Consider the following 116,585-nt stretch of genomic DNA (forward strand, 5'->3'; position numbering starts at 1 on the left):
CTGACTAACCCCAACTCTCGCAGCCTTTCTTCATAGGAGAGGCATTCCATCCCCCTGATCATTTTTGTGGCCCTCCTCTGGACCCACTCCAGCAGGTCCGTGCCTTTCTTGTGCTGAGGGCTCCAGAGCTGGACGCAGTACTCCAGGTGGGGTCTCACCAGAACGGAGTAGAGGGGCAGAATCACCTCCCTCGACCTGCTGGCCACACTTCTTTTGACGCAGCCCAGGGTATGCTTGGCCTTCCAGGCTGCAAGCACACATTGTTGGCTCATGTCCAGCTTTTCGTCCACCAGTACCCCCAAGTCCTTCTCGGCAGGGCTGCTCTCAATCCCTTCATCCCCCAGCCTGTATTGATACCGGGGGTTGCCCCGACCCAGGTGCAGGACCTTGCACTTGGCCTTGTTGAACCTCATGAGGTTCATATGGGCCCACTTCTCGAGCTTGTCCAGGTCCCTCTGGATGGCATCCCATCCCTCAGGCATGACAACCACACCACTCAGCTTGGTGTCATCTCTAAACTTGCTGAGGGTGTACTCGATCCCATTGTCTTTGTCATTGATGAAGATACTAAACAGTACTGGTCCCAATACGGACCCCTACAGGACACCACTTGTCACCGATCTCCATCTGGTCATTGAGCCATTGACCACTACCCTCTGGATGCGTCCATCCAACCAATTCCTCACCCACCGGACAGTCCACCCATCAAATCCATACCTCTCCAGTTTAGAGAGAAGGATGTTATGGGGGACCATGTCAAAGGCCTTACAGATGTCCAGATAGACGACATCAGTAGCCCTTCCCATGTCCACTGATGTAGTCACTCCATCATAGAAGGCCACTAGTTTGGTCAGGCAGGACTTGCCCTTGGTGAAGCCATGCTGGCTGTCTCGAATCACCTCCCTGTCCTCCATGTGCCTTAGCATAGCTTCTAGGAGGATCTGTTCCATGATCTTCCCAGGCACAGAGGTGAGACTGACTGGCCTGTAGTTCCCCGGGTCCTCCTTTTTTTTTCCTTTTTAAAAATGGGGGTTATGTTTCCCCTTTTCCAGTCAGCGGGAACTTCACCGGACTGCCACGACTTCTCAAATACGATAGATAGTGGCTTAGCAACTTTGTCAGGACCCACGGATAGATCGTCAGTTCCTTCAGGACCTGTGGATGGATCTCATCGGGTCCCATGGACTTGCGCACCTCCAGATTCCTTAGATGGTCTTGAACCTGATCTTCTCCTAGAGTGGGCGGCTCTTCATTCTCCCAGTCCCTGCCTTCGCCTCCTTGCCTTCCTGTAAACAGGTATGCAAAAGCTCAGAGCTGTCTGATTTGCTGGTAGCCTTTCCCTATGCCACAGTGGTAATGCTGGCTTTCTCTTCTCTTGTGGCCTGTGATTCACGCAAGCAGGCGAGGTCAGAGGAACAGCTTGGAAGAATGCACGAGAGTGGAGCTGTTGGTATTCACGCAAGCGTTTCTACACCATAGACGTGTTCCTTCACCATGAATCTTGTTCACAACCACACTGCAGGCAGCAGCTCAGCTATCCACTTCCAAAACAGCATCTGTCAGAGAGCAAAGCCTGCTTTTTTAAGTAAAAAAATGATGCTTTTAAGGTAGAAGCCTAGTGCCACAGCTAAGGCTGTGCATTTTTGCAGTTGTTTATGGGACCCACACCTGGCTGGTCTATGCAGTCCAGCTGGGACCTGCCTGGGGGATCTTCACTGAACTCCAGAGCTGGCCAGGGCCAGTGTTTTACATGACTGGCCTCTTGCTCTTCTGCTTTAGATGGGCTTCCCAATCTGAGCACCAGTGGGATCACTACAATATTTCACTGGCCCCATCTGTACTCTGTGCTGAGACCAGCCAGCTGGGGCCGCAGTTGGACCTGCATATTAGTATGCTGGAAGTGGAGCAGAAGCAAACCAGTAACTTGGCACGGTTTGACTTTTAATACTCTCTGACAATCTGACATTTAAGCTGAGGACAGCTCCTACAACAGTCGTTTCACTAGTGGCTATTGCGTGCCTAGTGGCTATTGCGTGCAGACCACATCCAGTACAGTTTCTTACCTAGGTTTGGGAAGGGATGGTGAAAGAGGGAACAGGGCAGCTACGAAGGATCTTTTTCATCGATTGGTAAGTTCATACTCCTTCACCACCCTCACTTGGGCACCTTTACTGAGCGCTCTGCAGGCAGGATTAGACACAGCTTACAAGCAGACAGCCGTCCTTTGTAGCCTGACGCAGGTACTGCAGGGCTCAAACACGTTACTTGGCTAAACATTCATAAACTCACGGCCACCTTGCAGACACACAGCAGACGTCTGTCTGCTGGCAAGTGGGTGTGAGCTTCTGTAGCTCCCTGAAACAGGCTCATTCTCCTGTTGCTCAGTTCCCTTCTCAGTTTCTCTGCTGCCTTTTTTGAGGGTTTTGTCTGTGAGTCCTTGTGCTGCTCAGTGTCACCATCTCAACAATTTTACTTTTGCTTTTGTTTTTAGTTTTCCTCTCTGCCATTGCTTTAGCTTACGGACTCTCTCACAATGGTCTTTCCCACAACCTAGAGATACTCTTGTTAAACTCAAACCAGGGTTTGGCATCAAATCTGGTCCTTAGCTCCCAGAAGCCTGAACCCTGGCCTGAGAGTTTTGAGTTGAGCTAGCAAAAATAAAAGCTAAGACACCAGTAAACACAAAGACATTTATGCATGCTGTCCCCTTGGAATGGGACGTGAACCTAGCTTGATGCTACAACCATCTTTTGAGTTTCCTTTGAGCCACCTTGTGTCTGATTCAGATCACCTTGTGTGTAGCTATGCCCATATTTCTATGCATGTGACCCTGTTACTGGCATATTTCACATGTAGCTTCATGGACTGGATTTCTCTGCTCAGCTGTGTAAAGCTCCCTTTCTTGTCTTACCAAAGGACATGCATTTACAGCTAGCCAGACCAGAGTTTCAGAGGGTTGAAAATCAAGGGACAGCAGACAGTACAGGAGAGGACTCATCCTGGCCACCATGTGGCAATTATCCAAGGATTTGGGAAGAAGAAGTAGGAGTAAGAAGGATCTTGGAAGGTTTTCACAAATCCTGCTGGTAAGGTAGGACCCAAATATTCTTGGATTTAACAGCTGGTAGCTGTGATAGCATGGAAGTGATCATTTCCTGCAGGAAGAGGCTAGATTTTGCTATTTCATGTGCTAGATTTAGACCAGTTCTAGTGATTCTGTCCTGAGCATTTTACATTTCAGACTATATGTCAAAAGACAGGTTTTAATTCTGAGAACTCACTGTATTGGTGAGTTTGATGGGATTTAGAGCTGAAGAACATGAAATGGAATCACTTCTAGTAGAGGAACAAAAACTATCAGGAGTTCATATTTGGAGGGAAGAGAGAAATCACCCCAAGAAGATTCTCCCTAGACGATTGTATTTTAACGACGCAAAGCACTTGAGTGCTTTGAAGTGGATCTCTTGGTGCCTTTTCCCTCAGGTGAGCATGCCAACATGAAAAGGACTTTGCATCTCTAGAACAACATCATTGCACCTCGAAAAAAACTAAAAGAAGGCAACTGAGAGCTGCTAGATAAGGAAGCGTAACAATTAAAGGGTTTATAAATAGCTTTCCATCCAGCTCACTGTGTGGTGAGGTCTTTCTTTTCATGCTTACTCTCACCAGTGTTTTCAAAGGGCTCCCTGGCTTGCAGCCAACTATCTACAGTACACTCAAGTCCTATGAAAATGTCTCTTTAGGTCTCCTCTTGGATCCAGGAGCATGGCTGATGTCTGCTCACAGATCTCTGGTGATGCTTCAGGCTCCAGCTGACGGGCGCTCTCCCTCCCTGCCCACACACCAGCACAGGTCACCTGTGCCTTTCATAAGGCAGGCTTAGCTGCTCTTATGGAAGATGGTCCCAGGAAACTCTCTCCCCATAGAGTCCCACTTGGCCATCCCCAAGGCATAAAGAGCGAGAATGAGGCTGACAGCAAGTGTCTTGACAGTTGCACCATGATTCCCGTTTCATTAACACATATCATAAAAGAGATGGTAAATGCAATCCAATCAATAAAGCAGATTTACTCACTGCTACAAAAAGTGAGCAAAGCAAGTCCATCAGCCACTGATATGGATTGCAGAGATCAAGTGGTGCAGAAATAAAGCAAGCAGAGTCAAAAGAAGAATTGGATTTTGCAGAGAACAAATAGTAAAATGATAGCTCCATGAATAAACAAAAAACAGCAACAAAAAAAAAGGCCCAGGCAGGAATAAGTGTGGCCGCTAACAGTGAAGATGGTTAGGTATTAGAAATAATCTAAATGTGGCTCAAATCACTGGTTAAAATAGTGGTTACAAGGCATTAATGCTCCCAGGCAGTAGCAGGAGGAGGTGGGGAGGACACAAAATTCAAATTCGCTTTGTCCTAATTTCATGACTGTGGTTCAGACTTAAATACCTATTTGAAACTTTTGAGTATATGGTAAAATACCTCAACTAGCATCATCATGGTCTAACACACCAAATGAGTGTTTTGTCTGAGATTTCAGAGTAAGAATATAATTTGTACCAGTCAATGTGATTTTCTGGAAGTTGGCTTTGTTAGGCAAATATGGTGGCTTCTTTTTTTTACATTGCATAGCTAATCATATACAGCATTTGACTAAACATCCAAAACCACACTATTTCTACATTTATACACTGAGCTGCGTAGTTCACATGTGAGAGCTGCGAACCCCCCTGAGTCCCAGGACACAACTAAGGTGACCTGGGATAAAGTGGCCCATGGTAATCCAATTAAGGAGCAATAAGGAGCTGCAGAAAGCTTAGTCTCCTTTGGGTACGCCAATCTGACAGGAGAACACCGTCAGCTCCTCTCAGCTTTAGAGCTGTGAAAAATTGGTGAGAGTGAAGAAAAGAATAAAAAATAAGTGTTCCCTTGGAAAGATGTTCCGATGATGACAGATTTTATTCTTTCTCCTGTAGCCAAAAGAAAATACAGTTGACTCTAGTGCAGAATCTAAATCCATAGAAAGAAACACTGGGATCTAAGAAGCTCCTTAAAGTCCATGTCAGGAACAGGCAGAAGAAAATTAAAGCTAAGCAGCATCAAATGGGAAATTGAGAAATATTTCGGAACCGCATGGACTAGCTGCCAGCAGGAGGGGTTGCCGGAGGGGCTTCATCACCCACCCCTAAATGGTGAAGTGAGAGGTTGTCTGGAAGGCGTGTTTGTCAGATGCAAGGTGCCGGGTACAGCGTTGGCTGAGCACTCTGCCTTTGTCAAGTGAGAAGGCAAGTGGAGAAAGAAACTAAAACCGGCTGTTCTTACTGGAACAGTTTCAGGAAATATGAAAAGACAGGGTTGTAGGAGGAGGCGATATCTTTTCTTGGACCAGCTGATATAGCTGGAAAAACCAAAGAGGCTTTTGGGCACAGAGATCTTTCTTCTGCAGACGTGACGCAGCCACCTTGAGATATTTCAAGACAAGAAAAGCTCCAGTGCAGACAAGGCAAGCCACAGAAGTGCCTCAGCACTGTAGGGGAAGCCTGCACTGCAAGAAAATGCAGCTCCTGCTTTTTATTCCTGGCCTTGTCTTCATCTACCCTCTAATGTCAGAGGGTAGCTACAATGGACTCTCAAAGTGGGGCTCTGGAGTCAGCTAGACCCAAGGACCACTGACTTGAGAAAGAGTCCTTCAAGCCTGTGGCTTCAAGGAAGCTGCTAAAATGTGTCTGGTTGCAGAGAGCACCTAGAGACCAATAGACACTTACAGCATCTACACAGGTTTCATTACTTACAAAAAAGCCCAACGGCAAAGAAAATAACACAACTGAGTCCAGCTGTTTAAATTCACTAATTCATATTTAAAACACAATGAGGTAAAGCCTTAAATTTAAAATAACAGGTTAAACTAGTCCAAACCCTTGTGGTATAATGTTCATAGGCTTATGGGATAATTCAGGCTGGAAGAGACCTTGGGAGGTCTCTAGTCCAAGCCCCTGCTCAGAGCAGGGACAGCGCTGGGGTCCCACCAGGTTGCTCAGTAGACTGGGAGGAGGCTGCACGTTTGACCCCCAGTCTCTGAGGCTGGGGTGGAGGTGCAGAGCACAACAGCGGCTGAGGAGTTCATCCTACACTGAAAGCAAACCAACCAAGCCACCCTCCCAGGACTTGTCCCACAGCTGCCCGTAGGGAATACTGGCTGAAATGGAGCCATCACTACAGACCCAGAGTGGCATCACCATGAGTCCTCTAAATGCATGGACCGATGAGGCCCAGGCAAGTTTGTCTGTGGTGTCAAGAGGCCACCAAGCTCTAATTTCAGCAACAAATGGCAAAAAAAAGCCCACCTGCATGAGGTGCAGACCAAAGCAACAACTCTCCACTCAGGTAAGGCTGATGATAGGAAGGAGTCCAGCAAGAGCTGCCATTGGAGCGCATGCCTGCGACGGGTGGGCTGGACATGGTGCAGGCAACTCACAATCTTCCCTGCTCAGCCACCGCCCGTGCAACCCAGTGACTGCTTAACAGGACATCTTGTGAGCAGGAGGACACTGAGCTGGTGGGGGCAGGAAGAACATTTTGGAACAGCCAACATTGCCAAGGAAGGGCTACATATGGCGGCTTGCACTGAAGAGTTCCCTACAGCCACATTCTTTGACATACTCTCAATGCCACAGGCAGGACAGATGGACAGGCAGATAGACAAGAGGTGCAAAGTTTTAATGCATGGCTCAGAAGATGCAGTGCAAAAAGAGATTAATTAAGGAACTTCAGAAATTTGTGTACTGGGATGAACTGATATAAAGACATGAACTGCATGTCAGTAACTACATACATGACATTACCCTCAGCAATTACATACATGACAATACAACCTGTCTGCAGGCATATAAAATTACCTAAAAATAAAATTATGTTGGAATTTTAACCCAAAGCATAGATGTAAATTGAAAGCTGTCAATAAGCATCCAGTTCGGGACAATGCAGCTAGTAGGAGGAGTCACAAAAACTGCATCCTCAAACAAGAAATAGGTTGTAGGCAAGAAGACTATCTGGAAAGTAATACTAGATAAATGCCCTGTTCCTACACTCTTTCCCAGGCTTCTTGCTAGTGTTGGAGATGGAGTATTGGGTGAGTTTGTTATTGATTCGAGGGGTCGAAGCCTGAGTCAGTTCCTGTATTGCTGAAACTACAAAGTGCAGAGGATCCCTACTCAGACACAGGGCAGAAAAATCAACACTGAAGTCTTGGTCACCAGAGGTAGGAGTTAAGGGATGCTTAAGTTTAAATGAGAAAGTTGGCGGAAGGAAGGTAATTAGTGGAGGAAGGTGATCGGTACAGGAAGGCAGAGCAGTTCCAATGCTGGAAGTCTGGTGCTGAGTGGTGAAGGCAGCTCCCCTGGACACTCTGCAGCTTTTCTTTACTCCTTTTGGGAGGAATCCGTTGGGAATGGCCTGGGAGAGAGAGGGAGGGCAGGACAGAGCTGTGGAGCTGCTGGGTCGTGATGAGCACACAGCCACGTGGGCAGAGAAACACCAGCAGGGCAAGTGTTAGACCTCCCTTCACCCACTCAGTAATTACCTACTAATCACTCTCAGCATCCAGTCTCCCCGTCTCCTCTTTCAGTGGAAGAAAGTGTGTGACTGTGCATACTTTCACTCCCACACCTTTACTGTCTGCACAGGCTTTCCAAAATTAGTGTTCCAAGCCAGCGGTAAAGCCTGCTCCAAGCTCCCCAGGCAGCATTGCATGACTTTTTGATGTAAAACCCTGGCACTTCATTTAAGATACAGCGTGTCAGGGCCTCGAGGGCACTAATAGGTGTTAACTGCCCTGCACCTGCCTCCCATGCACCTTCTGCTTATGGCCCAGGACCTCATTTAAGCTCAGGCCTGGGTCTCCCATCCCTGTCTGAGCTGCATTAGATGTGTCCCTGTCTCCTGCCCTGGCTGCTGCATGGACCTTGGACCTGCCTTGTCTCCTATCCCACCTCCTGCTCCAGACTGGGCTCCCTGGAGGAACCCTGGTCCCGGTTCATGCCCTCGCTGTGTCTGGGGCTGTTGATGGACCCTGTCCCACCCCTGGCTCTGCCGGCCATGCTGAGACCCCGTGGGACTGTGCCCTGTTGGGGAGGGCATGGCCAGCGCTTGGAGTCCCCCCAGTCCTAGCTCATCCCCTCCTCGTGCTGCTCCCTGAAACAGTGGGTGTATGTCTTGAGCTCCCTGGCAACGTTTTACTTCACACAGGATTATCCTCCACAAGTGACAGTGATTTAATCAGATGGTATCTTACCCCAGAAAACATTTGATCCTGCCTGGACTTCCCATTCCTGCTGTGTCTTTCTTTCCCTGGCTGAAAGAGTAGTTTGGGTTTGCCCTTCCCTCAGTAAAATGCAGCCTAATAATTTGGACTGAATCTCTGCCCTGCTACAGTTTCCCAACAGCATGGTGAGATGAAAATGTAAAGAAAATAGTTCCATAAGACGACTGGAGGAAAGGGCACAGGACAGGTCTGCGGGGTCTGGCTACGGAGCAGACAGGATGCGAGCATTGGCTGTGGACCCATAATCACATGTGGCAGAAGACGTGGAAGTGGTTCACGTCGTTTCACATGAAAGCAGGATCAATGTTCGTATTTCTGATAGGCAAGAAAAGAAGCTTTGGAACCAGTTTACTTACAAAATAGTTGTCATTTGTTTGTGTAATCGAGTAAAATGGCTGCACACATGACAACTGCAAGTAATGGAAAGTATAGGAGTCTTGTTAATATGGCACCAAGTCAGAATGGCATAAAGTCTCTTTCTTCTAACGCCAAACAAAGATCCTCAGGAGCCTTGGGACCTCTCTGTTGGCTGCTCCTCCACTTTCTCCAACTAAGCTACAAAATCTGGTGCACACATGTCCCGCCAAGAGCTTTTGGACACACCGCTGCAGTATGGTGCACCTTAGATTGATACTGCAGGCATCCTCAGCTGACTTTGGCCAACTTTGTAGGACCTCATTATCCAAACAGCCTTTGCAAATAACAGAAAAAATGGAGACTCCCTGTGTGTGGTGCATCTCCCTCCTGCAGGCATCCCAGTCTGCGATGAGATGCAGTTAGATGGAGACAATTCTGCCCTCTGAGAACAAGGTTAGTCTAGCTCATTGGCTCTGATGGACACGTATTTTCATGGCAGTCAGGTATAACTCCGAGGGGAGGGAGGATTTCAGGATCTGCAACTTTCCCATAGGAGAAAAATACCATTTAAGCACCAACCTGCAACAACCGATCAGATCTCCAGTACTCTGCAGCAGTTGAGATATCTGTGGGGTTGCTTTAATGGCTAAAGGTGCAAATCAACTCCCTCACTACTTTCACTCTCCAGTCTATTAGAGCTCCACTTAAGGTGTTATGAAATTACTGCTGGAAACAGAAAAGGCAGCACATTAGTGACTGAGTCATTTAATAATCTTCCCTCTTGATGAGTAGTTGGCATCCCAACAAGGAGAATAAAGAAAGATTGCAGCAGAAAATTGTACACATGTGAAGTAAAAAGGTGTCCTGGTTTTGGCTGGGATAGAGTTAATTTTCTTCCTAGTAGCTGGTATAGTGCTGTGTTTTGGACTTAGTATGAGAATAATGTTGATAACACACTCATGTTTTAGTTGTTGCTACGTAGTACTTACATAGGCAAGGACTTTTCAGCTTCCCATGCTCTGTCAGGTGCACAAGAAGCTGGGAGGGAGCATAGCCAGGACAGCTAACCCAACTGGCCAAAGGGATATTGCATACCATAAGACATCATGCTCAGCACATAAAGCTGGGGGAAGAAGAAGGAAGGGGCATGTTCAGAGTGATGGCGTTTGTCTTCCCAAGTCACCGTTACGCATGATGGAGCCCTGCTTTCCTGGAGATGGCTGAACACCTGCCTGCCGATGGGAAGTAGCGAATGAATTCCTTGTTTTGCTTTGCTTGCGTGCGCGACTTTTGCTTTGCCTATTAAACTGTCTTTATCTCAACCCACGAATTTTCTTACTTATACTCTTCTGATTCTCTCCCCCATCCCACCGGGGCGGAAGTGAGCGAGCAGCTGCGTGGTGCTTAGTTGCTGGCTGGGTAAACCATGACAAAAGTAAACTCTTCTTTCCAGCTTTATACGTGAAAGCAGCAGCAGAGGAGTCCACCCGCTCTCACCACTGCTGGGCAAGTTCAAGCCATTTGAGTCAGGTACTGGGTCTTATTAACCAAGTGGTAGGGCATAGTCAGTCACAGGGTTTGCACACATGGTGGTCATTAACTAAACCTGGTGACTGGTTAAAAGAACACATTTGGGTTAGAGAAATACAGCAATCAACTGATGTACATTTTAAGCAATTGCAGTATGAACAGCAGAGCCCCAGGAGCTGCAGAGCAATGACCCATAACCTCATTTCTGATGGGGAGGCTGGAGCTGCTTTGCAGTTTAAATATGCAACAGCATATCAATAAGAGTTCCTGTTCCTTGCTGTTAGAAGACCAGTGGTGAAGAAAAACAATTTGTCCTTTAGTTCAGCTTCAGCTTAAACTGCAACCCTGGGGGCACAGCATTGTCAGATGTCCCTGCTTCACGCCTGTATGCTTCCTTCACGCTTGTCCCAGGATGAGCACTGAAATGGTTCGCAGCAAAGACTGGGGCAGCACATTAGTTAAACATGGGCGACCAGGAATGCTGCTGAAAAGAGCAAAGATCTAAGGTCACAGCATGGCGTCCTTTGCCTTGTAAGCGTGAGCCCATGGTGTTATCTTGCTCAGTGTGCTTTGCACCCTTGCAGCATTTAATATCTGGGCGACACTCAGTCTGGGCATTCAGCCACAGCAGGAGGCCTTACAAAAAGCTTTTTCGGACCTCCTCATCTCTACTTGTCCCTCTACAGCCCTTTCTCGCTAGCCCTCTGCTGCAGGGACTGGGGCAGGCAGTCACTGGCTGAGGCAGTGCAGACAGGCAGACCTCAGCAGCGCCTGGCAGCAGGCAGCACTTGCATTTTATCTGCACTCAGCCTCTTGATGTGCCTGCATCCCAACACCAAACGTCACCGCTTTCTAGGTGGATGGCCAAACTAGAGCTGCTTTAAAGCAGAGCATGTCCTAGGACAACAGCTTGGAAAAAGGTTCGGGATGACGCATCAGCATCCACAAATGCTCAAGACTGCAGGATTGTTGGAGGAGGGAGGACGTAGACTGTGAGGAAAGAGGTACAGAATGTGAAGATGCAGCAGGAGATAACCTATAGTAAGCTGTCAGTAACTGTGCTGCTTCACGTGCACCCTGCAAAGGGGTTGTAGCCTTTGAACGGGTAACGGGGTGCTGCCCCTACTTGCTGCATGATGCACTGCTCCCTGAACCTGTCGGGACGCGACCGTCTGGGATGCGTTATCCCCAGGGGCTGCCCCATGGGTCCAGCCTGTCCAGAGCACTCGCTGCAAGAGAAGCGTGCCCATGACTTGTACCCATGACGTGGCGAGGGTGTTAAGGGACTTGCAGGAAAGGATCCTGCAGGCTCTCCAGACACAGTCAGGGTAGAGCCCCTTCTCCCACTGCTTCCAGTTTAACTGCCCTAATCTCATCCCTTTTCCTAAACTTGCTCAGTTGTGGGGCAGGGAGTTGTGTCTATCTTGTCTTGAAGTGCCAGTCATCCTCCAGCCAGGTCTCTGCCGGCCATGGAAGAGGTTGTATACCTCCTGGCAATTTTGGCAGGCCTGTGGTACCTGGAGTTGCCACTTTGGCTGGATTTTTTTGTTCCTGGCTCATGGACTAGGGACTTTTCTTTGAACCATGTTGGTTGTGTGAACCAACCTGTGCCAGCTCTGATGCCACATCTCCCCAGTTGCTGCATTTTCCAGGCATTGTTTCTATAACTCTTCCAAAAATTCAGCAATTTTTCTGCTCCCTGCTACCCTGGGGTTAAAGATTTTGCCCAGCAGCCGTATGATATACAACTGTGTGTTACACACCTTTGATGACCAGCCACCTTTCAGCCTCTCAGATGTGCCGTCCATTCTTGTTTTGCAGTGGCTCCGGCTGAATAAGGAGCTCACTTCCTTTGTTAAGAGCATAAGAAGAGTGGAAATTCATATTAAAGACCCACCTCTTCCAGGAAACCGCTCCCTGAAGCAGGCAATGGAGGAACCATGGTGCAAGGCCCGTGCAGTGGTGGCAGCAGTACCTGTGGCCCTGTCAGGGGCTGCACATTCATGCCTTTGGCTGTCGCATCGGTCCCCAGAGCACACCAGCACGTAGCTGTGACCTTGCAGGAGTATGTCATGGCCCCTCACATGGCAGTCGCAGCCTCTCTGTGTGCCAGCACTGCAGCTCTCACCACTTCCCTGCATGTGTCCTGGGAAAGGGTGTCCCAGATGGAGAAAGGGACTTTGTGGGGAAACATCTTCACTTTTTCCATCCTTTGGAGGACACTGGTGAGCAGGTGGCCCTCACTCGCAGCCCACCCTTTCTCCCCAGAGCGCTCACCTCCTTGTTTGCATCCATCCAGAGACTCACCTCTCTTCTCTTCTGGGCACCCTCTCACCCTCTCCATAATCCCTGCTCCCAGGTCATGACTTGACACAAGCCATTACTAAAAAACACTTAGCTGATTCACAGCAACCAGGCTTTGGTGCCCCTGGGCATCCCTACACAGTGGGTCACCCCGCGCTCCTGGGGGCCTGTTTTATGATCCAACTGGGCTGGCTGGTGATCAGCTCACACTAATCAGAGTCTGTTGCAGCCTGAGATGCTGCATGGTACCCCCACTAGAAATGACAGTCCTTCCTCAGAACTCTTCCCACAGCCTCCCTTCCTAATGTGAATCTCCCTCTCAAATACCACAACAGGAGAAAAGGACTAAAAAGAGAAGGCGCCTTGTGCCGGGTCCACTTGAAATGGATGTGTTGTGTGCACACACGATAATTTCTTTGGCTCTACCCCAAATGGAGAGTTTCACTGTGACTTCTGACAACCTTTCAGCAAGGTCTCAAAGTCCAACGAAGTGGCTGTATGAAAAGCCATGGGAAGCTGAGCTCCAAGGACAGAGACTGTTTTTCAAGCTCATGTTGGTGCTTCTTGGTACATCGCCGCTCTGAATGAGCAAACTCCATAGAAAAGATGAAATTTGAGGATCTCTTACTGGAAATTGGTGGCTTTGGCAGATTCCAGATTTTGATTTTGTTTATCCTCTGCCTCCCAAGAATCAACCTTCCCATGCATTTCCTGCTGCACAATTTTCTTGCTGCTACCCCTTCTCATCACTGTGCAATTCCACACCAAGAGGCATTTGTGAACCTCACCATGGAGGAAGTTCTGCTCATCAGCATCCCGCGGGAGCCCGACGGCACTTTCAGGTCCTGTGAGATGTTCTCGCAGCCTCAGTTTCACCTGCTGCTCAATTCCTCTCTGCAACCAGAAAACAACTCCATCCAGCACTGCCAGCACGGATGGGTCTATAATCACTCGCAGTTCACCTCCACCATCTCCACTGAGGTAACACCGTGCCTGTGATGTAGCCAAAAATCAAATTAGCTCAGTGTTTTGAGGAGCAGATGGAGAAGCGTTCGCTGGGTGCACAGAGTGAGAAGGGAATCTTTGCATTTTAACCAGTGGAAATTACTTGTTTAGAGAAGATTTCCTGGGATGGGGAAACTCTCTGAAGCTCAGAGTTAGAAGCCAACATTTATTATTATTATTACGAGCATCTTGCTCAGATTGACAGTTAGACCCAACATTTCTCGTTATAAGCATCTTAATTTCTCCAGGTGATTGAGAGGCGGGAGGGGGCGGGGGAAAGACACACATATAGAATTTTCTCTGCTTGGGCCACATGGCATTTACACAGGATTACACCCTATCAAGATTTCATATGAGCCCACCACTTGCTTTCTTGATTTTCCAAACACGTTGTGACTTCTATTCCCTTGGCGACCCCTCCTCACTGATCTCTGGCTTCCCCCTCTTCTCCCCAAGATCGTGCTGCCTCTCTTCTCTTACCACCAGTGTCCCCTGCCGTCAAGCCGAAAGCTCTCCCAGGGCCTCCTGCTGAGATGCAGCATGCTGGCCAGCCATAACCTTGAGCCTGCCCAAGGTCCCTGCCCATCAAACATTAACCACCTGCCTTCTGAAATGCTTTGCTAAGGCTAACAGTGATACCTCTGGGTGTTAATGCTTTACCTTCCTTGAAAGGTGGCAAAGCACAGGAGGTCTTAGTGAAGGGGACAATTTGGTCAGACAAAAGGGGCATGGTTGGGTTTGGAATGATAGTAGCTGACTGTCCTAGTGAGAGCAGGGCCAAGTTTTAACCTAGAGCTGATGCCTCCTCTCCACCACCCAACCACCCCTGGTTTTGGCAGGCACGGAGGTGAGGGTCAGATACGCACCAGGTCTGTACCTCATTTCCGCACTGTTTCAGGGAGAAAGGTGTAAAGCACCCTTGGGGGAAAAGGCAGGGGAGGTGCTCTGCAGCACAGATGCCGAGCATGGAGCCTCGTGATGCTGAACCCACGGTGCAATGGCCTCGGGACATGTTCAACGCGCCGGGGCTTTCTCTGGATTTTTTTGCTCTTGCAGCATGAAAGGTTGCTCAAGGTCTGTTTGGCCTTGTCAGAGAGGCTGCGAGGCTGGGCTGATGATTAAATCAAGTTTTGCCAAATTTCCACATATAGAAAATTAACTCTGCAGCTTGGGCACAGCATTCTGTAATGATTAGCAACATCTGCACCTCCAAGAAAGTAAAATGATGCTCATTAACTTAATTAGGAAGAATGTCTAGACCAACTTCTCGGTAAGAAATCAGTAAGTTAGCAACAGGAGCTAACAATTTGACTCCCCCTCTGCCCTCCTTCCTCCCTGTGCGGACAACTTCAAAGGAAACTGCTCAGGGCAACAGTAACTGGATACCAACACAACATTCCCTAATGAAGGTTGAGGCATGTCTTAAGCTCACTGCAGTGCAGCACTGTGCAAATGCCCATCTCACCAAGGTAATCCCAGGAGCATGACAGAAGGAGCGAGGGGAGACATGCACCCGAGCAGGCTGAGAGCAGCTATCACGGGGGTCAGGAGGGGAAAAAGGGGATCTCTCCATGATGAGTGGTACCCAGGAAAGCTTTCTGATGCCCAGTAAGTGTCCACAGAGAGGCTGTCACAGTGGGGATAGATAACTGGAAGGCCTCTGAGTTTTGTAAGATGCAGCTTTACATTTTTACATTTTGTAAGATAAAGCTTTACGTGTAAGCAGCACTGTCCTATGTGCAGTTTAGTGCAGGATTCTACCCCTCAATCAGACTCGGCCGATATAAATTGCATGACACAATGACTGACCACTTGAGGGAAGGGGTGTGAAAAGGCAACTGGGCACTAAGTGTCATTTTGACCTTGTGTTTCAGTGGGACCTTGTGTGCGAGCAGCGCGGACTGAACCAGGCAACTGCAACCTTCTTCTTCATTGGCGTTACGATGGGGGCCATGATATTCGGATACCTTTCAGACAGGTTTGACCCCTTTCAGGCTGTTACTCCATGGCTTCAGTTTCATGACGAGAACTTCACAAACATGTGACCTGCAAAAGGCAATCAATCAGAGGGGCAGAGAAAGGAGAAAACACAATCATAAAGGGAGAATCCAGCCTCTCACATGAAAATTGGATTAAAGTCATATGGGGAAGCAATGCAGGGTCTAAATGCTGCATGGGTCAGCCAGTTAGCAGCCCACCAAAGAAGCAGCTCTGGCCTTGGTTAGGAGTAAGATGCACTGCAGCAATGACCACAACGCTGTGGTCAGCATTGCTGCAGGAACAGTAAAAACTGAAAAAATCCACTGTCTGTGAGACCGATTTCAGAAAAGACAACTGTCTGAAAAAGGAGAAAGCTGGCTAAAACAAAACCAAAACAAGAGACTAAAAGAGTTAACTCCTTGCAAGTTATATGGAAATTGGTTAAGGACACCCAAGTGAGGAGCTCAGAGCAAATGCATGCCATAGCTGAAAACAAAGAGTCTCCAGAAAGCAAAAACTGACTGTCATTACTTGAGAAGCAGGGTAAGGGAGGTTATTAGAAGCAGGGAGGCATTCCTCGAGGAAGAGCTGAGGTAATGAGGAAAACAGGAACAAATCTGCTCTCTCTGGTTAAATGTTAGAATGTGATAACGTAAACCTGAAAAAAATCTGAGTAATAACCTAGAAAGGGCATCATTTAAGAAATTAAATATTTTTGCAAACAGCAGAACCAGGAAACCTACCAGAGAATATATAATGCAGGTGTTGCAATCAGGATGTGCTACTCACTGTACGCTATTCATTATTTAATGTCTGAGTTTCCTGCGCAGGAAACTGCTTCCCGATTTCCTTCCTCTGGGAGCAAACAAGCATTAGTGTACAGCAAGCTACAAAATCACTGCACAGCAGAGGGGAACCAGCTTCACACCCAGAGACTTAGTACTGAAGATGGGAATTTTTACATCTGTATCTTTGCATATGAGTATACCAGTATACTTTTACAAGGACCCAAGATACCTGGCTGATCTTCAAACTGTGTGTCTTGGCTTTGTATCTAAAATGGTTTTATAGCAGAGTTGGAGGGAAAGAAATTCAGAATCACGAAAAGGAGCAGGGCAAAATAAGGCAGAAGAGAAGGTCTCTGCTAGAGCAAAGTGAAAAATAATTTGTTTTTCAAATGGATTGTGAGGGGGAAGAGCCAGTAGAAGATCAAGGTGTAAAAAGAGCATCTGGAAATAAAAAGGCTGTAGTATGAGACATAAACAAGTTTGTGCTCACAGTGGGAGAATGTGTAGGGGCAGGTGTTGGAGCTGGAGCTTTGAAATAAGCTGATAGAAGAAGGCATAGAGAAATACACCAGGTGAATGTCAGTAAATGGCTAGAAGCAGGGAGTGGTCACCCTAGAGCCCTACAGGACCTTTGGGATGAAAATGCTGGAACACTGTTGGCATTGTGTGACCTCCACAGCAGAGGGCTGGGAAGGTATCATGTATCAAATCAGTTTTAAACTGGTTTCCAAAAAAGATCTTGGGAACTCTGTTCCAGGCAGCCTGACATCTATCTGTACCAGGCAAATTAGTAGAAACTATTCTGAAAGATTGAGTCAGTGGCCGCCATGGGTGGATATGACACACTAGTGAAGAATCAGTGGGGTTTCTGCAAAAGATTCATGCCTTACAAACATACTGGATTTCTTTGAATGCACTAACAGGCATGTGCACAGGCAAGATACCATCTACGTGGATTTCAAGACGTTTCCTTACCAAAGGCTCCTAAAGAAACCGAGCTGCCCTAGGATAAGAAGGAAGGTCTCTGCATGACTAAATAATTGATCAAAAGCCAGGGGGGAAAATGTAAGTGTCGAGTTGTGACAATGGAGGGAGACCTGGGGGGGACCTGTGCTTGGATTTGTGCACTTTTCAGCACATTTATAAATTACCTGGAAAAGGAGCAAGTGCAGAGGTGATGCTGAGTGACCAGGCTGGTAGAGGTGAGATCTGAATGTGGAGAACTGCAGAAGGAGCTTAAAGAGCTCTGTGACTGAATGGGAGCATCAGAAGACAAAATTTCAGGGTGGATCAATCTAAAATAAAGAGAGAAACAATTCCAACTTCTCATTTAAAATTGAGGCCTTTGAGCTGACCATAGCTGCTCAGGAGCAAGACTTTGGGGTTACGACAGACAGCTCTAGGCAAACATCCACTCGGCAATGAGTAGTGGCTGGAGAAGCAAATAGAAAATTAAGAATCATTAGGAAAGGAATATAAAATTAAAGAGAATATCACTATGCAGTAACGTGTAAATGCATGTAGCCCCACATCTTGAATACTGTGTGCAGCTTTGACTTCCCTTCACCCTCCCTCCCCATCTTAAAAGGATACAGAAGAAATGGAGAAAATTCGGAAAAGCTAACAAAAAAGACCAAGGTATGGCTTGACTTCCAATTAGCCAGACCAGGACCCTTCAGTCTGCTAAAGTGGCAGCTAATGAGGGTTTGACAGGCAGCTGTGCCCTCATGAGCAGCCTGGAGCAGAGCTGGCTGTGCACTGCCCGACTGAGCTACCCGGCCACGGGGCCCGAAGGTCACGTCAGGAAAGGGTGGCAGCCCATGTAATCACAGTGTGGCAGTGCATCCAGTAAATTTGCAGTAAATTTGGCAGATCTGTTAAATCTCAGGTGTCATGCCCCCAGTCTCCCCTAAGACCCCTTAAAAGCTGACGTCCCATTAGCAACCTTCCTCTTCTCTAACAGAGAAGAGGTCCCACTTCTTTGTGCTAACAGTAATGCAGAGATTTCATCTCTAGTACTCCAGGGTGAAAACCATCTGGTCCTGGCATTTTCCTACAGTTCAGGTTCGTTTTGTTCTAAGCCTCTACAGACATTTGGATTTGAGAACATCTCTACTGACAAATTTTACCCTGGTAAACCCTCCAACAACTTTCACTGTGAACATATATATGCAAGCATATATATATATATATATATATTGTTTCTGTTATTGTCTGCTCTTTTCCAAACACTCCTTTTGTACCTTGTCCTTGTACTGTATTGATGCTTTGGCAGATTTCCAGATTGGGTTATTTACGAAAATGGCTTTTTTTTAATTTTTATGCTTGTGCAGTTTGCTCCTTTTATTATATTTTCGACATTTAATCTTTCAGAGGTTGTGCTTTCCTACCTCTCCCTTTGAAGACAATTTTAACAGCATTATTTCTAGCAGCCTCCCTGTAGTCTGCAGTTAATCCTGCCAGCTCGCCTCTGGTTTCCCTAGCAGGTGGCATGCATTTGCTGAAAGAGTCTAGTAATGGGTCCATAATAGATGCCTTGCGCCCTGCAGGGAATCTTACGGTTTTATATCCTTCTTACTGTATTTTCAAGAAAAATCTTAATTTAAAAAATGTATCTTCTTTCTTAGGCAGTTACCCTATTGGAAACCGAATCCAGCTCTGGTGTGTTTCTGGGTGTTTGCTGCTCTGACCCAGGGGCATTACGATGACTTTCGCAAACTGGCTCTGCTTAAATTTCAAAGCAGATCCAGCAAACCGCCTGGGCCCAAGCCACAGGTGGTTTTTTCTCCAGTAGATTCATTAGCTAGCAGCTGCACGAAGTCATTTATGATCATTTTTAGGAATGTTATTGTGGCATTATGTCCCGGCACATCACTTTTTGCTCTGGAGCAATCGTTCTTGCCACCATCCTTCTCAGGTGGCCACTAAGAGAACTCTAATGCCCGAATCAGAGCAGGATTTTAGTCCCTATAGACTGAACATTACTTATTGATAGGGTTAATTTACTACTCCAGTTTGAACCTGAGCTTTCGGCACACGCAGTGCTGACGTTCATCAGAAGACTGATGCCTTGTGCTCCATTTTGATTTTTAGATTTTCATAGATTGTGTAGAAATACATACACATATTTCTTTGTGTGCGTGTATACATGTGCATTTGTGTGTATTTGATCTTCCGTATTTATCCACACTCTCCACACAGGACTCTGTACCAGGGGTAAGGTGGTCCTACAACTTCCAAAAACCTTGGGGAATGACTTCCTAGCAGATTCCTCACAGACCCCTTAGGACATCAGGGCTATTGGGACATGTGGGCTGACAATTAGATTCTTTTTATTTTCCTTTGGGATCTTTGTTTTCCTTCCAAGGATCGGGGTGAAAGTGTCACGGTTCTCTCTCCTTCTCGAGAGTGGTGGCAGTGGCTGGTCCTGAGTGAGCCACGGGAGGAGGACATGATGAGCCAGGCATGGGGACAGCCATTGGAGGGAGCAGGGTGTGCCAGCAGCATGGGATTTCAAGCTGACATCACTGCTTTTGATGATGGTGTTGAGCAGGGGAGCCCAATATATTGTTTTGATCAGTGCTGCTCTTTCCATTGGAGAGCCTCGTGCCTGATGCTCGTGGGGCAGGCTGGCCCTCTGAATGGGACTGCACCACTGTGGCACCAGCTATGTCCAGAGCTGTTTCCTCCTCTCCGGGGCATTGCATCTTGCGCTCTTTGCAGAGCGGGCAATATTTTCATTTTCCTTCTCGAGTCTCTGGCTTGCCCCATTTCAAACCCTACTCCTGGGACAGGTTTCTAGCCGCTGTAACCCAGCCTGTGCTCGTGGCAGGTTTGGAAGGAAAGCCATGCTCCTGCTGTCGCTTGTGTGCTCTGTCATATTTGGGATGCTGAGCGCCGCCTCCGTCTCCTACAGCATGCTGGCCATCACGCGGACCCTCACAGGGGTGGCCCTGAGCGGCGTCTCCCTTATTGTATTGCCTTTGGGTAAGTATGTGGGGGTTTGTGGGTGCCCGGTTGTACAGGGGGACTTCTGACAGGCAGTGGGTAGGTAGGGACTTGTCTATCAGACAGGGCAGAGCCAGTAGGAACAGGAATTTGGAAATCATTAAGTGTGCAATTTCACTACAGGCAGCCAAAAGAACATCCCTCTTGGGAGGATCCAAGAATTACAATTTTCTGTTAGTCTAATTAATGCTTTAACAGTCTACTTAAAATATAAAAACCACTTATTAGTACTTCTGTTGCAACATTAACACTTGCAATCCATGCTACCCAATTCCTGTTAAGGATCATCAGAAGTACAATAAAAGCCATAGACCAAAGTATCTGCCCCTTTCCTCTGATACTGAGTTCTCACCCTTCGAACACACTGTTAAGACAATTCATCAGCGTTGCCGTGTCCTCAGCAGGAGGAGGACGGTGTGTCATTCGCGAGGTATTTCTACCTCCCCAGTCTTGAGTTTACTCACTGTTTTCATAAGTTCCCAATCTGTATTTTTAGAAAGAGTGGGGGGAAAGAACCACAAAAAAAAAATCATACAGAGCTAGGCAAAACTGAAGCTGAAGAATTTAGGTAATTATATAACAAAAACAAGCTCCAAACTTCAGGGTACCCAACAGAGCACTGGATCATTTTGTAGATACAGTTGGGACATACTAGGCAAGACTCATTGTACGCAAGAGCAACTTACAGGTGCAGCAAAAATTTCCAGGATTTTTGCAGATACAGCCAAAATCAAGCTAAAATGGGTTCAATACTGGAAAAGTCCACACAAGACCTGACAAATCCCAAGGCCTGCTATGTTTTTTATTGTTATAAAGGTTGATGCCTGCAAGGCAAAGTAGAGCTTGGGAGGGACATTTCTGATCGTTAGAGGTTGTAGCAAGATGTCCAGATCTTTGGAGGAAAATTGGCTTTTAGTTCACACACACAAACAAGGAGACCACCATCCATTCTGGCTTTACATGTGCATTGGTACCTACTTTGGGTAGATTCCACATGAACAACAATTCATCTTAATATATTTCTTTCATCTGGAATAATGAGTGGGCAGAAAAATGGGAAACTGTGCAGGCAAGATGGTTAGGGAAAAAAAAATTACCTGTTTGATGAAGAAGACCATTTGAATGCTATTGAATGGGATAAAAAAAAAGCATCACCTAAGGTGTTTTTAGCACTGTTCCTTACTATATGTCCAGTATTTCTTATTTTAAGGCTTTATTTTAGTTGCTTACAGCTTTGCAAGAGGTTAAGCATTGTGGATGAACGTTTTAAATGTGCCAGATGTCGGCCAAACTGTGGAACTCTCCCGGAGGAGAAGACCAGGGACGTTACCTCACTTTGCCCTTATTAAAAAGCCCTGCAGTCCCCTTCCTGGAGAAGTCCTGTGCGTCCCAGCTGAACGCTGCCTCCCTCTTGCAGGAATGGAGTGGGTGGACATACAGCACCGCACTTTCTCCGGGATCCTGACTAGCATCTTCTGGAGCATCGGGAACATGCTGCTGGCCATGGTAGCGTACTTGGTGCGGGAATGGCACTGGCTATTAGTAGCCGTAACAGGACCTTGTCTTCTGAGCGTTGTCTGCCTGTGGTGAGTGCAGTGACCTGCAGCCTGGTGGGGATGGGGACGCAGGACGGCTGGTGGGGATGGCAGCGGGCTGTCATTTGCCTCCTCTGCTCTGTGAACGTGGCAAATGTTGCAACGCTGATCCTAGGATTGGCTCCAGCCACCCAAGGAGGAGCAGGGCTCATCAGTGCCCTGCACTCGCATTGCCCAGCCGTGGCAGCTCTTGAAAACTGGCGTGGCCTGGGTTTCATCTCTCCTCACCTCTGACAAGGCCAGGAGCCAAGGTTGCACCACGGCTTTGGGGACAAGGTAGAGGCAGGACTGGGGCTGAGGCCAGGCATTTGGGGGACAGATTGCGGTGCAAAGGAGCAGGATTTGGTGCTGCAAGCACTGTCAGACGCGGTTCAGAGCAAGCAAAGAGATCCCAATGAGGGAGACAGGGCCGGGCCAGATCCCTGGCTTTAATCCTTAGTAGACTCAAGATAAATAATTTTTCCATCCTCTGTCCCCACCTCATTGGGGAGGATGCCTCTGGTACCAATTTTTCGATATAAGCCAATGACATCTGCAGGTTAGGTCAGGTGCATTTATATCTCTACTTCCCATGGCCTTTCTCAGCTGTGCAACCATCCTGATGGGTCAAATACATCTGCTTTCTGTGGGCTATTTCCCTCCTGTAGCCTTATTTAAGAAATACCTGACATCTCTTAAGCCTTAAAATAGGAGATGGTTCATTTAATCAAAGAAACTAATTTTCCTTCTTTTTTTCATGTAGTAACACAGACTAGAATACAGGGTTGATTCACTGATATTGTGACTGTAATATGAACTGTATTGGATCAACTTATCTGATCATCCAAAACAGTCCTTTGAATAAGCAGCTCCATTTCCTGGCTGGACAAAAGTCCCGTGAGGAAATAAGCAAGCAGGTATTCCCACAACTGCCCCATTGAAAACATTCAGAAATGGGGGTCTGGGTCTCCTCCACCTTAGGGTGGTTGTTTAGTTCCTTTTGGACATTGGTGTGGTGCTGGACCACAATGCAGAAATCACAGACCTGTCCCTCAGGGCGATGGGGAGCTCTAGCTGGAAACCATGCAGAATAAGCTCTGATTGTTAGACACATGGGCCGCAAAATTATATGCACAATCGCTGAGCAGAAAGAGTGATATCCAAATGCTAAAGTGCCTTTCAGCTGCTGTCAAAGAGGCTTCTAGCGACTATGATTTGCTTGTTTATTATGTCTGTCCATCAGCATGAAGCAGTAGATTAAATAGCTGCACAGATCTAGCAGAAGAATCTCAAATAATACTTATGAAAAATGGGATATAAACTGATGCTGTTAATCAATGGCTCAAAAAAGATGTATTGTTTCTCCGGTGATAAGGGTTTTCTGGCAAAGAGTAACATCTGATATTTTGCTGATCAAGTCCGACACAACTAAAATACGTGTTCTGCTGACTTTTTTAGTTTGAGTTGTTTTGTTCTTTCTCTAGGACAACCAACCATAAAAAATTGAGTCCTGGGAAATACTGAAATTCACAGATACATTTGGACCCACCTTTTCCATGATAGCTGATTTTTTTTTCTCTTATGTTAATGCCTTTTATGAGGATTAGTTCTCCAACAAATTATGCTGTAGTCTGATCAAAATTCAAGCACGCAAGGGGTCAGTGATTGTTGGATAATTAAAAGTCCCTGAAGTATGGAATCAAAATCTAATTTAGCACATTGTAGATATTGTTGATACAATGTCAGAACTCAGTTGAGACATTAAACAACCAAAAGACCTAATATTATACTCTGGAAAGGATGGCAATGAGTGCAAAATGCCATCTTTCACTCTATGTTTCCCAAGGTGCATTGGGTTATAAGCTTATGGGAAGGAGTTGAAAACTTTCTAGAAGACCAATTCTGCAAATGTTTTTGCTCTACACATCGTTTTCAGCTACTGCTTGAATAGTGACAGCAGTTGTTCATCAGCTTTTTGTAACCTGATTTAGGGCACATTAATTACCAACAGCTTACAGGGAACTGGTCTCGGACCGCTCCAGAGGGAGACTCCAGTGAGAGATTTTTGACAACTGTGTGACCTCAGTAGACCTCATACCCATATACTTCTTCAAGGTTGTAAGTCTTCCCACTGACTGCTCAGGATGCTCAGTTGAAAGTCTCCATGAGAACAGCAGATTCTGTTTTCTACTTCTCTCAGGAGACAGGTTTGGGTAGCAGGAGGTAGGTGTTGGCTGCTCTAGCAGAATGTAGCCACTGTGGGGTATTTCCATTGTCTTCTGGACCCTGACTGCTATGCAGACCCACTAAACACCATGTACCCTCTAGGCCAGATGGGCTGCACTGTGGCCTGGGAATTTTTGGGGCAAACAGGGCCATGTAGCCATGAATTGCAACCAGATGCAAGATCAGACAGAAGTCCAAGAAGAGGGAGTTGCAGATGCTAGTTTATGACAAGTGCTGGATCTTTTGCCGGAACAGACAGAAAAATAAGAGTCACAGGACTCCCACCCTACACAGGTCTGCTAAGCAGACCTCTCAGGGCTGCTAATTAGCTCTACAGCAGCACAACATTCCTTGTCGCTCAATGACTAGCATGGATACTTCACTGGGGACCGCAGCCACAATGATTTAGACCCCAGTTGACTGTCTTGTGCAGAAGGCTTTGATTATTGTGAAAAACATAATTTTAGCAATTAACAAAGTAAGTACAGAGCCCACTAAATCCTTTCTACATAGCAATTTTTTATGTCCTAAAATTTTGAAGTTTAAAGAGTCCCAAAGAGCATTAATCTGTAAATATAAACTCTCTGGGGCCAATTTTAATTGATAAGAGTTTGAAACTTCAACCAGCTCAGAAAATTCAAGCTTTGATCAAAGATCACATGATAAATATTTTGGCTAGACATACTTCAATTAGCAGACTGTACTCCTTTAAGGATAGAACAGCATGTACATGTAACAAGGGTGTCCCATTACTCTTATTCTCATGAACCACAGTTGCTATTTTTAGCTGAAGTTGAAGTCTCATAGAGAAGACCCCCTCTCTTTGGCCAGAGCCATGTATGAGGGGTGGAAAACACGCAGCACCAACAGGAACACTGTCTTCTCTCCTCGCACCAGGTGGGTCCCAGAGTCTGCCCGGTGGCTGATAGCCAATGGCAAAGTGAAACAAGCTCACAGGCATGTGCTTAGATGTGCAAGGATGAACGGAAGGAAAGACTTCGCTGTCTCACCAGAGGTGAGAAACTGAACATCCAGACACATGTTCCTCCTCTCCCATTTTCTCTCTCTCTATTTTACTTCTATTTGATACCTGAAGCAATGCTCAACCTGCAGTGTGATCTGTGGGGCACTGTGGTCCACAGGGTGTCATGCTCCATTTTACTCTAGAAAGCAGTTACATCCACTCCTAAAGATAAAGCAGCAGCTCAACTCCCATAAGGCCAGAAATCCCCTTCATTAGGTGGAGTGTCTTTCCATTCATTATTGCCATGACAAGAAGCCTCACTGCACTGGACACTGGACTAAATACGCAGCAAGAGAGAAGCACAGCCTAAAAAATAAGGCAGAGGCATCACTCCCGTAACAAAGAGGAGAGTGTGCAGGTGCATGAATAATTTGTGCAGCTTAGTGTTTGACTTCTTGGTTGCCGTAGTGTTTCCCAAGTGTTGGTACAGTGCTAGCAGAAAGCAGACACATTAATAGCATGTAGTTAGCATATGTTCTCTCATATTGCACTTGAGATACTGCATGTAGTGTTATCCAAAAATGTAGAGGCTAGTCCACCTCAGGCTGCGTTTAGTGTACATGTGAAACTGGAAGATTGTCAGCCATAGTGCCCCAGTAGTGAATGTCGGTGTAAAGAACATTTGGCATAATCAACTTTTCCCCCTGGGCTAAAGCTCTGCTCTCAAGTGTGTCATGGCTCTGCCAGCAGTTTTAAAGGAATGAGGCAAGGGTGAGATGTTGGGCAAAGTAGGCATGTACCCACTGGTTTGAATCCATTTTTGCTCGATCCCAGAGGTGTAAAGGATGGAGTGAAGATGCTCAGCTAGATGACTGAACAAATGAAGTGGAAGGAGAACCAAAAAAAAAAGCCAGCTATTTTCAACTCCAAAGCTCAAGGTATGAGGCTGATCTGGAGATCTTAATCTTGTGCTGAGTTCTATCTTAAAAATGTATTTTTGCATTCGGACTCACAAATGTTGAGACCTTGGTCCATGACACTTACTTAAGGACATGCTGGTGGCTCCAGGGTATTGTGATAAGCTCAAGTGATGTCCCAGCTATAGGGAGGACTCAAGGGCCAGGCAGAATCTGGTCTTTCCCTTTGGAGAGACACCAGAGCATAGTCAGTGCTTGCAACCCTTCACAGTCAGGCTTGAATGGCTGCACATCTGTTACCTCTGTCTAATTTGGTCCACATGATTTGTCTCAACCTTCTCAAGAGCATCAAAGCTCAGCTGTGAAATCCAGTGGGTACGGAAATTTGTGGTTTGTTAAACATCAATCTTTCCTTTAATGTCCATTGGTTTTCCTCTTACCAAAAGAGGAAGATGGGAAACCCCTTGCACCAGCACAGGAGCCTTGTGCTTTGCTGTCACGGTCCAGCTGCATCTCTGTGTGCACCCAATGCTCCTGCAACCACACCACTGTCTTATCCTGGCCAGCATGCCATTTTTTAAAAGCAGTTTCCTAATATCTGTTGAAGAAGTGATTAGTCCTTTTGATTTACAACAGAAACATGTTGTTTAATCATGTGAGAAATTATGAATTTACTAGTTGTGGCAGACAGGAGTTGAGTGCGACTCTTCCTTGCCTTTAATCAAGCCAGTAGCTCTGACTAAATATGTAAAAATAACAAGTTATAACTTTCATTCAGCCTTAGCTGATGACTCTGTATTTCAGAGTGCAGTGTTTCACCAGGAAGGGCATGGGCTTGCACCCTCACACCATTCTTAAGGTTAGGAAATGTAGCTGGGGCTTCCCCATTATCACAGCCTTGCTGCGATATCTATCACACACCATACTGTGACCACTGGACCACGATCAAGAAAGGCTTGCAGTTGTGACACCTTGCTGGATTCATGAGGTTTATAGGGACATACTTGTTTTTTCTGTCCATATCCAAACATGCAGGCAACACAGAACTAGCTGATTCTAGTTTGCTTAATTGACTTGACCATGCATCAGTGTGTTTTGATAGCTTGTTAAGGTAACAACTGATTTTCCTTAGTTCAGAAGACTGAACTCTGAGAGATGTATAATGTCCAGATAATTGCACAGCATGTTACTGACGTATTCTCAGATTTAATAGCATTGTCTTATAGAACTGATTAAGGAATTTCCCAGTGAAAATACTTTTTTCAGTATGAAAAGCTTTGTCACCATCCAAAAACTGCAAAGGATAGTATGCAATTAGAAATAAAATCTTAGCTCTTCCCTAGTGAAACATGCTGTTACTTATAGCTATCCTCTTCCCTTTCCTAACGCTTTCTTTCATTTTGTACAATTCTTTTAACCAGAGAGCTCTTTGGGCTGGGATTTCTCTTTTATTAGATATTTCTGCAAGTCCCCAGCCCCCGTAACTGTTAAGCACCATCTTAATTGTAGGTGATGCTGTAGGCCTGCAGATTCCCTCACCTTCCTCCCTCCCCAGCCATCACTGAATTATGTGCATTTTAAGTTTCTTGGGGCTCTCACTGTTCTCGCTCTCCCAGTTGTCCTTCCACATGCCAAGAAATCTGGCTAACAATACATACTGGAAGACCTTTACCATGTTAATGTCTTATGTTCCCCATTTTAATAGCAAGTCATGCAACTTAAAGAGAGACAGACTGCCATCAGGATAACTTGAATCTAATATTGAAATTTTCAGCATTGCAGAAGTAGTCTGTTACCACTGCTATGGTTCATCCTATGCATTTGGATGAAAAGACTTATTATTTGTCTGTGAAAAAGGTAAAAAAGAAAAAAGGTAAAAGTTTAAAAAAAAAACTTATTTGCCATACTGCAGTATTAACAAAAGTTACCAGAACCAGAGATGGGTGTACAGAAATAAAAGAAAAACATAGGTTCCACAAACCACTAGATAATGTGGGAAAGGATCATCGAGGTGCTAAACAGACAGACACCCTGTCTGGTTCAGAAAGTCCCTGAATGGCTGGAGGCGGTGACATTTCTAGGGGTGTATCTCTGCACGCTTGCCTGGCTCTTCTGTAGGCTCCATTGCAGGATGCTGTTGGAGACAAGGCACTGGAGAAGATGATCCTCTGGTCCAAGATGCTACATGCCCTTTTTGTCCATCTAAGTTGTAGGTTCCCTATGCAGCTCTGTGGCTGGGATTAAGTATTTATGCAAAAGCTTTGGCCGAGACTTTGCTTTCTCTGAAGAGGATATTGATTTGAGAATACATGTAACTAGTTAACCAGACTCTCTCCTCAAGTTTTCCTGTGATTCATAACCTTTAACTGTCCTGCCCTGCATTTGCTCATGATTTTTGGACTTGGTGAAGCAAGGCTGTCCTGAGAGGAATTACTCTCTCCCAACGTTAGGTGTCCACATCATCACTGTCTGCAGTCTCCTTTACAGTCTGCAATCTAATGAATAGCCAGTGGAGGCTAGCACATGATTCTTCTGACCAAATGAGGTTGTTTGCTCTAGAATAAAATGACTCCATCACTTCCACTGGAGATCTCCATTAACTACACAGTGAGCCTATGGCAATTAGCTTAGGTATAGCTGCATTGCAGACCTGTAGTTGTGTGAATCTCTTGCATCTCAGCCAGTGAGTAGAACTTACCAACTCTCCTGGTACTTACCCCTCAATCAATTGCTAAAAGACTTGGTGAATAAGCACTCTCTTCTTCCCTATGGGCAGGGCCCACTTCTCAGTGCCTGACTTTTTTATGCATTCTGTATTTATATAAACAGATGTATAAATAATCACACTTTATATAAATGCACTCATGAGAATAAAGCATGCAGCTCACTGGTAGCTCCTGTCTGAGACCTGACACAACGGCAGGCAACCCCATGGGGAAGAGGGTGGAACTGGCCAACTTTGCCAACACCATGATCTGCCATTTCTCTGCAACCCTTTCTGCCACATGTAGGTAAGAGGGAAGAAGGGACCATGGGAAGAAAAAGAAGTCTAAAATGGCAGGCAATCTACAAAGTTGTAGGAAGACATGCCTCTGACAACGTATGCCCAGAGAATTGTTCTGCAGTGGGAACGTATGGAAAATTCAGGGTGGAGCTGGAGCTGGGAAGGGCAAAGGCCCCAGCCTGTCTAGGGTTTCAGGTCTGGATCCTAAAAGTACAGCAGCTGAGCTATTTCCTTCTTTCCACCTCTCCCAGGCCCTCAGAAGGATGGCAACAGAGAAAAAGCCAGGAGGGAGTTACTCCTACATCAGCCTGTTCAGGACACCAGTCCTGCGGAAGATCTCTCTGTGTTCTGGGGCTGTGTGGTAAGCAGTGCCACTTCACACGGGGGATTTGTCCTGCAGTTCCCTGGCTGGATTTCCCTAATCCCCATCTCCACACACTCCTTGCAGGTTTGGTGTTGCCTTCTCTTATTATGGCATGAGCATGAACCTAACTGGCTTTGGACTCAACATGTATCTCTCTCAGTTTGTCTTTGGTGTCATTGAGATTCCAGCCAAGATAATCATGTACGTGGTGGTGAATCGAGCTGGACGACGGCAGAGTCAGGCGTGGGCACTCATCCTGACCGGACTATGCATAGGAGCCAACGTCATCATTCCCAAGCGTGAGACACTCTTCCGCTATATGCAGTACTTGCTAAAGGGGAGGTTTCCATTCTGTGCAGTGCTAGAGGAGAACCGTAGACCTTGTCCACAGGCAATTCTGTATAGAGATGTCCTCCACCTAAAGGACATCTGTGGGACAAGGTTGCTAATGTGGGCTAGCCTAATATCTGGTGGCAACAGATGGTCTCCTGTGAAGTGGCTAGTAAGGGTCCAGTGATGGCAAGGTGAAGTGCCTATCTTTATTACAGACGCTGTCCGTGGGAAATGTCAGGACCTATCCTTTCATCAGTTCAGCTCCCACTCGGGCTAGTAGTTACCAAATTTACTAATCCAGACTTTGGAAACAGCAGCTCCAGGGCTATGAAGCTCCCCGTTTTGTCTGTAGGAGCATTGAACCTTATTCCTTCTTGTACCTGAGGCCACAAGAAGCTTCTTCCTAGAGGCTGCTCTTTGACCATTGTCATAAATGTCTTTTTTTTTCCTCCTAGCCTTCACTTCCTTGCGCTCTGTAGTAGCCATTATGGGCAAAGGTTTCTCAGAAGCTGCATTCACTACTGTCTTCTTGTACACCTCTGAGCTCTACCCCACCGTACTGAGGTAAGAGAAGCCACTCGCCTGAGCGCACAACCAGAGCCTCGGCGGGATGTCGCCTTCAGGTCTTCGACATCAGCACAGCAGGACGTGCTGTTGGCTAGACTGCAGAACTGATGTCTCTAGAAGTAGCAGGTTCCAGGGATTACACATACTCACAAGAAAGGAGCAGAAAGCTACCCTTTTTTTACCTGGGTTATGTGTGGTTAGGTTATGTCGATAGGGAGATGTATCGAAAGGTGAGCAGTATTCTGCATGAGAAGATTTTTGAACTCCATAAGGCATCTGTGCTTAGTAAAGTCTTAGTTCCCTGTGACAATCTGCCAATAACTGTTAAAAGACCCCAAAAATAATAATTTGAAATATCAATTTTCATAAGGGGGACACACTACCACACATTTGACAGTCTTCTGGACGTCAGATGATATTAAATCAGGGATTAACTAGCCTTTCAGGAGGAAAAAGAGAGCTTATTTGAAATATGTGGGTGACATGAAACCAGATTTAGCATCAGCATAGTTTGGGATATAGCTGAGACTGGTGGAGGGAATCTCCTCACTGGTTTCTTTGTGAAACTCTGAAAAAACCCTCACGGATCACAGCAGGACTTGTGGCTTACTTCACCTCTGTCCCTCCCTGCCCAGAGTACCCTTCTCTGTCATTTAGTCCTTTAACTTTCACTGGTCTGTTGCATGTGGGGAATGATGCATATTTAAACCGAAGTGGGCACACTGATCTGCTACTTTTCTTCTCGGATTGGTTTATATTTTTACATGCTCAAAGACATTGACAGATAAGACAAAAATGTTGGTTCCTTCTGCAGTACTTACGCTGCATATGCACAAGTAGTCTTGGGATCCTTGTTGTCAGTGTGAAATGTCACCCATCCCCTGAAAATTAGTAAGTGGAATAGGTCCAAGGTCTTATTTTTGGCCTCCTCTCCAGGCTTTCCTGGACTTACAGCTACAGCAGGACCAAAGGGGCTAACAGGTATCTCTAGTGCATGCCACCTGCCTAGAAGTACCTGGGAGAAGGAAGGTCTTAGGTTTGCTCTCAGCAGATCAGAGGACTTACTAGGGGATGTGTAGAAAATGCACTTGGGGTTTTAGACATTTAAAGCGGAAACAACTTTAGAGCAGATATTTTTAGTGTGAAACTGCAGCTTCTTTCTCATAATAGACATAAATCTATTTCTCACAGCAGCTACGGTTGCTCTCTGGGAAATATTATCTTTGTAGGAAGATAGGAAGAAAGAAAAAAGTAAACTAGAAAAAACCTGGCAGAGGAAAAACTTGAGGGGGGGAAAGCCTCAGCACTTACAGAAAAATAGGGGGACGGGGCAGAGGGTCTGCACTTTTTCCCAAGGTCTGATATGAAAGAAGTACCCATCTCTTTCTCGTGGTGGTCTGCACCACCATGGTGCCCTACCTTTCCAGGCAGAATGGGATGGGGTACACCTCCTTCGTGGCACGCCTTGGCGGGGCTTTGGCCCCACTTGTGTTTCTGCTGGATGAGGTGTGGAGGTCTCTGCCCGAGGTGACATACTGTGGTGTAGCAGTGTGCTGCGGCTCGGTGGCCTTCCTGCTCCCGGAGACGCTCAACGTGCGCCTGCCTGAGGGCATCGAGGACATCGAGAAGGCACAGTGAGTCAGCTCCATCCTGCCCTGCACATGGAGTCTGCTGAGAGAGGCGGGGGATGTTCCTCTCTGCCGCCTGTAACTCCCCATCTGTGGGTGGCAGCGGATGAAGGGACAGCCCAGTGGGGATCGGGGCTGTCAGGCTTCCTGCTCTCCTGTCCATCAGCCGAAAGTGCCTTCTTTTCTTCCAGAGTGAAAGGGCCACCACAAATCAGTGCTCCCGAGGGCATGCCGCTACAGTCTCTGCTGAAGTGAGGGACTCCATGAGACAGCCACTATGTAGGACTGCAAAACTGAGCTTTGTTCTGACCTCTCAATAAAAGAGCCTTTACTGTCCTCCTAGTCTCTCTCCGCAGGGAAGTGGGGCTGAGGACATTGGAGGAAGGAGGTAGATCATGAAACCAGCCAGAGGGAGCTAACCCCACTCTGTAGTGTGGCCAGGAGCAACAATGCAGAGGTCTAACAGGGTGTGGAAATAAAGGCGCCCTCTGCTAAGCTCTTCCAGTCTTTCGCCTTGTTGGACTAGCAGCACCTTTCAGATCACTGCACAGCCTTCCAGAAACTACAATCCATTGGTTTACACAGCACAAGAAACGCAATGCAGCAATAAAAAATACTGAGTGTGAATTGTACAAAACCAAATAATCTCAAATAAATCTAACTGGATGGTGGATAAACCATAAACTGCAGCTACAAATACCTCTTGAATTTGGAAATGGTCTGGACATTTTTCACACTGAGGCTCAAAGCCAGCAAAAAGCACTTGCAGGAATCTCACTGAGAATGGGACAACTGCAAGCATTTGTCCCACATACACAAAGAAGAAAAAAAGCTTTTGCAGATTATTTAAATCTAGTGTGTATGCGGTAAGTATCCTTTAAGCTGAAAAAAAAACACCTCGCTACAGGAACTTTTGCACGGAATATTGAATAATTCATCAGTGGACTTCATTCTGCTTACCGGTCTAACACATCGATCTTACATTTACGGAATGCCTTTGCCTCTTGCACTTACTGCTGCAAACAACAGAGATGAGCCACCAAATTATCTGTAAATTTGGAACCCTGACAAACAGCACTTTCCTAAATTGAGAAGAGGGAATGGCCTCAGCATCTGAGTCCCAGGCGCGCCGTGATTCCCTGGGCTGTGAGGTGCTTTAAGCTAAACCACGCACAGCCCTATGAAGATAACACAAACTGAGGATGCATCTGAAAGCCGGTGGAGAAGCCCATCCAATCCCAGGTCAAAGAGCGCCTCCTAGTAGAAATAAGCTGCCTGGCAAAATTTTATACATCACCTTTTTGCTTTAAGGCAACAAAAGGAAAGCAAACTCCTCAGAACCATCCTAAGGCTGAGACAATTTTGCGTATTATTTATGTCTTAAAAATTGGGTCAAATAACCTGCCAAATCCCTGGGAAAAGGGCATCTCCCTGTGCGCTGCCTTGGGTTCATCAGCGGCAGACCAGAGCTAATAATCAGCTAGCCGCAACATGCTAACATTAATAATAGAGCATAATACACCACCCAAAGTGCCATGTGCAGAGCACTTGTTTGGGCACCTTTTCAGGGCATTCCCCCACCTCCAGCAAATACGTGGTGGCGATACCCCAAGGTGCTTGTGCCATGAGACAGCATGCAAACTGTGCCAAAGAGTAGAGATTAGTAGTAATTTCTGGGTTTGGACAAGCCTGGTATCTCTCACTAGTTCACATTTAGTAATTGTAGGAGTTTTCACATCTTCTCCATATGCCTGTGAGTATAATAATTTGTATTTGTAATGCTGTAAGAAGGTAAAATTTCTCTCCAGAGCTGGACAAAGTTGAGATTTAGTGTCCTGATTTCTTCCCCATCTCTTTAGCCTTGTCAAAAGGACAACAGATGGGGTCCCAAATTAATGGGATTGAGGATTGACAGTTCCCATTCCCACTCTGCCCACGCAGGAGCGTACCCACAGGCTTTTCCTCACAGAACAAGGTGTGCACTAAAAAATTCCCGTGGCCCACTTCTACATGGCAGGGTTGAGACAATATTGCTTTAAAACCCTTTTCTTTTTCTTGAGGAGGTGTTTTAAGCTCTGATTGTTCCCGTCTTATATTCAGGAAAAAACTTTTAGCTTCAAAAAGACTAAATTCAGTATCCCAAGTTTCATCCCAGTAACAAATAGGATACACAATAGCGTCCCATTTTAACAACCTCCACTTTGGCATTCTGTCCAAGTTGATAAAAAATAATCTGACAGTTCTTTCTCATTTGAATGTTTTTATCATTCATTTGGCCTGTAGTTAAGTGGTCTGTATTTTCCCTAGACTATTAATAAAATCGGTGTTTTATTATACCAGCTTAGAAACACTAATTGTTGTCCCTGTCTATAATTCTTTCAAGGTGAAAAGCATTTAATTAAAAACATTTTGGAGTAGCATTTCATTAAAAACATTTTGAACAATTTAGCAGGAGAAAATAAGATAGCAGCCATTGTTTAAATTAAATTTTTCTGTCCATGAATCACATAACACCTTGTGCTGTCAAAGAAGAAAAGGCAGTAACATCAGTGTGCAGGTCATGACCAATCTACCACACATCTGAGTTTCCTTCAGCAAAATGTTCTTGATTTGTTGAAAATACATCATGATTTATAGCAACCAACGTGAGTATGCAATGCTGCTGTCATTCCTCATACGGTGTGTGTAGGAAAAACAGGACATTAACCAACTCAAGAACTCACGCTTCTCATTACTGATAGGTTTGTAAGACAAACGTGATTTGGGGGGGAAATCTGATTTCCAGGTTCTGAATTTGTGAGATAAGATGTCTTTGGTCTGCTGCAGACTTGTTTACGAGGAGGACAGAAGTGATGGTTACAAACAAAAAGAACTCTTCACAAACAGAAAAACCAAACTAGGTAGCAATGCATGAGAAGATAAGAACACATCTTTAGGAAAACTAAAAGATATCAAGAAAAACGTCATTTGAAGAGTCAAATAGGTTAAAGAAGAGGAGGCCTCTTGGCTCTCCAGTCCCAGTGTCGCGTGGCTCAAAACACTGCATCACCCCCGAACATGGACAACCAAGGTCTGAGGGGGCAGAATGGAGGAGGCAACCTGGCCCTTTTCTCACTCGCCGCCCTCCTTCGGCAGCAATTTATCATTCTGGTTTATCAACATCCTTCTTGAACTGGACTCAGTACCTAGATGCAGTCTGAAGAGCACTGAGCTGAGGGTAACAGCCCCTTCCCTCCACCTCCCGGCTGTGCCCCTGTTCGTGATGTGTGTCCGGGCTGTGCCCACCAGGCCCCCAGGGCCTTCCTCGCAGAGCTCCAGCCTCTGTCATTGCTGACTTTCCCCTTCGGCCGGAACCTCACGGGGTTCCTGTTGTCTCCAGCCTGCCTGGGTCCCGCTGGATGGCTGCCTGCCCTCAGCATGATGGATTACCTCCCCAGGTCTCAGAGGCCCGTGCCCGCGGCGTGGCGACGGCTGCCTGCGCGGGTCCCTCGCCAGGGCCAGGCCAGACCAGGCACTGGCCTGGGCCTGTGCCTCCGGTGGCGAGACAACGACCGGGGCCCCACCAGCCCCGCAAGGCTGTGGGGCCCCCAGGGCAACCCACACCTGCCTGTGCCCGGGGCCTGCAGCAGCACCTGGAGCGGGGCTGCAGCCTCGGGGCAGCGAGGCTGGCCGGGGCGGGGGCGGACACGGCGCCCGGGGCGACGAGGCCCCTTCCCGACCGGCCCGGCCCGGAGCCGGCGCAGCAGCCCCGCCCCCGGCGCGGCCTCCGTGACGTCACTGCCTTTCCCACTGGGGGGGGGAGGAGGGCGGTTCTGCTTCCGGGTCAGCCCCCCCCGCCCCGGGCAGGCTCGGGCGGGCGGCGTGCGGGGGCGGTGGCCCCGGCCATGCGGAGCCGGGCCGGGCGGCGGCGGCCGCGCAGGGCCCTGCCTGGGCTGCGGCGGGGCCCCATGGGCCTGGAGCACCCCTCGGGCCGCTGGGGGTAGGGCGGGGTGTCCCCCCTCCCCGCCGCCATGTACACCTTCGTGGTGCGGGACGAGGGCAGCAGCGTGTACGCCGAGGTGAGCCGGCTGCTGCTGGCCAGCGGGCAGTGGCGGCGCCTCCGGAGGGACAACCCCCGCTTCAACCTGATGCTGGGCGAGAGGAACCGGCTCCCCTTCGGCAGGCTGGGTAAGGGTCCCCCCCCCCCCGGCCTCCCCCCGCCGGCAGCAGGGCCCGACCTCCCCCAGCCCCTCTGCAGCCCGGGACCCGGGCTGCGGTCGTGCCCTTCCCGCCTCGGTGAGCCTACCGGGGTCCCCCGCCGCAGGGTGGGGTCCCTGGCGGCTCGACACAGCCTCCCGTCACCTCTGCGGGCACGGGGTCTGCGGGCAGGGCGTGCCCCGGCGGAGTCCCCCGCCGTTCGGGAGGGGGTGCCCCCCGGCCCCTGTCACCGGGCCTCCCGCTGGCAGCGACAGCTGACCGTGTGCTGGGCTCCCTGTCACAGGGACCCGGCGGCCGCCCCGGCCTGCGTCCAGAACAAAGGGCGGGAACCGGGGGGCTCCGTGCAGCCGCTTCCCGGCCCCCGGCAGGGCTCTCTGCAGAAACCGGCCCGGCCGTCCCTGCCGGGAACTGCGGCCGCCAGCCAGGGCTCAAAGGATCCCCCTCCCAAGCTCCCGGCGCGTCGTTTCACCGGTGCCCCCCCAAAACACCCAGCCCAGCTTGGGGGCTGTGCTGTGGCGCAGCAGCGGGGCGGGGCGGAGGGCTCCCGGGGACCCCCATCTCACATGTCGCAGACCCTCAGGGTCCCCGCGCCCCCGGGGGCAGCCCCCACCTCCCGGCCTGCCTGCCTTGTCCTGCTGTCACGCGCTTGGGGCCGTTTTCACCATTGCAGGGGGCTTCAGTCACCCAGCGTGGGTTCGTGGGGAACACGGTGGTGCCAGTGGCATCCCCCTGCCTGGCGCAGGGCAGGGATGTTGCGGGGCTGAGCTTACATGTTATGGGGCTGTTTCTATGGTTTGGGATAGGTTGGGGAACAGGTCTGAGCCAGGTACACTCAAACCCTCACCCTGGAGCTGAGGCTGGTAGGGATGTGCCTCTGCAGCGGCTTGGAGGAGGTGACAGCACGTCTAGTCCCTGCTCAGAGCAGGGTGAGGATTATTCTAGAGGCTGTGTGTGTAGGGCCATCCCCCCCACCACCACCTTTTCCGCTGCTGTCTGACCCCCTCTGTCACACTGCCAACACGCGCAGGCCCGGGAGCTTCCCTGTGCAGGGTTGTCCCCTGCCTGCCGTGCACGCTGCCTGTCCCGTGGCAGGCAGGGCTGTCAGCACAGCCACCCCTGCCCTCGCCCCGCCGGTGGGGAAAAGCCCAAGGGCAGGCAGGGAGAGTGCCGTGCACTGCCCACCAGTGGGGAGAGCCAAGCCAGGTGCTGGCAGCGTTGTAGGGCGCAGCGGAGAGCAGAGATGCACTGTCATTGCCCATGGCTGGGGGCGAGCCGGCAGGAGCCGCAAGGCTGGCAGGTCTCTGTGCACAGTGCCAGCTGCTGTGCTAGCTCCTGTCACCAGGCCTGTCAGAGCAGGTTTGGGATGAGGGCACTGCAAACCCCAGCAGAGCAGTGTGTTTCCCTCCTGGGGCCCCCCTGTCTGTGTCCGAAGGCTGGCAGGACCCTTCTGGCCTCCCTCCTTGCCTTTGGCCCTAGTTTCTTCCTTCCTGGGGCAATTCTGCAGCACTGCTTCTGGCTGCAGAAACATCAGAGCAGGAGGAGCCCCCTCGCCCCAGCAGGTCTGGGGCAGGATGGCTTTTGCAGCCCCTTTCTTGCAGTTGAGACCCAGCACTGACTGCTCTTTCAGATTTGCAAGTCACCAGCTCCAGTGCCTCTTCCCTTGTCTCCACATGCGTTTGTGAGTGGAAAGTCCCCATCACATGGCGATGCCATCTGGTCACCTCCCAGCATCGGGGTGTCTGCAGCAGGCAGGGAAACATTGGGAGAGGCTCGAGCAGCAAGGATTCTCACACACGCTGTAGCCAGGCACAGCAAGCAGACCTGTGCTTTAATGTGGCCAGCAGGCAGGGCCTGTGAGCATCGGGTTTCATTGCAGAACAAGTACAGTTCTTTGATGTGAGTGGGCCTGCGCAGCACGTCCAGCCATGGTGGGCTTGTGGCCATCTCTTACTAACCCCTTCCATCCTCGAAAAGAGCCCTGGGGTGATGGAAGGGTTTCAGCGAGACCTTCAGCATGTGTTGCCATGGGATGCCCAAAAATTCAAATCTTTTCTCACAGCCAAGACACATCTATGACCCGTGGAGAGGGACCATGCTTTGGCACTGGCTTCTTTAACGCATCCTCCTTTAGCAGGAGCTGGTTGCCTGAAATCAGTAGATTCAGACCAAAAATAACATGGTTATTTTGGTACATCTTCCAAAAAGCTGTATCTTCTCTGGTACATCTTCCTAAAGCTATCCTCCTGAGCAACTGTTGCATCAAAGCTGGCTTGGTTTGGTTTCCGAAAGGCTCTACTCAGTGGAAGCAGACATTAATTCAGGGAACTGTAGGGATGTGAATTACTCAGGGGCTAAGCTAGATCATTTCACGTGGGAGAGGGGTAGAAGTAGGGACTCTCAGTATGCACTGCTGCTTCTATGCAGCTGCAGGGACTTCTGTTGCTCTCACTGATACCCTAATTCTTGGGGGATCGTGCCCTTAAGCTGTGAGTGTCTGCATCTAAGTGTGTATCTAACGGAAAAGCAGTTTGTGCTAAAGGGAGAGAAAGGAGGAAGAGGCTGCAGGGGCCTCATAGAGCAGAGAATGCTGGACTGCGCCCTGCCAGCAGACAGGGAGGATTGCCAGTTTGCTCAGTACCTTGGCAGCTTTTTAACCCTGCTAAATGCATGGTGCAGACCTCAGAACATGCCCAAGAACCCGTTCCCCTTCCCGCCTCATGGTCCCTCCTTGCTGACCACCAGACTCCACATCACAGCCCACTGCTCCATGGAGATACTCAGGACACCAAGGAGGATGTGCCTCCCAGCAGGTCAGAGTTATCCAACAGCAGTGGTTTCAAAGCAGGTTTCAGCCACTTCTGTCCTCCTCCTTTGACTAGCCCCATTCCTCCGTCACTGGTGACAGGGTGGACTGACCACTGTGGGGTAGAGCCCACTCAGAGTGGTGGGATCTCCTGGACCTCGATTCCTCCAGGAACCAAGCAAAATCAATAAACTGGAAATAGAAGGAAATTTGATGGTTTTTACTAATTTCTTTCAGTAAATTAAAGCCTGGCAGTGCTGGCTGCACATGGAAGTGCCTGAAGTTACAGATCTTTTCTGGAAAATGGTTTTCAGCTATCTTGTATTTAAAGATTTGTGAATAAAATAGTGACCCAGGTCAGGGCCATGACTTTGGGGTTGAAATAGATATTCACTCTCTGTGATCTCGCATCCTCCTGGTCTTTAAGGTAATGTTTGCTCCAGGCCTTTTTTCCCAGGCAAACACCAAGGAGGATAATTAAAGCTCAAGTCCTTTTTCAGGGTCTAAATCACTCCCACAGGCATTTTTTTGAAAAGAGAAAGTGAAGATGGAAGTAACTGCCACGCTTGGGGGAGCCCCCTGGTCCTAGGTCATTTCAAACCAGAGCAGTTTTCCATCATGTTTTCCCTATCGAGGCTCTTGTCAGTTGTTGTCACCAGTGACCCAGGTATTGCCACAGGCATCACTTGCCTCTTGCATGTCCATGTTCGGCTGCACTGGTTGTGTGGGAGAGCCTGCGTGGTGTTGCCCAGATTTGCGTTAGCCTTTAGACAACTGCTGCCATCCTGTCCCCCCAGAGAGCTTCCAGCTGAGCGCAGGTGTTCGGGTACTGTAAGAAGGTGAAGGAAGGCAGGCTGTAGTGTGAAGTCCAGTATTGGTAAGGAGGTACCCATGTATTTGGCACTCTCTTTGGCACTTGTGAGGCCACAGTTGGATACTGGGACCAGTTTGGGACTTTCCAGTGCAAGAACGGCATAGACACCCTGGAGTGACTCCAGCAGGGGCCATCAGGATAGTCAGGGGGACACAGGATGGCAGTCAAGCACTGGGACAAGGACCTGTATAGAAGCAGTAGGATCTTCTTCCTTAGGGCTACTCAGACTTTGACTGAACAAGAGGTTGGAGCAGAGACCCCCAGAGGTCCCTTCCCACCCCAGCTATCCAAGGGGGCTTGCTGCAAACTGCCAGAGGGAAGCAATACTCCAAATCTTTTAACGTTTCCCAGTGTTTTGTGATATAAGGTCCGACAGGGAGTCCTGCTGTACGTGACAAAGAAACGAGGCCCTTTCCTAAGTTGTGATCTTTGTATCATGGTGTGCTTCCTGCATCCTTCTACTGCATTTAAGAGTAACTGAAATCTTGGCTTTTAAAAACTGCCACCAGCAAACAGAGAACATTTTTGGGTGGCGCTGCCAGTTCCCAGTGTGAATTAGAAAATGATTATGTTCCTTTGGAAAATAGAAGTGTCAGATTCAAAACACGCTTGGGTAAATGCATGGTTTTTCATAACTAAAAGAAAGAAACCACAGGTGCCAGTACCAGCTTAGAGCCTGTTTCTGTGATGCAAGGCAAGGAAACAGCCTCCTTTCTCTTCCCTACTGCACAGGTCCTCTGCACCAAGCAGATATTTTTCCTTCATTAATTGTGAAGTTTGTCTGACCTCTTTGTTTCCCCTTTCTAGGTCATGAACCCGGACTTGTGCAGCTGGTGAATTACTACAGGGGAGCAGACAAGCTGTGCCGCAAAGCATCTCTGGTGAAGTAAGAAATTCACTGAAATGTTACATGGGATTGGCAGAAATTTTTCTTCTAACGATTGTTGAGTGTTGAACCTGTATTTCACAGAACAGCTGCCCTGGGAGTGTCCTAGCATGTGCTGTCTTCAGACTTCTGTGCTGGTCTCTAGAGCTATCTGTGTGCACAAAGACCTCTTTGTAACTTCAGGGGAAATGCCGTTTCCACTGAATTACATCTGCTTGAAACCATAGAGTGTATTGAATCAGATTAGAGCCAAATCAAAAGGGAAAAAAAGAAACCAACCATACCTGCTCTTTTTCCTTGTAGACATTTATTTAAAACCTACTCCTTTTATTCTCTGTTTCATACAGAGATGGAACACTAATATGCCTTTAGTTAATCAGATTTGTTGGTCAAACAAATGCTTGGAGACATCTCCAGGAAGAGCTCTGGGAGTTATTTCCGCATGACCAGCCGTGCCAGGGTCTCCTGGGGAAATGTGGATGAGCTTTCATTGTAGATAACCTTGTCCCTGTGCAAACTCTGTGGCCGTTAGGGCATCTTCATGTCAGAGCTCTTGGTCTCCTTCAAGTGTTTGATTCCACGTTAGTGTCTGTGCTGCCTCTTGCTGATGCAGTTCCACAGACTGTGTGTGCTGATCCAAGGCCTCTCCTTCCCCTGCGAAGAACCTGGTCCCAATTGCTTTCTTTACAGTGGTGATGGTGTTTGTCAGGAACTAGCAGAGTATTTTTTAAACAAGCACTCACGGCACTCCCCAGCTGGATTTCTCTGTGACCTGTGGTCTAGAGGCAGTGCTGAAAGTGCTTGCACATCTGTTTTTCTCTCCTGAAGCGTGGCTGACCTTTCTAACTGTGGGGTTAACCATGCATCAAGCTACTTATGAACCCAAGGGACCACAAAGGACATTCCTCAGGGCTCCCAGGGTGTCACTGACTGACTGCCATTTCAACAGAGAGGCACAAATGCACAGAGAGTCAGCAAGTCATGAGCTCTGCTTTTGGCCTTAAGCAAAGCATAGAGCGAGCGTTCAGAGAGGCAGGCAGCTCCCTTGACTCTGAAAGAAAACAAGCCTGGGCTCTGCTAACAGAAGTTTGCTGGCATCTCTAGACATTACTGGTAGGAGAGGTGTGCCAGAGAGATCGGAGACTGCATGATACAAACGGGATCCCAGACACCTTGGGACATGAAACATGTCGTTATGTCCTTGCTTTCAAGTGGGTTCCCAGTGGTCTTTATCCACAACTGGGACACCTGATCGGATCTCAGTGGGGATGGGATCAAGGGCTAAGCACCAGCACAGAGAACGTTACTGCTCTGGCTTCCCTTTTGCCTGTTGTGATCGTAGCATCCTTCCTGCCCCATTCCGTGTTAGCAAACACATCTCCTCGGTTCCCTTGTGCAGAGATGATGCAGAGAATGCACCACAAGCTCTAGTTACGTGGAAACTTCTCTACTGATTGTTTCACAATGTCCATAGTATCTACAAAACGTTTAATGAAAGTGTGCAGGTCTGGTTCAAAGAGCTGTGCTTGGCTGCAGGTTGGGGTTGCCGTGGTATCTTTAGGAAAACCCTAATTTCAAGGGTCTAAGGAAAATATAATAATTTAGCACAGACTATCTGTAAGCTGCTACTCATCACCAAGCAGAAGAGCCCAGTTAATGATGATCTTTACTTATTAAATGATGTCCATGCAGGTGGGGACACTCTGGAGATTAACAGCCTGTCTCTCTTCACCCAGGCTAATCAAGACAAGCCCTGAACTATCGGAGTCCTGCACGTGGTTCCCTGAGTCATATGTGATTTACCCAACAAACTTGAAGACCCCCGTGGCTCCAGCACAGAATGGAATTCGCCATCTCATAAACAACACAAGGACAGATGAGCGGGAAGTCTTCTTGGCAGCTTACAACAGGCGGCAGGAAGGCAAAGAAGGCAATGTGTGGATCGCCAAGTCCTCAGCTGGTGCCAAAGGTTCATTCTACAGCAAAACAAGCCACCTTCTTGTTATTCCTTACTCTTTACTTGATCGGTAGAGTTTGGCTGAGCCCAGCTGATATCTAGCCTGTCTATGAGGGGCTTCACCTACCAACTCCATGCCAGTCAAGCCAGCATAGGGCTCTCCTTTTCTTGGTGGCATGGGGCTCCTGACAAGCGTGCACATGCTACCTAGGATATGGATGGCGGTGAAAGGACCTCCACTTTTCTACACATGCACCTCAAAATATGAGAAAGTTTGCTGCAGGGAGAAGGCAGCAGAGACCAGCAGACGAGGGGAATGTGGAGAGCAGGAGATAACAGGAAGCATAACAGGATAAGGGGAGGAGGGCAGCAGGCAGGACAGCAGCCTTCAAGGGCAAGGAGCCCAGCTCTCCATGCTGCAGCTAAGCCTGGTTTCACCTGGGCAGAAATACTGCTGCTTGTCTTTCAACCAAACCCAGATGTCTGGTGCCAGTGGCCTACCTAAGATCACACTGAGAGACTGGCTGAGCAGCCACAAGCTCAGTGCATCAAAATTACACCCAAGCCTCAGGGGAAGGTTTCAGCAAAAATGTGGCAGTATTTAAATGGCACATCTAACTTTAATGAAGAGCTTCCACAGCAGGGGAAAACACTGGCTGCATGGACGAACATTTTGAAATAGTTTTTTTCCTAATTCAGCAGTGATTTTAATCGTAACTTAAATGAACTCATTGAGCAGGGCAACACTGCACAAGTGTGCATGTGTGACTGCCTCCGGCAGCCAGAGAAGCCAGGCAGGGGGAGAAAGTCTGAGTCTAGGGGAAGGTACCAGAGCAAAGACAAGCAATGCAATGTCTGTATGTCCCTTTAATTTGAATAAGGCAATAGATACCTAAGTGGTAATGTGTCCTTCCTTGTTCCAGGATCATTGCATCGCTCGCTCTGTGGAAATACTGAGTTATTAGATGAGATAGCTGGACACAGCTATAGATGTAATGCTTTGGTAACTATGTGCTGTCTGTCAGTTACGGCAGTATCACGGGCACGTTATCAGAATGGCTTTATGAAAACTTGCCTTGCCATGTGTGCAGACCCCAGGCGGCAGAGCCCAGCCTGAGGAAGGACCTGATCGTTTCAAAGAGAACAAGCCCACACGTATTACTCATATTTGCAGAGTCACTTTTGATGCAGTCTTACAAAAATCACCAGAGAATGTGAAAGCCAGAGGTGGCTGCAGGGAGGCTGCATGATAAAACTGTCCTTCATGCTGGCTTCCTTCACTGCTCTGCTCTCTTGGCTGTGTTACCAAGAAGCACCAGAAGAGTATGTTTATTTTCATCAGGGAGGAAGGGGAGATAATCCTTTTTTTATGCCAGTGAGGGAATGTGTTTCTGTGTGGTATAACTGTCTGGCAAAGAATCAATCTGGGCAAGTGAAAAGGCCATTGCTGTGGTTTGCTGCAGGATGGGGAGGTTTAAACTCTCCACATACTTTATTCAAGTGTGATCTCATCTTTTCTGTATTAAAGCAGAGCGACTTTTCATATTCATCAGTGTGCTGCAGAACGCAAGCTGGGGATTAGTGGAAAGCAGAGCCTCATGTCAATTTTCTAGAGGAAAGTTTTGAATGTCTGGGCATTACTTCTGATGAAGAAGAAAGCTTGTCGACATTAATTGCCAAGGCAGGTCCAGCTTAGGCACAGCCCCTGACTCGGGACAGGTCTAGTGGAAGCTTGGTTGTCCATCAGTAAAAGGAATATTAAAGGTTTAGGATGTTCTGACTTAAAAGTTGAGAAATTTTTCAACTGTGGCTAGAGGTTGTGATGTTTTCTTTGAAAGAAGGAACAGCTGCCCCACATAAGCTGCTTTGCTGCCTCACTGGGTTGCTGCACTGTTAAGTTAACCTCCCCCTTGATTCACCATCTGTCCGGTGCAGAATGGGTGTCTGCTGATCTTCCCGCTGCAGGGGCTTTACTGGCTTACAGAGATTTGTTTCCCTCCTTCCCCCAGTGCACAACCTGTGGTTGTACCAATGCAAATTTATGCCTGGCTCTGCTGTGATGAGGGGACTAAAAATCTTGCCCCCCTCATAAAACACGGGTGAGAAAGATACTTTGATGAAAGGACTTCCTTTCGGTGGAGGACGCTAAGATGGGTAGGGGGTCAGTAGGGCTAGGAGGCTGTGACTCACAGGTATGCAAAGTATGGAGCAGTGAAAGTACCTGCAGGGCTGTGTCGACAGCAGCCTTCAGAAGTCACAGCTAGGAGCATTTTTCATGGGATGATCCTGTCAAACCCTGCCTGTGCTCCAAACCTCCCAGTGCCACCTTGAAGAGTGTTTGTTTCTCTTCACTCAGTATTTCCTCCAAAACACTCAGCACAAAATTAAGACTAAGTCATCAGATTTAGTCCAAAAAGTTAACTAAATGCCTGAAGACTAGACATGGTGCCAGGGAAGCGTTAGATAATTTTACTTGAGCTGGTTTATCCCTCATGTGGCACCGTGCCATCCTTTTATCAAATCCCAGAAGGGATATGTTCTCTCTTCATTGCTCTGCAACAGTGGTTTCATATCTGGACTCTTGCAAGAAATGAACAGTGACAGTTTCAGCAAAAATGTGGCAGTATTTAAATGGCACATCTAACTTCTTTAATGAAGAGCTTCCACAGCAGGGGAAAACACTGGCTGCATGGATGAACATTTTGAAATAGTTTTTTTCCTAATTCAGCAGTGATTTTAATCGTAACTTAAATGAACTCATTGAGCAGGGCAACACTGCACAAGTGTGCATGTGTGACTGCCTCCGGCAGCCAGAGAAGCCAGGCAGGGGGAGAAAGTCTGAGTCTAGGATAATAAAAACACAAACCGCCCTCCCAAAATTAAAAAAAAAAAAAAAACAAAAAACCCACAAACAAACTGCTAAACCCCCTGTTCTCCAAACTGCAGAAAAACAGGGAAAACCAAAACAGAATTCAACAAGTGCTGAACTTGTGCGCCACCCCCCCCCCCCAGCCAAGCCCAGCTGCAAAAAAAAACACTGGAAAAGGAAACAAAATCCCCCAAACCAAGCAGCTGCCTCACTGCTTGCCAAGGTCCCTGTCTGCTGTGCATCCCCTCACACCTGAATAGCCACCCCGCTGCAGACAAGCCCCAGGCAGGCCATGCCATCTCAGGTACCCTTGGTTCCCATTTGCATTAACTCCCATTACTGAGGAGCCAGACGCCCCGTGACGTGGTAACAGGAAGATCCCTCTGCAGATTCAGTGCCTGACCCTGAGCGAACGTGGCATCGCTTGTGCACCAACCATCCCTGGGGCCGTGGGTTCTTGCATGTCGCATGGCTTTTTGGGCAAATGAACCATGGTCCACTTGGGCCCTGAAAAAGCTCCAGCAAAGGCAGGAGGATCCTCTACCTAATTTTGTCTTCGTCTTTCTGTGCCAGGGGAAGGGATCCTGATTTCTTCAGAGGCTGCAGAGCTCCTGGACTTCATCGATGAGCAGGGACAAGTGCACGTGATTCAGAAATACCTGGAGAAGCCTCTGCTTTTAGAGCCAGGGCATCGCAAGTTTGATATCAGGTAACCTTTTCTGCTTTTGTAGTAATACCGGTTTTCATTTTCGTGCTGTTTCTTTTTAAGCCACTGAGACTGGAGTTTGTTCTTTCGCCCCCCAGGAGCTGGGTTCTCGTGGATCATCAATATAATATCTACCTCTACAGAGAGGGTGTCCTGCGGACCTCTTCCGAACCATATAACAGTGCTAATTTCCAGGACAAAACCTGCCACTTGACCAATCACTGCATTCAGAAGGAATATTCCAAAAACTACGGGCGGTATGAAGAAGGGAATGAAATGTTCTTCGAGGAGTTCAACCAGTATCTGATGGATGCCCTGAACACAACGCTTGAGAATAGCATCTTACTGCAAATCAAACACATAATAAGGTAGCCAGCTGCCTGTTGCATAGGGGAACATAACCCTTCAGTGTCAGGGAATGTGTATGGACACAGCTGGGGAAGCAGACAGATTGACAAGGGAAGGGTTGCAATTGCATAAATTTAAGATAAAGCTATAAACCCCCCAATGGCATTGCTTAATGAAAAGGGATCTCTGTAAGTGCTCTTCTCTCAAGGGTGTGTGTCAGTGTGTCTGGATTTTGCCAGCTGTGGCTGGAGAAGGATGGAGTGAGATCACTTGGTAAGGAAATAGGGTAGGTCGAAAGACAGGGCTGGGAGAGGTTGAGGTTAAAAAAGGTATAAGGTGTAAGACGGGAAATGAAGCCAGACTCAAGTCTGCAGGATCTCATTGCTTCCCCCACCATCAGCAAGCAGCAGTGCATCTCATTGGCATAGGTCGTCTTACTCAGTCCACACAGAACCAGCTACCTACTGGGCACAGAAAGTGCCTGGAAAGAGATCTCAGACATCACTGTGCCGCAGAGAATCCAGGTCTTGGCAAAGTGATCCTTCATGCCAAATTTACTTTGCAAGTACTCCATTGCTGTTACTTACACCAAAAAGACATGACATGATCTTTGAGGGACTCGGAGGCAAATGAGCTCTCAATGGCAGTTCCTTGGGGACCTGGTGCAGCTCTCTGTGGCTCTACCTAATGCTCCAGGCTCTAATTGCACATCATGTTTTTCAGCTTGCCTAATCCAGTAGTGAGGGTGGATGCTGCTCTCCAGCTCTTTGGGAGTTAGCTCAGGGGTGTCCCCACATGTGTTTTGATGGTTGCGTGATCTCACTTGCAGGGACCTGGTTACCTGGTGTGTTGGATATAGCTTGTAATTTGGGGCAGTCCCAGCGCGACAGGGGACCCCTCCACTTAACTGTGGTATGCGCATGCCCTCAGAAGCTGCAGTGCGACAGGTGTGTCCACAGGGCTTTTAATCTTGAGTTTCTGTTTTTCCCTTCACAGAAGCTGCCTTATGTGTATAGAGCCTGCAATCAGCACAAAGCATCTTCACTACCAGAGCTTCCAGCTCTTTGGCTTTGACTTCATGGTGGATGAGGAGCTGAAGGTCTGGCTGATAGAAGTCAATGGGGCCCCAGCGTGTGCCCAGTGAGTAATCAGTTTCTGTAACACACTTGCAATGCCGCCATTGACATGCCTCACCCAAAACATGGCTGTGTCCCAGCTCCAAGTGAAAAAGGTGGAAGAAAATGAATGGCAGGGGAGAGTTTTCCAGGCTAACCCATACCGGACACTGCTCTAAGTGCCAGCTGATTTAAGTTCATTGCTCCTGTCTCTGTGTTTAGTATCCCCCAGACTCTTTCCTATGTGAGATGGGGCACTAACCTCAGTTTTTGGACAAATGATTTGAGTATAACGGGTCATTCTTATTGACACTGTTGGGTTGAAGTTATGTTGCAGAATTAATGCTTTGGGGTCAAGTGGTTTCTCAGTCTCTCTTGTGGAGCCACTGGTGGCTGGTCTTTACCTGAACACATGATAAATGAGTAGCATTAAGGCCAGCAGCTGGAAGTGAATGACTGAATTTGCAGGCAGCAGGACCCCAGAGCACACTGAGGATGCTGCAGACATTGGATCAAAGCCTCCACCAGCCACAGGGAGGCTGGGACAGCCAAACAACTGTGGCCATGAACATCTCTCCATAGGCACAGCGGGAGGTGCTGTATTATGTGATTGAGACAACTGCAGAAGACTAGAAATCTTTGCTAAATGGGCATCTGTATTGTATACAAGCCCAGCAAAACAGAACAGGCTGTACATCACTACTTTAGAATTTGATTAGATTAGATGTAGATGTAGATTAGATTAGATGTAGATTAAATTAGATTAGATCATCACTAACAGTAGACAAAAAATACAGGCCAAACCTACCAGACAGCCTGTTCAGCAGCCTTTCCAGGACTAGGGCTTGGGGAGCTTTGTGTGTCCAGGATGCCCTGTTCACCATGTGCACCATGGTGCAATACTGCCTTGCACCTCCTTGTGTTGCTGTATGGGTAGAATTTGGCTGTTGCTGGTTGGATTTGGGTTGCAGCAGTGCCCTGTTTGCTTTGTGCCTCTGTGGGCACTTGGAAGCCATCAAAAGCAGCTGAGGTAGTTTTTGGCTATTTGTGGCTTCTTCTCTTCAGGGTTATTCTAATTTATAGCACCCATATCACAGAGTTCCCATTTAAGAGACAAAAATTGGCTGCTGAAAGCACTAACATTCCCAGGAGCTGAAAAAGTGTCTTACTGTCCTGTAGCCCCAAAGGCACAGGGTGAAAGACATTGTTAATCCTAGTAAACATAGCTTTGGTACTAAAAATGTCCCAGATGCCAGCATGTTCAGGGAGGTTACACATGTATTTCCTTCAGGAGAAATTGAAGCTATTGTTAACTCATTTCTCAAACACCTTGTCTCTCTTCTCCCTAATCCTGCTCTGCATGAGCTGTGCCATGGTGAAACACATCCCACACTTCCAGAGGGTCCTGTGAAGTCTATGTGCCTGGTCACAAGCTGATGTGCACAGCTGCACCCCAGTGCAGCATTTCATCAAACCATGAATGCATTAGAGCAGTCCCCCTGGGGCACATGCCCGCATGAACGGGGTCTGGTGTGATAAACACAACTCCCTGAGTTGGAAAGCTGGTACAGGGGGTGCTCAGCTGTTGTCTGCCCCCATGCATCTTGTGGTGACTCAAGTCTGGGGCCTGCAGGTGTGGAGACTCTGCTTAGGAGCCTGTTCTGACAATAAACTTCGATAATGGGTTTTGTGGTCCCGTCTGGCAGAGAGCAATATTGGGAACGGGAGCACCGTTGAAAAAGAAGATGGTTGCTGGGGTAGGCAGGGAGGAGATGGAAGAGATGCCACCCTCCTCCCATTTGCCACCCTGGAGCTACCTGTAATGGGAGCAGGATCTTGTAGATCCTGCTGGGAAAATGCATGTCTATGTAAAAATTGGTCAGGGGCCTGCTGGTTTGTCCTGCCTGGGCATCTGATTCTCTCTCTCTCTCATCTCTTAGGAAGCTGTATGCAGAGCTCTGCCAAGGAATTGTGGATGTAGCCATCTCTAGTGTTTTCCCCCTCAACGACACTGGGCAGAAGACGAGCCAGCCATCATCAATCTTTATCAAGCTGTGATGATGACAGGAATGCCTCTGCTGTGCACAGGGAGAGACTGCTCCCATTGGGTCAGCACAGTTCGGTGGCTTATCTCAGTATCATGCCAAAAAGTGATAGAGACAGGCTTCTTATTTTCTGGGAAATCATGGGGAAAAACAACAAAACAGTCATCCACACAGAGCTGCGATGAGCCAGAGCTGCTCAGATAACCCTGCCTGCATTCACCAAAATCCACTTTAGAAACAGCTCTTGTGACTTTGATATCTGAAAGAAATCTCTCTGGGAGAACAACAAAATAACCTTAAAATGAAACCCCAACAGGGATACTATAATACTGTATTAGCTCCTCCTTTTCTATAGAGATAACATTGAGTTTTTTAAGGGAATTGAGCGAAGGGAACGATGATCTTCCGGGACGTCGTGGCTGGGAAGTTGTCCTCCTGCTGTGTTTCTTCTTTCCTCACCTACTGCATCATTAGTGCCTTAGCTCAGCTCCAAATAGGTGACTCCTTTCCTTTGTTCCTGCTCTATTATGTAGAAAGGAGCAAGCTGTCTTGCATCGCAGGATGCCTAAAATCAGGAACACCAAGAATTCAGTTTCCTTAGGACATTTTCCAAGCTGGTTGGCTGAACACCCAGACAACAGCTGGCAAAAGGGTGCTGAACTGCAGGCGGTGAATTAACCCAAGCAAGGAAGGCAATTTTGTTTATTTATAGCTATCCCTTTTCCTAATGAGATTTGAATCAGTGTCCGTCCCAGTCTGATGCAGTTGGATTCTGTTTAAAAGAGGTAGAGAGACCCTCTCAGGGCTCACCGGCAGGCTGTAGGATTTCTGGCATCAGTTTCGTGCTAAGAGTGTTTCAAATGACAGAAACCCAGTCTCCTCAGTTTCTTCTGAGACACTGCAGTGACTTTAGGCTCTTCCCTCAGCTTTCATTTTCATGCATTTGAGGCTTGAATCTGAAATCTTTCAACCCAAATGGTTTTTATCCTGATTGATCCAGCCAATTTTAATCTCCCCCATTTGACAAATACTGCAATTTTCTGCCCTGAACACAGTCCACAGCTCAGTCCCAGCTAGGTGGAAGGTGGATGAGGTTTTGTAGACCAGGAGAGAAATTCCTTGTGTATAGGTTTGCCACACAGCTGGGAAGGCAGGTTTTTTTGGGGGGGAGGGAGGTTAAATTCCTTGAGGTCCCTGACTTTCTGAGCTAACATCTACTTTGAGTATAACCTAAATCCCTGGCATATTGCCCACCCTGTGAACTGTATCTGAATTTTCAGCATGAGCCCAGTACATCCCTCCTAAGCTAGAGCTCTTTGCAGAGCACAGTGGCACTTGTAACAGCAGCGGGCTTTGTGGGAGGTGTTCAGGGCTGTGTTCTGCTGCCTCTGGCAGGGAGAGATGGTTGGCACCGAAATAAACTGGTTCCTGATATCCAAAACAAACAAACAAGAAGAGTTCGTGGAGGTTACAAGCTTCTGGCTGCCTGTGTGTAATGGAAAGTGAATCAAGCAGTGTGATTTCGGCCTCCCTCAAAAGATCCTAGCGCTTTGGCATACTCACCTCTGCTCATGACGGAGATTTCGGAGGTCTTCCTGCCAGCAGACGATCCTGGCACCTTTCTGTAGGCAGGACTGGAGTGCCCAGGCCTCCTTGGAGTGATGCGTTTTGATCGTGCTGTCATGGGATGGACATTGGTTGTGACATGCTGTGAATCCACAAGTGGCAGCATTTCACACAGGGCCACTCAAATCCAGGAGGGAAGAGAGTGCTTAGCAAAACCCCGTGGAAACATCGCAAAGCAGGCACATCCCAAAGAGCTGCACAAGCACCTCTGAAGTTGTCAACACCCTGAAGCGTGGCGTGGATCCACATCTGCAGGGAGTGTGGCAGACGCAGGGTGCACTGCTGCATGCTGAGAAGTGACAGGGAGCAGGAGCTGTGTGAAAACGGGGCTGCGGCTTTGTTCCCCTGCACTGCAAGTGCTGGTGGGTGGCTTCGCTTCCAGCGAGACCCCGAGTGCCAGGCCTGGTCTCTGGATTCGGGCCTCGTGGGTGTTCGGAAGAGGGACCGTCAGTTTGTGAGATGGGAAGCGCTGGGTGATGAGCTGGGAGAGGGTGTGGGGAAAGGACTGGTTGGGTTTTTTAACCTTATGATAGCACATAGGTGTCAAAATTTCACTGCAGGCCAGGTAAAGCGTAGTGGTAACACTCCAAGGTAAAATGTAGGCTATAAAGGTTGTTACTCAACTTGGAAAGTTCACCACATCTCCACTGGCATTTTCATGTTAGCTCATGTGAGCTTAAAAATTACACCTTTTTGCCCAGCAAAGGGAAGATCTAATAGCAATTGCTCTGGTCCAGGAGGTGCATGAGGTGACAGAGGAGACGTTGGGCTCTTGCAAGCTCTAGGGCAGATGAGAGCAGAGCGCGAAGTGAGAAGAGAAAATTTTCCCCAACATAATGAAATGAGAAATGCTTATTTTCTGGGGTGCTAGACCCATCCTTCTTTTCCCCTCAAAAGGGGAATTAAAAAACCGAATCACTCCCTTACTGCACAGTAACGTGAGATTTCTGCCAATGTAGTGGGATAAGGGCAAGAAAGCTGCCTGGATGCAGGCAAAAGTCAGCGGCCCCCACTGGAGCAGCTGGTACCGCTGGGAGGAACAGTGACTCGGGAGCCTCTGCCTAACTCCAAGGCCTTTTCTTCCCCCTTTTTCAGCCCAGATTGTGTTGTGGCATGTCAGCAGCTGGCTGTTTTTGCTGCTCAGCTGAAAGTGGGGCTTCAACTTGATGGCAGAGCCGTGACTACAGGTGATGCAGCTATTCATACCCTGCCTTTTCAAACTGGGCTTGGGAGAGATAGTGATTCAGGGATGCTTTAATCGTTGGCTTGTTTGCTGAATTTTTCAGAAATAAGCAACAGCCTCTGGAGGAAAATGGCAGGTATTGCGTGTATTTACCACCTGCTCTCTAAGTGCTCCCCAAGGTAAAGCACAGGAGGTAAATGATAAAGGACAGAGAGCACAGTGCCTAAGATCTTGCCCAAAATATTAGCTACGAGGTGGAGTAGAGGATGTGTGTATGGCTGAGGCCTGAGCATTGCATCTGTGGGTGCACTTTGCAAGTGATGCTCACAAGCCCTTGTGAGACTTCTGTTTGTTTCTTTTTTTAGGAATACACAACAATAAATGTTTTCTAGCTTATTTCAGCTAAAAGGTCAATAGAAAAGGTCTTACTCTCTTTCCTGAGTTTTCACAAAGGATGGTGCTGGGTTTCCAGAAAACACCTACCATATTGCAGAATGTCTCTAGTCTTAGTTGTATCCCTTCATGTCCGCCATGAAGGATTTCAGGCCCAGGTGCTCTGGCTGCGTTTTCCAGCAAGGTCTGGTCCCGCTGGACTCTGGGTTTCAGGTAACTCCCATGAGGCTTGTCTCATACCAGGTTAGTCATGATTACCACGCAACAGCTTTTGTGCTTCTGCCAAAATCCAGTGGGCAGCCACAGCCCACGGAAAACACTGGAGGAATCTAAGAAACTTCAGGACTGCTTGCATGTCCCTGCTCCCAGCATTTCTTGTTCTTTACGTGCAGCTCTCCTCCAGGAGAGAAATGCTGTGCCGTACGTAGGTTCATAATCATGTCTCATTGCCAGTGTCCGCTATGGCAGCCCTCAGAAAACCCTGGTGTTGAGAAGATGGTGGGGCACATACGGCGCTGCCAAGCTGGCAGCCCGCCGGGCTCCAGTTCATGCCCCCAGCTGCTCTCACGTCAGCATGTGCGTGTGGGGCCAGCAGGTGCCTGAGCTTGTGGGTCTCCGGCGACTATCCACATCTCTCCTAAACCATCATTAAAACATGCAAACCCCACAGCCTGCGGTGTTTCCTTGGGGCAGTGGGCCCCCAGGGTGTCAGGTCCCCGGGGAAAACTTCTTGTGGGTGCCCGTGGAGGGTGTTGCCCCCCTTGCCATGTGGGACCCCAGGAGCCAGCCCAGCCCAACAGCAGAGGTTCCCTTACTTTGGGGTGACAAATGCAAGACAGCAGCATGGTATGAGGGGTGCTGGCCTCACACCCTACGGCTGTTGCAGCACCAGTGGGAGCTGGGGAGTGGGGTGGCTGTTTGGGAGTCCAGGGGTGCAGAGGCAGCAGGGAGTGATGGGGGGGGGGGCGGGTGTCAAAGCTTCCCCACTGCTGCTGCAGGGGTACTGGGGTGCATGTGGTTGTGGGGGGCAGGCCCAGGGGGACATGGGTGCGGATGGCTGGGGACACGGTGCTGGGAGTACCTGCCGGGGGGACCATAGCTACGGGGGACGCGGCTGGGGGTGGCTGTGGGGCACAGGGTGGGGGTCGGGGACAGGGGGACGCGGCTGGGGGTGCCCGTGGGGCACAGGGTGGGGGTCGGGGACAGGGGGACGCGGCTGGGGGTGCCCGTGGGGCACAGGGTGGGGGTCGGGGACAGGGGGACGCGGCTGGGGGTGCCCGTGGGGCACAGGGTGGGGGTCGGGGACAGGGGGACGCGGCTGGGGGTGCCCGTGGGGCACAGGGTGGGGGTCGGGGACAGGGGGACGCGGCTGGGGGTGCCCGTGGGGCACAGGGTGGGGGTCGGGGACAGGGGGACGCGGCTGGGGGTGCCCGTGGGGCACAAGCCGGGGCACTGCTCTCGAGCGCGCGGGGCGGTGGCTGCGGGGCTGTGCGCAGGCGCGCTCCCCGCACGCGGCGGTGGGTGCCGCAGCGCCCCCCGGCGGCCTGGCGGCCGCGCGGCGAGCCCTGCACGCGGTCCGGCGCCGCGTGCCCCCGCCCCCGCCCTTTCCCGTGAGGCGGCGCGAGGCGGCGGCGCGGTGCCGGCATGGCGGGGAGCGGCGGGGACCCTCACCGGCTGCGGCCGCGGCCGCCGGGGCGCAGCGGGGCCCGGCGCGACCTGCCCGGCGCCCACATCGAGTCCTTCAACTACGCCGTCAGCGAGGGCGTCTACCGCGCCGTGCAGGTTTGGGGGTCGAGGGGCGGGGGGGCGCGGGGTCAGGGCCTGGACCGGGCCCTCCCGGCGGGCTCCCGCCGCCCCCCGCCGCGTTTCATCCGGTGCCGTTGCAGGATCTCTCCCCGCTGGACTTCGCGCTGAAGGACAACCGGGTGTCGCTGGCGGTGGTGGGGGTGTCCATCGCCCCCCCCGCCGTGCCGGCGGGGACGGTCTGCCAGGAGAGGAGGGTGTTCCCCGCCGAGTGCCGAGGCCTCCGCAGCACCTACCGCGGCAGGATCGCCGTAAGTGTCCGGCTGCCGCCGCCGGCGGGGTCCTGCCCGCCCGGCACGCGTGTCTTTGTCACGCGGGGTAGCCCCACGCCGCCGCTCCCGTGGGGAGCAAAGCCAGCTGAGCCCTACACGCGTTTCTGTGTGCTTTTAGTTAAAGACCCCTTCCCGGTTTCACCTGCGTCGGGGGGATTTCTAAGCGCTCTGTCCCGCGTGGAGTCTGAGGTGTTGGTGAAGTACAAACTCACTGCGCAAACTTCCCTTCAAACCGAGCTCGTAACAGGCCCCATCTCCGCTGCCTTTCTTTTCCACGGGACCGCAGCTGTGTTCTTTACTCTGCTGTCAAATTTGCCTTGCAATCAGCCAGCCAGTTCAAATGACTTGTGTCATTCTGGAGAGTATGACAATCCAAATCTTATTTCTGCAGGAATACAGGTTTCAAAAGTGGTGTTGCTCCCATATAGAAGTCCAGAGTTATAAATCCCTCTTGTTCATATCATATGTTCATAACGTTTCTGAATTGCTCTGAAATGTGCCTAGAGAAGAAGAAGCATCCTCAGCAAATATTTTCCTTTGCACTGTGAAAGGATTGCACAGCCACTGCTGTTTTCCATTAAAATTGTGTAATTGTGTCAGAGCTGTGCATTTGCATGAGACACCCGGTGCAAGGGAATGCTTGCTTGCAATTTCAGCTTTTTTTTTTTTTTTTTGAGTTTGTCCAAAGCATTACAACTAACAGTGATAAAAATGACTGTAAGTGCAGTATCTTATCTGAACATGAAAGTGGGGCAGTTGCAGATAGTTCACAGCTGTTTTCCCAGTGGCTCTTAGATTTTTGTGAGCTAGAGGTGCTTTTCTTTTTCATACCTGAGTTATTTCCCATCTTTTTTCCAATGTTTGTTTGCTTAATTATCTTTTGACCCGTGTAAATGTTTGGAACAGTTGGAACAAAACATTTGCCGTGGCTTGTGTAAGGAGGTATTGCCTTGTGCTTGGACAGGTTGGTTGGTCTCTCCCACTCCCTGCCTTTGCACAGCAGGAAGCAGTGTGTAATCATTCCCTGTTTCCACCCTGCTGCCTTTAACACATACCCCTCCCTCGGATTCTTCCTGCAGTTCTCACTTCCCCAAGGTGAGAAGTGGGCGCCGTCCCACCGAACGGCTGCTCCTACAGGAGCTACTTCGTACCTTTAGTCATCGCTTAAGCTGGAGACCGAAACTGTGCAGAGGTCTCAGTGTAAGGCTGCACTGTGGATTTAGAGGGGTGCAATAACATTTCCCTTCCCTTTCCTAGTAATTCCTAAGCCTTGATTTACTCTTTTAACTGTTGCCAGGTGTTGAACCAATGTTTTTGTATTGCAGTGCTGGTGTTTCTTTCCTGCATGGCAGCAGCTCTTAAAGCCTGTCGTTCTGCATATAAAGTTAGGATTGTGTGCTCCCACGGTGTATTTTATCACCTTGTTTCTTACAGTCAAGGGGTCCTTCTGCAGACCCATTGCCAGACCTTGTTATTGTAAATAAATTATTTTCTTTCACACACACTTTTCTTTCTCGCTTTTCAGATCACTCATGAACATGTTAAGTGAACAAGTCTTGGGAAGGGTCTCTGCAGGCTTGTAGTGTGGATGTCCTTTCATTGAGCAGTTTCTGGTTTCTTCTACTTTTTCTTTTAACTGTTTGTTAACTTCTGAGGTTTCCTTTCATATCCTGTGGTTGCCTTTTTTATTTAGACTGTTCTGTTGAAGGGTCTGAAAGGCAAAGTAGACTGTATCAACTTTGTTTACTAGCAGTTTCTTTACCTAATTCTAGACTTTTATGATTTTTTCCTGTAAACTCATGTTGACTGTTTTCCATGGAGTAATCTTTATGCATGTATCTATTAGTTCTACTTTTTATTATCATTATTACCATTTTACAGTGATAGAATTTTGTTAAACAGGTTGTGGTTATATTAAATGTACAGTTAATATAGCAGGAAAGATTAAAAGGGCAACTTAATTTGCTCACTGTTTTCGTTGTGTCATTTTAGGCTGACATCAGCTGGTCAGTGAATGGCATGCCACAAGGGACTATTAAACAGCCCCTGGGGTATATTCCAATCATGGTGAAGTCCAAGCTGTGCAACCTCTATAATCTCTCTCCACAAGAGCTCATACAGCACCATGAGGAGGAAGAGGTAACGGGGATTTTGTGGATCAGGAAAATCTGCGTTTTACGTGAGCGGTATCTCAGGCCAGCTTCTCTTTACAGAACTTGAGCATTTATATTTTATTTCAAGTTTGACTTGTTATTTTTTCTGAATCTACCCTATTTATGGTGGTTCCATACAGCATCTTGAAAAATTTGCAGTCCAACTGTCTTTGAATACAGGGATCTGTTTGGTGCTGATACCTACAGTTCTAGTATATGACTTCTCAACTGGTAACCGGCAGCTGTGGTTATGTATGTATATATCTATGTAGCTGTGAGTGGGCCTCTGTGGAGACAAAAGATTTGGAGAACAGGCATTGAAAGAGGTATTTTCATTCTCAGTTGTCCTCTGCAGTTTTTTCCTCATCTCCCCAGTAGCATGTCAGCTGTCCGGAATTGAATACAAAATTACTTAGTGCTGTATTTTGCGCTCACAAGAAGAGTGAGCAAACTATGAAAGAAAATATACAATGGCGTACTGTTGCTGCCCCCCTAGTATGCCGCTTGTACCTTCATTCATAGTATTACTCGCCACTGAAACACTTTTTGTCTAATGGCATACCGTTTGGGGAGCTATAAATTTATCAGTGTTAAGCTTGTATGTGACCAGAAAGAGGTTTTCTACACTGAAGATCCCTCTGGTTTATAAACTCAAAATGAGAACTTCAGAGTATTTATTAAAAAAATAGTTAATGTCAGCTCTTCAAAGCCGTTCAGTTGACCACACAGGTTTTTTGGGTCTTTTCTTTCTTCCTTTAAATTGTGGAACATGCATCCCTTTCCTTGCACTGTATGCTACATTTAGACTTAATAGTCACTGCCAAGGAGTGCAGCCTTTCCAAATGCAGTGCTGAAACATATATATGTCTTGCTGTGTGTTTCATAGTTAAAACATTAAATGTTTGTTAACATATAATACAAGCATTTTTGTCTTTTACTTAAAATGCTGGGTTATGAATTTCTAAGCACATTAAAATGATTTTTCTTCTTCTGCCAGGAAATGGGAGGTTACTTTATAATTAATGGCTTAGAAAAAGTTATTAGGATGCTGATTATGCCCAGGCGAAATTTCCCTCTTGCAATGACGAGACACAAATGGAAAAACAGAGGCCCTGGTTTCACAGAGTACGGTAAGCTGAACAGGTTCCTGCAGCATCCTGCTAGTAACTACTTCAGGACAAACAGGAATGACCTTCCATAGCTGACTTTTGGTAGTTTGTTTTGGTGTAGCTTTTCTGTAATGTTTATATTTTTTACTACATAAAAAGGTACAAACATGAGGCAGGTGCTGGCCTTGTGGGAGCTGTCTGAGCCACCCATACTGAGCGAGGAGATTGTATCCCAGGCCTTGCAGAAGATGTAACCTTTTGTTATGTGGAAAGTGTAACTAAAACCCTACCTTCAGTAGAAGTCAGTGTAAACTGCTGAACTTGCTTCATTGAATATGTTTATCCATAGTTCGAAATGGCAGATTTAATTTACATGAAGCAGATTAACTAGATTATAGGCTGTCCCATGCCTTTGTCACGTATACTCAGTAAAACATGTTTAAAATTTAATTAAAGCAGAAAAGTTACAGTTTTAAACTCAGGTGTTACCAGCTGCTGATTTGACTGGACCGTGGTGCTTGAGCACACACTGTAATTCCACATTAATTAATTTTGAGGCAGTGCCAGTTTAAACGGTCCCATTTGCTTTATTTTTCTTTGTCCTGCAGTGGATAACATGGGACAGGACCAGGAAACACTGCTTCAGTGGTACCACCCGAACACAGAGATGTGAAAACTTGACCCAGAGTGCAATTAGGAAGAGTACTTGTGTGTTCCTGTATCTTACAATCTAAGGTTACAACAGAATAGTTGAGTCTCGGGGCTTTCCTTTTCTTAAAAACTCTATGCATCTTCCAAGCCTCTCAGCAAGTGTGCTGGCTGTCCTGAGACATTTGTCCACCAAGAACTGAATTCAGCTGGTGTATTTATCTGAAATGGGAGACCGATGCTGAAACTAGTGATCTGCCTCGTGTTCCCAGCCATGAAGTACCGAACTTTCTCTCGTGAATTGTCTCACACCTCTCAGACATGTCACAGCAACGCAGCCAATTCGTTTTGTACAGCTCACGTTGGTCTTTGCTTGTGTTAATTTTTGCAGGAGTAGTGATGCACTGTGTTAAGGATGAGCACACTGCAATAAATATGAACCTTCATTACTTGGAAAATGGTTGTGTCATGGTGAATTTCATTTTTCAGAAAGAGTTGTTCTTCCTTCCGTTGGGATTTGCTCTGAAGGTAAATGACTGATGCTCGTGCTTTAATAATAAATGCAGAAGTTTTGCTAAGCATTTTATTTAAGTGATGAGAAGCTAATTCCATATTAAGTGTTTTCAGTCATCCTTCCTATACTGGTTGAAGAACTATAGTCCAAATCGAGCCTGTGCCTAATCGAGCCTAATGTAACACTCGGCTGCAGCAGAGGAAGCGTGTGCAAGGTCAAGAGAGGAGGGGAGAGTTACACAAGGGTTTCATGGCTTTTTGCTAATGAATGCTCTGGATGAATAGCTCTTGGAGGGTGTAAGAGTTTGACACCTAATGTAAAAGATCTCAGGAATCTTTTTAAAACAGAATGACAGCTGAGTGTTCAGTGAGTGAACAACATTAATCATTGAAGTCAGGTTGTCGCATCTAAAAGTAAACCAGTGAACTGGCTTTTTTTTTAAGGAGAAAAATAAAATGCTGTTTCTGAGTGGAACTGGAAGCAATGAAGATCTGGAAAGATCTATTTGAGTCATTTCGTGGGTGTAAACTCTTCTTTGGATAGCAGGCAAAGGTTTTACTTGAGCCAAGACTCTTTAAATTCTCCTCTAAAAGCATGCTTACTCTAGTAGCCGAGCCAGAGTACTTCAGCCGTGTATTTTACCTGCAGCTGCTAAGTGTTAGAGCAAATCAGAGGCCTGTGGCACTATATGATGGACGCATCATGTAAATCAGCCTCAGTGCATTTGTATCTTCTTCTTTCAACCTGCTGTATCACATTGCTGTTGCACAATGCATTTCACTTTTTCTTTAATGCTTTGCTTCAACTTTTGTTTCAACAAAAGTAGTTACCAAAAGTAGCTGATTACCTAGGAATTGTACTGACTTTCTGGTAGCTCATGAGATCTCAGGATAACAGGCCGTGTTGTCTGAAGTTTGAATTCTTCTATAAGCAGTCACTCTCTATGGGTTTGCATCCCCCCCGTGCATCAATCAAGCTCAGTTCTGTACTGGTTTCCTGTGGCCTGTCCAGGTCGCACTGCAGCAGGCTACTGCTACTGTGGCCCTGCTGCGCTTCTGTTCTGGCTGTAATTCTAGTTTCTTCTTGCTGTGTAATCATCCCAGTGCTCTCCTCTCTTGGACAAGAGGCAGCACATGCTGGACAAGAGGCAGCACGTGCTCTGGCTGCTTCCAAATTGTTTATGTCATGATTACCAAGCAGCAGAACTGAGTTTGCATTGCCCCCTTTCATAAAGAAATCTGCCTTAGTGTCTTTTTCATGCAGCCTTCGATTTTTCCTGAACTTTTTGAAGCCTGCTTAAATGTGATGAACAAATAGTTTACTTAAAGATGAGGCACATTTGTCAGTAAATACAGAAGTCATTGGTGGACAACATATTTGCTTAACCGTGACATAAAGAAACAACTAGGAAACCATTATAACACCAAGCGCTAAGAATGTTGGATTTTGAGTATAAGCTTTGGTATATGAAGTGCTGAAACTAAAGTGAATTCGTTCTAATAGCCTTCATCAAAAGGCTAAATTGCGTTTTGGTTTGCATGAGAATAAGTAGCAGCTTGAGAAAATGGTGAATTAAATTCATGTTTCTAAGTGAGCTCATTCTGTAAAGATACTAGTAAATCTTACCTAAATAAGAGAAGCCTGTTAATTTAGAGGGTGCAAGTTTGTTTTTTTCCAAGGGTCTCATTGGATTGGGAGTACTTGTGATCATCATCAGGGTATGAATATCCCCTGCATTACTCTCTAAGCACCTCAACCCCACAGTATTTTTCAGTTTGCATGGTGGAAGGATATTTCCAGAGGACTGAAAACCTAAATCAGCAGCGTGCCCTAGTTCCTTTGCTGTATTTTATGAACAGATGTTGCTATGACTTTGTCTGATCTGATACACTTCTGTCTTTCAGGCATTAGTTAATTTCCCAGACTACCAGATTTTTGAAGAGTTGATCAAAGAGAAGGAAGGTGACACCTTTTATGTGAACTGCGTTACTGAGATGATGAGAGCGGTAGTGGATGCAGGCTGTTTTACACAGCAAAATGTCCTTGAATACCTGGGAAAGAGCTTCAGAATAAAACTTAACCTTCCTGAGTGGTACAGCAATGAACAGGCTGCAGATTTCATTTTGAAGTATGTATGCATGTAGGAGTGTGTGGTTCAGTGTAACTGTATTGAAATTATAGGCAGATTTAAGAGTACTCTGCCGTATTACATCACACTTTGTTATGGTTTTCACATGGATTTATAAAATGATAGCCAGTGGCCAGTTTTTGATGGGACTCCAGGATATTATGATAATCTGTATTTGTGGTGTTCAGAAATACGTATTTTAATGGATTGACACAAATATCCCAAAATGGTTTCAGGAGAGGGTATCAGTTGTTATTTAGATGTGATTTTCTGATGTATTTGATGAAAAACATAAATATTCAAGATTAAGGAAGAGAAGGTTAAAGCTAGGTCTGTGACTGCTCGAGGCTCTATTTGTTGAACAGAAATACTGTGATTTGTGGCACTTTATCAGTTTCACACAGTCATTGGCAGCTATGATGAGAATTACATTTATCTTTTAAAACATTTATCTTTTAGAAATTAGGTGCTTTAAAATCTTGCTTCTTGCATGGAATAAGTTAGAAAGGAACGGAAGAACTGGCTTTGAGACTGTGAGTGTGACAGGCATTCAACTAAATAATTTCTTTTGCTGGTAAAGTAGGTGTTTGCTCTTTGAGAGTTTTTTTTTGGCACATGGCAAGGATCATTTGAGATGCCCAAGTCCTTGAGTACTTGTAAATAGGGGGTGGTCAGGTGGCTGGAAAAACAGAGGCAGCCTGCAGGTGCCTCAGAGGAGCACTTAAAAGTCCATAGACCAGCTGGAAGCTCAGAACTTTGTACTGAGAAATGTGAGTGGATAATTTCAAGAAAGTTGGAATTACTCTGATTTTCTTATTTCTAAATATTCTGGTGGTGGTTTGTTTTTGTTTTTTTTCCTCTGATATGTTCTGTACACCTTATTTGCCTCAGCTGAGGAGATAGAAGAGGAGGAATAGTGAAAACATTAGTTGGGATGTACCCTGTATGTAAGAGTGCTGGAACTGTAACTTACCTGTACAGAACCTGCCTTCGGAGTTTTGTCTTGCTTTGCAGTGAAGTTGTGAAGGCTTCAGTAGAGGGCAATGTAGAGCAGAAGTGAAAAGCTGAAAAAATCCCTGAGCTGATGGAAAACTATTGCACTTGTGTCTTGGAGAGCAAGTGGTCTCAAGTGTCTTAGAAAGCAGTCGATCAGCTTTAGTGGGAATTAGGTGTGGCTTTCCTTTTTGCTTGTGTTCAGCCCACAATTTTCCACACATGGGTTGATAGCAATGGAGATTTGGACTTTCTGTGGCAGGACACTGTTAACAGAAATGTTAACAGACAGCGTTAACAGAAATGTTTCATGGTTTGCTACTAGTTTCCAGCTCAGATTTGGGGTGGGGTGCATGTATGTGGATATGTGCATGTATATGATTGGTGTCATAGCTACTGTAAAATAACACACAAACCTCATCTGTTGACTGGTCCTGACTCAAATACCTGTTTACATAAACTGTATACTTATAAGGACATCTAACATGGGAGTTTGTAAAAATCAGTCTTTCACAAGGTTCACCTTCGTTTAATCAACCAGGTATATCCTTAACAAAACTAGGCCCTTAAAAAGACAAGTTCATAATCAGTCTCTGGGTTTTTTTTATTATTATTTCTTAGAATTTTCATATAATACTAAGGGCAACTGGAAAAGCTTGTGCCTTGTTAGGCTTTTTAGCCAAAAAATTTGGTTTGCGGTTATTTAGGAGAAACTTGAAGAACAGCTAGCATGAAGAGACAGTGTTAGTTGTCCTCCTTCTTTCTCTTCCTCCAGCAAGTGTATCTGCATACACCTGACAAACAGAACTGAAAAATTCTACCTGCTCTGTATGATGACCCGGAAGCTGTATGCTTTTGCCAAAGGGGAGTGCATGGAGGATAATCCAGACAGTCTGATGAATCAAGAAGTGCTTACCCCAGGACAGCTTTTCCTTATGTTCTTAAAGGTAAGGTCTTAAGGGGTTTAGGGCTGTGAATGTAATGGTCATCCAGTCCAGACCCCATGTTGACCGTGGGGACAGGAGAAGTGCAGGAGCCAGACTGAAGAGCGGGGAGCCTCGATAGGCTATGAAGGCTGAGAGAGTGCTGGATGTAGTGTAACCAGGCAGTGTAGTTGAGGAAGGTTGGCTGTCTCAATATGGGCTACTAAATATGCTGAAGAAAAGCCTCTACAAAAGTGGAATAAAGAGCTTCATAGCCTTCCAGAGCAAATGAAAGCGCCCTATTCAGGGTGGGAGTCTGAGGAAGGAGGAATACCGATCGTTCCAGTGTTTGAAGAGGGTTTTGAAGCAGCATACTTCTGTTTTATCAATTGATATGGGAGTGGTAAAGATCTGCCTTGTGGTGTTGCTGCTATTTCACATGGCAAGAAAATAACTGCCCCCACATCTTCCAAAAGTGATGATTCATGATGTTGTCATCACTCTCCCATCTTTAAATTCCTTTACAGATCAGGAAGTCGATAGCATGCTTCTGACTTAACGCAGTTAATTTATTACTGGTGGTGTAAAAATGCAGTTTCCTAATCTATTCCAATTCAATATGAATTCAGTTTATTTCTAGGGATTCCTCATTTTAGGATGCTGGGAGGAAAGTATTCCTATTCAGAAGCTTGACTGTCCCATGAAAATCATTGTGGAATAGTAGTTCCCATCCCCAAGTAAAGATACTTCCCTGAGTTATTAGATAACTCTTTTTTAACCTTTCTTTTCCATTTTAGCCAAAATTTTCCTTAGCATTGTTTTGTTGAAAGACTACTAAAACCTCTCTACTACTTCAGTGGTTTCAGTGAGTTTAGAAATAAAGTAAAATAAAAAGTAAGTTCCGTGAAGCATTTCAGTGCTATATGGAACTGCCACCAGGAACCAGAAGAGGTTGCTTTCCTGCCTGGCCCTGTCAGATCAGCAGGGGAGTGAGTTAACAGCCCCTTTTTTTGAATGCAAAGATCCTAAATAGACTAGAGCATACAGTGTGGCTGTATACAGTGGGTTTTTACTAAGAGTTCAAAGTGTTTTGCAGTGTCTTATGTCCTTTTCCCTGTTTTTATATAGTATCTAAGATCACATCAGTGATTAAAATTACAGTTAAAATGAAAACCCAGTCCACTATCTCAGGTTGTCTCAGCAACATTTAAATACTGTGTGTCCATGACCTTCAAGTTTTGGTATCTAAACTTACTTCGTAACGTGGTTTTATTTTGTGACTGTATTTAGCAAGCTAAGCAGTGGAGTTATTCTTGTGGTCAGATTATAGGTACAATTTCTTCTCTGGGTTTTGTTTGTTCTTTATGAAATTCTGTTATTGTACTTCATTTGCCAGACTCATCACCCATTTGGGTGGAAGTGATTACTAAGCTGTTGGATGGGTATTTTCCTTGCAGGTCTATGTTGGTGTGAAACCATCAGCATTTTGATAAAATGAAGTCAGTGTGGAAAATACCGCTGGAAAATTGTCAGTTCACTATAGGTTGTCCATCCTGCTGATTTCAGAGGATTTCTGTAGCACATGCAACTGATGTGAAGTTCTAATTTGAGCCTTTATTTTCCTGTTTTAAATTTAAATCTCTCACTTTTAAACCGCAGGAGAGGCTTGAAAGCTGGTTGCAATCTGTTAAGTTCGTTTTGGAGAAAAGAACAGAAAAGGCAGATATCGGCATAAATGCAGACAGCTTGGTGAAGGCATTCAGCCTGGCAACAGACTTTACCAAGCCATTTGAATATCTTCTTGCAACTGGTAACCTGCGATCTAAAACCGGTAAATCTTCAGGCTTAAGAAACCTTTTTTTTCCTGCTAAACAGAATGAGAAACAACATAAAACTGAGCTCTGAAAACAACTGCTTGTATGCAGACATTGTACACTGTAACTGAGTTAATGAAAGTGGTTTGAGGAAAGGGATAGTTGAGGAAAAAGGCAAGTTTTCTCCTCAAGCATAGACTTTATGCATGGTATAAAACAGGCTAGTTATTAAAACAAAGCCTCTACCCAGATAAATAGTTGAAACTAAATTTAGCGTTGTCCAAAATGGCAACCATATTTTGATTTGTTTTCCCAAAGATTATTTCTTCTTAGAAGGTGCAGTGTAAGACAGAGAAGGTGCATGTGTTTACCAGGACTGCCCCATTGGTCGTGTGAGCTTAAATGGAGAGAAACTGCTTTGCTAATGTATATTTCAAATTTACCTGGTACTTCCCTGAAGTGTTTGGTGTGATGATGTTGTAATGGAATGCCCACTAGAAAATGAAACGAGATTAGAAGACCACAGAATTTCAGTAAAAAGTACCAGCCACAAATCCCCACGTCGCTTCACTGGGAATGATTTTCACGTGTTTCTAAAAGGAGTTGGATTTCAAGCAATAGCTTGGAATTTAAAGTCTCTAGGCCTCTTACAGGTCACTGAGTTGCCTGTGCACAGACAACAACATGTGTGCCTTCTGTTGTTGGGATCCTGTGTGAGCATCTTTAGGACTTGTCAGTGAAGAATAAGAAACTGCCTTGTAACATCATACTTTATTTGTTAAAGCTGGATGATGTCCTGACATAAATCTCAATTTTGTTCCCAAGGCCTGGGCATGTTACAGGACAGCGGTCTGTGTGTGGTGGGAGACAAGCTGAATTTCATTCGCTACCTTTCTCACTTTCGCTGCATACACAGAGGGGCAGCATTTTCCCAGATGAGAACTACAACTGTCCGCAAGCTGCTGCCCGAATCCTGGGGGTTCCTGTGCCCTGTGGACACCCCGGATGGAGAACCCTGTGGTCTGATGAACCACATGACAGCTGTGTGTGAAATAGTGACGGAGATGGTGCCCGTGACAGACATTCCACCTTTGTTATGTTCCCTAGGTATGTTTTACTGGCTTGGCCGTTTAATGAAGCAGTCTTTCTTTTTATCTTTCTGCCCTGCAAACCCTGGAAAGGTTCTCCAGATACCATCACTGTACACTGTTAACTTGAGAAGGTGAAATCAAGTTAAACCTGTACTTACTGTGCTTCTGCTTAGTGGTAAGTAGCACATTGCTTATACAGGCGTGTCAACCTTTTGGAGTGTGTAAAGTTCAATGTAAATTTCTCTTAGCTGTGTGCTGTAGAGTGAAGATGTTCACTTAAGCACAAGGAATTGCACAGGAATTGCTCTAAGAAATTGAACCAAGTGCATGTCTAATGCTGCCGGTGACTTGAATTAAACTGCAGATCACTTGATTGCCACAATAATGGGAATCCTTATTTCAATCAGAAAAATGGGGAGGGGAATGGCATTCTTAGTTGTGCATGTTTTATATTTTCCATTAAGTAATCTACAGTTTTGCCCTGTAGATCTGAATTTTTTGATGTCTCAGAAGGCTTTTTGGTGTGGATTGAGGCTTCCTGCAGAAATAACTTCTGTGTTTTGTTTGCTTTTTTGGCTGTTTTTTCTACCAACCCCCTCTTCTCACAGGTGTCACCCCCATTGATGCGACTCCAAGCAAGCCTTACGCGGAGTGTTACAGAGTTGTGTTGGACGGCTCTGTGGTGGGCTGGGTAGAATGGGAGCTGGCTCCTGAGATTGCAGAAACCCTCCGCCGTTTCAAGGTTGTCTTGTTTAAAATGTTTCGTAGCTAAACATCCTCAATATGCAGTGGTCAAAAATAGGCATGTTTGGAACTCTTTTTTTTAAATTCCTTTTTTTTTTTTTTTTTAATCTGACCCAATAAGTTATCTTTGGCTGTATGTTAGTACTGGAGTGGGCTTTTCTGTTTTTTCTTGTTTATATCTGTATGTTTGGTCTGTTGATTTACGAAGTCATCATTTTTAGAAGAACTTTTTTTCTTGAAAAAGTTGAGATAGACATATTCTGTCCTTTTCTTGGTGAAGATTTTTCTAGAAGTATTTTTTAATCTTTTCTCCACCATTTTATATTAGTAGCTACACCTGTGGTTGGCATTTTCATTGTGTAGTCTGTTGGATGCAGCTTAACTAAACCAGTGTTGGTTTGTGTTTCTAAATTGGTGTATTTCTTTGCATAAACAGATAACACAAGAGAAGAGATTTCCTGCACGGGCAGAAGTGGTCCTTATCCCAATCACAGGAAAACCCAGTCTGTATCCTGGGTTGTTCATTTTTACCACCCCTTGCCGGATGGTGCGGCCTGTCAGAAACCTGTTCTATGGAAGGAATGAATGGATTGGTACTCTGGAACAGGTGGGGTTTGCATGTTTCCTTTATAAAGCTCTGACTATTACAGAGGTACCTGGTATCAAAAACAATGTTTTGGAAAACATTTGTGAAAGGAGCTGAGGATGGGACATAGGGAGCTTTTGTTGAAGAGCTAGAATAGGTGGCAAAAGGGTTTTCTCACCTCCTGCTAATTGGTTTCCAGTAAATGTCTTACATGGACTGTAGGGATCTTTTTGAGATACTGAAATCTGTTCTCACTATTAACTTAGTGAAGCTTTTGAGGCAAAGGATTGCTGTCTTGTGTGTCCTGTCTCGTCTTGTGCTACAACATGTTTTCCAAATTGCCCATGGGCAGCCAAGCAGTGGATTGCCAGGGAACTTGCCCATTTGGAACAATGAAAATGGGAGACAGGAAGGAGGACATGTTACTGCAGTTTTGTATTTCCAGACTTGCTTTCGTTGCAATTGGTCTGTGATTGTGATAGGTAGTTTAACAGTCGTCTGATATTTTTCTTGCCTGCTAATACTCTAAGGTGCAGACAATGACCACAGCTAGAACTGAAATGGATAAAAAGACATGGGAGGCAGCTTTGTTTTGCTTCCTTCCCTTTAAAAAAAGGAAGCAAATGAGCATTGTCCAATTTGATGCTTGCAGATCTTCATGAATGTGGCCTCACTGGAGTCAGAAGTGGTGCCTGGAATGACCACTCACCAGGAGCTCTTCCCTCACAGCATTCTGAGCGTGGTGGCCAACCTCATCCCCTTCTCCGACCACAACCAAAGTCCACGAAACATGTACCAGTGCCAGATGGGTAAGTGCTATAGTACCTAATGCTACAAGTCCCTGGGCAAGGGGGAAGGAAAAAAATCTCTCACGTGTCTATTCCAGTGTGTCTTCCTGCATTCCCAAATAAACAGCTCTTCCCAGCCGTTGTTTCAACATTGAGGTTGATTAATAGCCTTTTTTTTCATGGCAAAGTAAATGAAGTCAAGTTTATCATCCTGGCTGCCTTCCAGCGGGTAGTTTTAGGTTGTTGCACTCGTGTTGCCTTCCTTAAGCCTTTAGTAAGTTGTGTTTGTTTTTTTCTTAATTTGGTGTTGTTGATCATATAGACAAGTGAAGAGCACTGCACCAGCTGTTTGGAGGCATTAGTGTCTGACAGCTGTGCTGCCAACAGTCCTCTTGTCCCTACAACTGACAGAGGTTGACCTACTTCTGACTGGTAGCTACAGTAGATGCTCTGCAGTAGTTAGTGTGAGGTTTTCTTGCCACCTGTTTTCAGAAAGCAACTGCAGTCTTGACACTGCAGCTGTTGAGAGGACACTTGCTAGGCGTCTGTTGCAAGAGTAATACAGCACTGTGGCAACAGGGTGGGGTTTTTTTCTGACAACTATTTGACAAAGATTTAAATTTTTTTTTTTGGTTGTCCGAAAGAAGTTGGAATAGGGTATGTAGTGGAGTTTCAATCAGCTGAGGTGCAAGCGATGTGCAAGAAGCTTACTAAAAAAAAAAGGCAGGCTAAGAGAAAGTGTGTGGGTAGGACCTCAAGAGAGCAGGTCTCATTACCTCGATAGCATCGCTAGCATGTTGCATTTCTGACAATATCATCAGAAAGATGTCCTTAAAACGCTACCACTTTTTTGTACTTTTCTGAAAGTACCAATGTGACTATGTTCAAAACTTGTTTTCCTTGCCAATACTGCAGAAGCAAACGCTTTTTGGCCTGGAAATACATAAGGTGTGCCTCACTATGGGAAACTCGGGGGGGGGGGGGACCAAACAAACAAAAAGTAAATTAAAAAAAAAAAAACAACCAACCAAAACCACCACACCAACCTTATTGGAGATTTTGAAATTGTAGAAAAGACACAAAATTAGAAATAGTCTTTATGAAATGCTATTAAAGGAATTGAGCGTTGTGGTTCATAGAAACTTAGGGCATTTATTAAATTCCAAGGATTTTAGGATTGATAATCCCTCTAAATTTTAAGTATTTCTAGCTTTCTAACAAGATACATGGAGGATGAAACATAGATTAACTTTGAATTGATCCTGAATAAATCCAACTTTCTTTTTTTCTTTCTTTATAGGAAAGCAAACCATGGGGTTTCCAGTTTATAACTACAAGGACCGCTCAGATAACAAGCTGTACCACCTTCACACTCCCCAGAGTCCTCTGGTGCGGCCCAGCATGTATGACTATTACGGTATGGACAGCTATCCAATCGGCACCAATTCAATTGTGGCTGTCATCTCCTACAGCGGCTATGACATGGAAGATGCAATGGTAAGGAAAAGGAGAAATCCTGCTGTCCTGTAAAGGAATTTGATGTAGGGGACTGGGAAGAAGGGTGGTACCTAGCTGAGAAGAGCCTGTTTTCTGCTTCTGCTAGTCCACAGACTCTGTTAGGGCAGATACAAGAGCACAGCAGTTAAGCGTTGTTACCACAGGTAATGCTGGAGGTCCTGAGAGTAGAGCGGAGCTCCCTTGTGCAAGGCAGTGGGATTCCAGTGTTGAAAAATACTGGGGTTACAGGAGGTTTGGGCCTTTTGGAACAGTGACTTCCTGGGAGGCTTTGTTTAGGAAGGCAATGTTAAAAAGGTAAGCATCAGATTGGAATGGAAACGCTTTCTTTGTTGACGTTATTTGCAAGTCTTTAACAGGCCTTTTTTTCTTCTTTTTAGATTGTGAACAAATCTTCCTGGCAGAGAGGGTTTGCCTATGGAAGTGTTATCAAGATGGAGAGCATTGACCTTTCCCTTAAAGCCAGCAGGGCAGGCGATAATTTAGTATTTGGCGTCAGGCCTGGTGATCCGAACCTTACAGAGAAGTTGGATGCCGATGGACTGCCTTTTGTTGGCTCCATCCTGCAGCCTGGGGACCCCTTCTACAGCTTCATGAACCTCAACACAGGGGAGACCTTCACGGTGTACTATCCGTAAGTACAGCTTGTTCCTCCTGGCTCCACGTATCTGATACTGAGCAGTCTGAGAGCAGTTGGCCCTGAAGAGCTGCGGTATCTTTTCCTCCAGGTATTCCCTTTTCTCCTCACGTGATAGTGTCCATGTCTTGACAGAAAGAGCATGAAGTTCATGTTGTAGGTGACTCCCATGCTTGTATCATGGCTTTTCTCTAAGCCAGTGTATGCTGCAGAGCCTGACTTATCCCAGGAGGAGAATCTGAGGCCAATAAAAAGAAAGAGCTTGCAGAAATGTTTTTGCTGTCTCCCAAGGACTGTTCCTCTGCCCATCCCCTGCAGTCATTTTCTGTAGCTTTTTGTTAATTGACTGTCAAAAAAAAACCCAAAGAAACACCAAACAGAAAACCAAAAGAAAGTGCCTGGTCCCAGAGACTTGCCAGAAAACTTGTAAGCAAAGTTGTTATAGGATTAGGGGTTCAAAGAGCATTTTTATTAACGTTGCAGCTTCCAAACTGCTAGAATATTAAAATGTGTCAACTACACCCCTCCCTCCCCCTGGAACATTTCAGGGTTAAGTTTTGTAAGGTTTTTGAACTTCAGTTGAAAGAGAGAAGGCTGCTGAGGCTTTCATTAAAATCCTCTTAATTCTTTCAGGAAAGGGAAGCAAAAACATAGACAAAAACTGATATATTTCAATGTGTCCTGCATTCCCAGTTGTCCGTACAACTTCAGGCCTAACCTTTGTCTCTCTACAGCATTGATAGAGTGAGGATGATGCTGTGTAGTTCTTCACATTGTGAAGGCGAATTAGTTTAAGAAGCACTTGGGTAACACAGTAACTGGCATTATTGGGAAAGCTATTGTTTATTACTCTCTAACAGATGGTGCCTTAGCTGCACTAGGGAGATTGCTGTGGACTTGTAGAATTAGTCGTCCTGGTCATGGAGTAGGGCTAAGATATTTGGCACGTGGTAGTGGGGATCTGTAAGCTCAGCCTTGTCCTTGCACTTGTGAAGCCCTCTTTGGCTTTCCCACCCCGTGCTCCTGCTCCCTAGCTCTCTCATGCCAGCCCAGCCTTAGTTCAGGTTGCTTATCCAGAGAGCCATTTTACCTCTATATCATTCAGCTTTTATTCATTCTTGGTCCAAATCAGATAATTATTTAGGTTCCTACAGAGAGATGAGGTTCCCAGCTCTCAGTGTTGACTCCTGCCCCCAATTTGCCCCAGAGACCCGGGGCCCTTAAGAGGGGAGTTCTCCCTACTGTCCTAACTGCTCCATACGCTGCTAGATCTTATGCATGGCTTGGAAGAGAGGGAGGACAGAGGCTTTGACTTCAAAAGTTTGAACAAGCTTGGAAGAGGCTTATGAAGTGCAGTTTTTGGTGGTGGTGGTTGGTTTTTTTTTTTTTTGTGATGGCCTGTACCGTGGTTGCATTTGGACACAGCAAAATAATAGCTTTGAAATAGAAGCTAAACTTAAGTACAGGCCTTCCACAAACACTGCGTTCATTAGGACTTCAAAGGAGAAGAAGAAAAGTAACCTTGTCTTAACATGGGACAAGATGTATTTATTTCTTAGATGTCATCTCCAAAACGAGTGAAGGGTTTGGGCTGAAAGCTCTATAACAACAGTTAAGCCTGCAGCAGACACTTAGCACATGGAACATCAGGTTGAGGGTTCATCTGGAGAAGCAGCACACCCCTGAAAGGGGCACTTGTTGCCAAAGGCCTCTCAGCTCACACTGTGCCTTCCCTTTCTGCTCTGAACTTTCCTCTCTGCTTTACACTGAATCTGGTTCTTTATTTTGGTATCCCACCAAGATGATGTGAGTTTATTGGGGGTAGGGAGAGGGACTGCTGCCTTAACACAAAACAAATGGTACTGGAACGCAGTTTGTCAGATAAAGTGCGATACAGCTGAACCAGATTTAAATGATCTTTATTTTAAATCATGGGTGGCACATTACCTGATCACCTGAAAGTTGTAACTGTGCTTTTAGTATTAGAAAAAGCAAATGAATGGCGCTCTTGTGATGCTGTTGTATTGCTTCCTTGCCCTAATTATTATGCAGTCTGATTTCCCTTGCTACTGAATAGTACTTTTCAAGAACAGTGGTGTTCCCCAGCTGTCCCAAGGCATTTTATGAGACTTAAGAAGTGGTTTGGTTTTTTCCTTTGTTTCCCTTTCCTAGCTAAAAATCATTAGCATACCTGACACCTTTGCTGTGATTGTTTTTCCACCTACACAGGAATAAGGAAGTCGGCGTTGTAGACAACGTCAGGTTATGCAGTAATGACCGTGGCACTGGGAAATTCAAGAAGGCTTGCATAACTGTGAGGGTTCCCCGAAATCCAACTGTCGGAGACAAATTTGCCAGCCGTCACGGACAGAAAGGTATCCTGAGCCAGCTTTGGCCAGTTGAGGATATGCCGTTCACAGAGAACGGGATGGTTCCAGACATCCTCTTCAACCCTCATGGCTTTCCCTCCCGTATGACCATTGGGATGTTAATCGAGAGCATGGCAGGGAAGTCGGCAGCACTGCACGGTGTCTCCTACGACGCCACTCCTTTCACCTTCACAGAGAAGAACTCCGCTTTGAAATACTTTGGTGAGACTTTAGTGAGCGCAGGTTATAACTTCTTTGGGACGGAAAAGATGTACAGTGGCATCAGTGGCCTGGAACTGGAGGCAGAGATCTTTGTGGGAGTGGTGTACTATCAGCGCCTGCGCCACATGGTCTCGGACAAGTTCCAGGTGAGGACAACGGGGCCCCGAGATGCTGTCACCAACCAGCCCGTCAAGGGGAGGAATGTGGAAGGTGGGATTCGCTTCGGCGAGATGGAGCGTGACGCTTTGCTGGCTCACGGCACCTCTTTCTTGCTGCAAGACCGCCTGTTCAACTGCTCCGATGGCTCCATAGCCTACGTCTGCATGAGCTGCGGCAGCATGACATCTCCTGTGCTGGAGAAGCCACCACACTCCTCCTCTGTGACAAGCAACAGGAGGTACTCCTGCTCTGTCTGCAGCGAGGTGGACACGATCGAGGTTGTCCCTGTGCCCCATGTCTTCCGTTACTTTGTGGCAGAGCTGGCAGCCATGAACATAAAAACAAAGCTCAACGTGGAGTAGCTCTGTCCTCGGGCACGGCGATGCTGCTGCAGGGAGGGAGTCAGTCCTGCCTTTGCCCCCGGCGGGTTTCAAGCGTTAAGTCAGTTCTCAGGTTCTTCAAACGTTTGCAAGATTAATTTGATGTTTGTATTGAGATGGGGCAGTCACCAAGCTGTATAGGCAAGGAAATGCGGCTCTGTTGAAGTTCGTTTGCACTTCCTAAAGGATCACTAGCTGTTGAGATGTGGCGTATGGAAATCAAGCAATATCACTACTTCCACCAGGCTGCTGGCTTGAAAGTGGTGGGGTTTCTTTGTTCTCCGAGCGCTGGCTGCAGCTGCAAAGATGAAGAGGTCATAAAACAGCATGAAGTGAATGCTGGAAATGACAAAAAAAAGAGATATATTTTGCTTTTTTGAAGAAAAATCCTTGCAAAGCGTATGCCTTAATGATGGGTACGTGTTAAAGTGATTGGACATATTTTGTTTTGCTTTATTTTGATACGTATGCCTTGAAACTGTGAAGAAGGCACAAAGTTCTACCGCACGAAGCTGCAGCCTTGACCATAAGAGGACCAAGGTGGCCGAGCCAGGCCTGCCCTGGGAGCGTTTGGTGTCGCTGAGCCCAGCACCTGCAGCACCGCGGTGGTTGGGGTTTTTTTGGTGTGTTTGTCTCTGGCTGAAGAAGCAGCAAGCAGAGGCTTTCCAGCCTGGCTCCGACCCTGGATCTCAGCCCTTGTGAAGCGTGGACGCCGTGGGACGGGAGCTCGCCGTGCCCCTGCCAACGCGCACAAGCCCGGTCCTGGGCAGCAGCAGCCGCCCCGGTGGCCGCCAGCCCCGTCCCGCGCTCCCACCTGTGCCTGTGTCCCCCGGCTGCCGCGGGGGAAGCTGGGCGGGCGCCCCGGGCGCCAGCCTTATGCTTCTTGTTAAAACGAGTTCTTTTGTACGTTTCTACATCACCTGTCTCCAGAGCCGTGCCGGGGGCCGACTGGTGCCGAGGGACTCCAGGGCAGGCCGGGGCTTAGGGCCTGGCGAGGCCGGGGCGGTGCTCCCAGGGCTTGGTGGGCGGTGGCAGGCGGGAGGCGGTGGGGCTGTCCCCCGTGGGCGAGGCGCGGGGGCGCCGCACGCCCGGCGGTTCCCGCCCGCTCCGCACCAGCCGTAGGACCTCGGCGAAGGAGGGGGCGGGCGGCGGCGGCGCGGCCCGGGCCGGGGCCCGCTCCATGGCGCGGCCGGGGCGGGGCGGTGCCACCGGAAGGGCGGAATAGGATGGACCGTACCACCGGTGGGGGGGGTGGGCGGTGCCATTGCAGGGGAGCCGGGGGACAGCAGTGTCGTCGCCAGGGGGGGGGAGCGGGAGCGGGATCCGCCGCGCTGGCGCCAGGCCCGTCCCCGCAGCCCCCGGGGCCGCCCCACCGCGGTGCCAGGTGATGGGCGACGCAGCTGGCGGCGACGGTTGGGGCTGAGCCCTCGGCAGCCCCACGCGCTGCGGCTGCCATGGAGGTGCCCTGGGTGCTGCTGGCCGCCGCTCTCCTCCCGCTCCTGCCCCGTGAGTACCCCCGGGAGGAACGAGACCGGGGACAGCCCCGGGGGGCGGGAGGGCCGGGTGTCGTCCAGCCTGGGTGCGAAGGCTGGGCGTCGCTGAGCTAGCAGCCGTGGTGGGTAGGTGGGACGTGCGGGGGACGCCGTGCCCCTAACCCCTGTTCCCCGCAGCTGGCAGGGCCGCCGGGCCGCTGCCCACGCTGGCCCCACCGCTGAGCATGGTGGTGGCCGGGCAGCGCCGGCGGCTGGTGGTCTGCGTGGTGAGCGACCTGGCCCCCGGCTCCGGCCATGCTGTCTGGATCTCCGGCGGGAACGGCAGCGCCCTGCAGTCCTTTGCCTATGGGGCCTCCCAGGAGGATGGTGGCACTGCCTGCACCGTCTCCCTCCTCCCTGACGACCCCCCAGCCGAGGGGGATCTCGCCTGCCATGTGGGGCCCAACAGGACCTCACCGACCCACAGTTCCAGCCTCATGCGCATCACGGGTATGGCCCCGCTGCCCCCCCCGCCCGTCCTGCCCGCTGCTGCCCAGCCTGGTGCCCCGTGGTCCCCAAGTATGGGGGCCGGCGGGGGCTCCGGGGCCGGCGGGGAGCAGGTGCAAGGCCCCGGGGGCCAATGTTGCTGCCCCAACTGGCAGGCACAGGAAGGGGTTTGCGGCCGGCCCCGCCGCACACCTGGTGCTGAGCCGCCACCGCCTCCCCAGCTGCTCTTTCATCCCACAGGCAATGAGGAGGCGGCAGAGCTGTGTCCTGGCAGCACGGCCGGTGAGTCTCCGGGCTCTGTCGCGGGGGCAATGTCGGTTGCCAGGGAGGAAACCTGCTGGGCTCCTGGCAGGGACTCGGCTCTGCTGAGGGGATCGTGTGGTGGTCGGGGGGGGGGGTCCCCACAGCGTTGTGGGGCTGGGGAAGAGCGGATGAAGCTCTATTACAGTGGGGAGGATGGAGAAGGTGAGACGAGGTCTCAGGGACATGTGAGGGTGACAAAAGCCCATGACAGGCCCCGGGGAGCCTGTTGGGCCTGAAGTCTTGGGGACACTCCCCCCGACCTGGCCCCACTGCAGCCCTGGAGGGGATGTGGGGGCAGCGGACTGCTTGTGGCAGGCGTCACCCTGTTCCTCCGTTGCAGTGCCACAGGCCTGCGCCTCGGCAGCCCTGCTCATGGCCGTCCGGGTGGTGCTGCTGAAGGTCGCGCTCTCCGATGCCCTCCTCACCTCCATCCTCCTCGCCCAGAGCTGAGGGCCCAGGCGAAGGCCCGCCCCCACGGGGTAAGTCCCCCTGGTTTGGCCTGGGGGCGTGGAAGGCACCTGAAATATTCTGGAGGGTGGAGAGGAGACCCCCACATGCCGGAGGGAGGGAGAGACCCAGTGTTGGCTGGGGGGGGGGGGGGGAGGGAGGGACCCCGTGTGGGTGGGGAAGAGAGAGTTTCTGTGGGTGGCAGGGACCTGGCACCACCCGGGGGGTGGGAAGGGACCCTGAATTATCCGGGGGGGGGGGGGGGGGGTGAGTTACCTGGGGGTAAGGGCAGGCCCACATATTTCCAGGGGCAGGGAGGGGCCCGGAGGGCTGTGTGGGCGGTGGGAGTCGGGGAGGGGACCCGGGGGGGGGGGCACACACGCCCCCGCCCCTTCGGACCGGGGCCACGTGCGCGCCCGCCGCCATCCACATGGGGGCTCATCGGGACGACCCGGAGGCGATTCTACGGCGGCCGAGCAGGGCCTCGCATCGCTCGGATTGGCTGGCGGCGGGCGGGCGGGTGATTGGCCGGACAGGCCACGCGCGCCGCTGGGGTTGGCTGGCGCCGCGCGGTTGCTATGGTTACCCGGCGGGGCGGGCGGGGCGCTCCCGGAAGCGCGGCTCCGGAAGCGGAGCCATGGCGGCGGCGGCGGCGGCAGCGCTGCTGCTGTTGGCGGCGGCGCTGGCGGGGGGCGACGACTCGGACTGGGTGCGGCTGCCCAGCAAGTGCGAGGGTAAGCGGGGCCGGGGGTGGGCCGGAGAGGCCCCGCCGGAGCGCCTGGGCCCGGCTTGCCGGGCGAAGCTGCGGTGGTCGGCCGCCGCCCGCTGGCTGCTCGAACCGTTACTGGCGCGGAGGCTGCGGCCGGAGCCCCGAGGCCCGACTGCGCCTCTGCGGGCTGCCCCTACGCCCGCCTCCTGCCTGCCCCCGCAGCCCTGTAGGCGGAGGAGAGGGGTGAGCACAGGGGCGCTTTGCAGTGGCCACTGCTGCTGTGTGCCTGTGCTGGGAGCGAGTAGCCCCCAGTGCCCCTGCAGCGGAGCGGAGTCTCTTGCAGCATGTCCCTGCTGGCGGCTGTCTTCCGTCCTTCCCTAGGTGAGAGGTTTAGGGATGCCCTGGCAGTCACTGCTGTTTCCAGTAGGCACTAATCGCCTGGCAGTTCGTAGCTGGGACTGGTCATCTCTGCTGCTCACAGTTCAGCCTCAGCAGCGATGCTTCCTCCCTGAGCAGCCCCTTGATTCACAAGCAATCAAAGGCTTCACAGGTCCTTCATGACAGACCTTTGCTGTCTGCTGTGGTTTCTTCTGTCTTTGCTGTGCAGGGACATGTGGAGCTTGACAGCAAAGAGCAAAGGAAGAAATGAAACTCCAGAGCTTTTTACAAAGCTTTCCCTGGCAGGGAAGCAGCTCTGGAGACACTGACATCCGAGCTGTGCTGTGGCACCTCAGAGAAACATCATAGTGAGCACTGACCACGCACTGCTCCTCTTCCTGCCCAGGCTTGGAACCTGTGTCAGCATGCAGCGATAGCCACAGGCAGCACCTGGATAACTGGACCCAGCAGTGAGCGCTCCTGGCATGCGTGGGGACGTTGCACCAGGTGTGGTGTGGAGAGGGATGTCCTTGAGACCCGAGTCCAGAGGGGCTGAGGAAGGAGTACTCGTCGCACCTGAGAAATGGCTGTGGTTACCTCCAGCCCCTGGTACCAGCAGAGAAAGGAAGGTGCAGGGGGTGCTCATGGGGCCTCTCGGCACGTGCACGGCAGCCCTGGAGAAGCCACCTCGCTCTCTTCCTGCCTGCGGCACATCTCTCCGCTCACGTCATTGCCTGGGAGAAGATGCGGTGGCTTGTCACTGTCAGACCATTCCTGCTGGGGCTTGGCCCTCCTCCCAAAGCGGGGCTTGACGAAGAGGTGGCTCCCAGCAAACAGGAGCCCACAGCACAGGACAATGCTTTCTCCAGCCTCCTGGGACCCCAGCTTCAGGGGACGAAGGGCCACACCATGCCTGGCTTCCATCCCTCCACATTTTCACTTGTAAATCCCCGAGATATTTCTCTTTTCCTGCTCTCTGTTTCTATAGTTCTGTCAGACTCTTTGTTACAGAAGAAATAAAGCTTTCGTTTCCTTTTTTTTTTTTTTTAGTTTTATAAAAGAAAACATGTGCTGTGTTATAAATCTGTTGGTGCTATGGTCTCTGCTGCAGGCAGTGCCCCATGCGGTGTTGCTGGAGCTGACAGCCCCTCGTGTGGTGACACAGTCCGCACCCAGCATCTTGTCCCGCCACCCAGCCCGCTGAGCCCTGCCGGCCGCTCGGTCCCCAGTGTAGCCCCCATGTCCCCAGGGCGGGATGTGCTGATGTCGCGAGGAGGAGCTGTGACCCATGCTGGCGCTTGCGTTGTGGAAAGACCCCATCCTCTTCCAGGAGGAAGGGAGCGGCTTGTGGCAGCGAAGAGGAGCTGTCGCCGTGTGCCTTCCCAGCTGTGCCGTAGTAGCTGGCTGTGTGGATGCGCTTACACCGAAGCATTGGTCCGGGTGTTCCTGCTTCAAGGGATCTCCGGTGGAATCAATTGAGCCATTCCCCGTTATTTCTTTGAATGGCTGAGGCATCTGTTTTCTGCTCACAGCAGCTCTAGTGCACCCGACTCTGCTGTTTGTTTCTGCTGCTGTCCCATCCCCAGGTGCTGTGTCGCTGGGGACATCGGAGCAGCGAAACCCCCTAACCCGCCTGTGCTTTCCTTCCTGCAGTGTGCAAGTACGTGGCGGTGGAGCTGAAATCCGCTTTTGAGGAGACTGGCAAGACCAAGGAGGTGATTGACACCAAGTACGGCTTCCTGGATGGAAAGGGCTCTGCCGTCAAGTACACGCAGTCGTAAGTGAGAGTGGGACGGGTGGTCTCCTGCTGCTGTTGCTGCCTGCGGTCTGCAGAGCTGGGGGCTTCGGGAGCCTGCGGGCAGGCTGCGCTGCACACAGCTCCTTTGAGAAAACGAAACTGTGCCAGGGCTGGTGGGGTGGGCAGGGCAGGGCAGCCGGGGGTGCTCCTGTTTGGGGGAGCCTGGGAGCCGCAGAGTGCTCCCCCATTGCACCGGCTGGGATGAGGCTCGCCCTGGCTGTTCTTGGGGGCCAGTGCCAAGCCCAAGCCCTCCCTCCTCTCCGTGCAGGGACATCCGGTTGATTGAGGTGACAGAGAACATCTGCAAGCGGCTGTTGGATTACAACCTGCACAAGGAGAGGAGTGGCAGTAACAGATTTGCAAAGGTGAGGACTGTCCTCCAGTCCCCTGCTCCCTAGCGTCCCTCGCCTGCCCCTGCGCTGCCGGGGCACCGAACCGGGGTTCATTCTTCACATCCCCTTGATCCCCTGCCAGCACCCAGCATGTGAGGCCGTGCTGCCCCCCAAGTCAGGTGTGGGGTGCTGTCCTTGGGGGGGTGGGCAGGCCCATGGCCTCGCCTGCATGGAGGGAGCCAGGGGCTTTCTTGCCTGGCCCATGTCTTCCTGTTGTTTTTGGGAGTGGGTTTGCAGAGGGGGACTCGCTGCCCCTTGAACTCCCTCCTGGTAACGCTGATGCCTCGGGACCCTGGTTTTGGCTGGCTTGCACGTCCCTGCATCCCCAGGCAGGGTCATGCAGCCAGCACTGGGAGGGGAGAGCGGGAGCCCAGCAGGAGGAGCGCCGCTTCACTGGGCAGCACTGCTCCTCCAGGGCATGTCGGAGACATTCGAGACCCTGCACAACCTGGTGCACAAGGGCGTCAAGGTGGTGATGGATATCCCCTACGAGCTGTGGAACGAGACCTCCGCTGAGGTGGCTGACCTCAAAAAGCAGGTACCTGGCTTGGTGGGATTGGCCCTCGGTGGCCACTGTAGCCTTGTGGGCTGGAGCCCAGGGAGAGAGAGGGTCTGGGGGTGTGCTGCCGGGAACGGAGATGGTGGCAGGACCTGCTGCCCTGGTCCTGGTCCTGGTCCTGGTCCTGCCCTGGACGGGGCACGTGGCTGGAGCGAGGCTCTCATCTCTGCGCTAGTGCGACGTGCTGGTGGAGGAGTACGAAGACGTGATTGAGGACTGGTACAGGCACCACCAGACGGAGGATCTCTCCCAGTTTCTCTGTGCTGACCATGTGCTAAAAGGGAAGGACACAAGTAAGTCCTGGCTGCTGCCGAGGGCAGTGCAGGCCTGCTAGGGAGGGCAGTGGAGCCCCGCTGGGGCACGGGGAGCCCCGCTCCTCCCTCAGGGCCCCCTCTGCCCCTCTCCTCCCCAGGCTGCCTGGCAGAGAAGTGGACTGGCAAGAAGGGCGACTTGGCAAGCGTGGGGGAGAAGCAGAGCAAGAAAAAGAGCGGGAAGAAGAAGAAGAAGGGCCGGAAGGATGAGAGCGATGGAGCCACCAGCCTGCCAGCCGCAGGGGAGGCCCTGGAGGAGAGCGGGGTGCAGGAGGAGGCTCCACTCACCCACAGCCCAGCCGATGAGCTGTAGGCACGCAGCCCCAGCCCCTGGGGCCGCCCACTCCGGGCTCTCACCCTGCCGCGTCCTGCGGGTGCCAAAGGGAAAGGGACTTGAGTCGCGGCGTGAGCGACCCCGGGGAGGCCACAGCGCCCGGCCCGGGCTTGCCAGTCTGGGTGCGATCCCGCGAGCAGGGGTTGGCACGGAGCCGCCGACCCAGCCCTGCTCCCCTCCCCGCTGGGGCTCCAGCTCCGGGAGGCCGCGGGTGCTGCCCCGGTGCCGGCTCCTCGTCCGGCCGCACCCTGCCAGGACTGTAAATAAAGACGTTTTCCCCAGAATCGCCATCGCTGCCGGCCCTGCTTCACCCGCGGTGCTCGGGGCAGGCGCAGCTCCTGCTGCGGGCGGGGGCTCCGCTGCTCCGGCCCGGCCCGCTGGGGGAGGCTCGTGCGGGGCGCTCGGCCCCGGGGGGCGTCGGCGGGCAAACCGGCCCTGACCTCGCGCCCCGCCCCTGCCTGGCGCCGGCCCCTCGTCCCGCCCCTGCCCCGCCGCCGAGCCAAAGGTCGGGGCCGCCGCGGGGCGTGGCGGGAGGGGGCGGTGGGAGCGGAGATTGGCGGGTCCTCCGGGGGCGGAGGCGGCGGGGATTGGCGGGGCGGCTGGCGGCGACGGGGATTGGCGGGACGGCGGGGGCGGGGCGTGGAGGCGCGGTGGCGGGGGCGCGGCGCAGTGGGGCCGGAGCGGGGCCGGGGCCGGGGCCGGAGCGGGGCCGGGGCCGTGTCCGTGTCCGTGTCGGCGGGATGGTGGACAGCGTGTACCGGACGCGGTCGCTGGGGGTGGCGGCGGAGGGACTGCCGGACCAGTACGCGGACGGGCGGGCGGCCCGCGTCTGGCAGCTGTACATCGGGGACACGCGGGGCCGCACGGCCGAGTACCGCAGCTGGCTCCTGGCGCTGCTCCGCCAGCACCGCTGCCGCTCCGTCCTCGACGTGGCCTGCGGCACCGGGTGAGGCACCGCGCCCCGCGCCCGCCCGCCTCCCAGGTTCCCCCCCCCGGGGCTACCCTGGGCCCCGCTGCCCCCGGCCGTCCCCAGCGTCCCCCCTCCCCCCAAGCCCCCCAGACCCCTCAGCTACCCCCGGCCCCGCTGACAGCCGTGTCCCCAGGGTGGACTCCATCATGCTGCTCGAGGAGGGCTTCCAGGTGACCAGCGTTGATGCCAGCGACAAGATGCTCAAGTACGCGCTGAAGGAGCGCTGGGAGCGGCGCAAGGAGGAGCCCTTCGACCGATGGGGTGCGGGAGCCGCGGGGGCCGGGAGGGGCGTGCGGACACCAACACCCCACCCCGGTGCTGCGGGCCTCTGCCCTGAGCCCCTCCCGTGGCTCCCCCGGCCCTCCCGCGGGGCGCCAGGCCCCTCGCATGCTGTCCCCGGCCCATCGAGGTGCTCGGGCCCCTCGCGTGGGTGCTGCTGGCCGGGTGGCCTTGCTGCAGGGACAGGCAGGGAGCTGCTGGCGCTGGTTGCTTGGCTCTGCTCGGCAAGCCCAGGCCATGGCCCTCACCTGCCGCCTGGCCCCAGGCTGGATCCAGCACCCGCAAGGGCCAAGGAAGGGCTGGGTGATGCTGGAGTGGGGGTCTTGCATGCAGGGAAGGCTGTTGGGTAGGTGGGGTGTCCCTGCCCTCATCTGCTCCCCTGTGCTGCAGTCATCGAGGAGGCCAACTGGCTCACACTAGAGAAGGACCTGGAGAAGCCAGGGGACGGGTTTGACGCAGTCATCTGCCTGGGCAACTCCTTCGCGCACCTGCCTGACTTCAAAGGTGAGTTGGGGGGGAGTGGGGGTTGCAGAGGGAGGGTACCTATGCACGTGTGCAGAGCATCTCCCAGCAGGCTGAGAACATGCCCTAACTCATGCCATAAGTGGGCCAGTGGATTACACATGGTGGAGTTGCTGTGTCATGGCATGTCTCCAGGGAGGCTGAGAACATGCTGCAGTTTGTGGCATGAGTGGGGCCATTGGGTCCCGTGGTGGTGCTGGAGCTGTATGCATCTATGTCACATCTCTGGCAAGGCTGGAGACACACCCAGACTTGTGCCACAAGTGGGGTGGTGGGTTCCCCACAAGGCGTGCTCTGCCCCAGTGAGGCTGAGAACGTGCCTGAGCTCATACCATGGGTGGGGCTGTGGGTTCTCCAAGCTGAGACAGGAGGTGGGGGATAGTTGGGGTGGAGGGGGGGGAGGGGGGGGGGTGTGTGCAAGATGGGGCCCCATGGGCTGTGCCATGGGTACAACCAGTGCCTGGGGACGCCACGGTTTCCTCCCCAGGGGACCAGAGTGACCACAAGCTGGCCCTGAGGAACATTGCCAGCATGGTGCGGCCCGGGGGTGTCCTGGTCATTGACCACCGCAACTACGATCACATCCTGGCCACGGGCTGTGCGCCGCCTGGCAAGAACATCTACTACAAGGTGGGTGGCTGGCAGACCCTGCCCTAGCCCACTCCCCTCTGCCCCAACCCCAGCCCCCTGGCCTTGAGGGGGCCAGGCAGGGCAGGGAGCAGGGCTGTGCCCAGGCTGGGGGCCACTGTGTCCCCGCAGGACACAGACATCCTCCTGCGGTCCCCAGAGTGACTTGACCAAGGACATCACCACCTCAGTGCTGCTGGTAAACAACAAGGCGCACATGGTGACCCTGGACTACACAGTGCAGGTCCCCCCCACCGAGGTGGGGGAAGCCCCAGAGCTGAGGTGAGAGGGGCTGCAGGGGTGGCTCCCAGCACAGGGCTGGCGCCGTGCCCCACTGTCCCCCCACCTCACCATCGTTGCCTCCTTGCAGCAAGTTTCGGCTCTCATACTACCCACACCGGCTGGAGGCCTTCACGACCCTGCTGAAGGGTGCCTTCCAGGGGAAGTGCCAGCACAGCGTCCTGGGCGACTTCCAGCCCTACACGCCGGGGCAGGCCCACATCCCTTGCTACTTCATCCACGTTGTGAAGAAGACAGCCTGAGGAGGCCACGGAGACGAGACTGTGGTGGCTGAGAGCTGCAAGCGGCTCTAGGTTCAAGCAGGGGGCTGGGGACATCACTGAGAGCCGCCTGGGAATTAAGAGTACTCATGAGAGCTACCGGAGCCCGTGGTCCGTGTGTCCGTGTATCCATGTATGGGCAGGGTACGGGGCTAGGGGGACAGCCACAGCCGCCTCAGGACTCCCAGGGAAGGAAGCTCCCGAGCCTGGGGGGAGCATGGGGTGGGTGCAGGCACAGCCTCACCCCCAAGCTCCTGGCTACAGGTGCCAGTCATGCCTGTGGTCTGGGGTTTGGGGCTCCCATTGAAGCGGAGGCAAGGGTGGGTTGGCTCCCAGGTGGTTGCACATCACTGCTGAGCCCACTGCAGCACCATTCACGGGGGTGTATTGCAACCAGTTTTCTCCCTTGCACTCCCCCACCCAGGTGCTGACCCCTTTTCTTAACACCCCTCAGCCCCATCCAGGGGTGCCCACCTCCCTATGGGGCGCCCACCAGGGTGGGAAGGCTCCACACACCCCACCAGGGCTTTTGCTGTGGCTGCAGCTCCCTCCTTGCCCGCCCTGGGGAAGAGGTGGTGGCCAAATCCAGCACCGCGTTGCGGTCAGGGACAGCTCTGCCTGAACACGCTCCGGTGCCAGAGCCAGAGCAACACGGCTTGAGGCACGCGTCAGCTGGGTCTTCATGCACAAAACGGCTGCAGCTGCTGAAGAACCAGCCCTTCGGGGAGGAGCTCGGTGGGGAGGTGGTCTTCACCAGCCATGCTTGGCTCAGGGACAAGACCCAGCAGTCTCGGTGCAGACAGCAGCAGGGCAAAGCCTGGGAGCAACGACCCCTGGGGCTGGGGCACACACAAGCCCCTGCCTTAACGTGGGGCTGCCCATGAGCTGCACCAGCACCTGTGGGGACCTGGCAAAGGCAGAGGCAGCTGCCGGCCAGCCGGCTGCTGCACGCGGCTCAAGTGGGGATTTATTTAGCATCCTTGGCAAAGGCCAGGAAGAGGGCATAGGCAATCATGCTGGCAGCTGCCACGAGGCTGCAGGAGGTGAGACGGGCCTTCAGGGGGGGTCTGGGGCAACTGGTGCTCAGCACAAGTTAGCACAGACAGGGCAGCTCTGGGCTGATTATTTCCAAGGCTGGAGCCCTCCCTCTCCCTGTGAAAAGTCTTTCCTAGTATCCGGTGGGAATTTCACTTGTTGCCAGTTGCCCCCACTGCCTCTTGTCCTGTCGCCCAGCGCCTCCAGGAAGAACTGGGCTGCCTCTGCAGAGGGAGCTCAGCTCCCAGCTGAGCAAACCCCACTCCCTCAGTCTCTCTTCATCCACCGTGGGCTCCAGCCATTCTGGCAACCTTTGCTGGACGAGGGTGGCCCCAGCCCAGTTCGTGGGTGTGCTCCCCCCTCTACCTGCAGAGGAATCGTTTCTCTGCAACACCCAGCCTGCCCAGGGGCCCACAGGGACTTTCCTGAGCCCACAGACACCATCAGCAAGTAAAGACCTGAGGCCAGGCAGCGAATACCTAGTGCCAAAACCCTGTATTTATTCAGAGTTCCCAGGCCAGCTGCAGCAGCAGTGCCCTGTGTCCTGCTGCCCTCTGGCCAGCACCCCTCACTGGGGGCTGACACCCCAACAAGCAACTGCCTCCAGCCCTGCTCTTGCTGCCAAACTGGGTGCAGTTTGGGCCTTGCTCCCCACCAATGCTGTCACCCATGGAGACACTCCTACGTTGCCCACAACCATGAGACTCAGCTTCCTCCCTGTGGGGAAGTCACCCTGGTATGTTCCCAGCAGCCACGAAGTGCTCCCCAAGATGTGAGGGACCCGTTGCAGAACCCACCACCAGCTTGGCTGAGCAGAGCAGCGCTTCCACCAGGCTTTGGCTCAAGAAACTGCACAGCCACTTTTTCCACCCAAGCTCGAAAGAAGGGCGCCCAGGAGTCATCAGAGAAGAGTAGGTGGGTGCCTGTTTGTGGCTGCTCTCTCGCACCCCTTAACACACTGTCCTCATCACTCCTCCAGACTCAGCTCTGCTGAGCATTAGCAGGCAGCAAACTTCTGCTGGATGAGTCTGTACCTGAGCAGCTCCTGCTCAGAGACTGAGGGCTGCAACCTCGCAGCAGCCTGCAGGAAGTCTTCCATGGTCAGGATCAGAGCAGAACTCTCGGTATCCAGCCCTGCATGAGAGAGAGAACAGGAAAAGGCTGAGAGCCAAGCGCAGGGATGGCTGGCAAGATCCAACAGCCCCCCTCCAGCCACCAGAGAGGCTGGAAGGAAAACCTGTGTCTCTGTCCTTCCCCTGGGGGCCAAGCACTGGTGGTGAAGATGATCACATCTGCAGAAACTGCCTGCCTGCCAGTAACACAGAGCCTAGTATTCAGACGTTGGTCCCAAAGCCGTCGAGGCTCTTCTCACACAGACCAGTTACCGGTAGTGGTAACTCTCCTCTCTGCCCCTGTGCTGGGCCGCCCCAACACGTGGGACAGGTAGGGGCTGGGCTCCTACCTTCCTCGATCCATTCCACCTTGCGTTTGACAGCACACATCATGGCATCTGAGCACAGGGCATAGATGTCTGCTCCTGTCAGCTGAGCCGGGCATTTTTCTAGGATGGTGGTGAGATTCACGGAAGGATCCAGTTTAAACCTGCCAAGAGAGAAAACTGCAGGTGTAAAAACCATAGAAAAAACAGACCAGGAGACACGCAGCAGCCAGCGTGACTGGGCAGGAGGAATCGGAGGCCCTGTGTTTAGCCACTTCTATACTGTGCTCTGCATGCTCCAAAAAAATCAAAGGGGTTGGTTTGTTTTTTCAATGCAGTCACTTCTCTTTGAAACATCCCCACAGCAAGGTCCTCTCTCCTACTAAGCAGGATCAAAGGCAACTTTGAGTTCTCACTCAGGCTGTTCCCTGCCTGGGAACAGCCTACAGCCAGGGCTGGATAAGAACATGTTTAATTACAGACAGTAGAAACCACTGTAACACCAAACCATCCCATCAGAGACACGCTGCAGACAGTGAGCCTCCTTCAGCACGAACAACAGCACGGTACTGGAGGGCATGACTGCCAAGCCACATGGTGTGAAAAGATGCTCGCAGCCAGCCCACGCCCTCACCTCTCCTGCTAACTTATTGTCAAAGGCAGCAGCAATCACAGCTATCCATGAAAGTCCCTGCAAAGGCAGATTCACAGCTGCTCACCCAGCTGTGGTGGGTGGTACCTCTGCACCTGAATTGCAGGGCTTGCTTTTCTCCCTCCAGAGATGCTCTCAGGAGCTCAGAGCAGCTGGGGAAGCAGCCAAACCCTGCTGCTTGGTGATCCCACACAACCAGCGTTTGGAAAGACATACAGAGCACAGGCTGAACACCCCTCAGCATCACAGGAGGAGAGGCAGCAAGATGAATGGAGCTGCCTTCACCCTTGGGACCTGCAAAGAGCAGGAGATGTGCTAGGGTAACTCTTGCAGGAAGCAAATGGGCACTTCCTGCCATGTTGCTGCGCTGCAGTCTCATCACACTGTTAGGATCTGGCTGAGCTCCTCAAGAAGAGCATGTGGGCATGGTGACTGGAGAACTCTACCAACCCCTCCACTTGGACAGCCAGCTGAGCTGCTCCCATCTTGTAGGAAAACCAGCCCCAGTTCTGCTTCTGGAGGTTGCCCCATCCTCTTCCCCTACCTGCTGGCTGTGGGTCAGTGACTCAGGTGCTCCCCAGGGCTCAGACATGAAGCCAAGCTGCAGCACACTACCCATCAACCCCAGGAAGGCTGCAACCCACTGGAGGCTGGTGGAAGGCTGCTGCGAGAGCACAGGGTCACTCACTTCCTGGTGATGGTGCTCAGCACCTGCAGCTGCGACTCCCGGTCTTCGTTTATGCCCACATAGACCAGCTTGTCAAACCTGTCAGCAGAGAGAAGAGACAGTCGAGAACAGGCCAAGACAAACTTGCCACTGGTGCTCAGCCCTGTGCATCGGAAACTGAACAGTGGCCCTGGGGCAGCTCCTTTTGCTGCCATGTTCGTGAATGATACAAAGCGCGGGGGGGAAGCAGTCAGTGTGCTGGAGGGCAGGGCTGCTCTTCAGAGGGACCGGGCAGGCTGGAGAAATGGGCTGACAGGAACCACTTGAGGTCCAACAAGAGCAGATACAAAGTCCTGCCCCAGGATGGGCAAGCCACAGGCACAAGGACAGGCTGGGGGGCAGCTCTGCAAAACAGGCCCTGAGGGACCAATTCCTCCTACCAGTTTGGTGCCACAGCAGGTCCCTTATTGCCCTGCTGTGCTGCTGCGGCAATAACCAGAGTGGTGGGTAATAACAAGCAGTGGTATCTTGTGCTGCTGCTACAGCCATAGGCACTGGCCTCTTCTTGGCTTCCTATCTCCCCCACAAGCCAGGGCCAGGGGGCTTTAGGGACAGTCTCTGTGGAGGGAACATGGTGGGGACACAGTCCAGCTCATCACTGCCTGAGGAACTCCGGGGAACTACCCTGGCACGAGGCACGGTAGGACGTGACATACCTGCCCGGCCGGAGCAGAGCTGGGTCCAGGAGGTCAGGCCTGTTCGTAGCTCCGATGACAAATACCTCTCTGGTGGAATGAAGGCCATCAAGCTCAGCCAGGAGCTGTGAGACAACTCTGCAGGGAGTAAGACAGGACGGTCACAACTAGGCCTTGGCAAGTCACCCACTGTCACCCTCAGCCACCAAATGAAAAGAGGAATAAGTGAAGCCACTGGCAGGTCCATGTCTTAGACTTCAGCTCATATTTCTCTTCCCTGAAGAGCCCTGACACAGCCATCCAGACTTTCTTTGAGTGCAGCCAGTGAGCGTGTGGGCTCATTGCAAAATGAGTGCAAACCCTCAGTACCAAGACAATCCTTCAGGATTGTGCTTGGCTCTGAACCCTTCCAGGATGGCCACACGTGCTTACACTTGCTATCAGACACTGGCAACACAGACCAAACATAGGCAGGCAGGCATGGCTATGGCTTAGGTTCCCCACTCAGATGTCCTGGCTGGCCCTAACTCTCCCCGCTAATGTGGTACTGCAAGTTCAGCTGCAAGACTGCCCTGTCAGTCCATGCTGGGGACACCCGGGCAAGCCAGTGACACTGCCAAACACTTCTCAGGGTGGTGAACGCCACACATTGCAGATCTAGTTCTGCGGCCAGGGGGCTTAAGCTGGTCTGGCAGCACAGTACTTCGGTGCTGCACAGACCTCCTGGAACAGGGGTATCTCCACCAGGTTCTGGGATCACCTGAGGCAACCAATGGGCACCATATCCAGCCCCTTCCAGAGCTGTTGGTTTGTGTGTGTGGAGATGGATGCCGGGAGCACGTGGTGTCACTGGAAAACTCTGCAGAACCCCTCATGGATTGAGAGGAAGATTGGATGGGGACTATCAGCTCAGCAGAAGAGGCCTGGGGGAAATAACCCTGTTTCTGGGTATCTCCAAGCTGTACATACTTTGCTTCTACCAGAGGCAGCTGAAAAGTTTCCCACTGCAGGGAAACAGCAGCTAATAGGAGGAGAGCACGGCAGGGGTGTAAAGGATGACCTTGGAGAGGCCAAAGGGAGCAGCTGGCAACCACAGAAGCAGCTGGAGCAGACTCTGTCTTAACCAAATGTTTGCACAACAAGCTTGGGCAATCGGGAATCTGCGGCAATGCAAACAGCAGTACTAATGTCCAGAGAGAGGAGACAGGCCATGCAGAGGAGCTGAAGGGAGCAGGGAGGGAAAAAGTAGAGAAAGAGTTGGGATGGACTTTGCCTCACAGGGCAATCCTGTGCATGCCCCAGCTGAGGCAGGTATGCTGCTCTCCCAAGGACACATGATGCTCACTCACCTGTCCATGACACCCCCTGAATCTCCACTCCGCCCACGACTGGGGGCCAGGGAATCCAGTTCATCAAAGAAGATAATGCAGGGAGCAGCAGCCCTGGCTCTGGCAAACACTGGGAGGAGACAGCACAAAAGGTGAGAAAGACCTGGAGGAGCAGTCAACAGCAACAGGACCTGCTATATCAACAGCAAGGAAGAGCTGTGGATGGAAACCAGCTGTCCACTGCCTCACCACCACCACCTGCTCCTGCCTGAGGGGCTCAGTAGGAGCAGGGACAGGCAGCATCCAGCACGATGGGCGCCGAGGCTCAGCTGTGTCTGTAGGGGGCTGCTGTCCCATCAGGAACACCAGGGACAAGAGCAACAGGAGCAGAGAGAGCAGGAGGGGAAGCTGCAGCGAGGCAGGGAACAGACTGGGTGTAGGAGACAGCTGGGTTTGCCCTTGCTGGCAGCTGTGGGTGGGAGTTGGGATGAGGGGTTTAAGCACTACCTCCTTCCCTCCAGCACCACAGAAAAGCCCCATCTTCCCACATGCAGGAGCAGGATGCATCTCCTCACCATTACGCACGTTCTCCTCGCTTTGCCCAACGTACATGTTGATGAGCTCTGGCCCTTTCACACTGTGGGGCAGGAGAAGAGGGAGCCAGTTAAAGCATGTCCATCCACTGCCAGGAGAAAGTCAGTTCCATTGCGTGATCCCCCACTCTTCACCTAAGGAACGTCATGGCGCACGTGGTTGCCACGGCTTTTGCCAGCAAGGTCTTCCCTGTCCCTGGAGGCCCATACAGCAGCAGACCAGAGCGGCACAGACCCAGTGACAGCAGCTCTGGGTGCTCCAGGGGCAACTGGATAGTGTCCAGGATCTCCTTCTTCACCTCCTGGAGCCCACCAACATCCTGCCAGGACACGGAGGGGATCTGCCAAGAGAGGGAAAGTCCCTGTCAGCACTTCTTCCTGAGCCCCGAGCATGCCTGGGCAGCTCTTGCTGCAGCGGGGTACTAGTCATCAGCCCCTTGTGCCATCAGCTGTGTCTGGCTATGCAGCAAGTCAGCTCCACACTGCACTGTCCAGCCATCCCGGCGGTGGGATCCCCCAGCATCCACATTTCCCCTCTCCTGAGCTTTGCAATGGGGAAAACAAACTGCACATGTTCCCAAGCAAGCTGTACTTGCAGCGTGCCGCCTCGTCTCCAATCCTCCGTTGCACCTCATATCACCTGTCAGCGAAAATACTCCAGGGAAAGTATCTGCCAGGGTTGCCTGCAGTTTTGTGGGGAGAGAGCCCTGCTGCAGACAGTACTTGGGACCCATGAGGGAAGGTAAAAATAAGAAAGAAAAAAAGAAAAAGAAAGAAACCCGGGCCTAGCAATTACGAGCTACTTGTGTTCAGTGCACCTTGTCCCCCAGGGTGGTGAGACTGTGCAAGGGCTTCACACCAGAGCGACAAAACCTGGGCTAATAGTACCTCCGTCATGTGAAGGAGGATGTGAGAGAGAGACATCCTGGAGGACACTGCACAGAAAACTAGCTGCTTCTGAAAGGCGGGATGCAAGAACAAAGTCCATGGATGCTTACAAGAAATAGATAGGGATGGGGTCAACTGCAAACATGCAAGGGATCATTGTGAAGACAGGAAAGACAGCAAACTTGAGAAGGGTGAGCCATGCCACTTTCGTTATTTTATGCTGAGCAAAACAATCTTGGAGGATGCTGCTGCTCTGCTTACAGCTTTAGAAATAGCAGGAATGACACAGTCTGCATGACAGGTCCTCCTGAAAGTCAGAGCAGCTCTCCTAGGAACGCACAGAGAAAGCGAAGCCCTAAAACACTTCCCTGCAGCTGCTGGCTGGGTGGAGAACAGGTGCCAGCACAAACAGGGAGTTTAAAAATAGGCTAGAGCAAAATTCTTTCCCCCTCAGCCAATATTTAGCTCTCTTTCCTTTGCTACTTGAGACGATGTTATCTCATGCTATTTCTCCAGCTGTCCAGCAAGTCCACCAGGAAAATCAGGTTAGACAAGATAAGGATTTCCAGAAAAAAAATCTTTGAAAGCAAAAGATCACAGACCCTCCTTCTTCAGTGCCAATGTATGGAACAGCTGCCCTCTCCCCTGCACTCTTGCTTATACTGTCTCGCTAGAAAAAGCTCTACAGACATCAGCATGGGAGCTGGAAAATTGCAGCAAGGTTGTTTTCAGGGGAGAACATCATAAGACACTGCTAGCAACTGGAGGTTTGAAATCAGTTCTCTCTAGGAGGATCAAGCTGTAACTGCAAACAAATGTGTGACTAACCAGAAAATGCGAGCAGGGAATTGAAAGTTATGTATGTTGAGGGTATTCAAGTCTGCTAATGGGCTTTCTGAACCACAGCCAATTACTAAGAAATTGATAAAGGATTGTAAAATACAAACAAAATTAGCTCCCACTCACACAGCTTGCTGCCGAGCATGCTCTAGTGTTACTAGTCGTATAGCAAACTTGGCAAACACCTCAAACCAGAGCTCATTTCAGTCTCTAGTAAATTTATGAATGAATTAAGTCCCAGAGTAGCTCCTGGATGATGACACCAGGTGTCATCCTGCTAGGGCCGCAGTGTTTCCTGTCCTGTGCTGAGCTCAGTCATTCGCACTCAAGGGCGTGGAGAGGAGGCTCCGATCACTTTGCTCAGTCCTAACACCACATTACCCAGCAAAAACAATCACCCCAAATGCTGTTTCCCTGCGTGCTGAGCTGCCAGAGGCGGATCACGCCCCTCCCGAGAAGCTGACTCTGCCGGTTTTCTCTGACACTCCATGTCCCTTTCCCTGAAGAATCCCCAAGCTCTTCCAACTGCCCAGCTGTCAGAAAAGCCCATGCCAGCTCCAGCAGCGTCCAAGGCCAAGGATCAAGTATAAAGCTTCTCACACACGTGGGGAAGCTCCCTCGCCAGCTTGTGCCCCAGTGTCTCTGCTCCCACATGCCAGGTGGCTGGAGTCACCTCAGCAAGGAAGCCAGCCTGTGGTTGCCTTTGCCTCTCGAAAGGCTGAGCTACACAACTAGCACCCCTGTGGCACTAGCCAACTGAGTGGTCTCCAATTAGAGTGGCAAGGGCTTCCCTGACCAAATTCAAAGCCAAGAGGGTGAAAAGCACTAGTGGGGGAAAGCCCACAGTGGGACTGTTTCCCACTCAAGGCTGGGGGAATACATGGAAAGGCACAGTAGGAAGTAATGTGCCAGAGCACAGCCCTGCCTGGCGAGGTCTGCAAGAGGTATCTTGAGCCATACAGATCTGGAGAACAAACCCCCCTTCCTCTGACCCAGCATCCTACCTTCGGGGCTCCCACTGCCTGTGAATGGGCATCATGCAGCTGGTCCAGCGCAACACTAAAATCCTCCTCAAGCACTGGAAACCCAGCAGTGCAAAAATCTCTCTCCACTTCCTCGGTCAGTCCGCCTGGAAAACTGGCAAAGAAAGAAAAGGGAAGGACTCAGGCTCTGCCCCACGCCTGGCATTATCAGGCTGGCTGCAGCCCCTGCCCTCCCCCACCTCCTGCCCTGTTGCCTCTGCTACCTTAAGGCCTGGATGCGGGTGCAAGCAGCCCGGCTGCTGTGGGACAACAAGGCACAGAAATCTCCCAGCACAAAACCCTGTGAATGCGGAAACAAACAGCATCAGTTCAGTCCCTGACCACAGCTCCAGCTAGGCCATAAAAGGTGTATGGGGAAAAATTCCTTGCAGAGCTGTTCTTTGAGCTTCTGTGCCCTGGTTAAAGGCTCTAACTTCTTTTTTTTCTATTGGTTCTGTCTTCTAGCAGAGCCAAGCATCAGCCAACACCTCTGCAAAAGGCGTGCAGTCCTCAGGCACTAGAAATCTGCAGTTAAAGCTGATGTCTGAGGACCAGGGTTAACCACTGAAGAAGTTGACTGGGCTGTAGGAATTGCCCCTTTTTTCCATGGCTAGGTAGGGGAGGTTGGCCCTGCACTCCCACTGCCCATCTCCACACGCTGCTGTGGTTTCACTCACTGCAGTCCTGCGGGCCAGCTTGGATAGGCTCACTTCTTTGCCCAGAGGCAGACTGGCAGTCAGCATGCTCAGCATCGACCTCCTCTGCTCTTCTGAAGGGGCTTCGATTTTCACCTCATGAAGGAAAGCAGTCTGCACGTCTGTAGGAACATCCTGGGGCTTGCAGGTTGTGCCAATCACCAGGACAGGGTGGCTGTTGAGAAAATGGGGACAGTGCATCGTCTCAGCTCTATGGAAGCTTCCCTCTTACATTGCCATCGCATATGCCAAGTCGCTCTCTAATGGCTAGCCTTTCCTCCGAGAAATGCACACGTACTGGCCAAGGTGTCTTGCAGCCACTCTCCTCCAGCTTGCCCTTGAACTGCTTTGTGAGCTCTGTCTCCAAGTCAAGGCCCTTCAAGTGACATCTTATTTCTTCACTTGATGTCTCCCTTCCTGCACCCTGGTATTTGTCATCAGCTTCAAGATTCTGCCGGGATCCAGCTCCCTTCCAGGGTCTCTGTGACCCTTGGCATGCCTCACAGCAAACATGCCGGGTTTGCTCACCTGGACAACTCAGAAACCAGCTTCAGACAACAAAGCTTCCTGATTCCCTGTGCCACTAAGCTGGAAGAACAAGGGCCCTCTGAAGTAAACAAAGCAAGTCTGGGAGAGACTCCACCGGATTAAAAATAAAACAGGGCACATTAGCAATCAGTCACCTTGATGTAACGGTGACTGCTGCCCTAGGAATGGCAGAAGCAAACAATCACCTCAGATGCCCACAGCAAATGTGCAGGGTCCATACCTCAGTGCTGGGTCTCTGTCCAGGAGCAGCTGTCTCAGAGTAGCGATGACCCTGGCGTCCTCTGCTAGCCTGTCCCGGTCTCTGCCAAGCACCTCGATATCTTTCAGCAGAAGCACACACGGATGGTACTGCTGGGCTTGGGCGAAGGCCATCTGTACTTTCTCCTCCGTGGCTCCACTAGTGTCACTGCACAAACTAACGCAATCAACCTGCGAGACAGACCACACAAAACACAGTCTGCAGCGGTTGCAACATGGACAGCTAGGGGCCCCAGGACAATGTTCACTTCCACAAAGCTTTCCACGGGCAATTCACAGCTGAAAGGAGCTCTAAGTGAATGTTTCTCAGAGACGCATTCAGGACATATTCAAAATAGACACATTCAGTACTCTCTGGCATGGAAAAATGGCTGTTTCTTGCTTCTCTGCAGGATGTGAGGGGGGCAGGAGGGTCTTGTCTGAAAAAGGTGAGGCCAAGGGACCAGAGAAGTCGACACAGTGGATGTCACGGCTCAGCAACCTAAGCTGGAAGGGATGGGAGAGCCGTGGAAAAGGCCAAGACAGGGAGAACAAGGTGTCTCAGAGGAACAGTGCAAAGAGCAGAGGGGGATGCTCAGGAAACTATTCAACCCAGAGCCACACAGGCTCAAAGTGCAAGAGGAAGGTAGAAGGTAAGGGGGCCAGGGGGAAAAAAGTTAGAGATGGCTAGAGGCCCAGACACTGTTTACAAAGCAAACACTTGATGAAGTCATCCGAAGGGAGAGGTAACTGGTGAGCCTTGAACAGCAGCTTGAATGCTGCTGGAAACAGGCAGTGCTGCCTCCTGATGCTGCGAGGTCACACAGGGAGAGCCAAACCATCTCTGGGATTTCCTGGGCCTCATCCTCATAAAGGGTAGCTTGGAGCAGGGAGAACGCTCAAGAGCTGACATAAAGGGTAAGGACAGGGATGCAGTGCAGAGGAACTCCTGTGCTCCTTGTACTATAGAAAAAAACAGCAGTTAGGGTTGTGGCAGGCACAGCCAAATGGCAGCAGTATCTGTATGCAAGTACAAAAGGCAGAGAGAAAGGACAAAAAACTGCTGATTGTCAAGTGGTGGAGATTACAGTGTGGAAGAATTACTGTGTCCTGGTAGGAGAGCCAGCAGAACAGTCAGAGGAAGGGAAGAGAAGGTGGAATGGTAATGTAAGCATTGCAGTAAGTGAGAAAAGGAGGGTAGAGTGTAAAAGCTGGGATAGGAGAATAAGATGGACAGCAAACACCTCTGGTTTTAATACTAAGAGTGTTAGTCTTTAAAAGCAGCACACAAGGCCAAAACCAGAGCTGTAGCCTAGCACATCACACTAGAACCTGAGGCCACCTGCCAGGACATGGCAGTGCCACAGTGCTCCCAAACACACCCAATACATGGATCTGAATGTACTGTGAAGTCTCTGCAATCTTGTACTGGATCCCAAGAGCTATGGCACATCTGCAGAAGAGTATGAGCTCAGCACCACTAACGATCATGTCCAGAAGACGAGCTGCACAGCAGCTGGCCAAGTATCCACCTCCCCCACTGACCCACTGTTACGGCATTACTTGGATAGAAAAGAACAGTTAAAGAGAGTAATGTCAATTTAACAGGACCCAACTTCTAATTAGAAGAAAATCCAAATATCCAAAATGCTTAGCTTGTTTTCTATGAGTTTACTCTGAAAATACCCACAAAAGAGGAGCAAGCCTATGTTTTATTTCCACAAAAAGGAACCTTCCAGTCCTCTTCTTCCCATCTTTCTTCTTCTTCCAAGTCCTTTCAGAGTTTCAGAAACTCTCCTAGAAAAGTCACCAGGTGACTTCCAATCCCCTCACTTTTGCAAACATATCTCTACAGATTCAAGGAGATTAAAGCATTTTTGGGGTACACCCAGACTGTCAGAGCGAACAAAAGAGGTGTGCAGAAGGAAAACAGTATTTTTAACAAGTCAGTGAAGACTGCCTTGGTGCCCAGAACCTTCGGTGCTGGACAGAAACAGGGGCTAGACCTCATTTTGGCCATGAAGCTCACCCAGTATAGCCACAGGTGTAAGAACATAGGAACGGCTGTATTGGTTCAGACCAAGAGTCCATTTAGCCCGCTATTTTGTCTCCAAGCATGATCACAAGTGGCTGCTTAAGAAAGAGTAAGATCATAATCCTCTCCCTTCAGTACTCTTCCAGGCACCTACCATTCCCACCGAAAGGGATTTTCCCAGTCAGATGTGGTTTCATAACAGTAGATTTCTCCTCCAAATACTCTTACCTACACAAAGAACCATCTCCTTTAGCTTGCCTGTCCCCACTAGCTTCACCTGACAGCCCCAGGCCTTGTGCTGGCACAGAGAGAAGTAAACACTTTCCACTTTCTGCTGACTACTCAAGATTTTGTAAATCTAACAAACTCTCCCTAAGTTCTCTATTTTTCAAGCTGAAGAGCCTGTTCAGCTGTTCACCACACAGAAACTGGTCTAGACCCCGATCTTTCCCAGTGTCCTCCTCTGAATTTTTCCAGTTCAGCTTTATGCTTTTGTGATGGGGAGACCAGAACTGTGCACGATATTCAAGCTGTGGCAAGACATGGATCTGCACAGCAGCAGCACCTACTCTTGAGTTTGTTTCCTAAAATATGATTTTTGACATACATGAGGAACAGAGCCCAAATTTTCATGGAGTCACTGACATAAAATCAAATTATTGATACTGACTGGTGATAGTCAGCTTGAAATCTATCGTTTTCCATGTAAAACCAACTACAGTGAATTTTACCTGCCATTTCACTGCTCAGTCACTTGGTCTCATTAAAGTTCCCCTCTAGTCTTACCTTTAATAATTCAGTTATCAACAAACTATCACATCACCGTTTACTCCCTTTCCCAGGTCATTTCTGAGCTCCCAGTGCAGATGCCTGCAGAGCTCCGCTGCTGATTGTGAAGACTCCCATCCTGTTCCCAACCTTTAACCAGCACTTTATCCATGCCAGGACTTTCACTCATATCCCACCGCCACTCAGTTTCCCAAAAAGCCTTTTCAAAACCCAAGTAGACTGTTGGTCAAGTTACCTTCCCCATATGCTTGGTAACACCTTCAAGTAACTTTCTGAAGTTTACAGGACAGGATTTCCCATTGCAAAAACTACATGGATTCTTCACAAGTAGTGAAGTCATCCCAGAGTGTGCTAACTCCATCCTTCACTCTAATCTGCTACAGGTTTGTGCCCCTTGAAGAATGCCTCTTGTTTTCAGCGACAGCCCTTTCCCTGCTGTTCATCTGTTTTGTCTTCCATTTACTCTTCTCAAGTCTGTCCCAATATGACCTATGCGGTGGCCTTGTGTTGTGGCGCACTGTCCCTCAATCCCCTTCACAGCAGATGTAACACTTCCTTATCTTGGCCGATTCTTTCTTTCTAAAGAAATCTCATTTGTTCCCTTTCAGAAGCCAAGCACTGCTATGGAAGATTTGGGGCCTTTTTTGCTCTTGGGGGGTGGTGATGGTGAATGTGAACACAGTTACAGGGCAGCTCTTCCACAGGCCGCGAAATTTTGAACCAGATCTGGCACACATGCTGTTATGAAACCAAGGGCTGTATTTCTTTTCTAGGCTTCCCACCCAGCTAGAGAAGATCTCAGCATCATCTCTGCCTCGCTTTCCAACATGCCTTTTGCCCAACCTATGCGGAGACAATTGAAAACACCCAATGCCACTGCAGTTCCTGCCCTCATCACCTCTCCAATTTCTCTCAGTATTTTTTAGTTACTGCCACCCTCTGGGGTATAGTATCAACTCAATGCCCTATCAAATGACAGGAAGTTAGTCTGCTGAAATACAACTGTGTATTGCAGTATCTGTAAAGTACATCAGACTGGCAACAATAATAGCAAGAGTCAGTAAAGAAAGGTACAAATGCACCCCCTGGGCCAAAAGATCTCTAAATTACTGTTTCTGGAGCACTGGAGGGAGGGTACACGCCAGAGGAAACATCTCTTCACGCTTATGCCCTCTTCCTGAGCATCTGTTACTGGCCAGTCTCAGACATGGGCCAGGGGGCTAGACAGCCCTTTAGGCTGAGCCAAATGGTTGCTTTGAGGTTCTGCCCACCAGCAGTCATAATCCGTGACAGAGAGAGCTGCTAAGCTCAGCATACTCGGACTCCTTTTGTCTGCATGTGCGCATGGGAGCAGCTTCTGCGTAGGCTCATGTCAGTTGCAGCAGGGGTGTTGGTATGGCTAACTTAAAGAACATTTCCGTAATTCTTTGTATGTTGTAAATCCACCAATCAACTGACCGCAGGAGGAATTACCTTGAAGAGGTGGAGATTGAGGCAGCTACACACAGCTCTGACAGCCAACAGTTTCCCACTGCCGCTTGGCCCTGAGAGGAGAACGCTGCCGGCCCCGCTCAGTGCACTTGCCCTGTAACACAGAGGCAGTTCTCCCAGTGATTGGGGAGCAGGGTCCCAGCTCTCCTGGGGCTTGCTATAAGGAATTCTAACTCACCGACTGTTCAGGTGAGGCCGAAGAGCATCACAGAGCCGCTTCACAACATCAGAAAGTCCAGCAGGAGACAAACTGCTCCAGAACTCATGGCTGTTATAGGCTGGGGCAGATGGGACAGCGCTGTTTGTTGAACCCACCTGTGAGGAAGGCAAAATAGCACTCTGTGGTACACCGCCTGAGAAAAGACAGGTACCAAGTGACAAAGTCTGTCCTGAAATGCTATTTTTCAATGGTAGGAGACACAAGCCTCCACAGACACCTTCATCATCCATAGCGCAACCTCAGCCTGAGATCTCCTATACACCCTCCCTGCTCTCCACTGGCATCTTACCAGATAGAGAGAGGTGTTCTGGGTGTCCACCAGGTAACCCTCAGACTGCTCGCCTTCCACCATGCCTAAAATCTTCTTCACTTTGAAGTAAAGCTCTGGCCACCTAAGGGAAAAAACAAACAGTCTAAATTGTTGAGTCAAGATTTTGAAGGCAGGAACAAAACAGTTGTCAACAAGAAGACAGCTGAAAGGCACAGGTAAGCAGAGATGCTCTTGCCCTCTCCCAGGACCCACATGGAGGATCCGCTGCAGACCCCACTGTGCTGTCTGGACAGACAGACCAACAGGACTGTCAACAGTTACAGCTTCTGCTGGTGCCTTCAGTCCACAAGTACGGCTGTACTAACCTTATTTCGTCTATTTAAGAGCTCAAGACATTCTCTGTTCTGCCATCACTTCCTTCACTACAGCTCCACAGAGATTCAACTGCAGCATATAAAACCTTACAGCGCAGAGTCCTCTAGGCTGCAGACTAGGACTCACCCAACTACCATAAGAAACTTACAAGCATCCTGCCCTGGACACCTCACAGGAAAAACACTTCTTCCTACATTGATATCCTCCTGGACAGATTAAGGGATCTGCAGAGGTTTCCTCCAGGATTTTCTCCACCCTCTGAATAATTGTACCACGTGCACACCAACACAGTTCCAAGCTCTTTAGGTCTCATGAACTTTGCTGTCTTCTCTGGCTTGCCACAGAGCTAACATATAAGTCCACAAATGGAAGACTTGTGCCTCCTCTGGTCCTGCCTCCCTCTGAGAAACAGCCTAGAAAATACTCATCGTAGTAGTGCTATAAAACTATTAAATTTTAAAATACATAGCGGAGCTGAGCAGTGTTACAACATGTTGCTGGTATATCCTGCATGAACAATTCAAGGCAATTCTTTGCATCACACGCCTCGGTTACCTGTGGCAGTTCTCTGAGTGACAGAGCTGAAGCACTTACATTAACACCAGCTGCAAGCACCCCTACTCTGATACAAAGGTGACTTTCTCTCATTTAGCACAGAACTGTTTCAAAGCCATAAGAGCAAAACCAAGGCAGGCAGAATTGGTGGCCAAACAGAAAGGTATTCTAACATGAACTGTAAGGGCTTATATTCACACTTTGTCACACGTTGACAAGCGCAGCTTCCACTTTGCTTTCTTTATGTGGCACTGGCTGTCCTCAGACCACCCCTTCCTCCTCTTCATTCTTTTTCCCCACTAGTTTCTCTCCCTCTTTTTCCTTTCTTCCCTCCATGACTGTTTGAGCGAGATTAAGGGAGGCCTCTCTCTTAGCTGAAGCCTTCCATAACCCAACAAAAACATTTCCCTCTTGCTCCTAAAATAAAAGGCAGATAAACTCAAAACTCCAGGGACAGATCAGAATGGAATAAACTGTCTTGTTTCAAGAGAGTCAATAGTGGAAAAGTATCTTTCCTTTTGCAGTACCCATGTAATAGAGCCACAGTTTTTTGCCACCTACCTTAGGAATTTGTCTGCATTTACTTCTAAAAACTCGGCATATCCAAATGTTGGAACACACAGGATGTCTCCCTCCTGGACAAGCCTACAAAAAAACCCAGGGAGTTTCAACAGTGAAAGAGAGTAAATCCTTCTGGCTGTGTGTCCTCCCCGCCCCATACCACACGCGTTTTTACAGAAAAGAATGTAGCTATTCATACCAACTCACTTCTTTCCTGTAAATAAAACTATAAATAGCCACTTAAAGATTTAGCAAGCACCGCGAGTAGGCGCATCCAGACTAGTAAAGGGAACCTTCTGGGAATGGTATAGAAGATGAATGCCATTAAAGAGTGTCTCTTCCAGACAAAATAGCCTCCTTATCCCTGGAACAGCTGAGTATAAATCCAACAGAAAGCCTCAACAGCCGAATGAAAGAGGCTCAGGGGCAGGTGTCATAAGAGAAGATGGCAACACATCCAGTTTCCCGATTACTCAACTTCATTCAAAGCTGAAAACTGGGGTTACAAACATGCCTCAGAATGGAGGTTTGCAGGCAGCACTTGGGAGCCCTCAGCATTGGATGGCAGATCACGAGGAAGGAGACTTGAAGATGACTTCCGAGGGACAGGACGAGAGATGTTGCGTGCAAGTGAAGCACACTCATGAGGAGAAGATGGTACAAGTGGATATTCTAAAACCACTCAGCATCTGCATTAAGGTGTTGATATGCACATCATGAGTGTGTATCAGATCTGGGTGCCACAAATTCAGAGCAAGGGTGCATCTCATGAATACACCCCACAAACAGAAACATGTCTCCTCCTCACGCAGCTCACCGGGGCGTTTCAAAGTGCTTGTAGAGGACGTGGTCGTAGCCTTCTCGGGCACTATAGGCCGGCGAGCAGACGATCTCTAGGCGCAGCTCCTTGGCGAAGGGGGGCACAGACAGCACGGACCGGCTGCCTTTCCCATCCGCGGCGCCCGATCTTTCGTACCTCTGCAGAGGGGAAAGAGCACCGTGAGACCCCCGCCGCCGCCGCCATCCCCGGCCCGCCGGGCCCAGAGGCCTCCGCGTCCCCCGGAGGTGCCCGGCCCCGGCCCCGGCTCACCCGCAGGCAGAGGTGTGCGGCGGCGGCGGGGTCGCAGCCCAGGTTGAAGGCCAGGGCGGGAGCCAGCAGGGCGGCGCCGTCGGCCGGGCCGCGGCGGGCGGCCCGCGGGTACTCCCAGGGCGGCGGCCGGGCCAGCAGCGCAGCCAGGTGCTCGCGGGCCGCCCCCTCGGCGCCCACCCGCACCCATTCCCCCTGGAAGAGCCCCAGCGCCAGCAGCCCGCGCCGGCTCACCCACACCTCGGCCCCGCCGCCGCCCGCCCCGCCGGCGGGGGCCGCCCGCAGCCGCGGCGCCGCCGCCACCGCCCCTCCGGCCCCGGCGGCGGCGAAGCGGGAGACGAGGGGCGGCGCGGCGGGGCGCCGGCAGGGGGCGCCGCCGGCCGCGGGCTCGCGCGGCGGCGGGGGCGGCGGAGGGGCGAGGGTGGTGCGCGTGCCGTTGCCCAGCAACCCCTGGAGCGCCGGCCGCGCCTCCAGCACCAGCGGGCCCGGCCCCGGGCCCGGCCCCGGCAGCGCCTCGCCCCGCCGCACCAGCACCGCGCCGCCCGCCGGCCGCCCCGCCCGCCCCGCCGCCCCCAGCAGCACCCAGGCCAGCGCCGGCGGGCGACGCACCGGCCACAAGGCCACCCGCCGCCCGGCCGCCAGCCCGAGCCGCCTCAGCAGGGCCCCGCGCAGCCACAGCTCCGCGCCCCGCCGCCCGCCCGCCTCCAGCGCCACGGCGCTCAGCAGCACGGCCTGCGCCCCGCCGCGCCCCGCCGGCCGCACCGCCAGCACCAGCCCGCCGCCCCGCCCGCGCAGCGCCGCACACAGCGGTGGCGGCGCCAGCAGCAGCGCGGTAGCCGGCGCCAGCTCCGCCGGCGGGGCGTCCAGCGGCCGCAGCACCGCCACCGCCATAGAGCCGCGGCGCCGAGCGGGGCGGAGCGGACCGGTCCCGCCCCGCCACCATAGAGCCGCGCGGCTAGAGAGGGCGCGGCGCGCAGGCGCGGGGCGGGCCGCCGGGCCTCCTCATGCTCCGCCAAGGCCATGGAGCGGCGGTGCAGAGCGGCCCCGTGGGGCCGGGGTCCATAGAACGGGCGCCGAGCGGCGGCTTTCCCTCAGTAGCGCCCCCGCTCGGCCCCGCTTCGAGCGGCGCTGGCGGAGGCGGTGCCTCCAGGCCGCGCCAGCCCCCCTGCAGCGGCACCACGAGCAACGACACCTCGCCTGGCGGCTGAGGCGGCCTCACGTCAGGGCTGCGCCTCCGCGAGGCCTCATTCCCCGGCCCAGCCGCCGCCGAGGGCTGGCGGCCTGGGCACAGAGCAGCGCGGTAGCACCGGCCCCATCCTCCTCAGGCTCCAGTGGTACCGCAACCAGAGGCTGTGGAAGGTGGGAAAGAGGGGGAATAGAGCCAAAAAGGCGGGTGAGGCCTTTGCTGCCCTGCCTTCCCTGAGCCTCGCGCCTGCAGAACGTGGAATAAGAAGGAAATGGTACACACCCAGAGCAGAGCAGGTTGCCCTCACCAGTGCCAACCTGGTGAGATTTTGTGGGCTGAATACGTGCACTTGGTTCATAAGAATGTGCTTGTATTAGCGTTAGTGCTGAACTAACCTTGGAAAGGAGCAATCTGGAGGAAGTCAGAGCCTCTGATCAATGCTTATGCCCTCTGCCAGAACCTGGCTTGCTCTGGGGAAGGGGTTGCTCATTGTACCGAGTGCCCAATGGTGATCCAAGATGCGAGTAATGAAAAACAAACCCACGCAGGATTCTTTAAGTCTGCATCCAGACACCTCTGCATGTCGCCCCACAGATAGACAGGGGTCTGTTGGACTGAGGGGAAGGAGTGAGGCTTCTGGTTACCTCTAGGACTCCAGCCAGCCTTCCCCGTTCGTGGGCTGCTCGCTGTGTCCCATCGCCCAGCTCCACACGAGGGAGCGCTTACAAAACGTTCCTACTTGCTTCTTAACCTCCCAGCCTGAAAATCCAGCCAGCGGCTTGGGAGGATCGGCCGAGACAAAATGCCAGTTAGAAATGAATATTACTAAGCTGTACAGAAATGGCACCATGAAGATGCTTCTGCAAATGCAGCCGTGCAGCCTCCTCTGTTCTGGCCTGCTCTGGGCCCATCACCAGGACACCCCCACTGCCTTCATGCAACCCCCAAACGTGCATGTCTGACAGTCAGCCTCCAATCCCGTGAAAGCCAAGAGATGCCAAAATAATCTGGTTTTATTCCCTTTTCCCTTTCCTCATCCCTTCTTCCATGATTGGTTTAGCAGATTGCTTAAGTCCCCAGCTAGGGCTGTACGCATGGTGCTGTGAAAGGATCTGGATGTGCCACTGCAGGTGGCAGCCCAGATGAACTGAAGTGAGGATGCCGCAGCACTGACGGCTGAACAGTGGCTTTGATGTTACCGACTCCTCTTGCCCGAGCCACATCGAAGGGATCTCCCGCCTGAACAAACCCAGCCTTTGTGGCTGAGGGACCCCCAGAGCCCCTCAGAGAGGGAAGCTCATGCCAGCCAGGCCCTGATGCAGTCACCAAGATGGCTGCTGGGTCTCGCATGGGCAACCCCACTGCAGCAGTGGAGATGTGCACAAGCAGCAGCCATTGCCGTAAGTCAGGATTTCTTCTGTCACACTGTCGTGACCAGCCCTGGCCTGAACCAGCACTGGCTCGGTTTGGCTACCGCTAATCTCAGGATGGATCAAATCTGAAGCAACAACAAGAAGAATGTGCTACCTTACTCCTACTACTGCTACAACCACAGTGACATACAGAGGACAGCAAGGACTTCCCTGCCAGGCTTAGCACAGGCAGCTAAGAGGTGAGTGACTGTCCCTGCTCTGAGGATTGCCCCACCAGACTCTGCCACCAGCTCCTGGTGGCAATCAGGAGCTGAGCTTTGGGCAGTTGCTGTCACCCACCAGGACCTCCCTTCACTTGGCCTCCCTTGGGCTCTGGACGGAGCAGCAAGGGCACGTCTGAGCTCCAGCGTACCTGGCTGCACCCTGCAGTTACTTCCTGGCACACAAAAAGTGTGCCAGCAGCCCTCCCTTCACAGCGTGAGGTGAGAGCTGGGAGCCCACCAGACCCTACCAGGAGAGTTGTCCGCACCCTGCGCGGGGCCAGGGCTGTGGTGTTTCCCGTAGTAGCAGTTGTGGCGGTGACGTGCTTGCTCTCGCGGTGCTGCACCCAGCACAAGGCGAAGAGCCAGGCCATCTGCACACAAGCAGGGCAAAAAAAAATTATTGCAGGCATCCAGTGCCAGCATGGCACGGCCCAAATAAAAGGTTTGCAGATGCTGCTCAGGCAGGATTAGGCCTCCAATGTGCTAAGTCTCGGCTCTCAGCAAGCCTAATTGCTGCTGCAATAAGCCCTGGCTGGTCCTTCCCTGAACCATGCTCCCCACGGCCCCCCCGTCAAACATTTTTTTTTGCTGCAAAGCTTGTATTTGCCATGCATATGTTCCCCCCCACCCAGCGGGGCCTGGCTGAGCAGAGGAGGGGAAAGGCAGGGAATCTGCAGATGCCACTTTTATTGCTCTGCTCTTCCCAGCCAGCATCCCATCGCTCTCCCCCGCCCAGCACAGCCTGTGGCTGCCTATGTGCAAGGAGCCAGGCCCAGCAGCAGAGGCCGGGACAGGTGACAGCATCGTTGCATAGCCGCACACGCCACGAGCTGTATTAGGAAACTTTCCAAATTGGAATCACTCAGATTTTAAGAAAACCTTTTGATAATTTTCCATTACATTTTGGCCAGCAGATGAAACTGGAGGTGTTCCAGAAGAGCTGTCGCGGCATGTGCGTGGGCCAGTTCAGCCCAGCCATGAGATGAGGACCCGTTGCGGCCAGGAGTTGGGCAGTTGAATGGCCACGGTGCCCTTGTGCCTCGCTCAGGGTGCTTGTGCGGTTGGGACCACGTGGCTGCTCTGTGTGCCTCCCCAGAGGTGCCCCCAGCGGTACCTCCCAGCACGCGTTCACCTAGCCCAAGTGAGCAGCTGCTCCTCGTATTTAACCACAAGAGACATGGGGACACACGGCCCAACCCTGCACCCTCCAAAGCAGCAGGGCCAGCAGGAGGAGGAGAGCACTACACAGAGACTCGAGAGGCAGAGCGCCTTTCCTGCGGTCAGGGCAGGAGACATTTCAGTGAAGAACCTCACACCTGAGCTGTACTGAGAAGGATTTTCAACAATCCTTGGGAGAATGGAGCAACTTTCTCCCTGTGACTTCCCTCAGGAACTGACTGAGTGCTCCGTTTTGGACCATCTCCTAACCCATCAGCTGTGGTTTGGCTCTTTGACTGGCACAAATCACCTTCTAGTATGTGGAGGCCATTGAACGAGACCTCAGTTCTAGGGAGATACACAAGGGGTTTGCTTTGCCCCGTTGGAACAACTACACTGCCTCAGCAGAGCTCTCCAGCCTGGTTTAGGCATGGGTCTGCAGCGGACCTGCTCAAAGCTAGCAACTACCACAAGATGTGCCAAAGGAAGGTACAAATTGCAATGCAGAGCATGAAAACCAAAGATACACCACAATTTTATTCATGGATATGTAATAAATAAATGGTGGACAAAACAGGAAGAGCCACATTCAAAAATCCAGATCACTAAAGTGCTTTTAGACATAAATATAGGACAACCAAGAAACAACTCTGACATTAACACTTTTTACAGACAATTACAAAATATCTTCTTATGTCAATTCACAAAATTGTTTAATTGCTCCAGGGTACTATGGCTTGGTTTTCAAAAAAGTCTGTTCTATTATGCATAGTACGGCAGGTAACATTCAAGAGTGTACAAAATCGTTGCATAAACAAAAATGTCTTTACCCCCTTCTCCCAAATATGAGTTAAGGAAGCTACACAGTGTAAATCCAGTGATAAGGCTGCATTGGCAGGCCAGATCCTCAGGAGGTATAAACCGTCGCGTCTGTCAGGTTACACCAGCTTGAGGATGAACCCTACCATGTTTAAAAACCCTGCTGCTCCTCGAGGTGGAATTATGTGTTCAAAGCGGAGGGACTTGCCACGTGGGCACTGTGCAGGGGTGGAAGTGCTCGGAGAAGACGTCTGTAAACTCCTGCACCGTCTTTGCACATGTGCCTTTGAGAAGGGAGCGACTCCCATTGCATTGCTGCTCTTTGTGCTCCTGGTTGGCTGGGGAAGCATTCACAGCCCAGAGGGGAAGGGTGGCTCTCCCCCAGCAACGGTCCACGCTGACCACAACACGGTCTCATTTTCGTACTGCTCTTGGCCCCGCTGGGACACCTCTCCCACCCTCCACCCTGGCTCTGCTGAGAAGTGAACAGCTTGAACGTGAGGGAACAACGGGAGGTATGTGCCAAGTTTTAAAATGCCCTGAATTCAGAAAAAAGTTCAATTATTTAGGAAAAAATAATATATATCAATAAATCAATAAATATTATTATCTCGCCAGGAAGCTGTGAGGTCTGGCCTCCTCTGGAGCAGCCCAAGCTCAGTGGTCCCTGTCCTTCTGCTCCATGGGGGAGTCCCCGTTGATGCACTGCCTCAGTACACCCCTCTTCTCGTGCTTGGCTGTCCTGGAAAGGTCGATGGCTGTGTCCTCCGAATCTTTTGCAAGGCCAAGCTTGTCGGAGCCCCTCTGGGAACTGGCCTGCTTCCCTTTGAGTTCCTCCTCCTCCTGCTCCGCTCGCCAGCCATCTGCCAGCTTCTCTTGGCTCTCCGCCTTCCTGCTCACCTCCATGGACTTTTTGTGCATGCCTTGCAGAGGGGAGAGAGCAAAGCCAAGGGTGCCAGTTGCTTATTTCTGCCCGGGACGCTTAGCATCACCTCCTGCCCTCCTGCTGCTTCCTTCAGCTCTCGCTTGCATCCCAAGGAAAACTCACGCTAGCTACCAGCCTTTCCTGAGCTGGAGCCCTGCCACCTGCACTCTGCAGCCTGAGAGGATGGCTTGCGGCAGAATTGGTCCGTACCTCCCCTGCAGCGGGGAAGACTTAGAGGGAGAGGTGTGCTGTGACAGCCCATGCCAGTCTGGATTTCGAGTGCCACCTCAGTGTAGGACTGTGTATGAGCAGAGGGTAGCTCTGAGGTAGCATTAACATTATCTTCAGTTTGGGGGTAAGGGTGATGACTTCCTAGACGCCCTGCAACTCCCACGCTGGCTGCTAGCACTAGAAAGCTACACCTAACCACCTGTCTGACACGGCAGTAAAAGGTTTTCCCTTTCCCAGCTGTTCTTTGCAAGGAGGGAGTGGAAAAGCCAGGGTGCTTGGCAGCCTGCATACAGCTTATGGCCAAGGCCCCGTTCTTTTCTGGGAAAAGGCGAGGATGGCCATATGAAAGAGGAAGGGCTGTTGGCTCCGCAGCTGTCCCCCAACCCCCGCAGCCCCAAGCTCCCACTTACCCAGCAGCCATGGGGCGCAGGATCCCACCAGCCCGCTCTTGGCAGAGTTGATGATGGACTCGGGCAGAGGGATGGAGTGCCTCACCATGGCCCCGTAGAGGCCATACTCGGCCATCACGCTGCTCCGGCCCCAGCACTTCTCGCGCTTCCGCCACTTGGCTCTTCGGTTCTGAAACCAAACCTTCAGGGGTAACAGCCAGGAGAGCACGGAGGGATGGGATTGGGGAGGAGATAGCCCCCGTGGTTGGGCGTCCAAGGCCCGTTGGGCACGGGGGAGCGTGCGTGCAGGGCAAAGGGGCAGCCATGGGGATGCGTGGAGGGGTTTGGGTGTGCGAGCGCAGGGTGCAGACGCGCAGGTGGCAGCGGCAGGTTGGCCGGGGTGGTGTGTGGGGAGGGGGTTGAGGGAGGGCACACACGTGGGTGTCAGTGAGAGAGGGGAGGAAGGGGGGGAGAGGGAGCACACGTTACACGAGGCTGATCGTGAAACAGGAGGGTGATCCCAGCCAAAGTCACCCTACATTCTGCCTGCCCGCAGGGCCCCTCTGCTGCCTCTGCACGGAGCAGCAACTTCTCCAGAAAAAGGGGTCCATAATGCAGTGACCGATGGCAGAGGGTGCTCAGGTCCCTCTCCCCACCCCCTTCCTGCATTCTGAGGCTCAAGGGGTGTAAATACAACCTGGCTGCTGCCCAGACTACCACCCTGTTCTTAAGCCAATGAGCTGCTCCACAGTGGGGCAGGATCAGGCCCTGAAAATACCATGTGTCCCTCAAAGGGACAAGCTAGTGAGACACAGCTTGGCCAGGCAGCTCCTGAATCGCTCTCAGCTCCTGCCTGAATTGGGTCTCTGGAGGACAGAGCTGAGCTGCCGGCAGTGAGCAGCTGTCAAGACCAGCTCAGTCCCCTGGTTCTGCATTTCCAGTTGGAGCCTGTTCCGTGCTGGGGGACGGAAGCTGAGCCGCCCCCCCCTTAAGCGCTCTGCAGCATTTCAGTGTCACCACGTTCCCTCCACCTGCACTCACTGGCCATAGAGCAGAAGAGACAGCCAGGCACCGGCAGCCTGCAAACTCCACCGGGAGAGAGGACTGGCACAGCCACCTACCTGTATCCTGTCCTCCGGCAGCTCCGTCTTCACGGCCAGCATCTCCCGGGCATAGACGTCAGGGTAGTGAGCTTCGTTGAAAGCCTTCTCCAGCTCCTCCAGTTGGTGAGCTGTGAACACCGTCCTGCCGGGAGGAGAGAGCAGCCTGTGACACAGTCCAGACCCTTACGGCAAGCAGTGGGGCTGGCAGCCCCCTCCCCACTGAGGTTTTCCTCCTGAAAATCCTCCCCCCACCCTAGCTACAGCCCTTGGCTTTCTTTGCTCCCTTGGGGACATCCACCGCGCCAGCCTGGGGACCAGAGGGACAGCGGGAGGCTGGTGGCAGCAGCAGGAGGTGAGAAGGGGGACAGCCTCACTCTTGGGCTCTACCTGTGCCGGCGTTTCTTCCTCTTGATCTGTGAGGTGGACATCTTCAGGTCGCTGGCGTCCCCAGACAGGCTGTCCTCATCTGGCAGCAGCAGCATGCGGGAGGGGAAGAGTCACGTTCCCGTTGGGAGCAGGGGGACCCAACCCAGCTCCCAAAACACGGCTCCAGCTGAATGCGGGGAGCGGATCCGGGGCAGGAGTCCCCTCCCACAGCAACCGCTACCCCGGGGCAAGAGATCGGCGCCCACCCTTGCCGGGGGGTCGGAGGGGCGGCAGCCCGGCGGAACGGGGAGCGCGGGGCCGATCCCGGGCCGGCGGGAGGATGCTCGCCGCCGCGTGTACCCGGGGCCGCAGGTGCGAGGCAGCCCCGGCAGCGGCTCCGGCCGGGGGTCCCCGTGCGCGGGTGAGCGACCACCCCCGCCCCCGGCCCTGCTCACCGGAGATGTTCTCCTTGTGGCGGCGAGCGGCGGGTGGCGGCCCGGGGGGCGGGCGGGGGCCGCGGGCGGGCAGCAGCGGCAGCGGAGAGGGCAGCAGGTACGGGGCGCCCGGCCCCCCCAGGCCGCACAGCAGCCCCAGCCCCAGCGCCCCGCCGCCCTCGTAGCCACCGGTGGCGGCGGCGGCAGCGGGGGGGGGGCCGGGGGGCGGCTGCAGTTCAGCCTCCAGCCCCAGCAGGTCGGTGATGGCGAAGCCTTTGGCCCGCAGCCCCGGGCCGCCCGGCCGCGCCGCGGCCCCGGGTGCCACCGGTACGGGCACCGCCACCGGCCCCGCCGCTGCGCGTCCCCCCGACGGCTCTGCCCGGCCCGGCATCGCCGCCGCCGCCTGGCCCGGCCCGGAGCGGGCACCGCTGCCCGCCGTCCTTTTTATCGTCCCGCCGCCGGCCCCGGCTCCAATCACACCCCGGGCCGGCGGGGGGGCGCTCCCAATCCCCGGATTAACGGCCCCCGGCCCCCCCCGTCGCACCGGCCCCGCGCCCCTCCCCCCGGCTCCTCCTGGCCACCGCCCCGGCCCCCACCGCCCCCTCCCGCCGTCCCTCCCTTCCCTCCCCTCGGCCCCCGCCCCTCGGTCCTCCCCATCCCCTCGCCGGGTCCCCTGTGGTCCCCCCGAGTCCCCTCCCCCGGTCCCCTTCGGTCCCCCTCAGTCCCTCCCCAGGACCCCCCTCAGCCCCCTCCCCCCCGGTCCCGGCCACCCAGCTCCCCCATAACCCCCCCTCACATCCTGGTGGGTTTCCTCCCTGGGTCTTCTCCCAGGACCTCCCCGTTATTGTCCCCATGTCCCCTCTTCCAGGGCCCCACAGTGCCCTCCCCAGGTCCTCTCCCCAGTACCCCCATCCCACCCCATGGCCCTTCAGCCCCGCATCCCAGACAGGGCATCCCACCAGGCCGCTCTGTCCCTCTGCTCAGTACCCCAGGGACAGGGACAGCCAGGGGCTGTGGGGCAGGACCCTCCCTGACCCCAGGTGTCCTGCCACCAGGGCCAGGGCCATCTTGAGGTGCCTGGCCTCTGTGCTCCCTTTTGCTCCCAGATTCTTGCACCTGGGCTGCAATTTTTTTCCCCTTCCCTTCATCTGTTGATGGAAATGATTTACAACCGGCTTACACGGGCCGCCTGATCCAGGCCTTCACTGGATGGTCAGATTAACCGAGGGTCCTTCTGATAAAGATAATTACAAGGGGACTCCGCATTAACTTTGCATTATTAAAGAAAGACCCAAATCTCCCCTCGCAAGCTGTTCCCGGGATTAGCAGAACAATAACTTTCATTTAGGATAATTGCCGTGGCCGGCGCTGGGGGCTGGCGGGGGGGGACCCTCTGGGCCATCACGCTTTGCACCAAGAAAGGCAAACGGGTGCTAGGGAAGCGGGAGGTGTGGAGGGTCACGCTCCCAAAGCCACCAGTTGGGGGTCCCCATGTGCTCAGGATGCAGGGATGCTTGGGGCATCCCTACCCAGGGCTGGCCCCCTGCCCAGGGACAGGGCACCCTGGCAGCCCCTTGGGTTCCTTTGCTTCTCCAGAGTGATTTTGCTGCAGTTTTGCTGGAATCTGAGACTTTCACTGCTAGGCAGGGAGGATCTGTCACAGTAATTAGAAGCCATAATCCGGCCACCACCCACAACAAATTTCCTGTCCGAGCAGATATTAGTGGATAAAACCCTAATTTTTGACGTCCCAGAATCAGCTTGATTTCAGCAGTTTACATTGAGGCTGAGCTGTTGGGAGAGATGATGAAGCCTTAAATATGCATATGGCCTAGGCATTTGGAAAGTTTGGGGATAAAGCACGTATAATTGCTCCTAATCAGTTTATGAAACATAAAAGCTCAAACCCAAGAGAAAGCCGATAGATGCAGAAATGGAAATAGCGATTAAATCTCCCCGCGCTGGCGAGGTGGCCTGGATACGGTGCTGCTGCCCGGGGCGGAGGGCGGCTGTGGCAGTGCCGCAAGGGACAGGGGATGCGCCCGCTCCTGGGACGGGGCTGTGGGACAGGGTGGGGGGACACGCCTGCTGCCACTGCCAGCTCCCCTGGCCGTAGTGGAGAGGGGCATCTCCACCGGTCCTTTGGACAATAAATCAGTTAAAGGATATCTTGATATATGCTCATCAGATAGGATTAGCTGGGATTAGACTAATCAGTAAATGTTTCTCTGCTCATTATTTTCCAGGGAAGATTTCAGCTGATTCTCCGACGCCAAAAGATTATTAATCGCTTAAAGAGCAGAACATCAAACATCACCCCTTGCTCTAATTTCCCCAGGGTTCGCCCCCCCGTGGGCAGGGCGCCTGCACCAGCCGGCCCAGCAGCCCCAGGGTGCCCCAGCACCCAGCCATGAGGGCTCCGGCCAGGGCAGGTGGAGGCCACAGCACCCCAGCCCCAGTGCCGACCCCTGTCCCAGGGGTGGGTGCTGCCCGCAGCCGATGCTGGAGCACCCCCTTCCCCTGTGTTCTGCTCCCTGCTGCACTTTACAGGACTGGGGGCACAGCGAGGTGGGACAGTCCCCGAGGTGTCCCCTCCTCCCTGTGGCTGCTCCAGCACCACGTCAGGCACCCACCATGCCTGCAGCACCCTAAGGGATGGCATCGTGAGGGCACACAGGATGGGACGGGTGGCTGGGGCCATCCCCTTCAGACACCAGGGACAAGCCTTGCAAGTCCTTGGGGGATTACAGATACGTGCAGTGTTTTGGCAGACCCTCGTCAGCCAATGATGGCTCCCGAGCCAGTGGCTGGTGGGTTTTTGGGGCCCCGTCTTTGCAGGCACATGAAACTCAGGGGAACCCCAGAAGGATGTGCACTCGCCTTGCAACCACCTGCTGTAGCGATGAGGAGGGGGAAGCAAGGAGAAGGTATTGAAGGGCCTGGTTTAGGGGATTAGTAATGGGATAAGACAGCTTTCACCTCCCTGGTTTAGATATGAATCAGGTCAATAGTAAAGAACCATCTGACAGTTTCAGGCAGCTCGGGGTGGAAGAGGCTCCCGTGCTCCAGGCTGGACAGAGAACCCCTCTCCAAAAGCCCAACTCCTGCCGCACACCCACCCGTTGGACCTGCACCAGCAGTCACAGCCCGGTGCTCCCCACCTGCTTCATGCCACGACCCACATCAGCTCCTGGCAACCTGGCGCGGGAGTGAGGTTAGAGCCTGGTCTCCAGGGATGATGTTGAAGCCACAGCCCTCGGGTGCCTGCTCTGCAGGGCAATCTCAGCCAGCTGGCTGGTGGCCATGGTGGGTGTAAGGTGGCCCAGCAGTGGAGCACAGCAGGGCGAGCAGCCAGCCAACGGCAACACAGGCAGTTTGGCAAGGGTGGGAGCTTGGGCGGAAGGTCCCTGCCTCAGGAAAAGGGCTTTTCTTCCACCTCCTCCATGTCCTGTTGGGAGCACGGGGAAATGATTGTTGTTGTGAAAACATTGCCTCTGACACACGGTTGAAAAGGAACTGAGAAATAGCCCATTGCTAGGGGAGAAGGCAGCAAAGAGGGGGGTTGCAGAGAGGCACGTCTGTATTACACAAGGCTAAATTCCCACCTCTGAGTTACAGGTGGGCTTCCTCCTCGCGATGCAGCCAATGGGACTTTTCTCAGGCTGCAGCCAGTGCTGAGTGGTGTGTTATGTGTGCACTCCTGGCCACTTAGAAGTAGATATATGTAATGGCCAAATATCCTCCATTTTGGGGTGATGGACTTGCAGGGGCAGGCGGCATGGCCAGGTTAAATGAATGGGGAAATCTGCACTCCCAGCATCGCCAGGCTGCGGAAAGCGCTTCGTTTCTAGCTGGAGTTTACATGGTGAAGCAAAGGGTTTGCAGGGTGAGCGCAGCCACAGCTGGCCATGCACGCCACCTGCTTAGCGCTGTAGCATCGCCAGCCGAGCTTACTACAAGTGCATTGGCAGCCCTAATTTGGCACCAGAGGGGGAGGTCCCTTTCCATGTCCCACTCTGCATGCCCGAGAGACATCCCTACTAATTCCTCTGCACAGATTTCTGTCTTAAGGCATTTGCCTTTGATTAAAACCAGAAGAGCAGTCACGGTTTAAGTGGAGTTTAAGAGCAAACCATGTGCCAATGCACAGGGCTCTCACATCTGGAGTGTCGCAGATTTAATCAAACTGCTGGGAAGTGCCGCATGCAGACAGCTGTCACAGCAGCCTGGAGCCCATCTCCTGATTAATTCCTAGCCAAACACAGGGCAAACAAATGACCATCAAGGTGCTACACCTACAACCGCGACTGGAGGCATGACTGGCAATCCATGAGCAAGCGGAGCTCACCCCATGTATCTCCAGGAGCTACAGGTGACGTAGCCCATGGAAGCCCTGTCCCTTTTCCTAAGGAGGAGGCTGGGGCTTGTCCCAGAGGTGTGTAAACCTTTAGGTGATATATAGGAACATGACGGACAGGGTGTTCAGGAAGAAACCCAGGCGGAGCAGGCACAACAGCCGTAGCTCTGATTTCAGCTGGTGCTTTTCGCTTCCACTCCACTTCGTTGTTGTTTTCTAGTCCCGTTTGCCCACCCATCTCACATCCCAGTGAGCAACCCCCTCCTGTGTGTGAGCTGGGACACAGCTCTCCCTGGGGATGCTCTGCCTGGCAATACCCCGGGCCCTGCGCCTGCCATAGATCCTGGGCAAACTCCGCTTGCTTCTGCAGCCTTCTGCAAAATCTGGGCAACGGCAAAACAGGGCAGACTCGGTTCTCCTTGGTGCTCATTCACAGCTCATTAAAGCTAATTGAAATGACTACCGGAGCTGGGTCTATGTGGGTGCTTGAAAGTCCTGAGCACACAGCACAGCTAGGCTGGGAATATCCAACTGTGAGGAGCCCCAAACTAGCTGATGGACTGTCCACTCCAATTAGCCCCACAAAGGAGCTATTATTCCTCCGCGCTATGCTTGTCCGATTACTTTATCTTATTATTTTTTGATCATTCCTCCAAAATGTGCTAATTAAACAGAAATCATCAAGTCAATTAGAGAAACACTCATTAAAGCAGAAAAGAAAATAAAATATCCTCAGAAGAAAAACGGCTGTGAGGCTCCCAAGCACACACAATAGCTGCCACATTCATTAAATCAGCATCTCCCAAAAGAGGGGTAGACATTGTCCCACTCTGGTACGTGCCCTGGAAATGAAACTTCCCAAGCAATGGAGTCAGATTTCTTTCTTTCTTTCTTTTCTTTCTTTCTTTCTTTTTTTTTTTTTTTAATGGAAAAACAGCATTTCACCACCACCTCAGGTTTCTTCTACATTTGGGAGAGCAGAGAAGCTTTTGGTCCCATGAAGGTCTCAACCCAAGGACAATGAGACCTCCTGGAAGATTTTTACTGACCTTAGTGGGTTTTGAGCTGAATATAGATTCTTACCTTTCAGACTGGAAGATTGTCAGCCAGTTTCTTCAATCAGATAATGGCATGACGTGAAAATAAGTTAAAATAAGTTAAAGCCCAGCGAGGTCTTTCAGAATATGTCCACTGACATCCACAGTTGTAGCATCTGCCATCTAGATATGGAGGCCTCGGGGAGCTCGCTGTGCTTTAGCCCGGAGGATGTCAGCAGTGATGGGCAGCTGCTCTGTGCGCTACGTGGAATGGGCAGGGGGAAGGGAAGGGACCTGCCCATGGCCAGGCAGCAGGACAGGGGCAGAGCTGGGAGCCAAATCTTGCTGGATCCTAGCACAGGTGTCTTATCCAGGTGCCACAGGCATTGCTGCTGCTCTGCACTCACTCTGGGTGTAACATCATAAAATACCCCAGTCTGCAGCAGACACACCAGTTGCTTCAATGGGAAATCTAGGCTTGGCTCCAGGACTCCAGTCTCCTAACCTGGCTGGCCCTCAGATACCCAGCAACGTGCTGGGGAATAGGCCATGCCTCACCCCCTGGGAGCCACAGTCACAGCTTGCGACTGCAAGGGGTGTTGGAAAAGATCAGGGACAACTGGGTTGGTTTGGAAGCGACTTCACCAGGAAGTGAAGAAGTGATGGAGAAGTGCCTGGGCCGCACATGGTCCTTGTGAGAACTGGCTGCTCCCCTGGTTGATTTTTTCTCTGCCTTGCCTCTTCTCCACTTCACAGCCTTCTTTCCCGCCCAGACACCTCTACCCACCCAGCCTCCAAGCCACCCCTCTCTTTCCCTAAGTGGCTGTCCAGTGCTCATTGTCACAACATCTGAACCTCTGCATTTTCTTATTTCTGCCGCCTTCCATGGCTTTCCCAGCTCCCAGCCCAGGAGCATGGTGAGCCCCCAGGCAGCACCTTCTCCACGTTCATACCCAGCACCTCACCAAGCAGAAGCCTCCCAGAACAAATGCATCCCTTCCCACCTCCCTGCCCTGACCTGCAGCAAGCTGGAAGCAAG

At 51.0% G+C, this 116,585-nt stretch overlaps 7 protein-coding genes and 1 long non-coding RNA gene across 10 annotated transcripts; 5 read left to right on the forward strand and 3 right to left on the reverse strand.

The window, feature by feature from the left end:
• Positions 1-13,112: 13,112 nt before the first annotated feature.
• On the forward strand, positions 13,113-32,198 carry SLC22A7 (solute carrier family 22 member 7). 2 transcript variants are annotated; one of them, XM_075147401.1, is made up of 10 exons: positions 13,113-13,487; positions 15,386-15,489; positions 20,112-20,266; positions 21,705-21,873; positions 24,985-25,102; positions 29,224-29,333; positions 29,421-29,635; positions 30,125-30,233; positions 31,664-31,870; positions 32,038-32,198. In XM_075147401.1, exons 1-10 carry the CDS (start codon positions 13,113-13,115, stop codon positions 32,117-32,119), a joined length of 1,644 nt encoding a protein of 547 aa, XP_075003502.1. In that variant the 3' UTR covers positions 32,120-32,198. The 2 variants fall into 2 exon arrangements, with proteins under 2 accessions (XP_075003502.1, XP_075003503.1); XM_075147402.1 differs by having other exon boundaries at positions 32,056-32,198.
• A 3,600-nt stretch (positions 32,199-35,798) lies between these two features.
• Positions 35,799-52,830, forward strand: TTL (tubulin tyrosine ligase). The gene is made up of 7 exons (XM_075147404.1): positions 35,799-36,031; positions 40,546-40,624; positions 42,361-42,593; positions 46,024-46,159; positions 46,255-46,524; positions 47,501-47,644; positions 49,560-52,830. Exons 1-7 carry the CDS (start codon positions 35,875-35,877, stop codon positions 49,675-49,677), a joined length of 1,137 nt encoding a protein of 378 aa, XP_075003505.1. The 5' UTR covers positions 35,799-35,874; the 3' UTR covers positions 49,678-52,830.
• Positions 52,831-54,528: 1,698 nt separating this feature from the next.
• Positions 54,529-74,633, forward strand: POLR1B (RNA polymerase I subunit B). The gene is made up of 15 exons (XM_075147405.1): positions 54,529-54,648; positions 54,753-54,920; positions 56,934-57,080; positions 58,092-58,224; positions 59,243-59,379; positions 61,270-61,493; positions 63,262-63,433; positions 65,069-65,240; positions 66,049-66,330; positions 66,923-67,056; positions 67,495-67,665; positions 68,297-68,453; positions 69,733-69,929; positions 70,328-70,581; positions 72,814-74,633. The coding sequence occupies exons 3-15, from the start codon at positions 56,961-56,963 to the stop codon at positions 73,694-73,696; spliced, it is 3,036 nt and encodes a 1,011-aa protein (XP_075003506.1). The 5' UTR covers positions 54,529-54,648; positions 54,753-54,920; positions 56,934-56,960; the 3' UTR covers positions 73,697-74,633.
• Positions 72,488-74,925, reverse strand: LOC142081010 (uncharacterized). Its single transcript, XR_012673197.1, has 2 exons — positions 74,635-74,925; positions 72,488-74,053 (listed from the first exon to the last, which is right to left on the reverse strand). It is a non-coding gene; the product is annotated as an uncharacterized LOC142081010 (long non-coding RNA).
• Positions 74,926-75,001: 76 nt separating this feature from the next.
• Positions 75,002-81,208, forward strand: CNPY3 (canopy FGF signaling regulator 3). Of its 2 annotated transcripts, XM_075147406.1 has the most exons (8): positions 75,002-75,220; positions 75,385-75,696; positions 75,934-75,975; positions 79,184-79,307; positions 79,597-79,693; positions 80,136-80,258; positions 80,455-80,572; positions 80,692-81,208. In XM_075147406.1, the coding sequence occupies exons 1-8, from the start codon at positions 75,169-75,171 to the stop codon at positions 80,901-80,903; spliced, it is 1,080 nt and encodes a 359-aa protein (XP_075003507.1). In that variant the 5' UTR covers positions 75,002-75,168; the 3' UTR covers positions 80,904-81,208. The 2 variants fall into 2 exon arrangements, with proteins under 2 accessions (XP_075003507.1, XP_075003508.1); XM_075147407.1 differs by lacking the exons at positions 75,002-75,220; positions 75,385-75,696; positions 75,934-75,975 and adding an exon at positions 77,038-77,177.
• A 393-nt stretch (positions 81,209-81,601) lies between these two features.
• Positions 81,602-83,986, forward strand: GNMT (glycine N-methyltransferase). Its single transcript, XM_075147408.1, has 6 exons — positions 81,602-81,870; positions 82,028-82,155; positions 82,564-82,677; positions 83,183-83,325; positions 83,483-83,604; positions 83,693-83,986. Exons 1-6 carry the CDS (start codon positions 81,665-81,667, stop codon positions 83,862-83,864), a joined length of 885 nt encoding a protein of 294 aa, XP_075003509.1. The 5' UTR covers positions 81,602-81,664; the 3' UTR covers positions 83,865-83,986.
• Positions 83,987-85,393: 1,407 nt separating this feature from the next.
• On the reverse strand, positions 85,394-102,796 carry PEX6 (peroxisomal biogenesis factor 6). Its single transcript, XM_075147409.1, has 17 exons — positions 101,909-102,796; positions 101,636-101,796; positions 100,819-100,902; positions 99,346-99,448; positions 99,015-99,151; positions 98,819-98,930; positions 94,505-94,713; positions 93,718-93,910; positions 93,265-93,341; positions 93,023-93,155; positions 90,426-90,631; positions 90,273-90,334; positions 89,719-89,827; positions 88,391-88,507; positions 87,696-87,773; positions 86,380-86,519; positions 85,394-86,051 (listed from the first exon to the last, which is right to left on the reverse strand). Exons 1-17 carry the CDS (start codon positions 102,794-102,796, stop codon positions 85,915-85,917), a joined length of 2,946 nt encoding a protein of 981 aa, XP_075003510.1. The 3' UTR covers positions 85,394-85,914.
• A 4,565-nt stretch (positions 102,797-107,361) lies between these two features.
• VSX1 (visual system homeobox 1) lies at positions 107,362-110,543 on the reverse strand. Its single transcript, XM_075148184.1, has 5 exons — positions 110,174-110,543; positions 109,740-109,818; positions 109,371-109,494; positions 108,271-108,451; positions 107,362-107,627 (listed from the first exon to the last, which is right to left on the reverse strand). Exons 1-5 carry the CDS (start codon positions 110,541-110,543, stop codon positions 107,362-107,364), a joined length of 1,020 nt encoding a protein of 339 aa, XP_075004285.1.
• Positions 110,544-116,585: the final 6,042 nt, after the last annotated feature.

The sequence above is a fragment of the Calonectris borealis genome, chromosome 3 (genome assembly GCF_964195595.1).
Source record: "Calonectris borealis chromosome 3, bCalBor7.hap1.2, whole genome shotgun sequence".
Lineage (NCBI taxonomy): Eukaryota > Metazoa > Chordata > Aves > Procellariiformes > Procellariidae > Calonectris > Calonectris borealis.

Bases quoted from the DNA above. Each gene is read 5' to 3' on its own strand.
- CNPY3 (XM_075147406.1), top strand. From the start codon at position 75,169: ATGGAGGTGCCCTGGGTGCTGCTGGCCGCCGCTCTCCTCCCGCTCCTG. The intron at 75,221-75,384 runs GTGAGTACCCCC...TGTTCCCCGCAG, and splicing joins TCTCCTCCCGCTCCTGCCCC to CTGGCAGGGCCGCCGGGCCG. The intron at 75,976-79,183 runs GTGAGTCTCCGG...TCCTTCCTGCAG, and splicing joins GTGTCCTGGCAGCACGGCCG to TGTGCAAGTACGTGGCGGTG.
- VSX1 (XM_075148184.1), bottom strand. From the start codon at position 110,543: ATGCCGGGCCGGGCAGAGCCGTCGGGGGGACGCGCAGCGGCGGGGCCG. The intron at 108,452-109,370 runs GTAGGTGGCTGT...TTACCCCTGAAG, and splicing joins TGCCGGAGGACAGGATACAG to GTTTGGTTTCAGAACCGAAG. The intron at 107,628-108,270 runs GTAAGTGGGAGC...CCCCTCTGCAAG, and splicing joins CTGCGCCCCATGGCTGCTGG to GCATGCACAAAAAGTCCATG.
- SLC22A7 (XM_075147401.1), top strand. From the start codon at position 13,113: ATGAAATTTGAGGATCTCTTACTGGAAATTGGTGGCTTTGGCAGATTC. The intron at 13,488-15,385 runs GTAACACCGTGC...CTTGTGTTTCAG, and splicing joins CCTCCACCATCTCCACTGAG to TGGGACCTTGTGTGCGAGCA. The intron at 20,267-21,704 runs GTAAGTATGTGG...TCCCTCTTGCAG, and splicing joins CCTTATTGTATTGCCTTTGG to GAATGGAGTGGGTGGACATA.
- GNMT (XM_075147408.1), top strand. From the start codon at position 81,665: ATGGTGGACAGCGTGTACCGGACGCGGTCGCTGGGGGTGGCGGCGGAG. The intron at 83,326-83,482 runs GTGGGTGGCTGG...TGCGGTCCCCAG, and splicing joins GCAAGAACATCTACTACAAG to AGTGACTTGACCAAGGACAT. The intron at 83,605-83,692 runs GTGAGAGGGGCT...GCCTCCTTGCAG, and splicing joins GGGGAAGCCCCAGAGCTGAG to CAAGTTTCGGCTCTCATACT.
- TTL (XM_075147404.1), top strand. From the start codon at position 35,875: ATGTACACCTTCGTGGTGCGGGACGAGGGCAGCAGCGTGTACGCCGAG. The intron at 36,032-40,545 runs GTAAGGGTCCCC...TCCCCTTTCTAG, and splicing joins GCTCCCCTTCGGCAGGCTGG to GTCATGAACCCGGACTTGTG. The intron at 47,645-49,559 runs GTGAGTAATCAG...CTCATCTCTTAG, and splicing joins GGGGCCCCAGCGTGTGCCCA to GAAGCTGTATGCAGAGCTCT.
- PEX6 (XM_075147409.1), bottom strand. From the start codon at position 102,796: ATGGCGGTGGCGGTGCTGCGGCCGCTGGACGCCCCGCCGGCGGAGCTG. The intron at 93,342-93,717 runs GTGAGTGAAACC...CCGCATTCACAG, and splicing joins AGCTGGCCCGCAGGACTGCA to GGTTTTGTGCTGGGAGATTT. The intron at 89,828-90,272 runs GTGAGGAGATGC...GTCTCCTCCCAG, and splicing joins CGAGGAGAACGTGCGTAATG to TGTTTGCCAGAGCCAGGGCT.
- POLR1B (XM_075147405.1), top strand. From the start codon at position 56,961: ATGCCACAAGGGACTATTAAACAGCCCCTGGGGTATATTCCAATCATG. The intron at 67,666-68,296 runs GTGGGGTTTGCA...TGATGCTTGCAG, and splicing joins GGATTGGTACTCTGGAACAG to ATCTTCATGAATGTGGCCTC. The intron at 69,930-70,327 runs GTAAGGAAAAGG...TCTTCTTTTTAG, and splicing joins ATGACATGGAAGATGCAATG to ATTGTGAACAAATCTTCCTG.